Source organism: Larus michahellis, chromosome 1 (genome assembly GCF_964199755.1).
Source record: "Larus michahellis chromosome 1, bLarMic1.1, whole genome shotgun sequence".
Taxonomy (NCBI): Eukaryota; Metazoa; Chordata; class Aves; order Charadriiformes; family Laridae; genus Larus; species Larus michahellis.
In genome coordinates this window covers 90,752,169-90,896,347 of record NC_133896.1, presented here as the reverse complement: position 1 = coordinate 90,896,347, position 144,179 = coordinate 90,752,169, and the positions used below count along the sequence as shown (strand labels likewise).

The following is a 144,179-nucleotide window of genomic DNA, read 5'->3' as shown; positions in this document are numbered from 1 at the left end:
GTAGTATTTAAAGAGTTATAGACATAAGTATCTTGTAGCGTCATACAATCTGTATTACTTCTAACAAAGGTCCTCACTCTTTACAACAATTCTCAAAGAACTTAACCCCTAAAACTTTTAAAACCGAGATATATCAGAGGTGAGATGATCTTCCAGGCGAGAGGAAATCCTTATCTTCCGAGTTACCTATATATGGAACAGATAGGGTAGTAGATATTGTGTTTCCAGAAGCTGCACTAGCTGTATTTTGGAAAAGAATTCTGGTGTAGTAAGGAAAAATAGTGAGTTTTATTTGTAACCTCCGAAGTTTTTAATTTTGCTGATCATGGTAGAGGGGTATTTGGTATTGTTCCTTAAAATCACTTTCATTGAATAGATCTGAAATAATAAACTATTATTTTCATGGTTTTAAACTTGGACTATGTCTGTTGTGTTTGAAATCAGAGGCAAATTTCCTCTCTCGCATCTGACAGTAGAGTCTAGTGGCTACACCAAGACACTGTATGACAGGGTATTTTCTTATAATTTTGATTGACAATTTCCTCATCTGCATAATAAATAGAAAACATGCAGCCATGTTATGAAAAGATGTGAGATACTTGGATGTAAACAGCAACATGTACATGAAATATGTAACTTCATACCTCAGTTTGGGCTAGAAACGCCATGATGATAGTTTGCACCACAATTTAACAGGTAGTAGGATCTACACTGAGATGGCATGAACCTCACTTGTTTTCAGCATTGGTTGAGTGTTTTTCACAATTCCTGTATGAAGACAATTCTACCTGGAATATTGAAGAATGGAAATGAGTGAGGTGAAAAGTAGAGAAACTGGACTGGTATAAGTATACCTGCACTGATAGTACATTAGGAAAGTAAATGACACTTCAGTCTGTGTGAAAGTGTAGCATAATGAGCAGTTTCATTATCATTTTTATTTCTGTAATTGTTTGAAAATCAAGGCTCATCAATTTCACTTTTTTTTTCATCAGAAAGGATTTCGTTGTTGTTATCAATATAATTTTTTTTCCTCCAGACACTTGTAAAAACATTTTACCCATGAAATTATGGAAGGGTAGAGCCCTTTTATATGTATATATAATCTACCTGCTTTTATATTTTTCATGCTTTTCTAATGTCACATGCATCCCTTGAACAAGAAAGAGGCAGTAGATCTCCATAGCAAATATACAAGAAGTATGCAGTGCTGGAACACTAAGTTTCCTACTCGCTGCATGTCACTCTGTATCCTGGCCAAACAATACCCAATGGTACAGCTGGATTTTAAGAAAACTGCAGGAAGGGCAATACATGTTAGAGAATCACTTATAGCGGTTTTTGTTTTGAAAATAGTGAATGCCATTGTGATTGCAAAAACTATAAGCAAGTGTTTTTATTCCTCTAGACCAACAGAAAAGTTTTGATGGAGGTCTTCATTTTATTCAAAAGTTACTTTATATGTGTATTTAAACTATCTGAAACCACATATATTTTATCTATGTATTATTGTATTTTATATCAGGAACTTTGGGAGTTTTCTAAACTTATGTCTCTGAAAGGAAGCATAAATATAAAATTGTCTGTAATACAGACTTCTGTCTTCCTATTTTTATTCTTTGTTTTGTTTTGTCGCCCAATCAAATGAATCATCTGTATGGAAATCTGTAAATTCCAGGACAGTTGCAACTAGGGTGACATCTATGAGCAACCTATGCTATGAATGCTTAAAAGTAATCACAGAAATCCCACCTGAATCTCAGTTAGGATGAATCCAAGGTGTGTCTGCTAAAACCCCTGATATTCTGGGGAATCAGGGTATCAAGACGTCATGGAGTCACCAATCATCTCAGTGGAGCACAGAACATTCCATATCAGCAGAAATAGCCGATAGTGTTGTGCTACCAGTATGTTTAAGATCTCTAGTAAGTCCTCTGAGGTATGAGCCACATGATACAGTTAAATTGCTCTTGAACCCTGTGACTGGCCTAGTGACCATGAGGAGCACAGCAGACGTACCTGCAGCACAGTAGAAACGAAACAAGGGGACCTGTGTTCCTTTTTGTGTCCAAGGCCAGGCACAAACTGGAAGCTGGGGCTTTTTGTTGCATCGTTCTATTAATGTGGCAACAAGCTGACTGGTAGAAAGACAAGCTTATTTGAAAAGAGAACATATGGTTTTTCATGTCAAATTCCCAGGGGCACTTTTCAAGGGTTACCTGAACATCTAAGACATAAAAGAAAATGTTCTGCCCAGAGCTACAGAGTCCTATAACTGGCTCAGGTCTCGTTCAAATCCAGTGTGTTGTGGAAAGTACCAAGTCCTTGTTAGAGGATCTTGCTGAGTGTAGTGTGAGAGGATGAAGGTGATTGCAAGTTGGTACATGATTTGACTTAGTCCCGTTCCAAGCTGCCTGGTCATTTGTAGGCTTCACTGTTCTTCACTAGGGATTCTCCTTCTAGTTGGAACACTAGCAGGATTGTGCTATGCCAGAGAAGAAAGTGTAGGGCAAAAATTCTAGAAAAGCAGCAAATATTGGATTGACATCAGGCAATCCACTGAGTTCAGACATGCCCTATTATTCAAAGTATCTGAACCACATCTACATCTTTGTGAAGTCATAAAATGCCTTTGTTTATGACCCATATGCACCCAGAGTGTTTGCTGAACAGTATTGCAGCAATAGCATATCATAGATATAAAATAGGATAGTGCTGGCTTCAGTTCTGTTCTGAGAGATGATCTGCAGTGAGGGGTAGTGATAGGGAATGGGAACAAATTAAGAAAACGCCCATCAATCTGCTGTTTTATAATTCTGGAATTGCTGTATTCCTGGCCTGAGTTATAGATACAAAAGTAAAAGTAGGGAAAAAAAAAAAAAAGTCCTATGCTCAGCTCCTCTTCTACCCACAGCTCTTCAAACTCCTTAACTGATTTGATTCCTAAAAATCAAATCTAAAAGAAAACAATCCTGAAGTGATTTTGAGATAATGTCAAAAAGAATCAGTCATACTTTTTATCATGCAAGTTCTGATTCTGAATAATTGTAAGCCCTTGGGGCTGGAGAGGCACTACGGCTGACTGGGAGCAGCACTGTGTTGATATTTAGAAACGGTCAAGTTCTAATACATGCAATGGATATGTCTACAGCTCTAGGCACATCATATGCCTCTGTACGTATGAGTTTCCCCATCTGAAGATATTATGATGGTGTGTAGAAGGGGTATATATTCTACTTTGTCAGAATTATTTAACAGACGTACCACCAAAGCAGTGTCTGCTCTAACGATCATTCTCAAGGCCTTTTTCCTTCTTGCCTTCCTCCCTGTCTTCTACCCTTCTTTCTTTCTATCTTTTTCTTAAGAAGTTTTGCCACAAGCCCATGGAAATATTTTCCTATTGGTTAAACAAAAGGGCATCAACAAACAGAACTTCAGGCAAATCAGTTCCATTGGTTGCCCTGTTTGCCTTGTGTGTAATTAAATAACTGAATAACTGAAATTATTCAAGCTCAAGAAACGCCACTGTGTTTGCATGTGTTTAAACCTTTCCAGACTTTGTTGCAAAGCCTCTATAAAAGGCAAAGAAAAAGACTTAAAATTCAGCTTACTTTCTATACTGACCTTCCTAAAGAGGAAGGAATTAACCCTGTGTATTAATCCTATCATTGACCACATGTTCACAAAAAATTGCAGGGCTCCTAATTGAGAGTAGACGCTAACTGCTGTTCTTTAGAATGAATTATTTTATTCCAGAGGGACAGACAACCATTTCTAGCCTGGCTTCATACCATGGGGCGTGGTGAACGGGTGGTGTAGGAAAATACAGAAATTCTAGGACAGTGCTTGCTTATAGCAGGAGGTAAGGTAAGAAGGCAGCAGATAGTATCTGTGCATGAACACTTTATGACCAGGGCATTGCTCCACTTATTGTTTAGTCAGTCTGTTGGGAAGATGGGAGAATGGGAAATGAGAACATATTCTTTTGCTCCAGGGTTCTCTTTCAGGTTTCACTGCAAGCCTAATGTGAAACTGGATAACATGGATACTAGCAAAAAGAGACAAGGAGCATATCACTGCTGTTAAACGTGTCATCAGTGATGCAATAGTAAACAAAATAAAGATTAAAACAGAGCAGTTTTACAAGACGCTGTGGTTTTTTTGGCAACCTGGATCTATACACAGTTAGTCTTAGGTGTTTTGTTTTTTTTTTTAATAATACAGCCAAAGAAACCAAAGTTTTATAGATTTTAAGGAAGAAAGCTATCTAAGGCAACAGACTGGGTGTGGGGGAAAGCATTGGCACTGAAAACCATTTTGGGGCAGTAGAGGACAAATAAATCAACATCACAGTCAATGTGAAACTGTAAAAAACACTACCGCAATCTCTTGGCATGGGTATTGAAAGTATTACGCAGGAGAAAGAATGTAAATTTTTAATTAATATGTAAATCGTTAAAGCATCTGAAAAGTTAAAAAACTTCTTAAGGGGAACCCTAAAAATGAATAACTGATCAGAGAAACATGCCTGACACTGAGAAGCTTAAAAAGTGCAGTCTGTGCACATATATAAAAAATGAGAAATGCCACCTTACAAGTGTAAATACCTTCATGAAGAGAAAATGCCAGGTTTGCTCTGTAAAGTAGCTGAGAACAACATACCAAGAAGCAGTGGCTGGGAGCTTAAGCCAATGTTAATTTTAAACACAAAAAGTGATAGTTTCTATAAAAGTGACGTTGATTAACTGGGGAACAAATTTCCTCAAGAAATGGTAATTTTTCCATCTCCAATACTTTCTGCAAGAAAAGCTCTATCTATAAATATTTACCCAAATCCCTGATATGTGATATTTACCCAAATCCCTGATATGTGGAGAATTGTAAGTGTCTAAGATATATGGAAGGTCAGACTAGATGATTTTAGGGTTGCTTCTGGCCTAAAATCTAATAATCACCTTCATTTCAAACAAGTAGGGAACACAAACTCAGTCTAGGTGAGAAAAGGGGTGGAGGAGAAGGGTAGGGAGAAAAAAGGAAGGCTGGAACAGCTACACTTTACCAAGATCACAACTTTTCATGTAAGAGCATCGCCTTCTGCCAAAACGGTAATAAAGAGACAAAGCCCATCTAATCCTTGTCCTGTCCTCTTCCCTGGCAAAACCCAGAGGTGGAGAATATCCTATAATTTCAGTAGGCTATCATTACTATTCTAGTCAGCTGGAGAGCTATTAAGTCAGTAAGAAAAACACCTGTGCCTCATTAAGCTGTTCTCTTTATGTTGCAGAAGAAACTGTTTTGCTCATTGTGCTATATTGTTTTATAAAATGAAGCACAGCTCATTTAACTCTAAACTAGACACCTATACGTGGGAAGAAGAATCACACCTTGACCTCTGAAGTGCCAAAGATTAACAATAATCTAGAAATTTAGTTTATCTACACCTATTCTACAATTCTATAGAAGACATCTAGCATTAGTTCAGATGAAATCGAGGTTTAGTTTCTTATCTGGTGCATTAACTCTGGCATGACCATAGATTGTCAGTCATATGAGGTGTTTTGCTTATATTTTGATTCATTGAATTACTTAAGTTTACCTTGCTGGCTTGATAATCACGCATGAAGGTTCTTCCTGTAAGATGGCACCAAATAGTGGTGCCACATATTAAAAAGAGAATAAATCAAGTGAAGAATTTCTTGTCTCTGTTCAGATAGTACATTGTGCAAGAATTGGTTGCACAGTACACGTCTAGTTGAAATACACATCATCACAGGCCTCTGTCCTGATTATTTCTGGATATTGGCTAGTGGATTATAATACCACCTTGAGTTTCAGTGGCTGGGGCTAAGGCAATTAGTGTCTGCTCTCCCATAACTCTTACATGCTCCTTTACATCATATGTTAAAGGTATTTTCCTCAAAAGTTACAGAATTTAGGTTTCTAGGCATAATTCTGTGTATGACAGAGACAGAACATCCTATGTTTTATCAGAGAGCAGATTCACTACTGTGGGACACACCCATTGAAATAACTCTCATTCAGGATAAAGTGGAAGGAAATTTTAGATAAGAATTGTCATTTCTGATCCATAATATTTGATGATTTTCCATTTTCTAGCAGTGTTATTTTACTGTGATCTGCTACTGTGACTGAGGATGGGGGTTCCACACCTTCAAAGCACAAACCAAAAGAAGGCTGCTGCAGGCTGCTGCAGTGCTCTGTGCCCTCTTTTGGGCAGAAGCCCATAGAACCATCTATTGAGCCAGTCACTAGTCACTCTCTCCTGAGATTGATTCTCTGCACAAATATGTGAATACCAGCACTGGTATAGGGGAGAAAGATGGACTCAAGACAGGCCAAATTTTGGTTGGATCACATTGCTGTAGAATTCCTCAATCAGTTTGTTTTTCTCAGTATTTCAAAATCCTTCAAAATGTTTTCTCATCTGTAAAGGTAAAATCTCATCTTTCCCTTCCTGTATTTCAAGGTGTAGGAAAGTCAAATTGTGCTGGCTTTTGGAGTAGTTAGTTGTTTCAGGTTTTTTTTTTTAAACAGAAGTCTAAATGCTGCATCATAGAATCATAGAATGATTGGAGTAGGAAGGGACCTTAAAGATCACCTAGTTCCAACCCCCCTGCCATGGGCAGGGACACCTCCCACTAGACCAGGCTGCTCAAAGCCCCATCCAGTCTGGCCTTGAACACTTCCAGGGATGGGGCAGCCACAGCTTCTCTGGGCAACCTGTTCCAGTGCCTCACCACCCTCAGGGTAAAGAATTTCTTCTTAATATTTAACCTAAATCTCCTCTCTTTTGGTTAAAAACCATTACCCCTGATCTTATCACTACACTCCCTGATAAAGAGTCCCTCCCCATCTTTCCTGTAGGTTCCCTTTAGATACTGGAAGGCTGCTATAAGGTCTCCCCAGAGCCTTCTCTTCTCCAGGCTGAACAACCCCAACTCTCTCAGCCTGTCTTCATTGGAGAGGTGCTCCAGCCCTTGATACCTTCGTGGCGCACCTCTGGACCTGCTTTAACATGTCCATGTCTTTTCTGTGCTGAGGGCCCCACAGCTGGATGCAGTACTCCAGGTGGGGTCTCACCAGGGTGGAGTAGAGGGGCATAATCACCTCCTTCAGCCTGCTGGCCACGCTGCTTTTGGTACAGCCCAGGATGCGGTTGGCTCTCTGGGCTGCGAGCGCACATTGCCAGCTCATGTTGAGCGTTTCATCCACCAACATCCCCAAGTCCCTCTAGATGGGGTTACGCTGATGTTTGTAGCAGTTTGAACTAAACCCTAGTTCAAATGGTTTGTATTTAATTGAGGTTGCCACATATATATCTTCTCTAAACAGACAGATAGCGAGCAAGTCCTCTTATCTTGAGTTCAGGCAGAGATGAATTTCACCAAGCCCTTCCTGTTTCCCACTCTGATCTCTGCTGCTACCTTGTGGTCATTTAGTTTCACTGCAGCAGAATGGTTGTATCCTCACCACAAAACTAGGCTCTTTCTCAGTAACAATCAAGACTGAGAGTTTCAAATTTAGAAAAGTATTTGAGGTAATCATCTGAGGTTTTGTGCTGGTTCATGGTACACGTTTCTCATCTCAACACATTCTTTGCAGATTTTAGTGTTAAAAATAGACTAGATTATTGTTCCTGCCCCAGACCAAATTCATTACATTTATTTCCAAAAAATAAATCACCCCAAACCCTAAATCTTTAGCCTTTGCATAGAAACTGATATTCAGGATTCCTTTCTGGACTGTTAGCAAATTTGGGTAGGTTTTTTTAGTATTAGGATCATTCTCAATCTTTTTTTTTTTTTTTTTTTTTTTTTTTTTTAATCTGTCTGTGGATTTGTAGAAATTTGTGCAAACAGGTTTCCCATTCAGGCCAACAAGCCATTGAATCTACCCGCCTATGTTGCCTTGGACCTTTTTTCTGTCTCTTTAGCATGGAGGCAACTTCATCCATACAGTCTTTCCAGCCCAGTGGGAAGAGAGAAATACAAGTTTTGTGCAAAATAAGTGTACTTCTGTGAAACTCTCAAGCTTTTGCAAGCCTGAGAAGTTCACATCCACCTGCCTATATCTGATACCTTTTGCATCTGGCACCAGATTTACTGCCGGCTTGTTTTCTCAGGGACAGTATCACTAAATCTTTTCAGGGGGAAAAAAAAGAAGAAACAAACAAACAAAAAACCCTAAACAAATTAAAGCACTGCAATAATAAGGTGGTCCATATATGTATCCCGCTGCTCTTTTCCCAGCAAAATCCATCCTGCTCAGCTCTGTGTCCTGGACAAAATTATATGTTTATCTTTTGTAGGCCACTAACACACCTGTCAGAACTGTTCTTACCTAAACTATCAGCCAAGCCGACCCCAGCTGGGTATTGTGAGGCAGCTGTTTGGGTAAGAGATGGGTGAATGAAGTGGCACCAGTTCTGAGACCACCACTGAAGTGCTGTGTAGAAAGATGCAACTCTTCTACCAAAGGGCGTACATCCTCTGTTTGTTCAAATTAAAGTAAGGCTGGGCTATGCAACTTTGGAGGCCTGAAGTTCTGTTGTTGTTTACGTATTGTGACATTGTTGGAGTATTTAAACAAACATACATGGAATGATAGCTTCAAAATTTGGAAAGGCTGTCTGACAGTAAAGACGAAATCATAATTAGTGACCAACCTTCAGGCTTTAATGATTGCTTTACGGTTTAATAATGAAACAATAAGAAGCCTTTAAATTGCCATGTGCTTCCAAGAGAAGTGACAGAACCTCATTGCTTGAGTCATCTTAATATGAATAATTGGCAAGTAGCACAATCAATCAAACATGTCTGGGAATAATGAAGATAAGTCTAGTGAGGCATGAGCTGAGATTAATTTCTCTCTTGAAAGGTAGGAAGGACACAGAAGCAGGGAGTTTCTCCCTGTTCTCTTCCTCCATTGACTGGAACTTCACTACAGATTAGCAATATTATTTTAGAGCATGGAAGTACCAGGCACGTGGTGCTTTGACACTCTTCATTACATTTTTAATTAAAATATATTAAACGTTTCTTTACTGAAATTATAATTTTTTAACCATTCTCAAAATTAGGCTTTTATTACTTGGAAAAAATAGTTGATTTAGAGACAAGATTCAAGGGGTGGGGAGGGAAATAATTAACCTAGTTCCATTATACAAATATCTACATGGGAAAGGACCTTTGGTGGTTTCTGCTCTGGAATTTTCTACTCCAAATCCTAGTTTACAGCAGGAGCGACTCCAAAGCCATATCAGGCTGTTCAGGTGGCTTCCGAACATCTCAAAGAATCTAGATTCCCCAGGATCTCTGGGTACCTTTTCTAGTGCAGAGCCAGAACCACCCTCAGGAGAAGAAATTTTTCCTCATGCTCTTTCAGAATTTCCCTTAATGCAACATGTTCCTGTCACCTCTCTCTTTCACTGCGTTGTTCTGAGAAGAGTTTGACTCCTCATTTTTTTCCTCCCCCCATGGGTATTGGAAGATAGTAATTATATCTCCCCCGGGCTTCTCCAAGCTGAACAAACTAGCCATCCTCAGCCTCTCCTCATGTGTCATGTGCTCCAGCACCCTAAGCATCATAATGATTGTTAACTGTACTCGCTCCACTTCATCATTGTCTCTCTTGTACTGCAGAGCTCAACCCAAGACTTTTTTCTTGATGCAACCTCATCTGTGCTGAGGCAAATAATAATTTCTCTTACCCTGATGGCTGTGCTTTTCCTAATACATCACACCAAGCAGATAAACGGCATTATCCCAAAGGCACACTATACTGCTGACGCACATTCAAGTTGAAAGTCTTGTTGCAGAGCTGTCCCCGTCAGTCAGTCGGTCCCTGGCCTGAAGTGAGGCTTAAGTTAGTTCCATTCCTGATGTGGGACTTAGCCTTGAACACCTTAATGGCATATTTTTAGTTTCCCTTCTAATTTTTTTCCCCAAACTGTTATTCAGACACGTAACAATAAACAGAATTCCCACCTAAAATGTTTCAAAATTGTTCACTTCATTGAGCAAGTGGATTATTTCTAACTAGCTATCTAAAGCAGAGAAGATAATATTTGATTCAAGCTTGTCTTTTTTTTTTTTTTTTGTATTTGAAAATTACCTCAACAAGAACAATCTTATTTAGGCTGTTAGGCTAGTTAGCCTATCTGGAAAAGTTAGATTGCCAATGCCAAAGGGAAGGTAAATTGTGAAAACAGACTATTTAGCATGTAAGTAATAAACAGGCCGCTTTCATAACATACGTATTTCTCAGAGGAAGAAACAGCAAGAAATCCTCTCGTCAGCAGAATGACTTTTATGAACAGTTGCATGTCTAAAGATTGATCAAGTCATTTTCCTAGCTCACTGAAGGGTGAAAATTCTCACTAGCCTTTCTGCTGCTTCTAAAATGACTATAGGAATAGAAACCCTGAAGAACCCTAGCTCATTAACCATGTGTTTTTACCTTTTCCAGTTGTGGGCTTCTATTTTTCTGTGGATAGATTAATTCCTTTGAAGAAAACTTTAGCATGCTAAAAATAAGCTTCCATAATAAAAGAAAGGAACGTCTTAATTCCTGGACACTTCATAGGTAGTGAATCAACACATACACACTCTTTCAGAGTCCTGTTAGACAAGTTCATCAGATCTATGCAATTATCCAGCCTTAAGTGCACATATCCAATCAGATGAAGAGCACCTGGTTTAAAAATTATTCCAAATAATATATAATATATTTTACTGAAGTTTCATTAATGTATTAATTCAGGGATATTACATATACTGCATCTTCACAAAATTTTAATGGTGGGCTTTAAAAATTCATTTTAAGCATTTTAGTATCATGAACAACCTGTCAAGAATAAAGAAGGAGAGCACATTAGGCATAGGTACAAACAATTTTAAGACAAAGGTAAAGTTGTATAGACAGCGCTCTTATCCTTAAAGCAATCGAAATTGTTTAGGGTGGTCTGGAAGAACACAGAGAACTAAAGGAAGCGATTAGGCAAACCCAGAAGATTCAGGCAGGATGACAAGAGATCCTTCTGCCCAATTACAGCTCTCTAAGTCTATGAAACAGTCACCTCAAGCACAGAAGCCCAAGAAGAAAGTGTGATTTTGGACTATCCAGGGTAGATCACAATGAAATAACATTCCAGACTTTCATGTATATTTTCTTCTGAGATAAATTTTCTTTTCAAGTTTGACTTTTGACCATTTTTTTATTTCCTGCAACTCCACATTCAAATATTTAATTATTCTGTAATCAGCTTCCAGATTCTTTCCTTATCTTACACATAGTTCAGACTCAATTTTTCATAAAGGCATCAAATCCACTTTAACCTCAGAGATATACTAATTCCATTTCTAAAAATTCTAATTGATTGGTCTGAATTAGATTCAGGCCTCCCACCTTATACTCTGACTATTGGGGGACAGAAGAACCTCAACAATCCCCTTTGGAGGTAGCAATTTTTTGCGAAGCAGAGCATCTCCTTTGTGGGTCTAGAGAATATTAGCTAGAGAGGAAAGCCTTTTCTGCCCAATGTCTTCTTTGTGTCTTCACAGAAATTTGCAGATGATGTGATCTGTTGTGAAGTCTGAAGCAGGAGGTGAATTAGTTTTGGACTGTATTAATTTTGCAGAGATTTTACAGTATTCTCAGAGACTTCTTAGAGTCAATTCTGGAGAGAGTGTAAAAGCAACCTGAACAGTAGAGCCAGCTGGCTCTTGTCAGCTCTCTGATTTCTCACTCTCACCTTTTAGATGTATAGTAACCTACAGTATTCCTTGGGCCATCTCCCTCCCTTGGATTTCAGCCATCAGCCTCAAGGCATTTCATGTGCTCAAGTCCTGTTCTGTGCAGTGCATCTGCTGTATAGCTGCACCTGGGATAGAAGAATGCTTTGGATATTTCCCTGACCAGAAACCATCCAGAGAAGATTCTATATGGTGAACAGCTACTGCATGGTGACTCTTAGGACTTCCATTCTCTTTTGCTTGACTGAACATAGTCCGTTTAGATGTATTTTGTTTTGAACTGCTGAACTCCAAGTGATAACCCAGGAGACTGGAATCTCCTCCCTAAATAAACATTGCACAGAGATATTGCAGATTTCCAGCCTGCCGATTCTTTGGCAAACATTCAGGTTCAACACCTTTAGTTCATTCTTGACTTTGTCTGGGAGTAACAACTGTCAGGAAGGGATGGTGACTGTGAAGGCTTCATCAATATTCTTGAAGAACCTACTAAACTGAGGAACATTCAAAGATTTTGAAATAAGAAATGTCATCTATTACCTGCCTTGCATGAACAAACTGTTCCTTCTACAGTTAGCTCAGGCAACCAACTACAGGTTGAAGGGGAATCCTAAAATTGCATTTTGTGGGAGAACTGTTTCTTTTTCAGTCTCTGTATATCTTGTATGCCTTCTGCAGCTGCAATATCAGCCTAGAATTTTCATCTTGACTCATTGAAGAATGAAAGCTATTTGTTTGTTGAACTATTATTCCATGCTCCTCCTGGAGGAGAGCGCTAGTTTCTGCCATCTACATTGCTGTCTATTCCTAATCCCTGAAGACATCATAGTCCGTATGCATAGAGAGAAGCTGTAACGACTTCAGAGCAGGCTCCTTTCCTGTGAAGTATATGGAAACCAAGGGGAAACACGTGAAGGGAACATACAAGATTTGGTAGAAAGATTTCTCCCATCTTTTTCTGGGATACTTCTGGAGGATCAGGGCCCACCTTCCACAATAGATTTAGCATAAATGATGAGCCCTATGTCGTCTTTCAATGTTTCACTGAGACTAGCATCCAAATACTCACACTTAATACCTTTATTTCCTTGGGCATTGTGAGGCAGTGAAACAGAGGTACTGGACTGTAACTGCAGATGTTTATATTACCCACTGAACAATTAAGGAACTATTACAACCATTTTATCTTATCTATCATTTTAATAAATCAGGTATTGCATTGCCAGCAAAGATGAGTAGCTGACAGCACTACCTAGTGTTACGCAATGCCAATGAGTGCTGAACAAGTGTTGACCATGTATTCAAGCATACTCCTGTATTCTTCTGCATCCTTTCTGCTCTTTCGTCTTTGGTTTCTGCATGCCGTTTTGCAGACGCAGGTCAGCAGAGAGACATAGCCCTTTTCCTAATTTAGTTCTTCAACCTTGTATAGCCGTGGTGTAATACCTGTTGGCAAGATCCTCTGTTACCCCAGTCTTGCCCTTTCAGCAGGTTTGCCAGTAACTTCAGGCTTGACTTCTCATTTTCTTAAGCACAGCCTGCCCCATTAAAAGCAGGCGGAGTGGTTTTCATTCTCTCCTTATGAAAAGCATGATGCTGCATGTTGTTAGTACATTTCCTTAGGGTATCACCTTATTTTACTTAAGTTAATAAGCTGATGAAGAAGAAGATTCTTTCTTTCTTTTTTTCATTTTGGCAGATTAAGTTGGCTGGTTACAGACAGACAGAACCCCTGTGGCTCTCAGCATCAGAGATAATTGCAATGGGCATGCAGCCAATCTTTATTTTTCTTAAAAATTATTTATTTCTGTTAACAATGATGTCTTTATTTTCAAACTTTCCAGAGGGATCATTATGCATTGTATTCAGCTGAAGCTCCCATGCTGGGATGGAGCAAGATGAAAGGTTTGCATATTTAATTAGGATTCTTTTTCTACACGAGTTTCCTGGTTAGAGCAGAGGGCTGGGAGTCAAAGAGACAGTTTGTGTTCTGCCAGTGTATTTCCATCTGTCAGAAAGAAAGGATTTGGTTACTGAATTTTGTATTATGACAAGAATCAATGATCCAGCCTACTTGAGACTGGCTGATGAACTTGAAATGGGAACAAAAATCCAGAAATAATGCAGGGAATATGTGCAATTTCTGCATGGATCTCAGATGTCGCCTGCTAAAAAATGCTGAGGCCTGACAGTGTAAGATTGAAGGTAATTTGACACCTTGTACAAAAGCTAGTCAAGTACAGTAAATGTGCAATTACCCTGGAATGCTAAATTACCACCCGAGTGAGAATCATATTTCCTCTGTGATGTTTTCATCAGCTCTCTAGTCATTTAAAAGCTGAATTATAGATCTTCTGGTTATACAAAATGTCTGACCTTTAAAAGGTGGATCATTCATGTATGTGTCTTGACAGTTCTCAAAAGTGTCTGATATCTTAAGAACAAAAGCCTCTAACCAAGTCTGTTTTGCTGATGCAGCAAAACTAGTTTCCTATTATCACTTTTTTTTTTTTTTTTAAGATTATGAATGGGGAATTTTTATTGTTCCAGGCTCCGGGAATCTCCCCTGCTCCAGGCCTCGAAGGATAATGACGTGCAAGCTATTCAGAAACTTCTTGCTTGTAAAGCCTGTGGTATGCATTAGAGTGGTAGCGCCCCTTCCTATACTAGCCTTGTCTGAAATACTTTTGAGAAGAAAACTTCTGGGGTCGGCATGTTTGGATAACGGGCTCAGGGCTGCAACTGTGGCAGAGAATAAACTTGCCAGGGTGGAGTGGAAACAGCTGAATGGTGGGCATTCAGCACTGAGGTGGTTAACTTACTATTGTGTCACTAGGTGCAATGAAGGAGACAGCCCTTCATGTGGCTGCCTGGTACGGCAATGTGGATGCTGCTCAGGCTGTGATGGAGGCATCCCTGGAGCTTGTCAATGAAGTAATGACATCTGAGCTGTAAGCAGGTAAAAATGATGAGCTGAAAGGAGAGTGTCAGAACACCCAAATGGTCCAAAACGGTCCAATAATGGTCCAGATCCATCTTAAAGAATCACTCAGGATCCCAATCAGCCAGTGAAACTTATCTACTCAAGGACATTTGATTTTATTGTCCCCTGACTCGGTTGCTTGACACCTCTGGATACTCTGCTCTCATTCCAAGAAGTGAACTGTGTACCTACACTGATCTAAAAAAGCTGTGTATATATGCTGACCTAAGTAGCCCAGAAGTTTATTTTGTCCTTAGAATATATCCTGTTCTCAGCCTTTTTTCCCCATTTCTCATTCCCATTTGATTTGTCTGGATTGATAGTTGAGCAAGATCACTTCTTGATAACCTCTGCAGGTATGTTTCAGTGCTTCAAGAAGCAGTATGGATTCATAAAATGATGCTTTTCCTGTCGGAAGTTCATTCTCACAGTTGTTGCTACACAGAGACATGCCAGAGGAAGCAATGTAAGCAGCCCTGGGGAGAAGCCTCCTCCCTGACCGAACACACTCAATGAGAGGAGAACGCATCTGAATTTCTTGTACATTCATGTAGCCCTCAGGAGCAGCAGTACTGATCCAGTTGTTTTGCCTAAATTTCAGTGTGAACGTTACATTTAACTCTGTGAGTTTTTCAAGGAGGATGCCGCTTTTTTAGAATGGTTTTGTAGCAACTCTGTACATTGTGTGAGAATTGAATCCCCTTATTTCAGAAAAAGACTGAAAAGAAGTAGCAAATACAGTGATTTATGTGGGAAACCTAGCTATGGTCATTTGCCTGTCTCTGAACAATGGTCTTCATTTCTCTATGCCCCAGTTTCTCCATCTGCAAAATACCGTGAATTATTTCAGAGTCGTAAACAAAGGCTGATGTAAAATTTGGTGAACATTTCCAATGCTTGAGATACTCACACAGAAGTTATTACAGAAGCGTAAAAATGTGAGTAGGAACATAAGTGGAATAAACAAGGTGCTGAAACACTTTGAGAAATGCTGAGTATGAATATCATTCATTCTGAGTGGCAAGTCATTTCACAGTTGTAGTATCTGCCTTCAGGTCAAAACAAATTAAAGACTGCATGGCTGAAAAACTAGGCCAGATCCTGTGGTCCCTCTCACACGACAAAATCCAGATTGTCTTCTACAAAGTCACTCCTAACATGTAAATGAGATGAGAGTCTGAATTGAGAATTTCAAGACTCTAGAGAAATCATACACTTCATGTCCCCAGTTCCATGGATATTCGTTACTCATTCCCATGGAAATTTCTTTAAATCCTGTATTTTACCAAGTATCTCTCAGTTTTCCACTGATAAAATGCCTGTGGCTGTGCTGTGGATGTCTAATTGTTGTAGTGCTTCTGGCACATTTGGTATGCTATGATAGACAACAAGCAAATTGTGTATTACAGGGGAGACTGCTCTTCACATTGCTGTGGTGAATGAAACCAGTTTGGTGAAGGCAAGAATGGAAAAGGGAGCTGATGTCAAGAATCCTCGGGCCACGGGATAAGTTTTCAGACACAACAGTTACCATCTCATCTACTTTGGTATTTACCTGTGGCCTAAACTGCTGTGATGTTTTCATCCGTGACATGCTAGCTGGGTGTCTTTGCATCTGTGCTCCTTTTCTTCCTCTTTCTATCAATCTGTCTAATCAGTAGCACATCCATGTGTCTTCCATAAGCCCTAACTTCAGAATTGCCAAGGAAGGCAAATCTTGTCAGAGAACTTTGCTCCATAGGTTTGGTCTTCGTTAAAAAAGGAAGTAATCTTTAGTCCATGTACTGAAGTGGAACTGTTACCCATGGAGAAATGCCTGTCTGAGCCTGCAGTTAGCCTGATACAGTTAAAAGAAGGACCAAACTTTAATCCTGGGTGTTGACTCTGTAATATAATGATATTGACAAGAGCTGTTAATGTAGTCATTAACTATCACCCATTACAGCACTAATACAACTAATCTGAAACTTCATACCGTGCTTGCTCTTGTGCCCAAGAGCATCAGCTCTTCCATGTCCAACTATTAAAACATTCAGCAACCTCAACTGTGAATGGAATTATGCAATATGAAATTCTGCTGTGTGTGGAAAGTAATACCAAACTAAAGTCAGCATAAAAATTATCTGAAGAACAAAAGTGTAGAATGTGCAAATGTATCCATACTGTTGAATAATGTTTTCTTCTCAAATGGAACTGTTCTTCTGTGGGTCCACATGTGTTGTAAGGAAATATTTGATATTTGATATGGTTTGTCCCTTAATATAATGCAGATGGCTTTGTGTCAGTGATATTGTTCACTTAAAATGTTACTGTCAGAAAGTATATATATACACATATATATATAAAATATTCACAGAATTTATCTACCATTTTGAAATTAAAGATCATTGTTTCAGACTGCACAGACTTATGATTTAGTCATCTGTCTTTCCTATTTCTTTCTCACGTGAATCTATTTCTTTCTGCTCTTCTTTCCTATAGTCTTCATGTCACATCACGTCATATCCTGTCACCGCTTCTCATCTCACCTCACCTCATCTCATCATCTCATCTCATCACCTCATCATATGCTTCAAAGAAGCATACGAAAACCATAGAGAGCAATTTTTCAAAAAGGTCTCAGAAAATATAACAAAAAGTAAAGGATTGAAATTTGATAAGCAAAAGTGTAGTCTGAGAATTAGGAAATATTTGTGATAGTACAGAATTTGAGATACAGAATATTAGTCAATTAGCAGACAAAGCACTGGTCACTTAGAACTAGAGCAGAAAAAGCAAAGAAGAATTATATGTTTGCTAACAGTCAGTAAGGCTCGCTCTTGACACAAAGCATCAATCTGTGTATAATAAAAAAACACTCCCTGAAATGTTGGAAGACATCTGCTGCCAGGATTTGGCAAGACAGAGAAGATGTGAGATCAGCATCGTGACTTGGTGCAGGATGGAATCATCTTTTCATTGTACTGTTAATCTGAATTACCCCTGAAGAGCAGAAAATCTCTGCAGGACAGATGGAAAAGAATGCAAACCCAAAACTGTTTTCATTTCCATATTTCATTTCTGTTTTCATTTCTCAAAATTCTTTAACTTGCTGGTCATATTTCTTCTCTCTATAAAGTTGGGTTTTTCCCTTAAGTGCTACTGGTCTGAACTGTCATTTGATAAAAACTGGAATATTGCAATAAAGGTCATTAGTTGATTTCTGTTAGACAATGATCTGGCCAATTTACTTAGTAATTGTCAATGCCATGATCTATCAGTGTAAGAAAATAAGTTTAGGAGTGAAATTTACTACTACTTTTTATACAGACCCTTCAGTTCTTTATCAGTCATACATCTGTGGTGTGTATATATGTATATACCTGTGTTGGGTATATGTATGTACATGGAGGTTATATGTGCATGTACATATGTGTATATTAAACTTCTACTTTAATTTCTTTCCCAATAACATTAAAATTTACTCCTACTGAAACCAGTATCATAGATCTTTCCACCCCATTGAGTTTTCAACATTGTCCTCTAAAACAGCTACTGGTCCATTGTCTAATTTCAGATTGAGAAAGCATGAAAGCTTCCAAAAGAGGGTCACTTATCTTTCCATGTACTTGTTTAATGAATGCAAATTTTTGGAGAGTTAGACATTTTTCAGATAAATTTTGCTACAGATGGTGGTCTGATTTTACTCTTAATTACTTCACTGTAAATATAGTGACATTTCATTGAAGGAAAGGCATTTTAAGTGAACTACTTTTATGAGGAAAAAAATAATCTGTGTAAATAGAGCCATTAGGAGGCTTATCAACTCCTTTACATCCCACTCACACTATAAAATAAGAATGAAGTGAGACGTAGGCCTTGCACTGCTTCTCCGTACATGATGAACTTGACTTAATGAATACTGAGTAGTTCTGTTTTGCCCTGTTAATAGAGACCATAAGTCGGAGCTAAGATTATACAAAGGAGTTAAGATTAATATAAACTATTCCTTTCCCTTCTTGTTTGTCCTTTCTGATGTTTGTAAATAATAGAGTCTTTTCTTTGTTATGCTTCTGCTTGCATGTCATTGTACGAACGGTTCTTTCTCTCCTGAAAAAAAACCTGTTATAAATCATGCCTCTGTCTATGTGGCTTTGCAGAAAAGGACCTGGGGGTCCTGATGGACACCAAGTTGAACATGAGCCGGAAATGTGCCCTTGCCACAAAAAAATCTAATGGTACCTTGGTCTGATTAGGAGGAATGCTGCCAGCAGATCAAGGGAGGTGATCATTCCCTTCTACTCAGCTCTGGTGAGGCCACACCTGGAGTCCTGTGCCCAGTTCTGGGTGGAGCTGCTGCATGAAGTCCAACAAAATGCCACTAAGACAATTTAGGTTACTGGAGCTTCACCCCTATGAGGCAAGGCTGAGAGACCTGGGGCTGTTCAACACGTACAGAAATCTGGAGGGATGCTTTAAAGAAGGTAGAGCCAGACTCTTTTAAGAGGTGCCCAGTGACAGAACAAAAAGCAATCAGCACAAACTAAAACACAGGAGGTTCCGTCTGAACATCAGGAAACAATTTTTTACCGTGAGGGTGATAAAGCACTGGAGCAGGTTGCCCAGAGAAGTGGAATCTAGTTAGCCCTGTTCTCAAAAGTTTTGCTGCGTTTTTGTTCATTCTGAGGCTGTAGGCCCAAAGCAATTTCTCAGTTTCAAAATTCTTCCTGGATTTGCTCGTTGTTTGTGTCTTACGTTCTTCAGGCCCAGCCTGGAAGATCTTCTTTCTCCCTCCGCCTTCTCCTCCGAAGAACATGTATCTTTCATTTGCTCTGCCTTTACTCTTTGCTATGACTTGATTCTCGTCAAAATAATTTTCTGTCTTTCTCAGGCAAAACCTCTACATTCCTCTGCTGCTTTCACCTTCAGCAAATAATTTGGAATGTTGTTGTGGGAATTTCAAATAAAGTGGTATTGTGTAAATGGAGACATTTTTTGACACAGAGTTTTTCTGACTTTTTCATTAGTTTTGTTTAACTTCATGTTATTTCCTGCATTTCTTGTAACTGTTCTTCAGGAAAACATATTTGATCTTTCGCTGACTGTGCTGGGAGTGAGGAAATTGTGTATTTACTCATTGAAAATTGAGCTGATATCAGAGCACAAGACGCCTTGGGTAAGAAGTGTTCAATAACTTCTTTCAGATTTGCTTAAATGATGTGCTATCCCATTTTCCCAAACTGTTTCTGAGTGCTATCACTTCACTTTAAGAGTGCTAAAGTGTGAGGTTCAAACAGTCAAGTGAAAAACAGTAAAGAAGGATGGTCATGAATTTTACACAGTATATGGCCCTTCCAGAAGAATCTGGTCCATGTCAAGGTTTCTGAAGGCAATCTGTAAATCAGTAATGGACAGCTGATCTCTCCAGTTTCCAGAAGTCTAAGTTCTGTTGATGTCCTTTGTGAAAGAATATTAGTTTCAGCTCAGCAAAATCTGTCCCTTATGACAAGGCACAACACTGTAGGGATGCGCATATGAAAAATTATGCCCAAGACTGGAATTTCAAAGGTATCAACAATACCAACTGAAAACCAAGGGGAGAAAACAAACTACTCTGGAGAGGTTGTGATACTAGAGCTACCTAGACAGAGAAAGGCTCAGTTGCAAACTGACTAGTCCTAAATCAGAAAGGAAAGAGGCTCTTGTACTGATATTCTATCACATCTACTTCAAGTCACCAGCAAACTACTTTTTTGATTTATTTCTTTTTTGTATATTGAAGGTCTCTACAAGGCAGGTGCCATCCTTAGGTTTTAAAGTGGATGTGTTTGTAGTGCACTGAGTTGGTGCAGGTTACTAAGAAATTGCTATTACTGAAGCTGAGTAGGGACTACCTGAGAGTCTGCCTTAGCAAGGAGATAAGGGGTTTCATCTTATTGTTTCATAGAAGGTCTCATTTTCTGTCAGACCTCTACAGGTAACACTGTTATCCATATGCTGGTTCTTCAACCCAACAAGACCTTTGCCTGTCAGATATACAACCTCATCCTTTCTTATGAGAGCAATAACATGGAGCAGGAAGCCCTGGACCAGATTCCTAACAACAAGCAACTCACTCCATTCAAGCTAGCAGGCATGGAAGGCAACACGATAGTGAGTGTGTGAATAGCCTAAAACTGTTAGGCTATTACCTAAAACTGTTGCCACTGTATCACCTCCTGAACTGAAGGAGTTGATGGATTACCTGTGTATGGGAGCTGCAGAAATGCAGCTGCCCAAGGTAAAAAGTGCTATGACTGGACCTGTGCTGATCCAGAGAGAACTTCTCAACCCCTGCATCATCATTGACAAGTTATCCTACCATGTATCACAGCACCAGTCTGGTCAGTGGTGACTTAGGAGACAAAACTTCTATTACTAATCACCTAGCATTACAGCACGGGCTTGGGTTAATCCTGGATGAGGGAAAAGAGGACCTCTGTTAAACTGGTAGTGCTTGTAATACATGGGGATTTTTGGACGTCTGTCCGCCTTGCTATTGACCCCGATCAGCTTACTTAGCCTGAGAAACTGAGGCTGAGCCTGAGAAACTAACACCAGAGACTGACAAATTCTGTTTTCCCTTCGCAGGAGAGCAAGGCAGTTGGTAAATCTGGGGAGACTATAAAGCCAATTGGTTTAAGTAAATGTTTTTATTGTTTCAATTGTTCCCACCTCATTAATTAGATATTTCAGCACCTCATGCAGAAAAGAAAACATGTCCAGTGAAATTTTGGCCCCCGACCTCCATCTTGTATGACCTCACTGAGTTTGACTCATGGGAAGATTCTCTCTTGGAATTCATCATCGACACAATGAAGACAGAAGTATATTATTTGATCTCTAACTTCTTCTTTCACTGAGAAAGTCTTGCACACTTTCTAAATAGCCCAGAATATTAGAACTGTCCACATGTTGAAAGCTAGGAGTGCAGCTGTTACAGTGGAACATCACAACTGGCATAATCTCAGAGGAATTTGGGCTGAATGTCCAAGAATGGCCTGGTACCAGTGTCCTCTTTTCCTCCTAAGTGCCCCCTTATCCTGTTTTCTTCCTCTGATGTTATTACGGCAGTGTTTATCTAGTGAGTACACCAGGTCTTTAAATAGGTGTAGTGGCAGTAAAGGAGTGAATAGGCCAGTGAGAAAAACTGTTGCTTTTTCTATTAGTCTTTCTCTGCCTGTGGCATTTTGATCATTCGTGTTTGACAGTAAGAGTGAGGTACAGCTAAGACTGGAAGGTTTACCTTCATCTTCATCATTCTGTGATATTCTATGATCTTGGGTTTTGATAACTTTGGCAATAACTGTCTTCCCAGTCTGGGGTGAGTTGTTCATAGGTTACTCTTCTCCTGATTGACAATGTAAATTTAGTCTGGTTTCTTTTCTGAGGCCCAGGTGATCCTTGATCTTACTCCTGTCACTGAGCTGGTGAGTCTGAAGTGGAATAAATATGGAAGTAGCTGTTTCTGTATACTGGTTGTGTTTTGTGCTCTACATGATCTGCTTCACCATGTGCTGCATTTACCGACCTCTGAAACTTCAAGACAGCACCAAAATAGATTAAAGAGACAATACAATACATGTACAGAAACTGCTGCACGTGTCTGATTCTTCTTGTCCCCTTCATATCCCAAAGTGACTAAGCTTACACAGGGAGTCCTTAGTGTCAGCCACCAAGGTTGGGAATGACTGCAAAAGACTGACACTCTGCAGACGTAATGGAGTGACTCAAGAGCTTCACCCTAACTTTCCCAGGTCAAAATAACAAGGCAGCATAGGCTTCAGTATGTCCTAGAAGCATATTTGGATTTCCTGAATAAGCTTTTATGCCCTACATTGAAACTCAGCATGACACTGCAATAGATCGCCCATTATTTAGGGATCCAATATTTCTCATAGTCATAGTGCGTCACTACAAAGGAAGAAGTAGCACTTCCTCCTGAGAAGCACACTTAAATCCTACAACACAGTCCAAAACATTAAGGTATTCTACAGCTGGCTACTTCCAGTTCTGGGGACATTTAGGCTACATGATATAGTCAAGATAGGGGACAGGTCCCCCACATGTGGAGTAGCTAAACAAGTGGCTATTACGTGATTCTGTATTAGTCTGCCTTTTTTATTCAAAACCTCTTTCCTCATTCTCTTCTTGTTCTTGTGTGTGAAAGGTATGTAAAGGTGTTAATGGAGAGCTCTGCTTACCAATACCTCTCAGAAACTGACGATTTATTTCCATTTTACAGATGAAGAAAGAGAGTCATGGAAGAGAAAAAGCTAGCACTTTGAAAACTGCTTGTGATTTTTAGTGCCCCAGTTCAATGGACAACATGAAATATCCATGGCCATATTCTGTGGAGTAGGTATCCACAATTCCAGGTGAATTCTTTGGCAGTTAAAATGCCCAGAACCTCTCAAAATCATCTGCTACTAGGTCATCTACAACTGTGAACCTGACTGTGAGATAATTAGGTAGACATCTTCTGTTAGCAGTTGAGACCTAAATCAGTTCTCCTAGCCTAAGTCCTCCTCAGTTCTCCAGGCTGCAGAGTTTCATAATAACACTGAGAACTATGACAGAAGCTATACCATAAGGAGGATTTGTTTGTATTGATCACCACTGGGACAGCTTAAATGAAGCCTTATGGCTCCAATCTTTATCAGTTTCTAACATATCCTATGTGACTCCTGAAGATAACCTCCGGCTGGTCGGGGAACTGGTCACACCGACAGGGGCTACAATAATATTGATCTTGAAGGTAAATGAGAACTTTTTATGTTTATAATATTTCCTCAGTCAACAAAATCTTAAAAAACTATATCCTCTTACCTAAATAGCTCAGATGGGGAGCTATGGATCACAGGCTTGGGCATTCAGGTGTTAAAGTCTTTTGTGGATCTGGATGCTCATGCTGTAAAATTATCCTGTCATTTATTATATAACTCTAATGATGCTGTACTGTTGGGGTTGCATTGGACTGCAGTCTATGTGTTCCATCTTAGCAACTCAATGGTTTGTCCACACATTGCTGGGGATCTGTGATCCCACTCACATGGGAACTTACCATGTGAATTATCTAGTCTTTTGATCTGGTGACAGAAATAAAGAATAACCTGAACTCCTTCCAGTTCTCTTTTCAAATTGAGCCGTCATAGTCAAGATCCTGATATCATAGTCAAGATACTGAACTGCTCTTACATTCTTAAGTAATGGTATCCTTAATATCCTAGTCATCGATCTACACTGTTTTTTCATTTTTTGGCATACCGAGTGGAATCAAAGGTCCATTCTTGGATTTCCTCTGTCTTGTTTGATCATCTGGTTAGATGGCAGCATAGGCAAAACAAAGTATAGGTTTATCCCTAGTCCCATGAATGTAAACTGGAGAACTGATTTCATTTTCTTCAGGTTTTTAGTGTACCAGTGAATAACACGAGGAATATTTTTTCTCTGAGGATGAAATGTACCATGTAAATGGTACTTGGTGGGTGGACTCTAATAGGCTGACAGCAGAATGGCTTGACACTCTGAATCAATATGTTGAAGTGTCTGTAAGAAGTGGCTATAAAATAAGACTGTTTCCTGCTCTATAAAATTGTTGCCCTAAATCATAAACATCAATAGCCATATTATAGCAGTATCACAGTCAAGATTTTTTGGTCTATTATTTTGCAGAATAGATTGATAATACTGATTAAAGACTGCTTAACATTGTAAAATACTAATACAAAGATCCATTTTTTGAAAACTCTCATCCAAGGATAGTCCTTCACTGCTGGGAAAAAAAGAGTGCACATTCTATATACATAGAATGAATTTCCTAAAAAAAACACTTATGTCAGAAGTATCTGTGTGTCCTCGCACACACAGTCCTGTCCACAAAGAAAATTGTGAAAGGCTTACTGTGGTCTGTGGGTGAATAAACAGTGAATAGAGTCACTGTGAAAGGCTGGCTTCCTGCCCATGTATAGTATCAGTGAGACTGGTTTCGCGTATTCTTGATATTCTCCTCTTAAAAAGTAGGGCCAAAAATGTGATGAAGAAGAGAACCATAACAATGATGGGAGGGCCAAAGGAGATGTGTGACAGAGAGACATTTAAATATTTCACTTTTTTAGTGTATAAAGAAGTGAATAGGTGACCTGATGATGGTGGAAAATGCAGAAATACCAGATTACAAACAGTTCTTTATTCTAATTGTGTAGTGTACAAAAAAAGCCAGGCAAACTGCAATTAAAAATTATCGTAAAGGTAAGATTGAGTAGCCATGGGGAAAACCAGTCCAAGGTTCTGGTAGATTCATTATTCCTGAATTAATCAAGATTAGATGCCTTTCTAGCCAAGATTATTCAGTTGAGTGTAAATTGACTAACAGTGGGTAAAGAGGTGAAATATGATGTCCTGGAGGGTAAAGGAGATCAGACTAGATGATCAGTGTTCCCTCTCTGCCTGAATTTCCATGGCAATATGCCCATGGTTCTTTGTGAGAAGACTGTGTTTTATTGCTAGTATTTTGTCTAACCTGAAGATGATATTTGGAGATCTCATGTGCAGATTTAGGTCTATAAAGGGAGGGCTTGTTCAGAGGATCTAAATTCAGGATAAGAATTCAGAGGAAGAGAAGAGGACTGCTAGAATCTGATCCCAATTTCTGAAAAATTCTGATACCTGTAGTAAGGGAGAATATACATTCTCATTCTTCTTCAGAAGTAATATGGATTTACTGTTGTTATTGATGTGTTCCCTAAAATTTCATGAAATGTATGATGATTGAATGCAGCATAGCCAAGCATTGTAGTTGTCTTGCAATATAATGTCTGCATGATGTAGACCTTATACTTCTTTCATTCCAGCCTGCTTGGGTAACTCAGGAGGTGAGAACAGAATATTGGCCCATCAGTACACAATAGGACACTGAACTCAGGAGCATTGAAGACCATAAGAAGAGCTAACTGAAGGAGTTATAAGTAAATACACTGAGACATATAAAGGAGACATGGCTGTCTTGTCCTGTTGTTTAGCCTAAAATTTGATGCTGTAGTTTACAGAGACAATCAGGTTATGCTGGCCAAGCCCATGAAAACAGTCTTGGGGTTTTTTCCTTTCCCTCTTCTTTTTCCTCCTCTCTTTTCTCTTAGCTTTTTATACCACCTCCCAGACCCAGGATCCCCATGAGTTGGGCCACTTCCACAACTAGCCCATGGCACTTTTAGCACCTTTGAGCTCTTCCTCACCATTATTGATGGACCTGACAACTATGAAGTGGACCTGCCCTTCATGTATGGCATCGCTTACTCAGCCGTTGCTGTTGTGGCTCCTTATGCCCAACTTGCTCATTGCCATGAAGGGTGGCACCCACTGGAGAGTGGCTCATAGAATCATAGAATCATAGGGTTGGAAGGGACCTCTGGAGATCATCTAGTCCAACCCCCCTGCCAGAGCAGGGTCACCTTAGAGCAGGTTGCACAGGAATGCATCCAGGCAGGTTTTGAATGTCTCCAGAGAAGGAGAGTCCACCATGTCTCTGGGCAGCCTGTTCCAGTGCTCTGCCACCCTCAAATTAAAGTTCCTCCTTATGTTTAGGTGGAACATCCTACGCTCAAGTTTGTGCCCATTACCTCTTGTCCTATTGCCGGGCACCACTGAAAAGACCCTGGCCCCATCCTCCTGACACCCACCCTTTAAGTATTTATAAGTGTTGATAAGGTCCCCCCTCAGCCGTCTTTTTTCCAGACTAAAAAGACCCAAATCTCTCAGCCTTTCCTCATAAGAGAGGTGTTCCAGTCCCCCGATCATCTTCGTAGCCCTTTGCTGCACCCTCTCCAGCAGTTCCCTGTTCTTCTTGAACCGGGAAGCCCAGAACTGGACACAGTACTCCAGGTGCAGCCTCACCAGGGCAGAGGAGAGGGGGAGGATGACCTCCCTCGACCTGCTGGCCACACTCTTCTTGATAAACCCCAGGATGCCGTTGGCCTTCTTGGCCACAAGGGCACATTGCTGGCTCATGGTCATCCTGTTGCCCACCAGGACTCCCAGGTCTCTTTCCACTGAGCTGCTCTCCAGCAGGTCAGCCCCCAACCTGTACTGGTGCATGGGGTTATTCCTCCCCAGGTGCAGCACCCTACACTTGCCCTTGTTGAATTTCATAAGGTTCCTCTCCGCCCAACTCTCCAACCTGTCTAGGTCTCTCCGTATGGCGGCACAGCCTTCTGGTGTGTCAGCCATCCCCCCCAGCCAGCTTTGTGTCATCAGCAATCTTGCTGAGGGTGCACTCTATCCCCTCATCCAGGTCATTGATGAATATATTGAAGAGGACTGGGCCCAGTACTGACCCCTGGGGAACATCACTCATCACTGACCTTCAACTAGACTCTGTGCCCCTAATCACGACCCTCTGAGCTCTGTCTTTCAACCAGTTATCTATCCACCTTACTGTCCATTCATCTAACCCGCTCTTCCTAAGCTTCCCTATGCCCTAAGCTTCCTAAGCTTCCCTATGAGGATGCTGTGGGAGACCATGTCGAACACCTTTCTTAAGTCAAGGTAGACCACATCTACTGCCCTCACCTCATCTGTCCATCCAGTCATGCCATGAGTAGGATGACCTTGCTCTACAGGTCATCCTGTAGAGCACAGGTGAGAAAATTGTTTGACTATGTAACTCCTTGTTGTAAATTATGAAGAGTGCGTTGGAACGGACAGACTGCTTGCCAGTCCTGGAAGGGGCAGATTTGGGATCCCGTTGACAAGTGAGGTATGTTCAGTTAAGAAGATTTGTGTATTTTCTTATGGAGGGAAGAACTGAATTCTTATGAGCAAAGGTAGGGCTAGATGAGAAGTATGTGTAAATGTTTCATGAATTTAAAGGTGATTAGAAGTGCGAATTTTATCTTTGCTTCTTTGATCTCATGGCAACTATGGAAATATTCTGTTTCCTCTGTTTCTGCATCCCTCAGTGCCTGCAAATATTTGCATGTCCATTTATTTATTTACTGCAGATTGTTTCTAATACTGCCATGGTGGAGAGGAAGCTTCCATGATGCCTCTGTCCTGGCACAAATATGGTCTAGGGGACAGGTAGTATCTGAAGTAAATTCTGTTAGAGTAGACAGCACGGTAAATTCATGTGCAAATCTATCAGGAAGGGCTACTCTGTTCTAAGAAGTCAAACCCAGTGAAACAAACCACGTAATGCCGGATAGGATTGTTGGGATCTGTTGTGGAGTTCTGAAATCTGAGGCTGGACAAGAACCAGGAAAAAGATGGAATCAGAGCTTTAAAAACATTGTTATATGACATTAGGTCCCACACCCATACCCCAAGTAGAGAATTTTTATCTATAGTTCATCACAAAGTGAGGAACATACATCATGAAGTGAGCAACACAGCTTATAGGAGTCCTAAGTAAATGGCTCAGCATAGTCACAGGCCCATAAACCATCACTTCTAGAAAATGTCTCTTCATGCTTATCTTGAGTATCATGCAGTTCTTTTCCATTCGCTCCCACTCCTGAACTGCACTCTTTTAAACAATTCCTGTGTCCTACCTAAATGACTTGGGATGATACCCAGGTGGCATGGAAATTCTCTCTCATTGTTTGACCTTGTCAAACAAAGATTAAGGACAGATATTATTGCTTGCACGCAAAAAGCATATCAAATTCCTTTCTGAAGGGAAGGAGTCATTTCATAATCATAAGAAAAGGGACCTCACCTAGGTCTGTGGTACTGAAAGCTGAATTTACAGTCCAAGCTTGCCAGTTGTGCCACACTTTGACTGCGGCTGGATAAGAGAAGTCTTAAGAACAGTTCATTGATTTTATGTTATATATTTACGTGAAGCTACTCAACCTAAGATCCTCAGTGTTAGCTTAATAACTTAGTGCTATTTCCTAGAGAAGTTTAAAAAACATCCTAAATTTGAATAGAACCAGTCTAGCAGTCCTAACAATAACTACTACATCCTCACTAAGTTCTATGTGCATGCAGTTAAGCGGCTGTTCACATGAATCTAGGTATGTCCCTAGTCTGACATTTACTTTCCTAATTGTTAGGTTTGATAGACTGATCTTTCAGTTTGCAATAATATTTCACCTGTCAAAAAAATACATTGTTTCTCAGTACAAATTTCAGGCAACCCAGTTGTTGGACTACTGCTACTTTTACTGTAGTTCTCTTCATTGCGGAAAACCACATTTATTTATCTTCATAATCATTATTATTGCTGCTGTTGGTTTATTCTTGTCATGAGTCGGCAGAGATGACAGGTTAAAAATAGCAACAGTTCTGCAACTGAACTCATAGTAGACACACGAGGTGCCTAATGTACACATGTACACATTAGATGTACATTATAATTACTGTCCTTTTTAACAGAGCAACACTAACAGATATATTTATAAATAACTTATTTCAGATAGTGCCTTCTCATTCATATCTTTCAAACTATCTGACTTCTCTGAATGAACCTGATTTTCTTATTTTTTAATCTCCTGTTCACTTGCAGAGTCAATATGGTTCGAAGAAGACTAGAGTCTGTTCTCAGCAACAGGATTGTTTATAAATGATCAATCTGTTACAGCTGTCCAAATGCATGAACAGAAGTCGGTTTGTATAAAAGTTAGCAAAATGCAATGAGAGAATTGCATAGTTGTAACTAAAATTCTAGTTTTAGCCAGCAGTATGTAGAATTTCCAGTGCCACTGTAAACTAGAAAAAATCCAACCTTACTTAGCATGGCCTGAGTTTAAGGGATTAGTTTGCAGAAATAAACAGCATTGCTCTGTTAGCTAAGCACACTTGGTCCTGTATAAGAGGCACAAATAACAGACCGAACTCTATTAAATAGTTGAGGCATAGATGCCAAGACGCCAACCCATTGTTCATTCAAAGAACAAAGGTCATGGAAGAAACTAGAAAGAAATCTTTATATGTTTTCATGAATCTACTTGTTTCAACTGAAAGTTTTCTCATCATGCAGAAAAGGGAGATAAATTATAAAAATATATAAGCTACAAGGCAGTTAAGCCTCCTCTTCTGTGTTTCATGTAGCAGATAGAACACCAGGGGGGAGTAATTCCTCTTTGAACCAGTCTGAGTTGCAAAATGGCAAACTCTAGAAGAAGACACAGTGATTTCTCATTAGCTCAGTGCAGCCCTTCAGTAACACAGAGGTGGAACAGGTTCACACACGGAGCGGAGCGTGATGGTCTTGAACACCACAACAAAAAGTAAATTCTGAGGGAGGTGCCAGTCAGCTTAATAACATGGGTATTGTCTGGGACTAAGGAAGCTACAGCAGCTTCTTTCTTTCTAGCTAGTCCCAGGTGCTGAATGCATTTGTACTAAACAGATGGTCTCTTTCAGCTCTCCTTCAGTAGCACTAAGCAACTTGTGCTCCCCTAACTAGCCTTAATATAGTGCTGTCGAAGTATGCACTATCGCATGCTTGAATTTAAAAATTAAAATTTTAAAAATTTTGGAATTTAAAACAAACCAACAAAACAAAAAATGGGGGCTGCAAGCCATATCATCTGCACGTGCACTGAGGATACTTGGGTGCCAAACATAGAAATCACTGTGTAAGTCATACTGTCATCAAGCCTTTCCTCAACATCATTTCAGGCATGGGTGCAAATACCTTAGCTTAAGTGCTTGTCTTCAAATAATCTGGGTGAGCAGGGCCTGCTTTTGCCATAAACATGCCATGGCTTAGTGAGGCAGGGGGTGCACAGACATGTAGCTCCTGGCTGAGAATTCCACTTGGCTGCCAAAGCAGCATAGGTGGGAACTTGCTTGCCTGATGTGCTCTTTGGCAGCACAATGTGTTAACTGACATACTGGTGCAGACCCAATTGTCTGTCTGGGAGACTGTCCAGCAACAGACACCAAAAAAGGGAGGTGCAAAGAACCTCACCAGGAGTAATTACAAAACAGCTTGCCTTAAGGTGAAGTTTCTTCCTGTTTCCAGATAGTAAAAAGTTGGTGTTCAAGCAGAAGAGCTATTTGAATATATTCTTTCCAACTGTAAGTATGAGTCTTCTGAGTTTTCATACAAATGCTTAATGCCCTCATGAAAGTCTATGCATTGATACCTGTGCATTTAATTTACTCAGTCTTCTTATGCGCTGCATATTATAGATACCATAGGACTAAATGTGAGCAGTAATTTATTAATCTCTCATTGCTTCTCTGGCAAAGACTATGGCTCTGTAAGTCTTTTTTTGTGCATTGTTTCTCACTCTTCTGGTGAAAGACAGATATTAGGTGCCTAGGTGAGTCCCACTCCTTTCCCTCCCGACTCTCATCCCTACCTGTTGAGGGTGCACACTGCAGGACATCCCAGATGATGTCTGCGGAAACAGAATGTAGGATTTCTGTTTTCACATAAGATTGAGAAAATTGAGATCAGGATATTTCTAATGCTTTTGCCACGACTGCCTTTCCTCCATGCTTGCAGAGTTGAGGACTGACATGATGACAAATCAGAGGGCTGGAGCACCTCTCCTATGAGGACAGGCTGAGAGAGCTGGCGTTGTTCAGCCTGGAGAAGAGAAGGCTCCGGGACACCTTATCGCAGCCTTCCAGTACCTGAAGGGGGCCTACAGGAAAGATCGGGACGGACTCCTTATCAGGGAGCGTAGCAATAGGACGAGTGGTAACGGTTTTAAACTGAAAGAGGGGAGACTTAGTTTAGATATGAGGAAGAAACTCTTTACTGTGAGGGTGGCGAGACACTGGAACCGGTTGCCCAGAGAAGTTGTGGATGCCCCTTCCCTGGAAGTGTTCAAGGCCAGGTTGGATGGGGCTTTGAGCAGCCTGGTCTAGTGGGAGGGGGTTGAACAAAATCTTTAAGATCCCTTTCAACACAAACCATTCTATGATTCTATGAAATAACACAAGATGCATTGCAATACAAGAGGTTTCACATCCCAAGTTATGGAAGAAGTAGTCTGAAAATAACGAATATCCTGAGAATAAAGAGAATGGTCAGACTTCTTACAGAAAACAGTCACCTTTTTATGCTCATTCTGTGACCTCAAATCTGTCCCTGTGCAGTTCTAGCCACAGCTAGGACATCCTGACACTCAACCCCTTGGAACTATCATAGGAACACTTCAAGCTTGCCTCAGAACAGGAGGAAGAAGAAATCTATGTCTGTTTTTGTATAGCCAGTAAATCCCTTTCCTCTGACTGTGAAAACAACATTGCCATAGCTTTCATATGCAAAAGTAAATGTCCTACTGATTGAACTACCACCAAGCATTTAATTTCACTGCAGCTCCCTATAATGGGCTACTAAGCCTCATTATCATTGATATGAGATTCAGACAAGGCTCCCATTTTTTCTCCCATTGCATAGGGAGAAGGTATTTTCTGCATGTAAATTTCCACTATGCTGCAAAGAGGCCATAGGATTTAAGTAGGTGACCAATTTCTCCACTAATCTTGACCACCCAAGACATGGAAAATATAGCCTGCTGTATTTCCCCAAATGGGCCACAAAGCTTCAAGAATACACTCATACATGAACGCCTATATATGCATTGCTGTTCTCTGGTGAATAAATATGGAAGATGCTAGAGACCACAGATTCCCCGCAACATCTTGTGCTCAATATGCTTTCTGAAGAGGACAACATTTGTTCAGTCTCAGATGTTGTAGGTGGAGCTGACAGTCAGTATACACGTAACTGGATTTGTAAGTATTACAAGTTTGTAGAAACCCCTTAAAAAGCAACAGACTCAAAATTTTCTAGGGTTTCACTCCAGTCTATGTGGGTTTTTTCTTAATCTTCACACTGTCTTTGTACTGCTGTGAATGTTTTATTCCTGTTTCCTTGTATTGTTTTTGTATTGACTTTTCATACCTCGAAAGAATGCACTGCTATTCTCCCTCTTCAACTAAAAAAACCCAACATATGTCACTCTAATGTTGTAATAAAGAGTCTGAACTGTGTTGGCTATTCTAGTGCAACTATTCTGGAGCACCTCCTGTCATCTTATGGGACTCTTCAGTAACTATCAAACATGGTTTCTCAGCCTTCAGTTGCTGGGATGGCTGGGGGAATCCTTAAATCTTTACAGGAGTGGTATCGGCAGAAGTTGTGGTATTCTAACCTTGACAGCTGGAGAAATACAGTAAGTTGACGACTAGTTCACAGTGAGCCCACAGATGGGCACAGATTGAAACAGCTGGCATTATTTCCTCTATAGACACAAAGAAGATACCTTTTTATGCAATGTCTTCATTGGGGTCTTCCTTAACAAGGCCATTTCCATTTCCCTTCCTATGTGTTGGTCAGGTGGACAAGTGTACAGTTTATGAGGTTTCCTCTCAAGCTCAGATTCATGTTTTCATACTCCTGCATACGGATAGATACAGAAATACAGTCTTGAAGCTCTGCTCCTCCTCAAAGCAGATCTTTCCTTAATCAGGCACTAATCTGTCTGAAGGGAGATATAAGCTCTGTCATTCTGGTCGTTGTCATGCACCACTGTTTATTCCACGGACATTGTTATACGGTTTTTAAGGACTGAAGTGACTTGTGGGACTGGTACCCTTCCCTGATCACTCTTGGCAAGAACTTGTGAAAGAGTTTCACCTTCCTTATTCCAGTTGTCTATTTGGAGTTGACTTCTGCAGGTCTGCATTTTCTTCAGAAAGAATCTTCAACCAGCTGTGCCCATTGATGCAGCTGGTTAGCGTGAAAAAAAGAACAAGTATTTTACAGCAGCAAAGGGCTTCAGATTTTTTTCTGTAACACTCTTTACTATTTGTAAGGGGGTCAGAAGAGAACAAACCGCAAATCCTGGGTGCTCAGGATTTCAGAATGTCACAACTTGTGCCTTTCCTCTTAAGAATGGGCTTGTGAGGACCAGAACCTATGCTTCCCTCTCCACTGGAAGATCCATGAGGATGGATCCTAGGAATCCTCATTGTTCCATTCTGTTGCAGTCCCATAAACAGAGCTGCATAGCACAAGGGACTTGCTGTTCCTTGTGACAGCACAGTGGATTAGTAAGCTTCCCTCCTAGACCGTGGAGCAGACCCAAGAACTGCACATGAAATAGCATAGAGTTTTGAGCCCTTTACTCTCAACCTCTTCACCAGGTGACATGTCCTATTGCTTAGCACATATTGTGCACTAACTGGAACTTGAGTTCCCCACCAAGCTGGCATATCAAGTGACAGATTGATGCTTATCAGTAATAATTTCTCACACCATGACAGGATTCTTTTGGAAAAAAAATGGTAATTTTTTGCTCCCTTTATTAAGTCTCTGTAGCTTTGCTGGGCACCCAGCCACTGATAAAGCCTGCTGATGGCTTTGTAAAGTTGTCTGATACCTTTTGTTGGCAGAGAAGAGACAACAAGTGCTTGTGATCTGTCCAAGCTATTATTTCATCCCCTTCCCGTATTATTATAACTTTCCCTCCCCCAACCCATTCCCAATGTATGATGTCAGCCGCGTTTAAATGCCACCAGTTATGTAGCTCTGCTTTCGAATCATGGCAAGTCTTTGTTTTTGTTCATGGAACAGGACATGTAGTGTGCACACTCTGGGTGCAGTAAGTCTTCAAGTAGGATACTGACATCTCTTTTTCTTACAGCAAAAATCCTTCTGAATTCCTCCAGAACCTTTCCAGAGTTTGAGACTAGTGGAATAAGGATGGTGTAAACATCACACTTCTACTGGTTCAAGCTGATTCAAATGGACTCGCATGAGCTGTATGCTGTTTAGAATCTTTTTCTGGTGACCCACGAGGGTGATGCCAATATGTTGGATATCTCTGCAAGAGAAAAGAGGACGTGGAAGGTGTTAAAATGGGCTTCTTGTTCTCAACAGTCCCAGTCCCTTTCCCTGTAAATCTAAATCAATGTGCACGGATATCATCTTTGAGAAACAGTTGACAAGGCAGCTGCTTTTGCTTGGCAAATGTGTGTGGGTGGAGGTAGTGTCGGCAGAACTTGGTAGATTATGATACAAAAAGAAGCAGTGGAAATGGGCCATGAAAATGATCAGCAGGCTGGAACATCTCTCCTCTGAAGAAAGGCTGAGAAAACTGAGGTTGTTCAGCCTGGAGAAAATAAGCCTCCAGAGAGACCTTCTTGCAGCCTTTCAATACATAAGGGGGGGTTACAAGAAAGATGGAGAGAGACGTTTTACTAGGGTCTGTAGTGATACAACAAGGGGCAAAGGCTTTAAACTGAAAAAGGGTAGCTTTAGATTAGATATAAGGAAGAAATTGGTTGTGGTGAGGGTGGTGAGACACTGGAGCAGGTTGCCCAGAGAAGTTGTGGATGGCCCTTCACTGGAAGTGTTCAAAGTCAAGTTGGATGGGCCTCTTAGCAACCTGATCTACTGAAAGATGTCCCTGTCCATGGCAGGGGGGCTGGACTAGATGATCTTTAAAGGTCCCTTACAACCCAAACCATTCTACAATTCTATGACTCTATGTATGCTCCTTTTCCTGGCTCCTGTCTTCTACGTAGCACTTCAACACAGTGTATGGCATGGCTGGTTCTACGCATCCCCTTAAAAGTGGTTATTACCTGTGGCAGCTGTCATGAACATTCTGATGTAACAACCTCTCTTCAACACTGACAATATGTTTTGTAGTGTACATGGGATCAGTATTTGTGCTTATAGAGACATATTACAAATGTACAGTAGTATGGAGAGTGTCCAGAAGCCCTAATAACATGTAAGAAACAGTAGCTACTTTGCTCTGGCTTCCCTCTCCTTTTTCATGTGTATGTATTCTCCCTATAGCCCTTATTAAATATTTCTCAGACTGCTTTCACTTTCTGCATGGAAAACTGTGTCTGGTATCTGCTCTCTACCCCTGTACTTACTCCAGAGTCATGCGTGATATGACATCAAATGTAATCAGACCAGCCTGGTCAAAATTCTCCTTGTAACGGCCCATCTTGATAGCATCCAACCACTCATGGGCATTGCTGAGTGAAGGGAAATCTGGAGGACAGTTGCTCAGGAGAGGCTGAGATGGTCTGCAAAAGAGGCAGGTTCTAAAAACTCAAGTTATCAACATCATCTGACCGCATTAATAAGGTCAGAGTTACGAGAGGGAGAGGATGCAACCTCTGAAGAGCGCAGAATGGAGAACAATGATAATCTTCTTCATGCCCTAATTTCTAAAGCCCCACCTTGATGCCCTGTTTCTAGACTACCCGTGTTCCTTTTTCTGCATGAAAACAATCAACCCAGCCCAAGAAATTGATACTTCCTTCCCATTTTATACTATCTCAGGCACATTCTCATCTTGTTGCCCCACATCTTTCCACGCTTTCTGGGTCTAGACCTATTAGCTGGACAAAGAGTTGCAGTAAGGAGGCTTCTGAGGCAGAGATGAGACCTTATACCTTTTTACCTTTGTGACTAGCTCTCCCTCTCCTAGATGCACTCCTTGGATCAGAAAGTAACCTATGAGACAATGAGTGCCTTGTTTCAGCTCCAACACCCACTAGATAAAAGCATAGCAGTAAAAGGCCAAATAAATGACTGTTTATACATAGCATTTGCTCTTTTCCCCATCATCTGACTCTGTCCCAAAGCTATAACTCTCTTTATGTGCTGTTTTTAGTAAACTGGGCATGACTAGGCAATTCCCTCCCCCCACCACCCCCCCTCAGCTGTGGAGTACATTCCACTGAGACAAGATTTATAACCACAGGGAAAAAACCTCCAGGCCAGCAGGATGTAGTTCCGTCATCAGCCCAACAGCCATCTAATCTTGGTGCCATTTACTTCCCCAGAGACTTGTCCTTTGCTGACCTCTTGCCTTTGGTTCCATAAGGCTGCAAAATGCAGTTGGGAAAATATGGGATGCAAGCCGCAGTTCTGATTAGTCTTAGCTACAGACTTCCTTCCATCCATAAGCCATGATCTTCTCTTCCTTCATCACCTTTTGTGCTCACACACAGATGTGTCCCTCCCTTCATTCCCTAACATCCCTCACTCACTCATGTTCATCCTCAGTGCTCCTCATCAAGAGATTTATCTCCCCTCACATTCAACACTCACAACTTCTCATCACCCATTAAGTGAACCAGGAAATACAGTTTTTCCAACACTCCCCCTCATTTTTTTTCCTTCCTTTTTGTTCCCAGCCTTAGACGAGAGGGTTGGAAAAAATACTATATAGCCTGATTTACTGCTTTCTTTTCCTCCTGATGCCTACCGAGACACAAGCCCTATTCTTCTGCACTAAATCCTTGTCTCACCTGCTGCTCCCAGTGCCAGTGGCTTTGAGGGCAGATGGCTTGCGGATCATTTTATCTAGGGCACTGACTATTTGCTCAAATTTGGGTCTCTGGACCCGCTCCTTCTGCCAGCAGTCAAGCATCAGCAGGTGCAAAACAGTTGGGCAGTCGGGGGGTGGTGGCAGGCGATAGTCCTGGTCAATGGCATTAATTACCTACAGGAAAAGAAGAACAAAGCTTTATCACAGCTGGGAAAATAAAAGACAAACAAGCTTCAATCACTTCATGAGGTATGACTTTCTTCTACTTGAACTGATACAGGACAGAGAGGTAGATGTGCATTCTCACTGCTTCTAAAACTTACATCCTGATTGGACATGTCCCAGTAAGGCCTCTCACCATAGGACATCACCTCCCACATGACAATGCCATAGCTCCAGACATCACTGGAGGAGGTGAACTTGCGATACTGGACAGCTTCAGGGGCAGTCCAACGGATGGGGATTTTGCAGCCCTAGAAAGCAGTCAGACAGCAACCAGAATGTCAGTGAGATAAAGACTGTTTGTGAAAATGACAATACTGAACTGATCAGATGCCTGTAGCACGACACAACTCTGAGCATGGGGCGCCTGTCCAGTTGACGCCATCTTGTAGACATTGTTTGTTTAAATTATGTTCAAGGTTTCCACCTTGTTCTATTGACAAACATAGATGAAAAAACAGAATCGTGCCTCCTTGCTGTTACAAATCCCATGATATAATAGATTTTCATTTTTATAGCTCTACTTTGCAGCATTTGAGAGGTGGCAGATAGTAAAATTCTCCTGAAAGTTACAACTGTTTGGAAATCTAAACCCATTTAAACAATCCCAACTTGTAACATCAAGGACAGATACACTGAGTGGCTAGCATTAACTCCTTCCTCTTTCCATCTTGACCTCTCTGATCGCAGGTATGACCTGCCAAATGAGATATCATTCAGGTGCTGGTTCTTTAAAAACACATACATCTAAAACTTATTTCACCTTTCAGTGACTGAATTCTTCGTCATCCCTCACATACAAAACGGTAATTTCAACCTGCCTGTTATACTCGCACCCCTTTTGTGGTATGTATAACAGGTATCAGAACTTCATAGGCAGTAATTTCATTTGATGGTTTGTTGTAAGCCCATAAATATACTTATGTCAGTTATCTTTTCTGTAGGAAAAAACCAGCTCTTTCCTCAAAGGGTGGTAGTATGGGACTTCAATCTCTCCTTCAGTTCTTTATACTTTCTGATAACTCCTACATTGTTATGGGGTTTGTCCTATTCACCATCATTCCACAAAGAACGGCACCGAGACTCCATTTCTCATGCCAGAGTGGACCAAATATTCAGTTATTTTTGGTTTTTACTGGTTTGGAACAGATAGCCCACAAGATAGACAGAAAGCTCTAGCCCACTGGTCTCTCTGGTCTCAAGATGGACTAAAAAGGGTACACCAAATCAAGGAGGAAAATAGGAAAAAATTGTATCCGGCAGCACTGCAGTAACGCACTCCATAGCTGTAACTCACCAGAGCTCCAGTATAGGTGGGGTTTGAAGCATCATCCTCCAGAAAGCGGGACAAACCAAAGTCTGACACCTTGCACACAAGGTTACTATTGACTAAGATGTTACGTGCTGCCAGGTCACGATGCACATAGTTCATGTCTGAAAGGTAGCGCATGCCAGCTGCAATCCCCCGTAGCATTCCCACCAGCTGTAACACACTGAACTGTCCCTCCTTCTGCTGCAAGTAAGGAGGCAAACATAGGCTTTTATGACCACAGAACATGAAGCCAACAGGGAAGACTAACAAAGAGCAAGGTAACAAGGTGAATTTATGAAGTTAGAGAACATACATCTTAACTTCAGCCAAAATCTGAAGGTTCAGGGACAGCAAATAAGAAAGAAGGGTGGGCTTAAGGTAATGAATCTCAAATGAAGTCAGACACTGGTGATCTTTTTCTGAAGAGAAATCTCATCTTGTGGCCATATCCTCCTTTAGCATCCTACGCCTAGTCTCATTAACAACTAAGATGGTTAAATAAACATGAGCAAATCTGCTCTACTGCTTTAAGATCTTTACAATGGATTCTATGCAATTCTACACAACGGGTTCATGTGCTCTTCAAAACGTACCTGCCAAAGCATTTGTGGTTGAATTAGCATATGAATCAGTAAAAAAACCAAGTGAAGCGTCTATACTACAAAAACATCTGTATTTATGTTTCATTACTAGAAAAAACACTGGAAACCCTGAGTCCAAAAATAACTACAAGTTTCATTACTTCATTATAATGTTGCAACATTCAGTGGAATAAAGTCTGAAAATCATTATTAGGAAGGAAAACTTTGGAGCACGCACAAAAGGAACTGTAAGGCTGTGTACAGAGATAAACAATTTAGTACTGTTTACTATTAATTATTTGAGCTGGAGAAGTCTAAAATAATAAAGAAATTTTATGATGGGTGAGATTTTGGAATATTTTCACCATGTTGGCCCCAAACCACTTACTCTGATAATTTGCTATCATTTCTATTGCACCTGAAGAGGGCAACTGAGGACTTATAGAAACAGGAGTGAAGAGGAAGGACAGGCAAAATTATCAGATCTGAGACCGGCACATAGCAAGATGAAGAGGTAACAGTTGTGGGAGACTCTGGTTGTGGTACCCTGAGGAAGGAATCCAGTGATCCATTCTCCATGAACTCTGTGACAATCATGACTGGTCGGCTCTTGGTGACCACACCCTCCAGATGGATGACATTGGGATGCTCAAATTGCCCCATGATGCTGGCCTCACTCAGGAACTCCCGCCGCTGTTCATCAGTGTAACCTGACTTCAGGGTCTTAATAGCTACTGTGTATTCACGCTTCCCTGGGTGTTTTAGGCGCCCAAAGCACACCTCTCCAAACTCTCCTGTCAGGGAAGGAAGAAACACACCTCGAGTAAGGAAACACAACAAAAAATTTTAGTTAGGTGCACTAAAACATTCCACTGTGTAAGATTTCAGGTGCTGCTTGGAAATAGGGTTACTAGGACTGTTTGGATTAAGGTAAAGTTCTCGATGAAGGCTCTGAATTCAGTCAGGTTGGAGACTACATCTTCAGGGTTCAAATGAGGAGCTCTGGATCTTCAAAGGGTGTTTTAGACTTGGTTTGGAGCCAGCATCTAAGGGTAAGTAGGTGAAGATGAATTTTGGTAAAAACGAAGGTTAGCTATCCTGAGACACTTGATGTACCATGGTTGGGTCCATTTCAGGCCAGTAGCGTGCCAGGTCTCAAGGTGAACAAGAAGGCACTTTGAAATCTGCAGATTCTCACACTACCTGATCCAATGACCTCCTCAATCTTGATGAAGGACACATCAATCTCCTTGGCAAATTCTCGAATAGCTTCATTGGGATCTTCATAGGTGGAAGGATCAATGTAATACTTCACTCCAAGTCCTGCAGTGGGGGAGACAGCCCAAAACATCACCAGAATCAAACCCTGAGAGATACGGGTGTTAATGACTCCTGAAGAGATAGACCCTTGTCATCCATTGCTCAAGAACACTTACCTCGTGCACTGATATACTGTTGCAGGCGGTCTGTGTATGGAGTCTCTCGCCTTTTACTGCAGGACATAAAGGAAAGAAAAGTCAAGACACACACACAAGAGCCTCTCACAGGATGTTGGGGTAGGCTTCGCAATGCAAGACTCAGGGAATCCTTGAATTTAGGGATAGAAGATGGGTGTTAAGATCCCGCCCATCTCTTGGTAACCAGTGCATGCTTGTTTTCTATGTGGTAGTTTTTACACCACTGTTTGCATCCCCACTTTAAATATGACAAATGATAGGGCCTCCAGCACTATCCTGAAAAAAAAATGTTATAGTTTAACATTACTGTTTTGGAAGTTTTCTTGCTATTCAGGCTAAATTTGCATTTTAATTTCATTAAATTATGACAAATTATCCTTATACTAATCTAAGGCATCTCCTGTGATGCCTTTTAAGTTCTTCAAAAACATTCCAAGATCTACTTACTCTAATGCTTAATTTGTATAAATTTCCCCCAAAGATTAATTTATTTTTCCTTCTGGTCTCTTAACAGCATTTACTTTGACTATTCTTTTCATAAGTGTGGTACCCAAAACCCACCACACAGAGCCAGATGAACAGTAACTTGTTCCATTATACTATTTTTGCATGTGCAGATCAAAACAGATATGGTCTTTATTATTGTAATATTTATTGCATATATGCTTCTAATTTCCAGCAAGCATAGGTCCCTCTCACCATAGGCATTTCTCGGATTTCATTCTCCTCTTAAATGTATGTGATTTAAACAATTTTTTCCCACATATTCTAGTTGTTTTATAAGTTTCATCTTATTCTTGGTTTGCTCTAAACATATTTTCCATTTTCAAGTCACTTCCTTTGTTCCCAACAATGTTCATATTTTTTTTCCAGAAACGTACACTTCATGCTAGTTTACAATCTTTTCTAAACCATATTCATTAGACCAGATTGTAAATTAAACCCTGTGGTATCCTGTAGTATCCCTGCAGTACGCATGGATTTGTGTCGACTCATATGCATTGTTGTTTCAGGACCAGACCTTCTAGCTGGTGATTCAATTAGCAACTGAAGACAGAGTATCATGAAACATAATGATACTTTTCTTTACTAACATAACTAATTCAGTCATTCTAACAGGCAACTCTGTGTATTATTCTTACTTGTAAGGTTTAGATTTTAGATTCTGCTAAAATTGCAAAGAAACGGTTCTCCCTTCAAAATCTGTTCTGTTGTGAAAAGAAATTGGCTTTACTGAGGGCCTACGAGCTCTAATTCTGTTGTTGCATCAGGTATACATTCATGGGTTTTTTTATAGGTTATCATCTGACATACTAATGGTTTTCCATCATTTTAAAAAAAACCCAATAAGCTAAAATAGGTATTTCACAGTGTATACTGCCTGGAAAATGTGTACCAATGATTTACAAAACCAAGTTAAAATTATAGCATTTGACTATATATATTCAACCTTTTAAAGAACTACTCATTTCCTATGGTGTTCCTCATTTCCTACATCTTCAAACTTACTTTTCTTATCAAGGACAAATTAAAATATAAATTTGGTATCTCCACTTTTTTCTGAACAACTATCTATTAATTGCACATTCAATTCAAGTATAAATTAATCTATTTTTTATGATATTTCCTTTTATGTAGATACATTAACAGAAACCCATCAATGTCTTTCCCCAACACAGTCTTGGTAATATTAATTTATTCTGGGTTTGATTTATTTTTTTAGAAAAATATACGCTTTATTGAGTTGTGCACATAATATTACATTTCCAGCTGTAACAAGAAATTATATTTTTAACAGTTCAAAGCTACAAAAGAAGGCAACAATGCAAGTATAACAATAATTGATAATTCTTTTCTTTCCAGAAAGAAAAATATTAAAAGAGAATATACACAGAAGAAGAAAACAAATGTAGAAAAGGGAAGAAAACAAAAAAGAAATAACTAAAACTAGATGTCACTTTCTAAAGTTAAGTAGTTTATACATTTTTTTAGGTCAGCAGAAAAAGGTAGAAAGTCCCTCTTGTGCAGAGGCAGAGTAGAGCAAAGATACAGAAATCCATTACTGGTAGTCTAGGGGATTAAGTTCAAACCTCAGCAAATTCAAGGTGTGGGTAATGACTGTTTCTTTTCTTCAAATAACAAACCCCCCAGTGTTCACTTTTGTACCTCTACAAAACCCTTACTTTTTTCTCTTTCTCTTTAAAATTTCCTTTTTTTGCCAGAACAGATTATCTCTATATTGACTCATCTGCCCTTTTTTCTTTCCAAAATGGGGAGCAGTATTTGCTTGCTTTAACATATATTTTATGAGTCAGCGTTCCATGGAACCATTGGGGTTGTACACATTTTATTCTTCAGCAAATGAGCTATTGTCTCTTGGTCCTTGGTTAAAGGGTATTTGGCACCTTCTAAATAAGTGGATCTAAATATTTATTCCACCGGTCCTTCTTTACTACATTGATTCATTTTCCACTTGCTTGTCTAAAATGCAATTCACAGTCCTTTCTTTACAGTGATGCATTTAAATACCTTTTGAGCGCCAGCTTTAAAATGCTTTCCTTGTGTTCATATTGCTAACTAGCCGAATATCAGCTAAGTACATGAACAGTTTACCAAAGGAGAGGCTCCTCAGGTAGGAGTAATGGGGCAGGATCTTTCCTTAATTAGAAAATGGCATCTCAAGGACATCTGGGTAAGTGTAGATCAGGCTGTTTCCCTTGGGATGGGGTTATGTAGCGGGGGTAAGAAAGTTCCACTGTCTGCAGTGCACATGAGCAGGTCAAGGAATTCACCTCTTGAAGATGATGGCAAGGATGGCAATGGCAGCAATTACCAAGAAGGCTAGACCACCGAGCGCTGAGCCCACGATAAGCGGCAGTCGGTCCTGCACCATCTCCGAGCGCTCCCCTAGCAAGGAAGACACATGCATACACACACACAAATGCAGAGGACAGGAACTGTTAGAGTTTCCCTTCTACTCATCTAGGTCTTACACATAATTCCATCCCTACCAATCCTTTGCTTCACAGACTAGTCCTGACCGTTCAATAAATGCTTGACTTTGTTATCCCTTTACCCCTTCAGTCACTGTGCTTCTCCAGTGCCTTCCTTTCCACTTCTGAAAAGCCAGTGCTCCCTCTGAATCCACTTTTCCTTCCCCTGGTCCACTGACACCTTAGGTATAGGCTAGCTCTACACCTGGGCTTTGATCCCGTTGTCCCCTGTTAATTTAGCTTGTAGATGACATACACGAGTACCTTTGGTCCAGACCAAAGAGTATCACAAGGTAATATTTTGCTCTCTGCATGGACGGATGGTGATACTGATGGAAGGCAAGCTTCTGGATGTATGTTCCGTGTATCACTTGTCTTTAAGACTTTCAGAGAGCTGTAAGATGTCCTCCAACAGCTGGAGACCAAACTGCAGCAGTGTATAGTGCTATGTACTGTAACACCCTCCTAAAGAGAGTTCTACTGACCCACTCTGCTCTGGCTGGTCAGAGGCGCAGAGCAACAAGGAGTGGGACTGGGGAATATGGTGTTAGCATAAACATTACGCTCTGACAGCATGAAACTTCTTTGACTGAGCAACTCTGCATATGCAAATTATGATATACAGAAATACAAGTTGAGTAGGAGTGTCTGGTAGCAGTCCTCCAGATGATGAGCTAATACACTCAGGGACACACACAAGTGAAAGATGGTTGTGTGCAGATCTGACTACAAAATGGTAGCACTTACCTCCCATTAAAGTCTGGAAATACATCTTTCCACTATATGGGCCATAGCCCACTGCCGTTCTAGCTCGTACTTGGAAGGCATAGATCTTGCCTGGGCTCAGATTTGATATGGTGGCCATGTTGGTTTCACTAGTCAAGGTGAATGAATTATCCTCATCTTCTGCCTGTGAATGATAGTGACCAAAAAAGGAATGTGAGAATTCTGCCCACACTGCTGGCTCTCCTCATCAAGGAATGCTAGTTTCCATGTTGGCCCAACATTCTTTGAATCTGTTAAAGACCCTTGCAACCACAACTGCTATTCCAGACCTGACTTCATAGCATGCTCTTCGTTCCTCACTACTGTTTTTCATTCCCTTAGGCCTGGGCTTCCCACAAAGCTCAGCCAAAGACCTTCAGTCCTGACCTAAACAAAAGTGAGAGACAAAACTACCTTGTCCTGTGGTTCCTTGATAAGGATATCCATAAAAAAAAACCCTAGCCTGTCCTGAAATTTTGTTCTCTACAAGCTCCAAACTCATGTATTCTCCTATAAGAATCCAGAGCAAGAAAACATATAATGCTGTATCCAGGAAGCTGCTAAACATGTCATTACAAATAGCAGGCCCATTTATTGCTAGAAAAACAGTAGGCCTGAAAAATCCTGCAAAAATATTTATATGAAAGATTAAGAATACGGAATGGGAGCTTGTCTGAACAGCTCTACGTACCTCTTCCCCTTGAATCAGTTGGATTAGGAGTCATGAAAGATGTGAATGGAGAACAACTTTATATTTGCCACCCTGTAATTCCAGCACTTAAACAGGTAACTGATATCCGCCACTTAGGTAATGAAAGAGTGCATTCCTCCTCCCAAAATTTCTTAGAGACACAGGACTTCCCTCCACAAACACATGACAATGTTGCAATGAGTCCAATTCCAATATACACATTTGGAAACTTCAGCTCCTTCCACTGTTACCTGTGCCAGCTGGGGCTAAACTTATTAGGTTGTTAACCATGGCTTTTTAGCTTGGCTACAAGTGTCTTCTCTTTTTTGATTCGCATTGTCCCCAGACAGTTTCAAGGTGGGAAATGAGATGGACTGATGTTAGATGAAGTGTATATTATAAAATTCTGGTTTTGCTACAGCTTGTTCTTCCCTTGTAATTGAAATGTTTTTCTCCACCTTGTCCATCGTGATCCAGGGGTGCGCCTCCCAGACAGACTTCCCTGTTCTCTTTTGCATAACAGATATACAACAATCATCACTGCATCACCTTCTGCTCACCTTGTCAAAGTAGCGTAACTGGTAATCCAGGATGATCCCATTGGGCTGGTCTGGCTGAGGCCATGATAGCGTGATGCTACTGGTAGTACGACTCACCTGATGCATCATAGGGACAGCAGAGGGGACTGGAACAAAAGAGAGGAAGGAGAGATTGCCAAGGAATAAGCTTAACAAGGAACTATAATTGAATATTCATTATGATGAGTTAATAAGTAAGGTCAGCTCTTCCTTTAATTTCCCTTAATTTGCATTATGAAGTACTTTATAAAATAACCAGAAGAAATCCAGGCCCAATTCTACTCTACTGGGAGATACAGTCACTGACAACTTAGACAGAAAGAAAATGAAGAAATCCACATCCAACTGATCATGCACAGGAATTATGACATGAACCATATTGTAACTGGAACATTACCCTGATCTTCAAATTTGCAATTTTTACAAACAAGATGACAAGCTGCTCAGCGCCACTGCCTTGTTCTAGGATCGCGCTTGGAGGAACAATGCGAGAGTGGTCAGAGAAAAAGCAGAGCATACTATCTCTCTTCTGCTTCTCCCCCGGATTATAATTCTTTGCCTGGGGAAAAAAATCAAGTATGGGCTTGAGTAATGGAGGCCTTTCACTACCAGATGATGGCTGCAAACCAGAAGATGGAGGCAGACGAGAACACTGATGCGTCAAGGAACAGACTTTGAAGCATTGCTCAGTTCAGCGATCCCAGTTCAGTTGCAGATTACAAAGAATGAAAGCATCTCATTTTCATAGCCTGATACGCAGCCTTGTGTTCAGACCAGCTCCTGGATCTCAGGCCAACACCTGCCAGGACTGTTGCCCAGATGTCAAAACTGCCACTGTATTTGAGACTCTCAGTCCAATTCTGGGCCATTGAACCATAGAAGTCCCGTCTGAATGGGCTTCTAACTAGCACTACTGCCTGGAACCATCACCTAAAGATCATTGTTAAGTGTGTAAGTGTGGAAGCTTCACATATAGTTTTTCTGTCTGTTCTTAAATAGCTTGCTAAGTTTTTGTCTTTTGGTGAACAAGGCCAGCCTGGCGTACTACCCAGGTGGAGCTGTTAGCTCTCTTGATTCCACTATGATATTAAGTTCTTATAATCTGTGTCTGATATTAATTACTGTGGGAAAATGTCAACTTCCCTTTATGTACAAAGCAAGGATCCGGACATCAAACGTAAAAGAGGGCTTTGGAAGCATGAATCTAAACCAGAAAGCAAGCAAGAGCTTGTGTCTACCAATTTGAGAAATGTTTTGACTGGCTATTCTAAAAGCCTGAAGTTCAGTTCAAGACTTGTGTAATTGCCATTACTTGTCACTAACCCGAAATTCATTAGATCAGTAGGAAGGAAACAAAATACTATATTGAAGATAATATGATTAATGATTTCAAACACTGTTCACTGAACTAAAATTACATTGCAATGAGAAACAATCCAAGCTACTATTTGGGGCAGTTTTGCTTTCCATGTCTTTGTCCTCCTGGAAGCACCATTCACATGTTCTGAAGACAACAAAAGTACAGAATACCTATTTAATAACAGCCCCTTTCCTGAAGTAGTTACTTCTTCCAAAAAATGTCCTCAGATCAGGAAGGGGGATAAATGGTTATTAAAGGAAGTTGCATGTGAAGCTTTCTCAAGAATGAAAATCCACTTCTACAAAAAACATCCACGAATTTATACGTACACACACACTCTCCAGGCTTGTGTGAAAGCTAAAAGAATATGAGTTTCTTCTTAGGAAGATATTTCCAAGGAAAAAATTCAGGGTACTTGGAAGAGAATCCTTCACCTTGCCAGTTGTCTGTCCATAAAGCTCTTCTCAAGTTTTGCTTTCCTTCTGCAAGCAAAATGTCATGTTGCCAAGAAGCCTCGACATAGAGGGCTAGAGAACGCTCGTTTTCCTCATGGAAATAATATTTTCAGCAACATTTACATCTTCCAGAAAAAGCATGCCAATGAAAAGCTGACACCTAAATCCACTGGTTTTACACAACGGACATAAACTTCCTTGAAGTGAGGAATGAGGCAGAGACATTTGGTAAATGATCAAAACCTGCTGAAGAGCATTTTTTCTCCTCATAATCATGAAAAGGATAAAAGGAATGTTTTTAATAACAAGATACAATTATTCTGAAAGACACAATTCAAATGGGATCCAAACAGCTCAGGCAAGTGGGAACCAGTTAAAAATGTAAATGAAATAAAAATGTAAGAGTATAAACAATAAAATGCTTTCATCCTTATTCGCTTTATTTCTTACAATTGCTTGTCTTTCAAACAAGATTGCACAACTAATTCACCTGCTGATGACAATGTTTCAACAAGGGTGGAAGACAGCAGCAATTAATCAAGACCGTATGTAGCATTTAAGAAAAAAATCAAGAACATTGTATTCAAATGATGATGTGAGGAGAATGGGATAACTGGTCAGTTAACATTTGATCGAGACAGAGTTTGCTACATTTTAATGTTATGCAAAGTTTAACTTCCTTCTGATGGGACATAAAGCACACACTTTATGTGTGAGAGGTGCAAACCTAAATTCACAGCTACACTGTAACCGAAGAGTCCACTTCCTTCTAGTTTCGAATTTTGCAAAATGACTGGCATTAAATCTCCCCTCCATTCCTGCCCACCCACCTCTTTTCATTCCTCTCCTTCCCACCTCCAGCAGTTGTTCTTCCCACCCTTCTAATTTCTTCCCAGTCCACAATTTTTCCTGTACCTGGAAGGAATACTCAAGGTCAAGTAGCGACATCTGACCTGTATTTTAGTTAAAATATATCAATTCTGATTTTAATATATACTATCAATTTTCAGCTACCCATCAACAGGTTATCTTTTGCCAACAGTACAAAGAGCTGAGCTCGCACTGTGCATAGTACATTTAGGCACAGCGAAATCGGCACCAGAACGATGATGATACACAGTACTCCACTCAGATGGGCAGTATGCAGAAGCAGCACAACTAGTCGAATTAGAAATACTGGAAACATAAGAAAAAAATCACTGGAGTGGCTTTACCCAGAGTTACACTGTGTGTATCTCTCGACCATGCAGCGCAGCATTCTAGAATGTCCCTATTATCCAGGTATGTCCATCACTCAGGGTAATCGGATGGTGGTGGTGGGGATGCCCAGGATAATGCAGTCTGCTGTATTAAAAATAGTCATTTCAGTGGTACGTACCTAATAAGCAGAAACTACTTAAGGCAGAAGCCTAAACCAGTAAAAATGCTCAGTAATAAAAATAGCTATGAATCAACGCAAGACAGTTAATCTACCTCTCTGAGACAGAGTTCAGATTTTGATAGGTGTGTTTGCCTCTCTTTTAAGGACAGAACTTATGAAACACTTGCCAGGAAGCTCTCCCACCACTTCAAGTAAAGGAGATATCTAGATTTCTTCTTTGAAAAAATTTATACTAAGGTGATGTGAACACTACTACTACAGTGATGTGAAGTGTGAACCTATTTGTGGGTGGAATAAGTGCCTATTTGTCAGAAGTGTATGATAAAGTTACACTCCTGGTGTTAATAAATTAGGAAATACAAAGGTCAAGGTTTTATGTCTTAAGAAAACACCCAAACTACCCTACCCTCTGCTGCCACAGAAGTGCTAGATGAGTATTTTCCTTTGTATGCATGCTGACTTTCAAATGTTTATAACAGGACATTGCTTTCAGAGCTCGTTTCCTACATACAAGTGTCCAGTTCCATGTTGATTTATCACTTTTATTCATTCCTTTCACATGGGCTTTATAAATGGAGATATGATAGGTCTGTCTCTAACAACAACTAAAATCACAGGGCCTCACTCAATCCAGTCGGGGCAGATGGACTAGATGATCGTTGTAGGTCCCTACCAACTGAACTACTCTGTTGTATTCTCCTCTTCTCTTCTCTTCTCTTCTCTTCTCTTCTCTTCTCTTCTCTTCTCTTCTCTTCTCTTCTCTTCTCTTCTCTTCTCTTCTCTTCTCTTCTCTTCTCTTCTCTTCTCTTCTCTTCTCTTCTCTTCTCTTCTCTTCTCTTCTCCTCTCCTCTCCTCTCCTCTCCTCTCCTCTCCTCTCCTCTCCTCTCCTCTCCTCTCCCCTCCCCTCCCCTCCCCTCCCCTCTCCTCTATGCTATTCTATTCTATTCTATTCTATTCTATTCTATTCTATTCTATTCTATTCTATTCTATTCTATTCTATTCTATTCTAATTATTCAATGAGTGCAAACAACATGTTGTGAGATCAAACTGCTAAGCAAGACTGAAAAAGGGCTACTTTTTGTATACTATTTATAAAATAGCAAACGTATGGAAAAATCATGCACATATAAAACCTAATTAAAGCTGTAAAGCTGTCAAACTCCACTTAAATACAGCTCCCAGACTCTATTTTTTTGTGAGCTGTCAGTTGCAACTATTCTACATGGCAGGACAAATTTTTTCCTGGTAGCACACAAGGGTGGATTTAAGATATTTTGAGTACATTGAAAATGCTACATTCTCTGAACTACTAATGTTTGAAAAGTTTCTGCTGTTTTCGAGAAAAGATGAGGTCCTTGACTGTAGTATCTCCCCAGGCCAGCAACATGTGCTGCAAACCTAAAAATCTACCTAAATCGACAGACTAGGTAAGGAAGGAATGTGAAGGAAGTGCAGGCAAATATAAAGTTACATGGCAATCCCCACTTATGCAGAGCACAGCCAAGTGCCATTCTCAGGACACCAAGACCACCTCTGGCATGTGAGTGACATAGAATCCATATTCCGTGCAGATACCCGTGCTAGCCAGCTGACTCCCATCCCCAGTCAATACAATCAGTGGAACCTAATGAGCAATAAGGCTCACTCTAAAGCAAAGACCCAAGCAGCAATTCAGTTACCCATACATTTGAGAGGCCCCTCGTATCCATTCTCTCTGTCATCCAGATGGCATGGTAGGTGCTGGGTCTTCTGCTGTTCCTACGCCATATCTGCTAGCCCTGAGTAGATGTCTTGGCTACACCAGGGTGTCTCAGAGGGACTTAGATGCTTACATGGGAATAACTGAATGGAGCTGGCAGCTGGAAGTAGCCTCACGTTCGGAGGCACTGATCCTCAAGGGGGACTTCAAACACCCTAAGATCTGCTGGATGAGCAACACGGCAGGCCATAAGCAATCCAGGAAGTTCCTGGAAAGCATCAGGGACTACTTCCTGACTCAAGCAATAGAGGAGACAACGAGGGGAGCTGCCCTGACGGACCTCATGCTCACAAACAAGGAAGGGCTCTTTGGTGATGTGAAGTTGAAGGCATCCTTGGCTGCAGCGACCATGAGATGGTGGAGGTTAACATCCTGAGAGGGGTGACGAGAGCTAATATTGAGCTCGCCACACCAGATTCAGGAGAGCAGATTCAAGCCCTTTGGGGATCTGCTTGGAGAAGTCCCATGGAATAAGACCCTGGAGGCAAGAGTGGCTCCCCAAAAGCAACGTAATGTGCAAGGCTTACCTGCTCCAGCTGCAAAAGCGGTGCATACCAACGAGCAGGAATTCAGGCAAAAAATGCCAGAAGGCCTGCATGTTTGAACAAGGGGCTCCCAGCTAAACTCGAACAAAAAAAGGGAGTACACAGAAGGTGTTAAGCAGAGACAGGTAACCTGGGAGGAACAGAGAGGCACTGTCCAAGCATGCAGAGATATGGTTAGGAAAGCCAAAGCCTGCCTGAAATCAGCAAAGGATCTGGCAAAGGATGTCAAAAGCAAGAAGGGCTTCTCTAAGTACATAAATGACTAAAGGAAGGCTGGAGAAATTGTGGGCCCGCTGCTGGGTGGCACAAGAAACCTGGTATCACAGGACATGAATGTCGTCTTCACATCAGTCTTTACCAGTAAGACCAGCCTTTAGGAGCTCCAGGTCACACGGACCAGTAGGGAAGTCTGAAGCAAGGAAGATCTTATTCCTGGTAGAAGATCAGGGCCAGGAATATTTAGGCAGACTGGACCTACATAATTCCATCCACCCTGATAGGGATCATGAATCCATGCGGAAGCTCGTTCATGTTCTTTAGAGGCCGCTCTTGATAATCTTTGAATGATTCTGGTGGCTGTGAGAGGTGCCTGAGAACTAGGGGAAAGCAAATGTCACTCCTATCTTCGAGAGGGGCAAGAAGGCGGACCCAGGGAAATGCAGGCAGCTCAGCCTCTGTCCCCTCATCCAGGTCATTGATACACATGTTGAACAATAATATCCTCATGGAGAACACTGTAAGGGCTTTAAGCACTGACTCCTCTAATATCCTCATAGACAACCTGATGAAGTATGGGCCAGATGAGCAGACAGTGAGGTTAATTGAAAACTGCCTGAACAACTGAGACCAGAGAGTGGTGATCAGTGAAATGAAGTCTAGATGGAGGCCAGCATCTAGTGGTGTACTCCAGGGGTCAATATCAGGTCCAATACTGTTCAATATCTTCACTAATGACATGGACGATGAGGGAATGTGCACCCTCAGCAAGGTTGTTGATGACACAAAACTGGGAGGAGTGGCTGATACACCAGCAGGTTGCCCTGCCGTCCAGACGGCCTCGACAGGCTGGAGAAATGGGCTGACAGGAACCTCATGCAGTTCAACAAGGGGAACTGCACAGTCCTGCACCTGGAGAGGAATAATCCCATGAACCAGTATATGCTGGGGCCTGACCACCTGAAAGCAACTTTGCAGAAAATGTCTGGGAGGTCCTGGTCAACACCAAGTTGAACATGAGCCATCAATGTGCCCTTGCTGCAAAGAAAGCCAATGGTATCCTAGGCTGCATTAGGAGGAATGCTGCCAGCAGGTCGAGGGAGGTGACCTTTCCCCTCTACTCTTGTGAGGCCATGCTTGGAGTCCTGTGCCAAGTTCTGGGCCCCCCAGTACAAAAGAGACATGGACATACTGGAGAGAATCCAGGAAAGGGCTACAAAGATGACTAAGGGACTGAAGCAACTCTCACAGGAGGAGAGCTGAGACAGCTGGGACCATTCAGCCCGGAGAAGTAAGGCCTCCAGTGATCTCGTGAACGTGCACAAATTCTTGAAGGGAGGATGCAAAGAGGACGAAGACAAGCTCTTTTCAGCAGTGCCCAGTGACAGGCCCAGAGGCAAAGGGCAGAAACTGACAAACAGGATGTTCCCTCTGAACACAAAGAAACGGTTTTTACCATGAGGGTGACCGAGCACTGGGGTGGGCTACCTAGAGGGCTTGAGGAGATTCCCTCCTTGGACATATTCAAAAGTGTTCTGGATGTGGTCGTGAACAACTTGCTCAAGGTGACCCTACTTGAGCAGAGGGGGTTTGCAGAAGATGTCCTCCAGAGGTCTCTTCCAAGCTTAGCCATTTTCTGATTGTGACCTGACAGTTGAATCATTCATTCTGCATTACTGGCTAGGCATCCATGGGCTACAACAGGAATTCAGACAACTGGCTCACAGGTCACCACTTAATTGGGATTCAAGCTAAACCCTGCCAGGGCTTGTGTGTGCTTTCTAGGTAATTTATGGGTTTTCTTCCCCTTCTGTCCCATAAGCTTCTGAAAGCATCCAGTGTCTCTCTCATTATATTTCACATGGTTTGATCAACCTCAGCTATGCCTCTGATGTTCTCTAATACGCCTCTATATTCTCTAATACTAGACCCAAATCTACCACTCTCACATTCTTCTTTCTCCTTCGTTACTTCTTCAGGTATCCTATTATGCTAATATTCCAAGCAAATGGCATGAAGACCCTAGCTTTGTTCCACACATCTTCCCACATATGACCTTCAAGGAAGATCGATCTGAATACAGCATAGAATTTCCTTCTTTATGTGTTTAATATCTTACCATTATTTTGAAAATGTCCTATGTCTTTTCCACAGACTTCAATTTAGTTCTAACCCTTTCTCTAAATACCTGAAAATCCTTTAAAAGTGTCTTGGGTTGTCTTCTGTCATAACCTCGTACTTTACTTCCTGTGGATGAAGAGTACTTTAGAAAGGCAAATTAGCTATTTTCACTTCCCTTACCTCTATTATTACTACTTTTTGTGTATGGGTTCCACTCATGCCTAATAAACAGGAAAAATTCCTTTATGCCACAGGGTGCCATGTTTTACTATGCACCTCCTATTTCTACTTGCTCAAAAAGTTTCCATCTTCGTTTAAGCAGTTGCTGAAACCTGAAATGTGAAAACAAGCACATTCATTCTCTGCTCATGCTGCAGAGATAGGACATAGTAAAGAGAGAAACTGGAATAGTTTCTTTTTGTGGAGTGATCATAGAAATTTTTATGAAGTCCCAGTCATAACTAGGCAAATACGCTGAAGAGGGCAAAGTTGACTAATATAACTAAGGGAAAAATTAAACCTTAAGAGTATTTTTGTTGTTCCTATGTAAGAACAAAACAATACTGTTAAATTCTTAGGGATTTTGGCAAGTGGTCAGGGTTGTTCAAACCGCTTGTTATGTTGAAAATTAATGCAGTTCATTCAGCAGACAATGAACACAGAGCTCACACTCTACTTGTTTTTACTTGCTGGTTTTAGCCTGGCAAAACACAGTAGTATGTAGCTTTTGACAGCTCTTTTTTTATTCCTTTCCTGTTTTGATCAAGAAAATGCCTTGCCTCTGTCCCTGCTCTTGCCAGCTAAGTCTACTGGACTCTCTTGTCTCTCTTTGAAAAAGCAAACATCTTCAAGCAACTCATCCATTTCCCTTCATAATGTTGTAATCATACTTGGCATTTAATTCTTTTCCTCTTCTCACACCATTTCACCTGAAAATCTTCTGTCAAGTCCTCTTAAATTTCCTGGCACTACCCGTAACTGTCCTTGTCCCCATTCAGCCTCTTACACAAGCCTTCAGACTGTCTGGCTTTAATTCCTGCAGTTCTACAGATCTTCTGGTATTGCCAGGTCCCACTGCTCTGAGTCCAACTCATGTAGAAAGCTGCTACAAATCTTTTCACAGGTACAAGGCAACCTGGTCACATAACCTTTATCCTCACATATCTCCATTGCTCTCATAATGTCTGGATTCAGTTAAAAAAATCTACTTGCTTTTTAAAGCCTGCATAGATTTGCTCCAACATTTGAATCTTTGCTTTCTTTATCTCTTCCTCTTCTTTCTAGGAAGGTAACAACTGCCTGAATGAATAAGTTCAGTAGTGTGTCTCTGGCAACAGATATTACTACATGCTTCAGCGGAAGATGTAAGAAAAAAATGGACAGGTATTTACAGCTCTGCACAGAGAAAGTTTTTTCACAATCCTTTAAATGAAAACCTGACTTCTGTCCTGAGACATGAGAAGAGATTGTTTTTTACCCTGATAAGTACACTCCGAGATGTTAAAATAATCATTAAAATCTTAGTCAGATTTTTTTTTTTTTAACAATATGGTTGGATTTTAAGTTCTTTGCTTTTTTTGTGTCAGGTTCCCCTCTGTGAAGATGCAGAACTCTACTACAATTACATAATAGCCTTTCCTCATGCACTTCATGCTCTCCAGAACAGCCTCACATCATCTTTCTATATATTCTGACACTTCTTTAGGTATTCACCCTCAGCAATTCAAACCTGAGCTGAGAGCAATTCCCTTCTCTCTTGTCTCATCTCTGTATAGTTTATCCTTCTGGTAATCTGCATGTCATACTATTACTATCCAAACAGGTTTTATTATTACTATCCAAAAAGGTTTCAGATGCTTTTTGTTATGGGAAGTTAGGTATTACTATATTAAAGGCAGTTTTTCAGTGCCAGCCCTTCTTATCCTGTCTTCAAACACATAGTCACTGAAGAGTAGGAACATCATAATCAGGCTACCACAGAAAAAAGTGATTGTGTAACCAAAGGATCCTATCACACTTCGAAGCAGGGCTAGCAGACTGTTGGGGTAAGCAAATTCCTAGATGAACATTGTTTTGGAGACAGGGATAAAGAACAAATAGGTAGCAGGGGAAAAAGCAAAGCAGAACTGTTCCAGTACAGAATATTGCCTAAGAAATGTCTAACAAAGGGGCAGAGGGTGGGAAGGAGGAATTTTTTTGATCAGCAACTGGAATAAGCAAGATGCATGAGTAAGCAGAATATTGAGAAATTGCCAGGGCCGGAGGGTCTTTCTTTGGTCGCCTTTAATTCAATGTAGGGAAATTTTTTGCTATGGCCATTTATTCCAAAAGCTTATCTTTCTCCACTTTGCTTTTTTACACCCTTCATGCCTTCCTGCCCCCTCCTTGTCTCTTTCAGAATATAAGATCCTGAAACGTCCGTCTCTGTTTGAATAATAATAATAGTAATAATAATAATTGTTATAATAACACAACAACAACAACAATAAGCCACCCTAAAGTGAAAAGCTGCTGAAGGGATTGAAGGGAGGGGGTATGGATGAGACATGCCACGTGATAGAGGAAGCAGGGCCTTGTTAGTATGAGCTGTCACTACAAATCGAGGGCAGCTCATCTCAAGCTCATTCCTAACGATCTTGAGGAAGAGCAAGGAAAATAAATGTGAAACACAAAAAGAAGTCACTCAGTACACATTGCTGTTTTAAGACAGTTGGCCTCCCCTGAAACTCCATCTGTGCACAAGAGAGGCACCTTAAAAAGAGAGAGAACCAACACACCCAGAGACACCAACAGACACCTGGAGGAATACGAGTGGTGAGAGAAGTCAAACAGAAGCAAAAGAAGAGGGCAGATTTGGTGATTCCAGGTAGGAGAAGAAGCAGCTACTCAATTACATTACCTCAGATATAGGTGAAGAAGGCTGAGATGTGAAGCACGAAGAAAGATAACTCTTCAGGATGTTAATAGAACACCCACCTGCCTCCAGTAGAAGTCAAATGAACTGCCTGGAATTACTATACAAATTACCCAGACATATCTTTTACTGGAAACAAACGTGGATCACCCACTTGCAGCCAGCCTTTTAAGGGGACCGAGTATCCTATACATGCGCTACTACTCAGTGCCTGTCAGGTAACAATCCAGATGGAAAAACCGGACATTGTCTAACCCCTGGCATCTGCTAACAGTAGGAAATTACTTGGGGTGTATATATAATCCTTTCCATAGCATAGAAGCAGAAATTAAAAGATGTGATTTAATCAAGATCAAGATGCCACATCTGGCTCTGCAGCATTTCTCTTGAGCTTTATTGAAGCCTCGTTTTGCAATGGTTTCCACAACTACTCTGTGGAATCTCATCAGGAATTTGTTTGAGTTTAACATTTACACATTTCTAAATGTTTACAGACATTTTCTGTCACTCATTTCAAATTATTCCCCCTCTTTCTCCTCCTCATCACTTTAGTCCTCATTATATCCTCTTAAAGAAGCTGTGTACAATTCCTCTCCGTACCAGCTTATACATGCTTGTAAAGAACAACATATGCCTAGTCTCTTATTGCTGACATTTAGCAGAACCGTATGCCCGTTTGCGTGTGGCTCTCTCCAGCTCCAGTCTTTGAATATGATATTTACAGAAAATCAGAATTTGCTTAATGCTGGTCTCCATTCTCCTCTGCATTAAAGCTTTCTGTATGCTACCCATCCATATGACCTACTCTTCCACTGTTTAATCTCTTCCCTTCCTTTGCTTGCCCACACAAGCCACTAGTATTTTAGTTTAGTCATCTCTGTCATTTCGTTCCTAGTTACAGGGATCACAACAGCTTTGATACAACAGTACAACACATCAACACATTTTAATATCTCTATCATGTAAAAAACAAAAAAAAGAACAAAAATCCCACTTCGTTTCCTATTGACAAGAGAACAATATTCCAAGACCACTTATCAGAACAGCAAGGTTGAAAAGGCAAGAACAGGGTAGAAGAAAATACATGACATGTGGAAGAACCTAGAGTAATTTCAGTAAAATTGGAGTGGTGATTCTGCTTCTGGATCCTCTATCAAACTGCAGTTTAACAACTCCCCAACAATTGTAAAAACTGCAGTTTTCATATTCTTTTATGACCACAGGACCACACAGTATTAACATGCACCATCCCAAGGTCATGTATACTTAGTTGCCAAGTAAATATCAGTGTATACATTCTTTCTTGTCATACAGTGCCTATCTATATCTTTAACTGTATCTTCATCTTTAGACAGTGCCTATCTGTCTCTCTATTTCCCACTTCCTCGCTTTGATATGCAGCAAGGCAAAGGTGGATAGATTTGATGAAACACTCAATACCACTTGTTAAAGTGCAGTAGAGTATGAACTGAAATGAGGAGAATGGAAGGTGGTGTACAGGAACAAGAAAGGATGGAAAAACAGAGTACCTTGCAACATAGAAAGACAAAAAAAGAAAAGCGAACAGATGAAAAAATGCTAGGAAGACTGACTGAAGTATAAAAGATGAAATGGAGAAGAGTAGGATATAGAGAAGGTGAACAGGGAATGAAGAAATGCTCTCTAAGAGCTGCTGTGGCAGCCTGATGCCCACAAAATCCCTGTCAAATCCTAATCGTGTCTCCTGTCCTGCACTATGAAGCAACATGATATGTCTGACTCACAGAACTACATCTCCCATTGCCATGTTCTCCAGGGCAGCTTCTGCCCCAACAACTCTTCCCATTATACAACCACATCAGCTGCTAAACTCAGTTTTTCTGCCAAGAGGGAAGAAAGGAAAGCCCATTCAGAAAAAGAAGGAATGAGAAGGGCAGAAGTGAAATCATGGAACTAGCAGGGCACAATAAAAAAAAGCACAACACAGAAGTAAGAAGACAAAGCTCCAGGATTCAAAAGATGAAAGCAAATCAAATGAGAGACAGAGTGGAAATTTTGGGACTCAGATGCAGGAGTCTCCTCACCTGACTGGCTGGTGCTAACATTGATGGTGGCATAGTGGGGTGCTTCTGAGCTCAATTCAGTCACCAAGTTGACAGCCTGGATCTCAAAGGTGTACTGCACACGGGCCAAAAGGTTGGAGACTTGCACGCGACTTTCTGTCAGGCCCACTTGGCGTGGTTCAAATTGTATGCTGTCCCCACAACGCACACATGGCCCTGAGGACCCTGCTGGGCATACTTTGCAGATGACGTTGAAGAAAACATCCTTGCGGCCACCCAGGTCCTTGGGGAGGCGCCAGGTCAGGAGCACGTTGGAGCCAACAATTTCATAGCTAAGGTCACGGGGAGCAGACGGGATGCCTAGAACACAGAACGAAAGATCAAAATCCCATGAAAGAATGGGAGAGAGGCTGGGGAGGGGAGAAGACAAAGCAGGGGGAAAAGAACAGAAGAACAAGTTGCTTTTTCTTCTCATTCTTACTCTTCTCTAGTTGTTAATTTGAACAAGGCTAAGAAAAACATATTCTTCTCTACATCAAACATACAATTACACACACTAAGGAGCGACTGTACTATCACATTTTAAAGAAACAAAATTAACAAGGCTTTTTGTTTCAAGGGTGTGACTTTTGCTTTTCCCTAAAAGAATAGCCAATGTTTAGGGAACTTCCAAGCCTTTGAAATGTCAAATTTTGCACAAGTTTAGTAAAAACACGTCTCTACCGAGACCTCTAATTCTCTCCTTTGGCACCTAATATCTCTGGACAGTTAGCCTGTTCCACCTATTGCAGGAACTGAACACCAGTTTCCTTATGATTATTCCTGCTGCCAGCCAGATTCCTGAATGGCGTCAGGCGTAAACTCCGACAGCTGAAAAACTGCCCATTCTGTGCATCCAACCCTTCCCCTGCTGGCACAGAGACAGTGAAGAGATGGGGGAAAATGCAGAGTGTGAGAAGACGGCGTGGTGATGAGAATGGGACACGACACCAGAGTTAGAAAGTTAAAAGCTCAGACAACTAAAAATAAGCAGCAGTGTTGCACTGCTAAACCTGGGCACAGATGTGAAGGAGGACTGGAAGGGTAGGGACAGAGAGGCTGAGCTGGATAACAGGGAAGGTCAAGAGAAACATGATTTACAGAACATTTCCCTCCAAAGGTTGTAATGAAATCCAATAATACTCATTCTCACCATTAATCTACAGTCAAGAAATATTGATGAACTATTTCTCTGTCTAACGCTGATCAATATAAAGGATGATGCCCTTTGTTAGTACAGGTGGATGAGGCCTTTGTGGGGGATTTCTCTGGCTGCAATATAGTTCATTGCTGGAGCATTTGCGTATTTCCATTAGGTGTATTTCCCTGGGGACACACATTTCCAGTGTTGTTAAAAAAAAAAATGCTGGAAAATTGCACAGAGAAGATTTTTTTAAAATTGTATTACTGACAAGATGAAGCATTTGCACATCAGGAAATGTCAGAATTAAATTTTCTTTTGTGATCTTAACTGGGCTGTTCAGCATTTGCATTGTGGTATAGTATTTAATTGCATGATCACATACTAGTTTTCCCTGAGGATTCTTATCACAGTCAGTGCAAAGGATAGACAACTGCTCAGGAAAAATAATCCCTGTGAAGTAAAGATTGCTTGATGCTGCAGAAGAAGGACTGTATGCAGTATAGGAAACAAGGGATTACAGAAAAAAAACCCACAATCCCATTTCCTAATTTCTGAGTGTTTAACTTCAGAGCCATAAAGTGTTTGCAAGACGTTTTAGGAAGTTAAATTTTTTTCCCTGTCGCTTACACAAAATTCAAGGGTGATGTTTGATATATTATTTAAACTATATTTTTGATTGCTAATCACTAACCTTATTTAATTTTCTGCATCTAATTATTCTTTCTTGAACGATTAATATTCATAATCAATGACTGTGAAAAGTCATAACTGATGAGAACCACAGAGAAACCAATGAAAAAATTAATTATTTTCCCATAAATAAAATCTGAAGAATTTGAATTCTGTGTAGTAAATATGGTCTTCACACTTTCAATGATAAAGGGAAGAAAATACTGGTTAACTCCTTCAATGAACAATATTTACCCCATGTATTAAATTAGTTTAGTATTTCATGAGAAATTAGCATATTATTCTCTCATTAAAAGCTGGACCTTATGCATACACTTATGCAGTGGACCTATTTAAGGCTGCATGACTCTGAGCATCTAGTATCGCAACACCCCAGTATTCTCAAAACACAGTTTCAGTAATGTATCAACATTGTAAAAACGCATGTGGGAACATGCCTTCTCATCTGCCTTCTCATCTACTTTCAGCCAGTGGATACACCCTGTAGGCAACTGAAGGGGCAAAGGGAAGTTCTGGGTTATTTCAGAGGTCACGAGGAGTGGTGAATCGCAACTTGGGCACGTTCTCTCTCATTAACTGCCCTTCTTGCGTTCCAACACTCCATCCAAATACTTACCAGTGCAGGGAGCATCAGAATTGTCGGAAGCAGATCGATAGTAGCGGTTCTGACACGCACATTCTCTGGAACCTGGCAGTGGAGCATGGCTGTGGGCAGGGCATGGGTGGCAGGGGTCATCTCCCACAGATACTTTAAAGAAACCAAGGGGACAGGCTAAGAGGAGGGAAAAGAGAGAAGCAAAGGCAGGAAACTCATTAATTCAGATTCCAGAAACAATGCAATTTTATTTACATTTAACTCATGCTGCTGCTCTAGGGAGAAGTTACTACATAGAGTAGCTACTACTGGTTTTGTTGCTTTATGGAGCATGTATTGTTAAAGTTGCAATTTCAAAACAGTTTATTTCATTCTGTACTTAAACTGATTCACTGGCAGATGAAAGAGAACCAGTCCAGAAACAGCTTTGACCATCTGAAATAATCGTCTTCTCATTACTCACTCAAAGAGCTTTAGCATTGGAGAAGCGAAAGAGCACAGTCATGTGATCTACCTGGAAATAGCCATGACAGTTACAGGTATTATCCACAGCCCCTTCTCCCCACCCAACACAGCCACAAAAATGGATTTTTTATGCTGCCTTTAACAGTTTCATTGCTTAAAGTAATATAAGCCGTCGTGGCTGGTTTTGCACCAAAATTAGAAACAAGCACTCCGACTGGCAGTCTTATTCTTTTCCTGTAGGTCTGGAAACTTCCCAATAACAGATAAAACCCTCTTAATTTAGTCCAATTTAATCTGCAAATGCATAGGAACGTGCCTATGCAAAAAGCTAAAACAAGGATGGAAATTCATCCTACAGCAAAAGAAAAAAAAAAAAAAGAAAAAAACCCCAAGACACCTTATTAACAAAATGGGAGTATGGCACATTCTACATTTGGCAAAGATGCTATGCTGAATTACCTAACAGAAGGTGCTTGGATCTTACATTGAAGTGCTAGAGTAAAGCTTTTACAATTTTTATGTAAGTTTTATATACATTTTCTAAAGCTGATTTTCTATATAAATAGATACAGCTCTGATTTTATGGACTAGCAAGCTCAGGTGAAAGTTCATTTGTGGACTGGCATTTAGTTAGTTAACCACAAAATACATAGAGCATTTACAGGGTATAGGAAACTTTCACACAGACCTCAGATGAGAGTTTGATGTCAAAAGACACAAGGGACACACTCAAGAGAAGAACTATGCTGGTGATTACCATAGTCAGAATATTCCAAAAGACTGTGGATAGCAAAAAGTTATATAAAAAAGGAAAAATGTGTAAAAGAAGAATATCGCATACAGGTGTTAAGATGAAATTAGGGTATCTAAGGAATGCTCCAAAATGGAACACCACACCAGAAGCTGCAGAATTACCCCATCTGGTTATTACTTACTGTACTTGCAGGCTTTCACCTCCAATAATAATTATTTGGAAATGTTTCTAGGTGCTGAATGGCCATTGATGCATCTTTCTTAGTAAATAAACAACTTCAGAAGAAGAGTAGCTTATCTAACCTTGTTTTCATTTGTATTTGATTCCCTTTCCTTTGGGTTTTCAAAGACCATTATAGAATTTTTGATGTATGCTGTGGGACTGCAGGTATGCAAACCTTAACAGACCTGAAAACGTTACAGCCACAGTCCAGACATAACAGCCAGTAATATCTGTGAAGTCCCATCAGCTTTACGCCTGTTATATTACTTAATTTTCTCTGTCAGGAGTCTTCTTGGCCGCAGAGTAACCTCCACATGTACTGTGATAAGAGTGCTAAGTCCTGGAACAGGTCAGACCACAAAAGGGACTTCAATAACTCTGAATGATAGCTATTAGATGGGAGAACGCCGATTCTTCCCAGCACTCAGAAAATGACAATGTTCAGTCTGTGATACACTGCCATATGAAAAGGAAGGGGGAAGAGATTGTAATTTTGCACGTGATGGATGATGGTAAGAAAAGAGCAACTGCCTTTGCCTTCAGGCCTTTATTCAGCAGAAAATAAAATTATTCTCATCTCGAAAGATCTGTCCCTGTGTTCTTATGTACAAAAAAGTAAGAAAGATTTTGTCCACTTTAAGAATTATGTTCCTTTCATTCAGTGTAAGGCTCTGCTAACAGCCACAGATGTAGAATATAATTTTCACATTTCTTGGCAAATGCACCAGTACTGAAATTATGAGTATTATGAATGGGAAGTCCTCATCCAGCTCCCTGCATAGTCATTCAACCAAAATTTAACACTTTCAGGGATCTTCCTTTATTTATTTCAAATTTGAGAATGCTGAAGTGAATGTGAACGTCTTTATTTTCTTACAAGTAATTTTATTTCGTCCATATTTTCTTGCATCAAACCCCTTCCTTCTCAAGCTTTTGTCAAGGTTTAGAACTACTGGCACATTCATTCCACTTGTCAAGGTACACCCTGGAGAACGGTTCTTTTTCTTCATTCAGTACTAGAGCCTGACATCAAGTCAGGGACAAGGTCCTTGCTGCTAGTCACAATAGTGAAAATGAACAGATAATGATAATGCCTGGAGTCTATGTGATGCTCAAAGGAAATCTGTACAGGATATAGACTTTACCCCTGCAGTGAAAAACACATATTTACCCTGCAAGGATAGTGTTAAGAGAATTCAGGTAGATTAAGCTCTAGCCCAATTGGAAATCATATGTAAGCTAGACAAAGTTGTGAATGAAGAATTCGTCCAGTGTTTAGTGAATGAAATTTATTTTAAAATAAACATGGTTGTGTTAAAAATAAACAGACACTTATTTTTACATGGTGCTTTGAAGTCTACTGGCAACTTGCTGTTGAGTCTGGGGATGCAGGGATGGCACACTGTTGATGAGTTAGTTAGACAAAGGTATTAGGCACAAGTGCAGTGTTGTAAGTTTTACATAATGGAATGGCACTACCACCTCAGTAAAGAGAGACAGTTTAAAAAAGGCAGAGTAAGTCTATTGCTTAAAAGGCCGTGCAAGCTTTCGTTAATGCTATGGACAGTCGCTACAAGTGACGAGAAGCATTCAACAGCTGCTTATAAAACCCAAGCAACCACGGCAGCAAGAAAACAAGCCTTTGTATCGCGACATGGTGTCTGCTAATGGATAACAATGTTACCTACTCATACCACAGATGGAGTACGATACTATAGAGACAACAATTTGGAAAAGGTACTCGTAACAAATACTAGAGATCAAATACTTCCAGATATTCTTTCTTACTTGCCTCACAAAATTTAATTTCTTCACCCATGCACCCTGCTTGCCATTGTATGCCTGCACCATGTGCAAGGCAGGTTACTGCTGTATCCCCTAGCGCTGCCCAGTGTGCCATGCTTTTCATGCTGTCACTCTTCAGCAGTTTCTTGCTATCTATTCCCTCTCTAACTTTTTGAGGCAGCATCTGTTCTTGAATGTAATCCCAGAGCTGTAAAAGTCAGTGAGCGAAGAATAGTTTATTTATGCTGAAGAGTAACGCAGCCTGAAAACAGGTGACTTTACAGTAAATTACTTAAATAAGACGGATGCTTCCACCAGAAGCAGCAGGCTTCTGAGAAAAACTTGCAATACAAGCAGCAAACAAACAAACAAACAAACAAAAGCCTAACCACATTTAACAAAGAACCTCGCCCATTTCTGAAGTGGTTTTGTGATATAGTTGCCATTGAGAGAAAAGTAGGAGATTTAATGTAAACATATCTCCCCCTCTCAATGTCTCCAGGTCCAACGGTGCCTTGTCCTGTATTTAACATAAGCAAAGAGTGAAGCAGCCACATAGGCTTATTTATAAGTACTCGTCTACAGCTGAGTGAACTGCACAAATAAAATTCCACTGCAGCTGTTTCTCCAACAAAACAAATTTCAGTAATATTTCTCTGTCCTCACATGCTCCCTCCCTTTTGGGAGAAGAGGTGAAATGTCTGTCATTTTGACTATCATGTTCCTCCTCAGTGACCCAGAGAACCAGACAAGCGAGGGGTACAAACAGTAAGTTAAAGTCTCCATTAAGATGCATAATTTTTACAAGGTGACTCAAGCACAAAAAAACAACAACTGTGATGGTTAAATGGTTTTCTATGCAAAAACCCAGCCCTAAAATGCTGTTACCACATCACAGAGACAAGAGAGCAAAGAAGGCTCCCTGTAAGAAAAAAAGTCAAGACAGCAGACTAGTATAAAATTACATGGCAATCCCCACTTATGCAGAGCACAGCCAAGTGCCATTCTCAGGACACCAAGACCACCTCTGGCATGTGAGTGACATAGAATCCATATTCCGTGCAGATACCCGTGCTAGCCAGCTGACTCCCATCCCCAGTCAATACAATCAGTGGAACCTAATGAGCAATAAGGCTCACTCTAAAGCAAAGACCCAAGCAGCAATTCAGTTACCCATCCATTTGAGAGGCCCCTCGTATCCATTCTCTCTGTCATCCAGATGGCATGGTAGGTGCTGGGTCTTCTGCTGTTCCTACGCCATATCTGCTAGCCCTGAATAGATGTCTTGGCTACACCAGGGTGTCTCAGAGGGACTTAGATGCTTACATGGGAATAACTGAATGGAGCTGGCAGCTGGAAGTAGCCTCACGTTCGGAGGCACTGATCCTCAAGGGGGACTTCAAACACCCTAAGATCTGCTGGATGAGCAACACGGCAGGCCATAAGCAATCCAGGAAGTTCCTGGAAAGCATCAGGGACTACTTCCTGACTCAAGCAATAGAGGAGACAACGAGGGGAGCTGCCCTGACGGACCTCATGCTCACAAACAAGGAAGGGCTCTTTGGTGATGTGAAGTTGAAGGCATCCTTGGCTGCAGTGACCATGAGATGGTGGAGGTTAACATCCTGAGAGGGGTGACGAGAGCTAATATTGAGCTCACAACACCAGATTCAGGAGAGCAGATTCAAGCCCTTTGGGGATCTGCTTGGAGAAGTCCCATGGAATAAGACCCTGGAGGCAAGAGTGGCTCCCCAAAAGCAACGTAATGTGCAAGGCTTACCTGCTCCAGCTGCAAAAGCGGTGCATACCAACGAGCAGGAATTCAGGCAAAAAATGCCAGAAGGCCTGCATGTTTGAACAAGGGGCTCCCAGCTAAACTCAAACAAAAAAAGGAAGTACACAGAGGTGGAAGAACAGACAGGTAACCTGGGAGGAACAGAGAGGCACTGTCCAAGCGTGCAGAGACATGGTTAGGAAAGCCAAAGCCTACTGGAAATCAGATCTGAGGCAGCTCAGCCTCACCTTGATCCCTGGGAAGATGATGGAACAACTAAGCCTGGAAACCTTTTCCAGGCACATGAAGGACAAGAAGGTATTTGTGAGTAGCCAGCATGGATTCTCAAAGGGGAACTCGGGCTTGATCAACCCTCTATGATGAAATTACTGGCTTAGTAGATGAGAGGAGAGCAGTGGATATTGACTACCTTGACCTCAATAAGGCTTTCAACACTGTATCCCAGAATCCCAGAATCACAGAATGGTAGGGGTTGGAAGGGACCTCTGGAGATGGTGTAGTCCAACCCCTCTGCTAAATCACGTTCACCTAGAGCAGGTTGCACAGGATCACGTCCAGGCGGGTTTTGAATATCTCCACTGAAGGAGACTCCACAACCTTGCTGGGCTGCCTGTTCCAGTGCCCTGTCACCCTCAAAGTAAAGAAGCTTTTCCTCATGTTCAAATGGAACTTCTGGTGTTCCAGTTTGTGCCCACTGCCGCTTGTCCTGTCGCTGCGCACCACTGAGAAAAGTCTGGCCCCATCCTCTCAACACCAGCCCTTTAGATATTTATAAGCGTTGATGAGATCCTCTCTCAGTCTTCTCTTCTCCAGGCTAAACAGACACAGGTCTCTCAGCCTTCCCTCACAAGAGAGATGATCCAGTCCCCTGAACATCTTCGTAGCCCTCCACTGGACTCTCTCCACTAGTGCCTTGTCTTTCTTGAACTGGGGAGACCAGCACTGGACACGGCAGAGGGGGCTGGAGAAGATATCCTTCAGAGATCTTTTCCAAGTTCAGCTATTCTGTGATTTCCCTTAAATATATGCAAATTAAAATGTGTGGATAAATCGCTTTTGTCTTGGCTGCCCCAATGCCAGATCCTCCACCACATACATGATTGTGGGTGGACAGGAAACAATGAAGGAAAGATCTTGACATTAGGCTACATCTCATTTCAGATATTATGAAAAGAAATAAGAATAGGATTGGCAGGTTCCCTCTGCGGTAGGAACCTAAGAAAAGAGTTTAAAGGAGACAGATTAAAGAGTAAAGGAAAGCAAAAAGGAAAAGACTTATCTGACCAGTTCAACTCACATGACAGAAATGGCAGCTGAAGAACTATGGAGTGGAATCTGGAGCAATTTAGGAGGAAAGATCTCTCCACAGTGACTATTTTTGTGTTTTCTAGTGAAAAAAGTGAATGACTACATAAACCTATAATCTCATGCTGGTATTTCCAGGAGGAATGGCAGATAGAGAGAAAGGATCATGCTTTCAAACTCTCCCTCTGCCGCTGGGTATTTCTACTTCCAGCAGAAAAACAGCAAAACGAAATTATACAGCAGACCGCAATCAGAGCTGATTTGCAGTGATTAAACATGATTCACATCTCCTGTACCGTCCTAATGAAAAGATAGTTAAAAAAAGAAAAAAGAAAAAAGAAAAAAGAAAAAAGAAAAAAGAAAAAAGAAAAAAGAAAAAAGAAAAAAGAAAAAAGAAAAAGACTATGAAGTGAGACTTAAAGGGAGGATGCAAAGAGGACGAAGACAGGTTCTTTTCAGTGGTGTCCAGTGACAGGTCCAGAGGCAACGGGCACAAACTGAAAACATGAGGTTCAGAGGTCCCTCTGAACACAAGGAAACACAAGGGAACAGTCGTAGTTACTTGTATTTTACATTTGCAATTTTGACCAATAAGGCTGGACTGACTACAATAGACACTAACTGGCCTCCACGTAGCTAAAGAATGGCCTCTATAGGCAGAGACTGTAGCTATCACATACCTTCTGCTTCCACCTAAACCCTGCCTCTACATCCAGTCAGGGAGCTCCTTACATTCACAAGCACCTTTATCCCTTTCCAAAATTGCCTAATATACACTAGCTCCCTGCACTCAGGACTTTAGCCCACAAATGGCAACAATAATTGTTCCCATGACATGGAGCTTTTCCTGGCATTGCCTCATTCCAGTCATTCTATAAATAGTATATAAAAGGTCAAGTGCGAGGAAAGAGAAAAAAATCTCCTGGCAATCTAAATAGGCAAAAGCTACTTCCTTTTATTCCAGCAGATGCAGTGAGCCTAGGGCTGTCTTTCCACACACAGACAGAATCCACCTCTCATTTGTTTCTGAAGGATCCCTTTCTTCATACCATGAGATTTTTCAGTTTTCATCTACCCTGCATTCCCTTCTTACTGCAGATCATGGCATTATGTCCACTTGCTGTGGTCCTATAATCTCTGCAGATGACTACTGTGCTCACTGGAGGCAAATACCTAAACTTTTCTTACCACCACCACTAGGACTAGCATGTTTTGCTTTAGTGAACATTACCATTTCAAGACCATCCCAGAGAAAGCCTGAACAAGAGCAGCTTCTCCTGAAACACCTCTACTGTATGCCTGCAAAATAACTTCACACAAAACCCCAACCCCCATTAAGCCACAGGCCTTGTCACTGGGGACAGTACAGCTTCATCGTCCCCCAGGCACCAGTACTTTCCAAGAAAACACAGAAAATCACAGCATTGATTCACAATATCCAATGCAAGGACAGAGGGCTGCAGAGCTAGCACCTCAGGGAGCAGAGCAAGCTGCCACTTCCCATCAAGTCAAGGTTACTATGAAAGGAGAAGGCAGAGTTCGGAGTGCGCAAGCGCTTTCCCCTCAGCTTGTCTCAGTCATTTTTCATATCTTGGCACAGTGTCAGAATGCCACAACAGTTCAGCTGGGCACAGCTCATCTCAGAGACACTGACCCAATTTTCCTCAGCTCCCCCCTACAACACTCACCCCTGTGTTGCTTGTATTTGCCTGACTGCTCACTAGAGACAAGTTCCACCCGGGAGGGCAGAGGAGCAGTTTCTGACAGACTTCTAACAATAACAAACATCAACACCAGCAGAAAAAGTGCTGGAATTATGGAGGGGTGTATGTGTGAAGAAAATGAAAATGGGGAGGGAACAGACCAAGAACCAAAGAAGCTAAAAGAGAGAAAGAGGCATTGAAAAGCTTACTTGGACAATAAGAGCAGAGAGGAAATATTCTGAGAGCCAAACAAAATACAGCAAGGGAAGAGAGACCAAAAAGGCAGTTGGAAACTTCAACAGAGCTTTATGTAAACCCAGCAGTGTTTTTAGGGAATGTGACACAGGTGACACTGACTTTTTGTACCCAGATATGATTTGGAACTGAGCTGGGACATAGGAAGACGTTTAAAAGAGTATAAAATTGCTCTCTTCTTGACTGAGACAAGTGATCTATTTCTGATATAGGAGTTCTGCTCCCAGGTGTGCTGTGGGGCAGCAAGAGTGACTACTAGATGTGAGAATATCAAAAATGAACAGACTGTCAAAGCTGGCATTGGAGTCAAACTAGGAAGGTTGAATGGCCATAGCCGAATTTGAGGCCTAGGGAAAAAATGGATGTGCATAGCTACAAAGGGCCTCAAATGAGAATGACTCTAGGTGTAAAATTACTGAACAGAAAGTTCATTCTGTTTTACTTCAAACAAGGACACTAGGGAAAGCAGAACGGGCATGCAGATCAGCAAGAGAAGATAACTGGTATGGGCCATGTCACTTATTTTAATAGATAATGGGAGGCACTGCTAGAATAAGCCCTGAACTGAATCAACTGCAAAGAGGGATGGAGTTTGCCAGTTACAGAGAACAGGATGATGGAAAGGATTTAATAATTTATAATACTGTAGAAACATGATTTACACATTAAAATCAAGCAAGGCGTTTGACACGGTCTCCCACAGCATCCTCATAGGGAAGCTTAGGAAGAGTGGGTTAGATGAATGGACAAGTAAGGTGGATAGATAACTGGTTGAAAGACAGAGCTCAGAGGGTCGTGATTAGGGGCACAGAGTCTAGTTGGAGGTCAGTGACGAGTGGTGCTCCCCAGGGGTCAATACTGGGCCCAGTCCTCTTCAATATATTCATCAATGACCTGGATGAGGGGATAGAGTGCACCCTCAGCAAGTTTGCCAATGACACAAAACTGGGAGGGGTGTCTGACACACCAGAAGGCTGTGCTGCAATACAGAGAGACCTAGGCAGGTTGGAGAGTTGGGCGGAGAGGAACCTTATGAAATTCAACAAGGGCAAGTGTAGGGTGCTGCACCTGGGGAGGAATAACCCCATGCACCAGTACAGGTTGGGGGCTGACCTGCTGGAGAGCAGCTCAGTGGAAAGAGATGTAGGAGTCCTGGTGGACAACGGGATGACCATGAGCCAGCAATGTGCCCTTGTGGCCAAGAAGGCCAACGGCATCCTGGGGTGCATCAAGAAGAGCATGGCCAGCAGGTCGAGGGAGGTCATCCTCCCCCTCTCCTCTGCCCTGGTGAGGCTGCACCTGGAGTACTGTGTCCAGTTCTGGGCTTCCCGGTTCAAGAAGAACAGGGAACTGCTGGAGAGGGTGCAGCAAAGGGCTACGAAGATGATCAGGGGACTGGAACACCTCTCTTATGAAGAAAGGCTGAGAGATTTGGGTCTTTTTAGTCTGGAAAAAAGACGGCTGAGGGGGGACCTTATCAACGCTTATAAATACTTACAGGGTGGGTGTCAGGAGGATGGGGCCAGGCTCTTTTCAATGGTGCCCAGCGACAGGTAATGGGCAAGAGGTAATGGGCACAAACTTGAGCATAGGAAGTTCCACCCAAACATGAGGAGGAACTTCCTTACTTTGAGGGTGGCAGAGAACTGGAACAGGCTGCCAAGAAAGGTGTTGGAGTCTCTGTCTCTGGAGGCATTCAAAACCTGCCTGGATGCGTTCCTGTGCAACCTGCTCTAAGGTGACCCTGCTCTGGCAGGGGGGTTGGACTAGATGATCTCCAGAGGTCCCTTCCAACCCTATGATACTATGGTTCTATGATTATTCTCTTATACTGCAAGAAAGATGGCATAATTAGCATGCAGAAGACACACTATAAAAGAAAAATCTAAGTAACTTTGATAAAACACTGGCGGGTTTTTTTCCCAGATGTAAGCCTATGACCAGCTTATGGTGATAGGAAGTAATATCCTACCAGGGCAGGCTATTCCACAGTGACTGCTGCTGTGTATCTTGCATCTTGTTCTGAATAAGGCAGGATCAGCCAGAGTTAGAAGCAAGGCATGGTGAAATGATAGGGCCCTAGGTTGACCAGGAGTTTCATAGTTTGTTTCCAGACAGCTGAGCTGTCTGGGAAAAGTTATGTCTGGCATGGGACAGCCCCTGCCCTCTTATCACAGAGGGCACCCCACTAGACTCTCCACCACCATAGTTTCTACAACTGTTTAGGTGGGGAAGAGATAGTGGAAAATGAAAGAAAGATAAGGAGAGAAGCATGTGGCTTTTGGGTTTTTTTAAATGGAAAAGGAGACCATCAAATCAACTGAGATAAAATACATGAAGTGACTAGGAACTGTTTCCTGCTGAACTGTTGATAGGAGATCAGTTGAGTAAGTTGATTTTTAGGTAAAAGAGGTGGAGCTGAAGCCATTACTAGCTAGTTATACATTGGGAAGATGGCCAGGGAATGGGTTGTATGAAGAAAAAAAGACAAAACAAGAGAGGAAAGATTTGGGCAGGGGAAGAATAGAATATGAGTAGAGAGGAACCACTGAATATAGGAAAACTGCTTGAAAACCACCAAATATATGTGCATGTAGCAGAATAAGGCTGGAGAAGCTGATGAAAGGAGCAATATGTAAGGAAAAAAAAAAAAGGTAATCTAGCACAAACATTATTATGAACTGTGAGTTTACCTCAAAGTTAAAGCTCTTACTCAGGAGGGGCCAAGACTGGGTTTGTTCATTTTAAAGAAGAGAAGGCTGGAGGGGGGAAATTTATAGCTGGCATCAGCCACCTAATGGGAGGACATGAAGAAGGTGTAGGCATAAGGTGATAGAACATGAAACAACTGACACAAGTTTTAATACATCTTATTACAATCTCTTTCTATATAGGAAAAAGAAATTTCACCATGGGTGTTGTCAAACATTGGTACAGTTGCCCAGGGACATCCTGGAATCTTCATCTTTAGGAATAATGAAAACTAGACTAGAATAGACCTTGAGTGACCTAACCCAATTTGATCCTGCTTTAAGCATTAAGGTGTTGTAGCAGAAAACTTCCACAGGTCCCTGCAACGTACATTTTTCTATGGTTTTAAAGGAAGCGCCTTTAAGCAATTAAAATTTGATAAGAGCTTATTGTGCCTTTTTTTTTTTTGGCTAATAATATATGCATATTTTTAGCAGACTACTGAAGCTTACGATTTAACATAAATCTTAACATTTCCTTAGCCTCACACACTGAAAAAAAAATTATCCAGGCTGGTGAGGAGGGGCATCTTTTAATAATATGGAAATAACCACGCAATATTCTTCCCAAATGAGCCCTCAAACAGCCCTCAACTGTGTGCACGGTTAATAGCTCCTGTAGTTATCAGTAATACAGATGTGATACCTTTTACAATCAGAAGGGACTACATATGGCCATGGACATGGGCAATTTTATGGAATCCTCCATCGGACTTCTTTGTACACCCTTGCATCCTACAGAAGAGCCAATTACAGCTACTAGAGGAGACAGGCAGACCTTTTGCTCCCTTAATACTCTCAGAAACATCCAGGGAAAGAAGAGAGAAGTAGCTGTGTGGCGGGTTAACCTTGGTGAACAGCCAAATGCCCACCCAGCCACTCTCACTCCTCCTCCTCAGCAAGACGTAGGGAGAAAACAGGATGAGAAAGCTCATGGGTAGAGATAGAGACAGGGAGATTGCTTACAAATTACTATCACAGGCAAACCAGACTTGGCTTGGGGAAAATTATTTTAACTTATTGCTGATTAAAATAGACTTGGATAATGAGAAAATAAAACCAAACATTAAAACACCTTTTCTCCCCCCTCTCCCAAGCTCAACTCAACTCTTTTCACTCCAAACACTTGTACTCCACCAAAGCATCACAGGGTAGGATACTGGGTGTGCTCCTTCCCTCTCACACTTTTCCCCTACCCCAATGTGGGCTCTCCACGAGTCACAGTTCTTCAGGAAATATCCATCTGCTCCAGTGTGGGACCCTCCACGGGCTGCAGTGAATATCTGCTCCAGTGCCTGGAGTGCCTCCCCTCCTCCTCCTCCTCTGACCTTTGTGTTCCCTCTGCTGTTTCTCATTCTTTTTGTTCCCTCCCACTTTCTCTGTCTGGTGTTTTCTGCCCCTTCTTAAATATGTTTGTACAGAGGTGCCACACACATGGCTAATGAGCTCAGCTCTGTCCTGTGATAGGTCCATCGCTGGGCTGTCTGGAAGAAGTTATGTCTGGTAGGGGATAGCCCTTGCTCACAGAGGGCACCCCATCAGACTCTCCACCACCAGAACCTTGCCACGTAAACCAAATACACTATGGTACCCAAAAGCAGTCCAGGTCCAACAGGGGGACTTCAACAAGGATGAAAAGACCTGCCCCCAGTCTCATGATTGAGAGGGGTCCCTCCACTCTATCCCTTTCTAAGTATGGTTCCATCTATGTTTTTCTCCTATAGTCCCATGATCTTTCTCAGACATCAACGCTGGATAAAGGGAGCAGAGTCAGTCCTTTGAGTTACAGAAACAGCTGGTGGGTAGCTGGAGAGTAATTGCAGATGTACGGGTATACTGGTATAGTAATGGCACATCTTCAGTGATGTAGGACAAACATCATATTGGATACAACTATGGGACTAAGTAGAAAACCAGACATGGAACTTGATTGGCAGAACTGACTTGGAATTAATTCGTATTTGGACTTGAAAGGAAAAAAAAGATAAACTCTGTATTATTAAATTAATAGTTCTATTTCAGTGATTTTTCAAGCTAAGAGCTCACTTCTTCATTTGGAAATCTGCTTAACACTTTATCAAGCAGTCATTTCTCTTCTCTTTTTTCTCCACATTGTCATTTTTGAAATATTTTTAAAAATGTCTCAGTCATGAATTCTACGTACTATCTTCAAAAGCATCTGGTAATTTAAATCCCATGTGACTTTTAGCAAGAAAGGCAACGATAAGCAGTGGGCGGTGAATCCCAAGAAGCATACTATATTGTAAAATTGTTTGTGGATGTGGAATGCAGGAACAACTGTTTTCAGTAATGAATCTGAGAGAAGATGTGGGAGAACAGCCAGTCAGTCCAGAATTTTGGGAATCAGTAGCCTAGGATGGTCCGATCACCCAGAACTTTCCATTTCTGGCCTTCTATGTGTAAAAACACTTAGAGTCGCAGGAAACCTTGCAAGGCAGGGCACCCTGTGTGTCTACATCTACAGAAAGAAAAGGAGCTAAGGTCCCAGACTTCCTTTTTCCTCTGTAAACTGACATTCTCCTTTCTGACTGTTCAGCATGAGATACTTTATTTGGATAAGGTCAAAAGCGAATCCCACACAGATCACATCCCACATCACCTAAAGGGCTTACTAAAGGATTTTGTTTCACTCTTCTATTTAGCTGGAGAAATTGTCCATATAGTAAGAAACTGCAGGCAGTCTTATGAAGCTAATGAAAGAAAATATCCTAACTGATGTAAGGGGCAAGAAAAAAAAAGGGCTTTCTATCTATCTGCTCAGAATGGTTCTTGTCAGATTCTTTGTTATAAATAAAGAGGTAACAGCTGGTCCAGGAAGGACTCCACAGGCTTCCATATGGTGAGGGGGAAGGCAATGCCCACACACTCTTCTAGTAAAGTGTAAGAAGGAAACTTGCTTCTCCTTCCTATCCTTGGCTCATTCTTCAGTCTTATTAAGAAGAACTCTCTGCAGGATCATCAGTAGAAATCTGCCCTTGCCCTATTGCTTTTGCTCTGTATTTCATCTAGAGCACTGTAGCTACTCTGTATCACAGCGTACTTCTGTTCTTAGGAAGGGAGAACATACAGAGAAGTAGTCCTGGAAAGGACTCCGCACAAAGAAACACCAAGCAAGGGGAAAAATTACACTAGCTGAACATGTCTCCATTCAGACAGGAGAGCAACATACTGTTAGCAGGAGAAGAGATCACAAATAGTGAACAAGGCAGAGGAGTTTACGTAAAACATGAGGAGAAAAAAACACCTTCTAACATTAAAATTCGTTATTTGGTTGTCTTGGCTGTTCTATGCTGCTCATGGAATCTCAGGAAGTAAATGATGGGAACAGTGTTTTCTGCCTTGATAGGCTGTGATTATTTCAGTTATTCCTTAAAATATTTACCATTTTCATCTATCTTCAGCTTCTGTGATATTGGGGCTGCAAAGGAATATCAGCTTTCATTGAACGCTACAAAAGGGAAGATAGATTTTTTTAAAAATTCCTATTTTTATTTGCCAAGCCCAATTTCCACATTTTTTGAGCGCTTAACACTACTATCTGATAAATTATTGCCTGGCAGTTTACCTCAATTGTGAAGTAGTCATGCTATTGACGCAGACAACAAAGCTAGCACCATATTGAGCTCCTCTATGTCCGTCTGAGCTTTCTGTCTCAGGAGCAGCACTACATGAATGTAGTTACATTTCTTTCAGGGTGAGCAGGATAATAAGGTGCGCACGTTTTAATAATTTTCAAAGCTTAAACAAATAAAAGGCATTTATCAATTTTAATTGATTTGTAAGTCTCCTGCACAATGAACTGTATTTTCAAAAAGTTATTTTGCATGACCCCAATCACTTAATGAAACAGGAACTTAAGGTAACATATTGACAGCTATTAACTATCCATTGCACTTGTAGTTGGTGTTAACCAGAATATTTGTACCCTCGATGTCCCAGTTGAACTCTTATTTGAATAAATTACAATCAAACTTTAAAATTGTGTCTGCCACCAAAACTGGATTCCACATTACATTTAATTTTTTGGAGTACTAAGTGTGGTGCAGCAACACTTTGCATTGCTGAGAGATCTTGAGTAGACACATATTAAAACCAAGGAAGCACCAGAAGAACATTACACATAAAATTATATAGCCAACATCAGCAGTTTGGTCTAATGGACTGTCGTAAGCTTGAGACATGAAGACAGTCATGCCATTAGACTAGGTGTTCAGACTTGACCAGATTTTGGCCCAATACCATTACTGAGTGATACGTAATTTATTCTACTGCCTCCTACAAACATTTCACAGAAAATAGCATGGGGCCCAGGGCAGAGAGCACATTAGAGGCAATGATAATACCATTATGACTGTTTTTTCTTATTGAGCCAGGCTCATAGGTCCCTGCTGCATGTTCCCCATCCCATGACCAGGCTGCTGCCATTTCCCCTTTCTTTTTTTTAATCACTAGTTCCAAGAGCACCGGCAAAAGGGTCCAAACTAGTTAGGATGACAGAGTGTATTAGCTCTGGGCTCAGCTCTGCTTTATGTGGCATCACTACTATAACTCTGTTGCCTCTTGGTAAAGAACTGGAACTATGTTAGATCTGGCCAGTTACAACTGCTAATTCTGTATATGTAGCCTGACAGGCTGTCTCTGGCGGCAGCTTGAACTAAGGCCTGAGTGGAGTTTCCAACCATGTTCTTGGCACCAAGAAGTGGTTGCTCCAAATCCAGTCTGAGATGCTAAAAGTGTCAGAAGAGGTTGCTAGTAACCATTGGCTGTTAGAAATTATTTAATCTCCTAGATCTGTGAACTTTCAGCAAATGTCAATAATACCAATACAGAGAATCAACAAAGAAGTGGCTGCCAAAGGGGTGGGGAAAAAGGGACTCTCACCTTGGCAGGCTCGTTCATCATCAACAGGCTGGTAGCCAGCCTTGCAGGTACATCGTCCAATGGCCACCATCCACTCTCCTTCTCCATTGCAGTGCAACCGAACACCTGAAGACCCAGTCATGCTTGTCTCTTCAGCATTTGGTACACAAGTCCCTGGTGACTCCACCAGTGAGGTCCTCTCCCCTCCAGCAAAAGTTTCAGGGAAGGAGGCAAATCCTTTCACCACAGCTGGGCACTTGTAGAAAAAGACCTGGACTGCCACCAGAGACATGCAGGCTCCTGAATCCTGGAAGGCCAGATAGAAGCCATGCTTGGTGAGAGGCCCAAAGCTACGTACTTTAACATTCATCTTTACCACCTTCCCAGTGCTGTCCACCTGGGAAAAGCTTTCATCAGCTGCAATAGTATCCACTTTGGTCCAGGGGCCCTCACGCCACTCTGGCAGTTCCTGAGAGGCTATGTCTGCCTCTGACTGGTGGTAGTAGAGTGTGAAAGTCTCCTTGCAAGAAGAGGCTACGGTGCGCATGCTGGCACAGTCTCTCACTGAGAAACGGAGGCGGACATGGACTCGGTGGGCTCCGCGTCGCTCTATGAAGTGAGTACGCAACCAGTTATTCTGACCTGGTTCGGCCACGTTGCAGACTTCAAAGGTTCGGATCAGGCGCTTCTTGTCATCCAGGACACTTACCTCATCCCACTATAAAGGATATATAGGAGAGAAAAGGAAGAACAAATAGTAAAAAAACATGGATTGAGTTCAACTGCAACAAAAATACAGGATCTCTTCTCCCTGGTATCCAGTGATACGACACATGGGAATGGTTCAAAGCTGCATCAGGGGAGGTTCAGACCTGAAATTATGAAACATTTCTTTATGAGTGGTTGGTCAAACACTGCAACAGGCTTCCTAGAGAGGTGGTTGTTGCCCCATGCCTGTCAACGTCATTTGGACAATGCCCTTAATAACATGGTTTACCTTTTGGTCAGCCCTGAATTGGTCAGGCCGTTGGGCTGGATGATTGTTGTAGGTCCCTTCCAACTGAAATATTCTATGCTATGCTATGCTATGCTATGCTATTCTATTCTATTCTATTCTATTCTATTCTACAAGCTAGAGAGGTGGGCCCGAGCAAACCTTATGAAGTTCAACAAGGCCAAGTGCAAGGTCCTACACTTGGGTCAGGACAACCCTCGTTATCAATACAGGCTGGGGAATGACATGATAGAGAGCAGCCTTGCAGAAAAGGACCTGGGGGTACTCATGGATGAAAAGGTGGACATGAGCCAACAATGCGCGCTTGCAGCCCAGAAGGCCAATCACATCCTGCACTGCAGCAAAAGAACCGTGGCCAGCAGATCAAGAGAGGTGACTGTCCCCCTTTACTCTCCTCTTGTGAGACCCCACCTGGAACATTGTGTCCAGCTCTGGAGCCCTAAGCACAAGAAGGACATGGACCTGTTGGAGTGGGTCCAGAGGAGTGCCACGAAGATGGTCCAAGGGCTGAAGCACCTCTTCTATGAAGATGGGCTGAGAGAGTTGGGATTGTTCAGCCTGGAGAAGAGAAGGCTCTGGGGAGACCTTATAGTGGCCTTCCAGCACCTGAAGAGGGCCTATAAGAACGCTGGGGAGGAGCTGTTTGCAAGGGCATGTAGTGATAGGACGAGGGGCAATGGCTTTAAACTAGAGCAGGGTAGGTTTAGATTAGACATGAGGAAGAAGTTCTTTACAATGAGGGTGGTGAGACACTGGAAGAAGTTGCCCAGAGAGGTGGTGGAGGCCCCATCCCTGGAGACATTCAAGGCTTGATGAGGCTCTGAGCAACCTGATCTAGTTGAAGATGTCCCTGCTTACTGCAGGGGGGTTGGACTAGATGACCTTTAAAGGTCCCTTCCAACCTAACAGATTCGATTCTATTCTATTCTATTCTATTCTATTCTATTCTATTCTATTCTATTCTATTCTATTCTATTCTATTCTACTCTAGTTAGTCCATGTGAAAGGATTGGATGGAGACCTCATGAGTATTTCTGAAGGAGGGTGGAAGGAAGGGGGTAAGGATGTGGCAATAGTATCCCACCTAGTATCCTTCTCTCTTACCAATCTGGATTTGCACAATGTACCATGTTCAAATTGTTCATATGTACAACATCCATAAAACATGTCTCATTGGTTCCAGTTTCCCTTTCTTCATCAATGCATATACACCTTCTCAGCAAAGGTGCAGTCAAAAAGATGACAAGGGAAATGCTTACCCCATCAGAAGGGTGGGTGGTCCAGCCAATCTCTGAGGTCTCTCCAGTTGTATCCAGAAGTATTTCTGTTTATATTAAAAAAAATAAATACATTTTAAAAAGTGTTTTGTGCTTTTCCAGGCCAGACTAAAATCTCATCTGTCTCTCACAAGATTGTCTCTGAAAAAAAACCCCAAAACACGTCTTGTAGAGGGCTTCCACACATCCAGAATATACATTAATGTTTTGAGATTAAGTATGACAGGCTACATCCATACTAGCAGATTAAGCAGCGCCAACACAGGCACAGAGGCACTAGGCATGTAATCCTGCTAACTCACGGTCAGCAAGTTGCTTGGCAATATTCTGGCCAGACAAAAACTTTCCCAAGGCAAAGTTTAAGCACACTGACAGCATGGAGCAGAGTTATCACAATAAGCAGTACAGATGAGGCCACCCTCTTTTTGGAAAGGAAAGGGTGGGACAGAATGATGAGTTATATGAATGCATGCCAGTCTCCTCAGGACCACGGCTGTCCATTTTATTTGCAGGTCTAAATGTGGGCACAAGGCCAAGGCACTTTTGTTTCCATCTCTGGAACTGGATTTCTGTGGGAATTTAGGATGATGACCCAGTTGATCCTGTAATGGATTCACTGTGTTCTGGAGCTGGGCATTAGGCTGCAAGTCCTCCTATGAGTCCCATTTTTATCACAAAATCAGTATTAAATAGTGTCTTGCATTAATACCACTCAGGAGTAGGGCACCTGCAGAACTTCACAGGCCTAGTTTATTCCCACGACTAGTCTGCATTACCATTGCTATTTAATCTACCACTGGAGACAGGTACTAGTCTTGACTGCTCTTGGAGATGTTATTCTCTGTTCAGGCACAAAGAAATACAGAGGAGAATGTGACAGTGCAAGCTATACACATAGTATTTTCCAGAAGTGAATGTCAAGGTCCGAGACCACCCTGGAAGTCACTGGTATGCAAGCATGTGCACTTTTCTGGGTACATTTACAGTGAGGACATAGGGAAAGAAAAAGACTCTATCAAATAGGTATTTACATGCATTGATACATACTGTACAAATTGACTGCTTTTTTTTAAATTCTGGGAAGTCAGTCTCTTTTGTCTGCTTAATTTTCATTTTTCTATATTGTGTCTTTGTTTAGAAAAAAAAAACACAAAAAAAACCCAACAAAAAAACCTCAAACAAACAAAAAATCGAAAACCAACATGAACATCCAGCTTATTTCCAAACAGGCTTAATTATTCCCCTTGCAAAGGTTTAACAACGTGATAGTCCCCTGTTTTACACAGGGGAGATCCTCAATAGCTTCTGTTTCCAAATTACAGATTGCTGACTTCACTATCCCCATCAGCGCTGCTGGGGATTCACTCCACATTAATCAGCAGAAAGGAAAGACTAGACTCATCCTGGGGCAGACATGATCAAGTGAGCAAGTTTATCCAGACCTCAGGCTTCATCGATATCCCCGAACCGATGTTGCCTATATTCCTACAGGAGTCAATGTATTTCTTAGACCTTCCTAAGCAGCCAATGCAGTTCCTTGCTCCAAAAGCAGTGCAAACTATCTGGGTTGGCTTGCCAGAACTGGAAAGAGCTACTGGTTACAGTTAAAGCACAACCCCACTGAAATTGCCTAACAAACCTCAGGAAGTGCTGAGCAGCTCAGTACTTGAGGATAGCTCAGCTCAGATGGCTCCTCTGAGTGGCAAAACATCTGTGAAAGCCCTATGCCTCCTTGAAGTTTAGTCTTCCCCTAGGCTGTCCTGGCAGCAGAGGGACTTGGCATTCCCCCCTTGCACATTACTGTCTCAATTGCACAGTCTGGCACAGGGGTTGCACTCCGTCATGTCAGTACTCAGCCACTGGATTCTCAAACATGGCTTTGATATGCTGGAATAATATACTATGGTAATTTTTCAACAAAGAAAGAACATTTTTTCTAGTCAGGTCTGAGTCTCCCATTCACCAAAGTATAATGCAACTATCCCGTGGACGCTCTAGGAGAAAATAAAATAGAGAAAAATTTAGTCAGGGTATGGGAAGCCAGACAAAAAGTGAGAAAGGAAAGAAGAGGAGAGAAAATAGAGAAGACTTGCTTAGCAGCCTGGGCTCTGCCATGACTAGCAGGAAGCGTATTCTCCAGAGGGCTTCTCACCAGTGAGCAAGGTAATTTTTATCAAGCACATGAATACTTCACAGGCGAACAGATAGAGGCAGCCCAAGCAGACAGAACTGCCCCTCTCACAATGAATATTTTAAGTCAGGAAGCATTAGAAAAATAAGGAAAGTAAACAAGAATGTTGTGTGCATAAATCTCATTTGTGACCCACAGTGAGAAGTCCCTCATTATTTTTCTTCTTTTTCTCCCTTTCCTACTGGCTGTAGGCCTTGAAGCAGATCCCCAGTCACACTAGCTGCATGTGCACTTGTAAATCCAACAAGCTGTTAGACTATGTTCTGAGGACAAAAGGCATGGTATGGCTCATGTTCACATGGCTGAAAACTCCAACCCCACAGAAGTGCATGGTGGCACCCAAACAATCTCTCAGGAATGGTCCTTGGTCCATCCCAACCTCTGACCTACACCTAGGCACTGTTTAGGAGAAGGTTAGCTGGCATGGGCCAAACCCATGACTGTGCTAGTAACTTAACAGTATGAATGAGCACATACCAGTGTACTGGTATAAGCCTTCACTCTGCCACTTTATTAGTACTGATGTAGCATTCTACATCCTCAGTGTGCTGGGCCAGACCAGTATTCTGCCGCTCTTCAGTGCAGATAGCAATGGTCTGTTCATCTGAATTTACCAACCTGGAATAAAAATGGCTTACACCCTTTCTATTTTGCTCAAAATCAAGGGTATTGCATTATCAGATCAGACCCAGGCCCAGGACAGTCCATGATCCTGCTAGAGACAGCACTTCTTGAGGCGACCTCAGAGTACCAACAGAACAATATTCCACTATGGATTAAAAATAAGGAATAACCAAGGTATCTGAGCAATCTGGAGACTTTTAAACACACAAAACAATAGCAATTCTTCTTTGACTTCTGCTTTAATCTTACACTTTTGAAGAATGAGATTCCAATTTCTTATTAAGACTGCTATTTTAGTACAAAGAAGAGAAAAAAAGCCGATGAGAGATTCTCCTATACTTGTCTTCCCTAAACTAAAAAAAAACCATCATCTTTTATAGCAGAGTCAAATGGATTCATTACACTCTTCTTAAAACAAAATTCAGAATTAACTAAACTCCCATTTCAGTATCTCCTCTGTTCTTGCAGGCCAGAAAGGGTGAAAAAAAACCCCCACAAATACTTATGCTAGTACCAGCCTATACTGATGCCACAAACCAGTCTCTTGGGCTGCACTATACTATAATGCCAGCATCAAGATCAATTGGGCAGAGGTTGGAAGTTGCTATTACAGATCAGACTGTTCAGAATAGGTATGTTAATGTTTTTCAGATTTTGGTTAGCCTATACTTTCAAGCAAGACACTCTAGTGCTTGTCTTACACGCAAAATTTTCCCCTGATGCAAGAGGATGACAATTCACCCAAGGACGATCAACTGCTGGACAAACTTCATGAAGGCAGAGATGGCCTAACAGCTTTCCGGATTGCAAAAATGGCCTAACAGCTTTCTGGATTGAAGAACACTTGTCCTCAGTGTCTTAACAGTGGAGTGGTGCAAGAGGGAATTATACAACCCAAGTCTAGGCAAACTACAGCCACTGAGTAGAAAGCTGATCCTAAGAAGACAGCAAAAGGATCCTTTTACCTGTGGGATGAGGAGCTGGTGCTAAGAATGACCAGATCATAGGATCGTAGAATGAAACAAGCTGGAAGGGAGGTAAAGAGGTCATCTTGATCAACACGCCTCTGCAGGCCAGGCTAAACTACAGAAGGTTGCTCAAGGCCTTGTCCAGTTGAATTCTGAATATATCTAATTGTACACACGTAATGGTAGATAAGGCAAAGGGCACTAGGGTAAAAGGTAACATTCAGAGAGTTTGCTTTGCTATGCAGCTGAATGCCCCAAGCAGCAAAGCTCCCTGGGCTTACAGACTTCTTGAAAACAACTGAAATATTACTGGGCTTATTCTGCCTTGTATGATCATGCCTTGAACATGAACATGTAGGAAGACTGTGAATGCTCTCTACGAGGGCTGGAAAGAGAAAGAATTCTCTGGGCTCGTGCAAAAATATTGTTAGGGGTTGCCCAATCCAGTAACCTCACATAAGCACGGCTGCTGCAGCTCCATGTCTGCACGTCCAGCCAATAGCAAGGCTGAGTGGATATTCCCAATAGGCACACGCACAAATACATGTAGGCACTGCACATATACAAATGGCCAGCCACAAAGATCAACACAGACAGAAACACTCACCAGTCATGCAAACAGAAATAGCACCACTAACGGCCTCATTCTGCTCCCCTTTCTGGCTGGTCAGGATGAAGGTCTGTTAGTGGGAAATATATATGCATTTATATACAATACGGATGCCTGCAATAACTGTTCTTAAACATTCAGTATCCAGTAGCTAACCTCTGTGTCCGCAGACTTACCATTTGCTGGCACCTGCGCATAGAAGCACCTGAAGCTTGTAGCCCAACTCCTGTTCCTAGTATTCAGACACCCTCACTCACTGATACATCCCTCCACACACACACACACAGGTTCGTTATGGATCCTCTACTAACTGGTTTAGGCATGTGGTCTACCCAGTAGCTGGCCCTGGATTCTTCTTCTCTTAGGTTGCTGGCACTTGGACATGTGAGCCACCAAGGCCCTCAGCCCGTTGCTGTAGTGCTGCCCCACTCCACCTAACCCCGCTTACATATACAAGCATACGCACAGCTACATGCACTATAGATCCCTCCAGTAACCGGCCTTAGACACTTAGCCTTCCCAGGAGCTGGCCTTTGATCATCCTGTCTCCAGTTGCACAGAGAAACACAATATACAGATAGGGCTCTCAAAGAACCCACAGAACTTATGGTCTCCCCACTAGTTGGTCTGGACCTCCTGATCCACTAAGGAGATAGTTCCTCCAGCTGTCTCACTCACAGAGACACAGACACACAAACAGGTGTCTCATTCATCCCCCACACTCTCTGGTCTCTCCCTGGCTTCCCAACCCACTTACTCTACTAACCAGCTAGTCTGGCTTGGTATTTGCTAGAGATCACAGACTCAGTCATATAAGCTCACTCACTCCAGTTGCTGGCATCACAGATATGCAGATCTTATGACCTATGGTAAAACGTGAGTTCCTGGCACTTGATTTTCATCATTTCCAGGCTCTCCAGTTACTGGCAGCACTGACACATGGGCCCCTATGACCTGTGGTTCAACTCCAGTTGCTGGCATTTAAATGTCCATATACACACATACACACAAAATAAAGCCCCCTCACCCAGGAAACTAGTGAAAAATTGAACTTAAGAAGAAGATAGGATAGACTGTGGTGATCAGGTGCAGATTAAGGCCTCACGGGCATACTGACCAACAGCCTGTTTACACATGACTGGGCCCTTATCTCTCTTATTTTCTCACATTTGATCCTTGCCGAAACCACCTTGATCCCCCACTTTCCCCACCTACGGTTCTCTTCCTAAACAACCCACAGTAAGTTTTGCAGAAGCCACAGATGATCTTTCCTACATCCCATAATAAGTTCCTGTGCCCCTGTTGGTAGTAACCCCCCTCAATCTGCAAGGTGTTCCCGAGAGAGCTTCCACTGACTTATCTTAACGGGTTCCATTCCCGCTCAATGGGCTGATCACATTCCTGTGATAGCCCTAGGAGAAGTTGGGTGCTTATTCTCTATTAGGTTATTCGGGTTCCCCTGCTTTTCGTTGTTCCACTTTGCTCCTCTGAGTGTGAGGAGTGGAGCCTTTTATCACGCAACCGAACAAATACATTTATATATGGGGGCTATCACTTGGAGACAGAATACAGTGAAACCTTTGGGAAGCCTTAAATACACTTGAACTTCCTCCAAAACTAAACAGCTATTGTGATGAAGTAACTAATATATCAATGGCTAGTGACACATGCAACTGTAACAAGAATTTTGTTTTTCAAGAATAAGGTGATGAAACGAGTGAAAATCCAAACAAAAATAGCCAAAACCCCCCAGTTGTTCATAACTACTCAATACAAAGATTGCTGTTAATTTTTAACAAAAAATGTCTTCTTCACAGTTCAGCTATGACTTAACATGAAAAAGCAAGCTACAGAGTTAGTGAATATGCCTCCTAATGTAAAGAGAATATATACAACCCTACCCTATATGAGACAAATTAGTTTGATTTTTTTCTTGGATAAATCTACATTGTGAAGTCATTCCTGCAATGAATGTTCCTGGATTACTTTTGTACTCATATGCAATTAATAAAAAAAGCTATTTGGAGCTAATGGGATACGTATTTAGTGAGTTCCATGAAGTATAATATATTTTAACTATTTGCTATGTCAGAGCAAAATGCTGACACTATCAGAACACTGAAGTTTTCATGCACATGGAGTAATTCTCACACCCCAATCAGGAGTTATGTACCGTCTGTGAAAGAGAGAAATGATGGCCAAATGATCTAAGATATGGAAATACACAGCTATTTGCAAGGTAGCACAGCTTTTAAGCTTTATGAACGACTGTATTTTTCTCTTTACCTCCCCTATTCTTTTGTTAAAGCTCTAGGGAAACTGCCAGGATTAGCATGTCGCACTAATTCCTCTGCTGATGTCAGGAAATGCAGACATCAGGAAATTTAAAAAAAAAAAAAAGACATTAAATGCTTAGTTTCAACTTTGAATAAGCAATCAAATTAAATTATTATCTACAGCTTTCCTAATAATATAATATAATAGGTATTCTTACGCAGCTTATGAGATTCATTCTGCAAACACCCACTATTGAGTCTAGAACTTATCCAACTGCCACTGCCATCAAACTGGCTACTTTTGATGACAGTACAGTGTGATTTTTAAAGTTTAACTATGTTTTCCTGCTTATTTTTTTTTCATAAACATTAAAAACGGAGCTTGGATCTTCCAAAGTTTCAGTGAAACATATACTGAAAGTCCCAGATGCTGTGTATTATAAGAACGCTATTCCTTTTCTTTGAAGTTTTAATTAACTTTTAATGTAAACACTGTTAGTTGCAGCATAAATAGCCTCTACTGTCCTACTGGCCTGCAAGCAGCAAGAGCTAGCCTGCAGCCTGTGAACAGTTTCAACAAAGGGCTATGGTACACACCTGGGAACAGGGATGTCCTACCATGAGGACTACAGAGTAATCTATTATGGGAGAAAACCAACCAAGTAGAGCTGCTGATACTGACCAATGGGATAACTCAGACACCCCTCCCCTTACAAACAAGCCCCACGTCCATCTCAGTCCCATTCACCTTCTGAATGTCTACAACAGAAGATACCTCTGCCCTGGGCTTTTCAAGCATGTGGCAAAGATTCTGGCATGCAGGGAAGCGTCAGTGACAGAACTGGGAAGAACATAACGGAAAATCTTTGCTAGGATTTTAATAACTCATGTGAATCGCAAGCAACTGAAATAAAAAGTTAATTTTAATTTTTTTCCCCTGAAGTAAAATAACATCCATTTAAACCTTTCTTTGTACGTAATGAAACAAAAGGCAATGGTATTTTTTAGTCTAAAGATTACCTTTGAGGAAGGTAATAGTTTTCCTCCACTTCAAAATCAAGCCAATTTGAGCAATCAATACATTACTTCCAATAACCGAAGACGACAACCAGTTAATAGAAAAGATAGGGGGAAAAATGAAATAAGAATACCCGACCTCAAAACCTTTTCCTTGCGTGTTCCCTTTTGCCAAGGAGACACTTTTAATGCAAAAAGTTTCTACCAAAGCAGAATAATTATCCTCTTTATATTGACCTTCCAGAAGATATTTAGAAAGGCTGTCCAGCCATTCTGCAGGCTGGAGAGCTTGCTGTAAAATAAATGCAGTCACTCACATGCAGAACACATCATTCCTTTGGAACATACTTAATGAGTTCTGCAAAATGAACTCCACTTGTGTTTACAGCTGTAAACGTCTATAACTCAGTCAAAGCAAAACCAATATTCCACAGAAAATGTAAGTCTGTGCCCTAGTAAGAGCTATTTCATTAGCAAGTTAACACTTGCTCTCAGCTATTTTGACTGTAGCGCATCAGGCATTCTTAAATTCTATGCTTCACTAACTTTTACAATCAGAAAGGCTGACCTACAAAAATGCTAAATGAAAAACTGTAGACAGTAATTCCATACTTATATAGATACTCACAGAAATAACATTTCAGTGTATTTTTTAATGTATTTTTGAGAAAAAGGAAAAAATCTATTTTTGCACCCAGCTCAAAAATAGTGCTCCCCAAACAAAAACCTCAAAAACTCTTGCAGAGCCATAAACATTGGGAAATGAAATCTTAATGAAAACTTTTGTGCAATCTTGTTTCCTTTCATAAAGCTAAAATAATAAGTTTACAAATGTCTTCTGTTTCCAAAACAGTTTTCCCTCATGCTTCCCATGCAGGTTTTTTTTTAGTCTAAAAATGGTGTCTGGAAAATTTTGGACAGGCATGTTCATTCCTAGTGAAATCACTGTGTCCAAATACTAGATCTGTATCAAATAAATTCAGCCTAATGATTCATTTTTATGTATTAAAAACAACAACAATAATAACAACAGAAACACCTTCAACTGCTTGCAAGAACTTCTTTACTTCTGAGTCATGAAGGGGTTTAAAGTCCCATTAGGTCCTGTAAAAGGGTACTGCCCTCCTTATTTCTGAAAAGCATTCTACATAAAAGTATTTGCTCCCTTCATAATGCATAGAAAAATGGTTTGAATGCTCTGACTACTTTTCTTCTCTCTACAGCTTCTTCTTTTTCTGAAGGATTTATTCTGAAAGCTTCTTCTTTTCTGAAGGATTTACATTAAGGTTTTATCAATATTGTTTTTCCCCTGTTAGAAAATTTCAAACAAAGCTTAGTTTGAGACAAAAAGTGATTTACATTCAGACTGCTTAAATCTAACTCAAATGCCTGAGAAACACTTGGAGAAAAATTACCTTGATTGATTTTCCCACTCAGTCAATCCTCTACAATTAGAGGCAAGATGTCTTCTAGACACCACCTAAAACTTCTAAGAAACCTTATAAAAACTAAAGACCAAACTGGATATTCCCTATATTTTTCAACTTGAATCTGAAACATGAAGTTCAAGTTTCCACTATATATAATAATGCATCAATGAAACAGCCATGGGCCTTTTTTCTTCCTTAAAACCAAAGCTTTCTATATAGGTATCATCAGGCTTTCCTTCCCCTAATGCATAATTTTTCTTTGCCCGTTCACCACAACAAAAATACTTACCTCTGAGATGCAAATTAGCTTTGGAGTGCAATCCTAGGATCATGTAGTACAGTCACAATGCAAGGTGCTGACTCCCCTGACTCTGAGTTGAGAGTTGAAATTCAGCTCATGGGCAACTGTACTATTTGATCTCCATAGGCAGAATTTTACTGTCCTATTTTAATCCAGGCAATTCAACCATGAGATCTGTGAAGCTGTATCACAGAGTGTTTTCTATATTCTTTTATCTCTACAAACTTACAGGAAGGATCACTGAATTCCAAAAATGTAAGTTCCTCAAGGCATCACTGAGTTACTTTATATTTGCAGAGAATGGACATTTTCTCTCCCTTTTTCTATCTCAGTTCCTCTACCAGTTACACTAAGGAATAACATAGTACTTCGTAAAATCATTTTTGAATCAGCACTTAACAGAGTTGCAAAGATTTAAGAATTTGTATTACAATCTTACATCAATTATTTCCTCTCTGCATTCCCCTCCTATTAAGAGAAACGATACTTTAACAAGCTTTTCTTTTCACGATTAATAGGAAAAAAAACCAATATTTTTTTCTTCCAAATCTTCACTCTCTTTTTCTTAGACCTCACACTATTCTCCTTTCCCTTACTCCAGGTCTTTCCTTCCTTGCCTCCCTTTCATTCCCTCTCTCCCTCCCCTCCTTTATCAGAGGCTTTCACATCTGCAAGAGATGAACATTCATCACAAAGCGGTGCAGTTCATTGAGCACATGTAGCTGCAAGGATGTTTCTTGGAACAAACAAAAGGATTGTTTACAATACATCTGCCCTTCTCTGACTCTCTCCTGTAGCTCTCATTTTATCTCCTGCTCTCATCACCCTTCCTCCTATAACCTGTTCTTTCTTCTCACATTTTCTGGGCCTCTCTTTTCCCCTGCCCACCTTTTCTCTATCCTGTCTTCACTGCTTTCTACCTCCTCTCCTCTGCTGGCTGAACACAAACTGCCTCTTCTTGTTAATGCAAAGCATTCTCTCCATATCTGTTATATAAGGCAAGTTGTTCAGATGGCAGAGACAAAAATACCGGATTTCAGCTCACTGGCTGCTGCCTTGTAGAACAGCATAAACATAGAGAGATTGTTTCACAAAACAAACAGTGTGCAAGAACAGGAACACAAGAATCAAATACATGCAAAGCATAAACAAGGATCTTATTCCCAGGGCAAAAAAATTATTCTTTCAGACTGTCACCTCTGAGATAGCTAGTAGAAATGTTTATTAATGGTCCTTCATAAGAAGGTTTGCCCGTCCCACTAGAAACAATATTAATATCTTTTTACACCTCATGAGATGTGATCAACCTTCAAATAGAAAGACGTGCTCAATGCTCATCTGAACTAGGATACGCATACTGGAGAACACACTTTTTTTTTTTCTCTCTAGAGAAAACTTACTTAAGATGTTGCATTATATAAAATCTGTTCTTACCTTCTAGCGAGGTGACTAGATGAAAGAAGCAGACCATCCAGAGCCAACCCATTCCTGCCACTCTTCTTGCACTGATGCCAGCATTAGAATACATGAAGATTCTCTGTAGATACCACCATCTCAAAAGAACACACACCACTCCCTTGAAATGGTCAGAAATTTCGTGGAGTGTTTTAATATCTTCCCAAATCAAAGCACAGACGCCTTCACAGAGAAATACTGGTTAAGAAAAAACAGAAGGTGGAAACGAAAATCAGGTCACAGTAATACAGAACTGCCAGTTTTTACACACCATCTCCATCATTTACTACTTCCGAGATACAGGTGAAAAAGAGTAGCACAGACCCAGTATTTACCCTATATCCACACCTCCCACCCCTCAAGACTTCAGCCCCAGTTGTTTTCAACCCTGACAGTATGCACAGATTTTGAGACTTTCATGGCATCAGTGAGAGTGGAGTTTCCAGATGAATGTTAATCTGTCCCACAATATAGACCGTATTCTTACTTAAGTCCTGACTCTGCATCTTTGGCAATGTCTCTTGGAAGGTGTCCGTTCCATTTCCCCTGCATGCTTTCCAAATTCTCTCTCTTATAATTTACACTTTGCGTTTTCAGGGCTCTGCAGGGCAGTAGCCAAGACAGGACAGTTTTTGCCGTTTCTGACAATACAAATCTTCACACCTGACAGACTTGTAACTGCATTTCAGATGCAGGCATTTGTCCCCGTAAGCATATGACTGTACAACGCTATTGAAGCTGGACACTGTTTTTCCCATTAATATGTCGCAGGTGAGGAAGCAAACATTGTGATATTTGAGGTCAAATAGGGAGCCTGTGTTAGAGCCAGGAAAAGCTCACAAGTACAAATTTGTTGTCTTAAGTGGGAGAACATACAAACAAAACCAAACAAAACTCCACCGCCACCATTAAGAACCTGACATAAAGGCTTGTCTCACAGTCAGGGAGCAGCATGTGGCCTAATCCAGCACTGCATTAGATCCATCCAGCCCAATAATTTTGCTAAGCAAGGTATTTCTGACTCCATCTGCCCAATTCTCAGCCCACAAGAGAAATATCATGGTAATATGTAGGTTACATGCAAAAAGCCAGTATGTTTTGTTTCTTTAGGTGCTCTTTGCACAGAGCATTGAAAACACTTCAATGTCTTCAGTGAGACAGTGAAGCGTAGCTAAAGGGAAAGAAAAATGTCTCAGGCAATATAGAGAAATGGCTCAATAACCTGGCTGAAATACAGGAGAGAAGAGTTGTAATTAAAAGGGGCAGCTTCACTGCAATTATCTGAAAACCTAGCGAGGGGGGATTTGAGCAAGTTCAGCACAGCAGAGAAAAAAGCAGCATGGGGAGTATGAGAAAAGGCAATGGAGTGCAATTTGATTTACCTTACTAAAGAGGGGGAGAAATTACTGGACAGGGTGGAATAGTTCTCTTACACTGGCCCTAATAAGAACCCAGAGCACCAGACACAGATAAACCAAACACACCCTAGGCATCACTAAAATGTAAGGAAACTTATGTTTCTTACGTAAGGAAACTTACATTACTTAAGGGACCTCAGGAAGAAGCAAAAACTTTGATTCATTATTTATGAGGAAAAGGAAAAAGAAAAAATCAGTGAAGTATAACTGAGGAAAAATGAAGCTTAAATGGGAGGAATGATATAATTCAGGTACTACTTATTATTTTATGAAGCGCAGAAGAAAAACACCACTGGATGAAACTGTAAAAAGGAGACTATTCCAGGCTGAATGATCAGAAAACCCTTCTTTAGAGAAAGAACTATCCAAGCACACAGCAGTGTTCTCCAGGAACAGGGCTAAAGACTACTGCCCGAGACCGGGTACACTGGAATCAAGCCAGTCAATCTTCTACATGGAGATATAAATACTCAGCCTTTGTACTGCCAGTCAATACATAACACTGTAACACCTAAAAACTTTTCTTTTAGGCCAGCCAAGTCCTGAGAGATGGGGACTTTTAAACATTCATTTTGAAGGCAAATAAATGTAGAAACAGAGGTCAAATAAACCAAAGAAAACTTTCGTTTCAGTCAACGGGATAGTATTCATTTACAGAAGGTTTGAAAACAGCCCACAATTCAGGCCTTCTCAATGTCACGTAACTTCTGAGTGGCAGAACAAGAAACAGAACCCAAATATATTCTGGCTGCTGGATCTCAGGCCAAAGTCTTGAAATTACTAGGTAACATGTAAGGAGGAAATCATTTTGCTACCATAAAACAGATAGAACTGAAAAAACTCTGCTACCAAGAAGCAGACACAAAATCATTTCTGGCTCCAAGGAAACCAATTGTTCTCCTTCCCTCCCTACCTGCACATCTCTCTTACAACATCTGTTCAGCTTACCCTGGTAGACCCTGCATCCCAGCAAAGTTGCGCTGCTCTTCATGAGGCATCATACAGCCTTTTTCTGGAGTAGACTGGAAAATTATTTTTCCCTGAAATAAACTGTGGTTAAACCAAAAAGCCGGATTTGATTTAGCAGTTAGAAAGATAAATCTATCTTTCTTTTTTTATTTTTTTTATTCTGCCTCTTGCACACCTCAATTAAAAATGCTTACTCCACAATGAAGGATAGAGGATAACATTATGAAAGCATTTAAGGGAGAGTAGGAGGGAAGCGCTAGCCTCTCTGAATTAAAGAGTACCAAGCCCCTAAATTGCTAACCACTGCCCTGCCCTTCCCCCCAGCACTTGATGTGTGCAGAATTTGACTACACCCAAAGACACTCATCTTTCATTCTTCAGTTCTCCTACTATTTCTTCCCTACACCAAACTACTTAAACAGAAACCTCAAACCATTCTAACTTTTCAACCACCCTCTTCTCTTGTTCACACAAGCACCTCTCCATGGCCTTCTCAGCTTGTTACTTCTTCCAAAACTGCTTTCAGATGGATGACATCTCCTTGATATAGAATCCACTATGCCCCATTCTCTTCCAAATCCAGCTGCAGAGTAATACACCTTACCTGCACAGGATCCTTCAACAAACTTCCTTAAATTCCCCTTCTCATCTCTCTCTCTCCCAGCTACATAGAACTTGCCACCCATGTACCAGCTGTCAGTCCTTCCATAAAGGATTCTAAACCATTTGGGGGCAATACTTCCTTGGCTAGTGGAATGATCTCCAACTCCTTGAAAGCCCTGAAAATCATAAAGCATCTGAAAAACATGACAGTTCCCGAGGATCCAAATGCCTTTTAATGATTCAACCCTATAAAACACTGAAGATCCCAAGCAGTCAGAAAAGATCATATTGCATTTGCTTTAGTACCAAGCTCCAAGAGACAGGAGATGGATGCCTCCAGGTTATCTGCTTACATTATTTACCAATCTGTGATGATTGTTTACTTTGGCATCATCACTGTGGTATCTGGATGACCAAAATCTAATTATGTTCAAGATTCCAAAAAGAGAAATGAATACAATTATCACTAGTATTTTCAAGAATCCTGGTTTCTTAGCTGAACAACCAGTGAGGGAGAAGAGTTCTTCGCAAAGCTTGTCAAGGCGAGTTTTGAACATCTACAAGGATGGAGATTCCTCAGTTTCTTTGGGCATCTGTTCCAGTGCTGAACTACTGGGTGGGGTTTTTTTTCTTCCTTATTTATAGTCAGAATCTCCCTTGCTCTCTTCTATTGCATATCTCAACAGAAGACAGTCAGCTCTTGCCCAGCACCTCAAAGCTGCTTCTACACAAGACTGCAAACACAAACCACTTAAACTGGAAAGCCTTGAATGTGAGACATAGTATGCCTGGCTTAACTGACACTGTTTGCAGCCTGTTTCTTCTCACCAGACAGAGACAGTGCTGTAATTTCTCACTTTTTCTGAATCCAGTCTTGAAGTGGGAACAGTTTAGTACAGTCTCCAGGCAAATGATGCTCAATGCTACAGGATAGACAGCAACAGTGCTCCCGTATGTACTAGGACAACTGACACTTGTACAGGTCTGTGCTTGTGAGATTTCTGTCACAAAGGGGGCTTGCTGTGTGCCCATCCTGTACCTAAACTGTGGCAAACATGAAATATTTCATGCAGCCAGTATCTCTGCAGCAGTTCCCTTATGCACATAAAGGATTCCCTCAAAGTTCAAGCACTGTCAAGGATGACACCTGAAGAGTGACAGGGCACTAAGTGTTGCTAAATGATTCAGCATTGATTCAAAATTCTCTTCCATCAGTGCATGTGTTTTTACTCAAAGGGAAGTAGATTTGCTCCTAGGTTTGTGTAGTCACTTTTTTTAGACTACTCCAGTGGCATAAGGCTTGAGTCTTGATGGAGCTGGTCATGCACGTGACAAGCCTAAGGGGGATCTCCTTAGAATGGACTACTTTTTTTCTTCTGAGTTTGCCTGGCACCCTGAGACTGATCAAGAACAGTGACAGCTAGATAAACTGTGTTAATTCTCGGCTGGCCACAGGTTCTGGTGGGCCTAAAGTTTAAAGAAAACCCTTGCTTTCTATCTGACCCTTTTGATTCCACCCATAAATCTTCAGACAGACCTTTGCTGAAGCACATTCTAGCTTATTATGCAGACAACATGTAGCCACAGATCAGAAAGCAATGCACATTGACCCTATTCCCCCCTGACAGATACCACCTGCAGAACCTGACCTCAAAGAGCAGTTAAGCATTCATCTGAACCATGCGTTTGTCTGGCTCCTGCAGGACGAATTCGGGTATGCCTTTAGCACTAAGAAACAAGCTAGGATTGTTCAGGCACTGCACAAGTCTCCTAGAAAAAAGATGAGGGCCTGACAGGTTCTTCATCTCCATGAATGGAATGTAGCTGTTTCTTTGAGTTCTGTGAAATTAGAGCAAACAAGAGGCAGCAAGAACTACTAGTCACATAGCCCACGATTCCTACAGGAGACCTAAGGTCAGCTCCAATATTCTGTTCCCTAAAAGAATATGAGCTTGATCCACTGCAGAGAGGATGCTCCATCCCGCACTACTTTGCAGAAATCCCAGCTCTAATATTGGTCCAAGTATCTTGTTCCCAGGAAGCATGGAGGCAAATAGAAACAATGGTGCTGTCAACACAATATAAAAATTGTCAGTTCTTAGTGAAGAGTTCCTGACAGTCTTCCTTATATGAAGAGCACTTGTGTTTTTCAATGTGTAGTCAAGGGAACAACAATTCTGCAAGCTTTAGTGCAAACTACATTTCAAAACACAAGAAAGAACACTGAAGCAGATCAACATCCATCTAACGACAAGTTTCTCTAGGTCTCCAGTGCCAGGAAGAGGTTTTATTTGGAGACAGCTTGCAAGCCTAATCTCTATGTAGTCCAATCCCCTACTATTCCTCCAGCATCCACAAATACAAGACTTAAGTAGGGTTGATAGAGCATATACCCCAATCTATTCCCTTTAGTATGTCTTTATGAATTTATCTAATCCCTGTTTTGAACTTGCAACAGATTTGAAAAGATATCTATCCCTGTGCAACAAAGTACTTTTATGTATTTTAAATTGTTCTACTAACAGAAGCTGAAATCATAACAATGCCAGATTTTTACTTTTTCTCTTCCTCTTAACTGTCCCAAGAACTTTTCCAAATCATCTTGTTTCCTCCCACTGGGACAATGCTTCTTCCTCTTTCATTGTTAGCTGACTCCTCTAGGCGTATTTCACAGCAGAAATCATTATATGGGTATAGCTTCCCTTTGCTACCCTCAATTCAAGAGATTTCCCTCATATTTGTCATACTTTTTCCTCACACAAAGCATCTAGATGCAAAACAAATGCACCTCAAAAATTCTTCTGGGCAGAGAAAATGCTGTACCTTTGCAGGCACAATCTTTCCTCCTCTTGCACGTTTTGCACTATGACTCATAATAGCTTAATATTATTTCTCAGTGATAAGCATTAGAAAGATAAATAAGCACAGCACCTGGGAGAGTCAATAAACTACTATTCCAACGAATTTGTGCCGCACATTGATTCATCACTTTTAGGCAAAGTACAAAAAGAAGAATTAAAACTTCTTCTCATTCATGATAAACAGGGAACCATGATAACGTTATACACCGAGCAAGAGGCCTTCCCCCCTCCTCTCTCCCCAGCTCTCTTCTACTATAATTGCTCCTTCACCACTCAGATGCCCTTGCAACTAAGGTCACGCGTCTCACTAGGATAAATCTCACAATGCTGTTGTGAAAAGCTGTCACTCAATGCCTGTGCAAAACTGAGCATAACATAATCCTGCCTACCTTCTCTCTTAGGCAGTAATTACAGTAACTGCTATTCATAGAAATCTTTTTACACCCTAAACAGGAAGTGAATGGGGGGAGGACAACACATAATTTATCGCTCAGGGTTTTAATATTATGAAGTTAATGTGTTTTTCTTCAAAAAAAAAAAAAAATCACTAGGGCACATATAGCAGCACAGAGAAATATTTAATTAAATATGTAAATCATTTGAATAATTGCTGTATATCCTTTTATCCTCTGTTACTATATGATATTATTTTGAATTACTCCAGAATACTTCAAAAATATCTAAGAGGAGAGTAGAAGCTGTAACAAAGCCTTGTGGATTTTTTATGGTCCATTCAGTTTATTAATTTAATTTTGAGAGAAAGGATCTAGGTACTAATGTATAACTAAGCTTAATGGAATTCTTCCTCAACAATGTACTTCATAAAAGATTTCCTCTAGCTGGCTTGATCATTTGTTCCTTACAGATTATCTAAACAGGGTTGTGTTGGTGTCTTTTGAGACTCTTTAAGTTTACAATGACAATCCAAAGGTTGATTTTGAATGCTTTCCAAAGAAAGGGATTTATTTCCTTGTTTACCATGGAAACACCAGGAGTCTTGAAGCTGATCTTCCATGCTCTGATTATACATTTCCTAAGGGAATCCAAGTTAAGGACTTCCATAGCCCTTAAAGGGAAGAGATGCTTATTTTCATGAATTTTTATTAAGCCCTTGAGGCTCGGATAGGGTGCCCAAATTAGAAGCATAATCACTCAAACAACATCTACAGTCAGTGGACTGAGCTGAATCATCTTCGTAGGTACCCAAGATCTGTACTAATTCAAAAAGGGAGCTATGGACTGCTAAACAGCCCCCTCCAAATGACTCCTTAGGTGCAGCCTAAAGATATCTGGGGAGGTTCTGAGCCTCTGTGCTGTCTTCTAACCCATACAGGTGGCCATGTTAGCATTTCTTTAGATAACCACAGTGTTTTCCTTTAAACGTCTCTTCTCTGCTACAGCACATACACTTGGCTCGAGATGCCTCACAGCTTTGTGACCCTGGTTTATCTTCCTAACCAAAGTTAATTCACCGCTTCCTTGTGTTTCCGCAGACTCTCTCAGTGCCTCCCCATCATGTTTCTGCTATGCCTAACAAGATGGACACTGATCTCTTGAAACTATTGCAATTTAAAAAAAAAAAAAATTTAATTAAAGATACAGATTCTTTCTTCCACCTGCTTACTAGGTATTTGAATTATATGCATATCTAGTACAACAAAGCTCCTGAATAAAATCTCTTCCCACCTCACAGGACTTGACTTAACTGACAATTTTTATAGCGATTCATGTACTTTTCAAAGAAACATGGGTAATTATACCCAAGTTTCTAACATTAACACCTGGAAGCAAAATCTCAGCTCTAGAATATTAATAACGTTATACAATGAAAAATGCGAAGAAATGCATTGTTGTATATGTTATCCATCACTGGCTGACAGAAACTCTCCTTAAAAGTAATAAGAATTGGAGTGATACCGAAATTACTCCATTTGAATTTTCATACAATAAATAAAAGACTACAGAAAGAAGAGGGTGAAAAAGGATCAGCAGCATCCCATCATATTTATATATCTTTGATGGAAAGAGAAGATAACAGCAGTACCTACTGCATATGGTTCCCCTGTGCTCTTATCAATTTTACTCTAATTTCTCAACGAACTTCTTTCAGTGCAACTGTGCACAGATCCTTGCAATGCATTTTTATCTATGTGGAAGTAAACATGATGTTTTCAAGTATGATTTACCTTTAACAAGCATACTTTTATCTGTACAAAATGAAGACATAAGGCTTCAGAGAGGAAAAAAATAGGTAATTTACACCTCCCTGTGTAAAAGGTTGTATTTCCAAAATTCTAAGCACAGAATGTTATGTTTAGGGGATTCGACTTCAGTATCCCTGAAGATGGCCATATTATTAACTTCTAGATGAGCAAATTCTGCGGCAGTAAGAATTCTTTGACAATTGACAGTTCCTTTTCCAGTACAACTGGCAACAGCTAAATTTAAGTAAATGCTTCAAATTTCACAGTAATTTTATGACAGAACAAGTTTGAAAATACAAGGAAAAAGATGCACACTATTTTGTCATTAAAAAAGGGAAGGGAAATAAAACTTTTTCAGAAATAGTATTTAAACAAAAGATGTATGACGTAAAGATTATGTCCCTAAAATCATGTTCTCATCTACTCAGCAATGCTCACCTTGCTTCTTTTTAATCTGAAGTTAAAGTTTTATTATATACCGAGTTCAGATTGCTGATGGATGGAAAATGATAAAGAGGCCATGCACAGTGTTAGCAATGGGCAGACAAGCAACGCCACAAATCAGACAAATAACCTTGACATTTGCTGACCAAGTCTGTGAGAGCATCTGCAAATCTGCATAGACAAACCAAGCACAGAGCTGCAAAAGGGCCTTAAAGGCACTGTCAGGATGCTGGAAAAGAAATCAAGGGCCTGAAGTGTTGGGTTGGGGGAAAACTGAGAGTGGCTCACAAAATAATAGATAAGCCTAAGAAGGGGGATATTTCATACTAACGCTGTTTCCCATTTTAAACTAAGGATGTAGCCTAACATGGCATGTCTAGAAATATAGGAACCAAGACCTATCCACAAACACTCAAAATATACAATGCAGGGCAAAAAACAAACTGAGAATACTTTTCTTAAACTGCTCTTTGTGGACAAAAGCTTGCAAAGCCTTTTAGTAAGGACTAAGATTTTTTTCAGCTGTGGTAAAGAATGTTCATTTTTTGTAACAATATAATTAACTGCCTTCATCTCCAACTTTGCTTTTGACTTTTTGAGGGTTTTACTGTAAGGAACACTTAGCATAAGCAGAAAATGCGTGCTATTCATATTCACAGTGTCTAAACTTATGCTGTCTCCATTAGGAGACAGTGGCAGAACTGACAGTTGGTTAAAAGATAATGTTCATCTTCTATGGGAATTCCCTGCATTTTGAAATTGCCTTTCATTCCATGAGAGAAACTGGCATTTCAAAACAGACTACAGAAAGAACTAATAATATTACAACATCTTCATTTAAGTGCTGCTCGCTCTTGTTATTAGCCTTCTTTCTGGCTTCAAGGAGGCTACTTGGGTTTTCAGAGAATGTGCTTCATGATTTAAGGGTTAATTATAACTACTTTTTTCCATTTTAATCAGTTTCACAGCCTTGGGCTGTCATAGAGCTTGGTTCTCAAATTGCTGGCAAATTGTATTTGCAGATAAAGCCTACTTACATTTTTAAAACTATTTAATTATTAGCATTATTTATCGTCAGTGTTTTTATTCCTGTTAAGAGAAGCAAGGAAAAAATGCTTCTTTGTAAAACAACAAGACAGAAAAGCACTGAAGCATAATCACTTTACTGATTTGCTAATTGCCCTGATCTTGCTGTCCAAACCTCCTCTCCCAGCCTCACTCCATGCAATTGATTACCAGCTAGCTTCCATCCAATTATACCTCCACACTTATTGCAAATATCAGTTTGCCAGTTCATAAGGTTGCCATAACAGAGGCCTGTAACATAAAATACTCCCTCAATGGAAGTGGGAATAAGAAATTATCTTCAGTCAAGCTGATTACCTTACATTTTGCTGACTACACAAACAGGCTATACAATACACAAGCTTTAGCTCCAGCATGCAAATTAGAGCGTTTGATGTGGAAATACATGCACAAAAGTAGGAAGCTATGAGGGAGAGAGAAAATGGCTCAGTGAAGACTTCTACCACACAGTTTTCATCCTTATAGCACCACTGTTTGCCTAGATGGGAATTCTGTCTGATCCACCATTAGTTTGAGCCTCATGCTCCCATTAGGCACTAAACCAGTACAAAATAATCCTGCACTGCACTGATCACACTCCACAGAACTCCACATCCACACTAACTATAGTCTGTCTATAACCACTTTTGCAGGAGGTGTCACTGCATTGTGCAGTAACAAGCAACTAGGGAGCGACATCCGCAGCAATCTCTCAAGGCACTGTAAGAACACACGCACAGGAACTATGAAACCTAGAACTTATTCTGGGAAAACTTTAAGAAACTAGATGATTTCCCCAGTTCTGCTCTCTTCAATTCCAGTCTCCAAATCCATAATCTTCATTCATTTTTACAATGAGGGTGGTGAAACACTGGAACAGGTTGCCCAGGGAGATGGTAGGTGCCCCATCCCTGGAACCATTCAAGGTCAGGTTGGTCGGGACTCTTGAGCAACCTGATCTAGTTGAAGGTGTCCCTGCTTACTGCAGGGGTTGTTGGACTAGATGACATTTAAAGGTCCCTTCCAACCCAAATTATTCTATGATTCAGTATCCTTCTCTCATAGTACATTGGTCTCATTGTTAAAATAACTGAACTGAGCAACGAGAACACACAATATAAGGGTCCTATTCAACTTCAGAAATATCTGACTTGGTCTTTAACACTGATTTTCTTTTACCTTTTGTCAATAGATATTTATTTAAAGGACAATATTAATGATTCATGCTGGTCCAAGGCTTAGACCAGGCTCTCACTTTGATTTTGGGAATCAGGTTGCCCAAAATTGGCTCTTGTCTAAGAGACAGCTGAGAGAGCAATGAGGCAGAAATGGCAGCTTGAAGAAAAGAAGTGACATCAAGGCTACAACAAAGAGAGAGATGACCTGGAAGGGAATGACTGGGTGAAACAATTAGCTGAGTTCAGTGAAGCATCATGGGGAGCCCACGTGTAATGAAAGCAGGTTAGGGAGCCCCACCAAAAATTTGAACTTGCCACTGGCAGAGCCTGCAGAGCAGCCAATTCCATTCCCGGCTCCTTCCCTCCTCCTCCATCCTACATTTCCAGTTTGTTGTTCCCACCCTCAGGAAATAGGAACATTATGTGCCACTAATACGTCAGCAGAACAGAAAAAGTCTTAAGAGGAAAAGGGAAGGCCAAGCGGGTTACAGTAGAAAGATATTTCAGGCTCATAGCATCTCTTTCTAATGCATGTTTATATTATTTTTCGTGCCAGAGGTGAAAGCAATAACATATAAATCTCAGAGCTCATCCTGCCTCCTCTGTGTCTCAAAGGCGTATTTATATCTCAGTGTGGATGGTGGGGCTCCCTGCTCTTCTACAGCCACGTCCAACCTCAAAACCAAAGGACTACACCTGAAATGGAGCAAGTACAACACACCACTTCCCTTCCTTGGATACCAATCAGTCTTGGTTGTAACTCAGCAGATCCAAGATGCATTTTCTGTTGGGAAAATAGTCCCTCCCTCAGTTGCTGGTGAGACTGTAATAATCGAAACTAAGAGAGCGGGCTGGGCATCTGGCCTACAGTTTTCAGTCAACTGGAGGATTTTTGTCTGTATATTCCTTTAGGACTTCCTAGTTATATTTTTAAATGACATAAGCAATAGGGCTTCCTATTGCTATTGCTGTTCCACAACTTCCTACACTCTACTTAGACCTTTCTGGAAGAAAATGTGTCTTAATACTGAACCTGAAATCATCTGTTCTGGGCAAGTTGAGCCAGGCTTTTTACTTTAGCCACATTTCCTAGGATCCTGTCGATAAGTCTCCTGGGTACTATAAATACTCCAGAGCAACGCTTTTTCAGTCATCATTAAGATAATTCTTTCTAATAGCATGTCAAAAATTCCCTACAGTGTCCTAATCGCTTCTGTCGCTCTTCAATGAGCTTCCAGTTCATCAGTGCCATGGCAGAGAAGTTCACACAGTCAAATACAAATAGCCCATTTGCATTAGTGTCATACATTCAGGGATTGTCCAATTTCAACACCACAGGTTTGGAGACCCCCGAGAAAATACAGTAGAAAACACTGGGCTGATCTGCTATGATCTGGGGGGGGGGGGGGGGGAAGTAGGGGGTGGGGACAGGGAAGCAAAGCCTTTTTCAAAAGAATCATCTAAAAACTAATTTTAAAATAACTTTCTGAGGTTTTAATGCACGTTCCCCCTTCCCACTCTGCTTTCTGTTCACACAGCTCTTTGCAACACTATGAGACACTGTGGGCTGGTACAGACTATCAGTCAAGAGAAGCAAGACAGGTACAACAACTCCACAAGCCTATTCTGATCCTTTCTATTAGAGTTGTCCAATAAGTGTTATTTTACCAGAGAGAGTAAAACTTCCACTAGCTTAGTTCTTTAAAATAATTGAACATTTTTATTTTTACTCTGTTTCCAAAGACAGATTTGTTTTCTTTACACCCTGCCACTGCACACACACTTTTGGGGGCAATTCATTAGACAGAATCAAAAGAATCGATTTAGTAAACATTTTTTTAAGCTATTCTCTTCAGGTAACAAGGATCTAGCCACTAATGTGATTTCCTTAGTTGCAGGAAGCTGCAGCTCTCTGACACCATCCAGAACCACTTTGAATTCAAGATAGGTAAAATTATCCATGAGAAACAAGCAATTGTCAACACAATTCTTCCAGTCAGAGTTAGAAGGACTTTTGACTGAAACAAGGAACACAAGTCATACATCATTCCCATTACGTTATTTCACCAAATGTCTTTCCAGTGCCCTGCCTGGGGCCCTGAGCAAAAAGGTGCTACAGTAAGGCTCCAAACGAAAACTAATTACTCTTCAGCATCTGACTCCACATACGTGTCCCGGCAGAACACAACACCAAGACACATGCAAACTACAGAAAATTCCCTCTGTCAAGCCTCTATCTATCTGCAAGATTTTAACAGACCGCCAATTTATACTCACATCAGCACAATTTGTTCTCAAATCATGTAGTACTGCACCTTTACCGATTTCTACCATGCTTACATACTGGAGGAAGAGAAGGCCACTAAGATCCTCTGAGCTAGTAATTAAATGAACATTCCTCAGAAGGACTATTCCATTCCTGATACCATAATGGTGGCAGTGATAACTGCTGATATGGTGGCCCCTTTATGAACAACACATGCTCCAAACGGGATTAGCAAACTCACTGAAAAGTGAAAATGCCAGTACATATTTGCATTCCCATTGCTGCTGGCACCAGCTCAAAGCCTACTGACATTAGCAAGGGAAGGGACCATCTGGGAGACAACTACAGGCAAGCATCCCAATCCAGCTGTGCTTCCAGCAGCTTCTTCCTGGCTCAAAACCAAGGAATAATTTCAAACATCTTCCTTGTGCAGAAAGCATTTCAGATTCTGCTTACTCGAATCAAATTGATCCTAGCCATGAGCGAAACTTAGCATTTGGAAATTCAAACAGTTTTATAAACAGTCCAATGTGAATTTCCAATTTGAAATTATTCAAAACCTGCACAGAAATCTCCACAACAATATCCCTCTTGTGACATCCCACCCTCTTCATAAAGAATAGTTAGGAAGATAAGAGTGTTCTGCCAAGGAATCCTGCTTCTATTTGCAGACATCCTCAAGATCTGAAACAACCTGTGGTAAGCCTGATGCTAAAGGCTTCCACATAGGCGTCTGTATTCTACACACTGCCTCTGAAGTGGTCAGCTGGGCCAACTCGATTCGTATCATGTGAGTGTCTTACAGTAAGTGGGAGAGAGATCAGGTCATTTAGGGAGCTTTGAAAGCTTTACAGTAACTTGGAGGAACGTCAGTATGCTAAACCAGAAATAAGTTATAAGGAGTCAGTAGTCCTCAGTCTCTAGCTTCTAGAGTTTAATTACATGACTTAAACACATTGGATATTTTCCAGAGACATGGCACCAAGAAAAAAACTGCACTTGGAAATTGCAGAATCAGCAGAGGAATCATTTACTTGGCAAGCTTGGGGAGGAAAAAAAAAGAAAAAGCCTGTCTGAAAATGAAGTCATGTATGTTTCAATATACAGGTCTGGGCTGGCAAGAATTTCCATCCTAAGGTGAACCAAGACCTTAAGGATACAGCCTTCATATGTAAGACTATAGTTTTCAGACTGGATAAGCTGTGTTCTCATAGTATCCAGCATCTTCTCTACTCCCAAGGTAGCACTTTTTTTCTCCTGTCTTAACTGTTGTCGTGTGCATACATGGGCATGTGCATATATGGATGCATATGGGAGGGGGTATGCGCATGTGAAACATTTGAACAAAAATTTTCTTGACAAGCAAGTCCTGAGTAGCAGAAAGCATAGGGGCCTCTGGAGGCATGGAAAATTGAAACCAGTGACTAGAAGAGCTTGACTTCCAAAGCTGCTTCTTTTATCAGAAGTGGTGTCAAGAAAGAACTTCAAGTAGCACCTCCACGACAGGAGCATCAGCCTGCTCCATGGTGACTTTTTAAGAGGCAAGACAGTGTCTTCTGTAAAAAACATTGTGCCAGTACCTCCATAAAGTACACACTTTTTTTTTTTTTTTAAACACCACATGTATTAATAGTACACTTTAAATAAAATACTATTCCTGGTAGCAGGGGAATATTTCTTGAAAGCACAACACATGCTTCTAGGAAGAAAGTACTAATGTAGTTCTTCTCTTTGTTAAGTTTAAAGCTCATTGTATGAATCAAATGCGAGAAGAGCGACAACATGAAATGGCATTTTCTTACTCAGCAGATTTGCTGCTCACATGTCAAAAGTACCGTGGCTGATATGAGTAATTACGGAGTTTTTATCCTTTTAGGGGTCTATTAACACAGACAGATGCACAGTTGGCATCACTCGAGACAGAGAGCTAGTTTGCTGCTGCACAATATCTACAGAATTATTTACAAAATCCACATAAATTATACCTGTGCACCCCCCCCGAAGTCCATGACACTGCATGGTAGCCAAAGAGAGCAAATAGGGAGAGATGAGGGATGTCCAGCCCAAGACTTAACAGGCAAAAGCTAAATGATAAGGTTGCAAAGAGTTGGAAGACTGCTGAATTTGTGGAGTCAGTAGCTGGGAAAAGTACATTAACTATATTGCTGTAAGATGATGGAAAACTTCCTAACAAAATACAAATTTTCCTTTTTTTTTTTTAAAACAGTACGATAAGATAGTAATATAACATTAAAACAGGTTTAAGAGAAAACATAAGAGAAAATAATGACAAAATTATAGGAGCCTTATAAGTTTCCTCCTAAAGCTTTAATCAACTTTTCTCTTCATAGAAATGAGTCTTAGCTTTTTGAAAAAAAAATCATTATATGTTTATGACCCAGAACAGCCAATCTGTAATATTCTTAACAAATCCTTTTTCACAATAGTGCGCTTTTTGGGTAATATCACCATCCTTTTTGGTGGCTAAACCACATTATAAAGATCTAGCTTGACCATACATACCAGTTTCTACTTCTTCCAATCTTATATTGTTTGTGTGTGCAGTAAACATATGCAACATGGCCACAAAAATGAGAAATAAAAATAAACTATGCAACCCTAAATGTGCTCTAAATTTGCACTCATCTGTAGGGACTTCGGGAGAACCTTCTGCACAGAGGCTGCTGACGAATAATGCATGGATAACAAGGAAAAACAGGTTTTAAGGGGAGCAGACCTATAGAGGGAAGCATTCCTGAAGCCAGAGGAAAAGTATGCATAAATCTCGTAACAGTGCAGGTATCCAGGGAAGAAGAGTTGACCACAGAGCACCTCTATGTTAATGTAGGCACACAAGGTAAGGGGTGAGAAACTATAGTGATCTCTTACATGACTCTCTGCTTATCGCACATGTAGTATCAAAGGGGAGAAGAAGACATCTGCACCTGGGCACAAAGAGGAATGTACGCAGTGAATTTGTATAGGCATAAAGACGACAATTCCCAATGGATTGAGGGATTGGCTCTCTTGTGAGACACATCTGCTGGCAGCCTATGGGAGCATGCTGGAGAATACGCAGCTGCCTCCTTGGAGCCACCAGCTGCCTTTCCCTCAAAACGCGTTTACACTGTGTCATTGGTCAGCCTGCAAGTCAAATACAGAAGGCGATTACAATACAATAGCAGCCCTGAGCAAGAGAAAAAGAGAGGAGAAATCTCTCCCTCAACCCCTGCCAAAACCAGCCTCTATAACCCAAGCTGTTCTTGCCACAGATACCAGCTTGGAAGTGCTGAGAACCTCAGAACAAAGACAACATGCCTTTCTGCAAGGTTTCAGTGATTGGAAGAGGATATAATCCTGCTTCATACAAACTCAAATACCCCAAAGTAATGGTATTTCCAAGTATCAAAACACATGGCCATAGAAACAATTCTGTGCAGCTCAGTGCAAGTGCAAGAAAGTCAAGTAGGAGAGAATTCAGAAGACAAGTAAAAACATTTAGTGGCTAGAGGGGCACACACATACATGTCAAAGAATTAAAAACTACACCTGTAAGTTGGCTAAGAGGACATACATGCAAAAGGCAGAAAAGGAAAGGATGCAATTACGTGCAGTTATCTGAGGCTTGTCAAAACACTAGCACAATAAACTGAAGTGGTACAAGGTGTTGAATTTAGGGAATGAACTTCTAGAGAAAAACAGATTTTTTTTTTTTTTTTTAGCACAGAGATCGGGTAACATCAAAGAAAAAGATGATTAGACTGTGGATTACCTTTTTCTTTCCTGCTCCCACAGGGACCTCAACACTGGAATTATTTCAAACTGGGAATGAAGACAAACCTAAAAATAGTCGCTAAACCTTGTATTAGTGGCTTGGGGCAGGTGGATCAGCTATGACTAAACGAGAGGTGCACCCACATCCAGTTTCCACATTTCTGATTATAACCTACATAACACGGAAGGGAGCCTCCCTTGTTCATCCCAGCTGAGGCTGCAGATCGGTCTCTTTAGCAGATGTGGCTGGTGGCAGCTACTCTTCCCACTGTCTTGACTTTGTTGTTTCCATTTGCCCTCTCACTTTCCTTCCTTATCAATCTGCATGACTTGGTATCACTGCTAAAGAAGGATGCCCCTTGGAAGATTTGCTTCCCCATCTTTACTCTATTATTTCTAGAACTTGTGGGGGAGGCAGGTGATATTCACGCTTCTCCCCAACTGAATGACTGTGGCAATAGCAAGAGAAACTTCGGAGTAAGTGAAATCATCTCAGTGGATCCACGAAAGGCAAATTTAAAATTACCCATCACAACGGCCCCTCCCACATTCACAGATTTATTTAGCATGAGTAGTAGTAACTTGCATCATCTCCTTGAAAAATAGGTTAACATGGCTTTTCTCTGCAACAAGCACTTATACAGCCATCTGTCCCCCACAAAAGCATTAAACAGAGAAGGCCCACAGAGAAGGCCACAGAGCCTTCCTTGTATTGTTCCACGAGGATTGGGAACCTACACCAGCATACATCTACCCCTGCCTTCCTGCTTCAGAGACTTCAAAAGCAGCATTTAACCACGGCTCTTCACGGAGCTAGAGAGAGAGAAAAAACACGGACAGGAGCAGACCGAACACGCCACGCATGTGTGGAAGATACTGGTTTTGATAGTAATTTCTGTGAGCAGAGAAACCGTGACCCGATTTCAAAAGGCTTTTTCTCTCCTTGCCCACACGCGGCACCTGACAGCCGAGGAGCGCTTGGGGGAGGGTCTTTGATGGGCGCTCCGGGTCCCTGCAAAACAGCCTTTAAACAGCAGACACCAGGGAAGGAGCACAGGAACCCCCACAACCTTAGGAGTTGTAATCCCTTTCAGAAGTAGCACTCGTCTGTTCCGTGTCACCCCGCCACGGAGGGCGGAGACCCGAGGATCTCCGCCGACCACGGCTCTCCTTCCTCAGATCTCTTCGGCCAGGCTCACAATGCCCTTCCCCGCCGGACCGCTCGCCGCCACAATACCTTTTGCAGGACTCCAGCAACACCCCTTTCACTTCCCAGCATTACTCAAGCAGTTTTCGCAGGAGCCCTTCCTTCCCGCTCAGAGCCGTGCCGACCGGCCTCCCGGCATCAGAAAAGTTGGACAAAGACCATTTCCACCGTGCGAGCTACACCATCTTGACGGGCTTAGCGCCACGTCGTCCCTCTCGCTCTGCACCCACTGCCGCTTTGTCCCCCGGCCCCGGGCACAGCCCTTTGGCCCTCGATCGATGCCTTCTACAACTCGGATGCTTGCGAGTAGTTCCGATCCTTGCGCTCCTCTCCAGGCCCTTCTCTGGGAACGGGTTTGTTGGGTTTTTTTGTTGGTTTTTTTTTTTTTTTTTCCTTCTCTCCTCTCCCCGCCCAGGATCCCTCTTCCTACAGGAGTCTCTCTTCCCCCCGCTTCCAAGGATCTGCCTTTTCCCTTTCTCCGGGCTCTTCTCGCTCGCCCGCTTTCTCTCTCTCCTCCCTCCCCTCCTCGCCGTGCCCCTCCTCCTCCTCCTCTCTCTAGCCCGTTCCCCCCCTCCCGACCTGCTTTCCTTTGCAGAGGCCCAGCCTGGCGCAGCAAATGGGGGGCTGGGGGTACTGCCAGATCCCACAGGCCGAGGCAGCCACTCCTGTCGCTTCCCCGGCGGTCACCATCCTCTCCCTCCCCCACCCTCCGCCGGGGCTCCTTCGTCCCCAGCCGCCGCGGACGCCCCTCCGCCGGCCGCCGCAGCCGCGGCTCGCAGGGGATGGAGCGGGGAACGGAGCCGCCCTCCTCTCGCAGCGGCTCCGCTGGGCGGGCACCGAGTTCCGTCCTCCGTTCAAGTCTTTGCTGCCCAGGCTCCCTCCCGCTTCCCCCCGCCCTGGCGTCTTTTCAGCCAGAGGGGGGATTTTCCGAGTGGGTCTTCCCTTCCCCTGGCCTGGCCTGCGCCTCCTCCGCCCCGCTGGCGTGCTGCGGCCAGGCTTTCGGTGGGGGTGCCCGAGTGTGGCCGCAAGGCGTGCGTGCCCCCCTTCTAGGTTTGTGCCACCAGGTACAAGTGCGGCAGTACAGGACTCACAGCCTTGGTCAGTCTCTCTTGACATGGTTGAAATCCGTGTGGCTGTACGGCGTCTGCTGTTGTTTTGTGGCAGCCAAGCTTGAAGTTAGCACACATGCGCTTGCTCGCGGTCCACTTCCAAACGCTCGCAATTAAATGTCACAGAGGCTAGGTGCTTCCTTGATTCTAGGTACCAACAAAGCTCAACTCAACCAGAAATGGTGTGGCGGGATCAACCGGCACTCCTCAGTTCTCCCAAAGGGCAACCTCAGCTTCCAATGTAGAAACAAAGGAATGGGAGCATCTTTCTGGGTCACTCCCATCTCCTGCTAGTGTAAGAACAAGAGTCAATCTGCAAATGTCACTGGGCTGAATATGGAGGATTCAGGATGAGGATGAGGCATGCTGCATAACCCTCTGATTGTACCTACTGTTCAGTGAGTTACACAGACAAGTGGCAGAAAATGAGGGTACTGTCGGCGACAGTGCAAGCAGAGAGTGCCCATTAGGACCAAACGGAAAATACATCAAAACTCAGTGGTTTACAATTCACCAATACTTGTGATAACACAGAGCAGAATCTGGGGCTTCTGCTGCCAAAGTAACAACTTCTGGTTTGAAGTATGAGCTTCACGTTACATACAATATCAAGTGACCATGATTCCCTTCAATGTAAAGCACTGTTAGACATACAAAAGCACAAATGCACATATGACACCCCACTGCATGGTAAAATGTATAAACTTCTGCTTAAAAGAAGTACTATTAGCAGATAGTGCCACATCCCAGCGTTTAAAAAGCTAGGGATAGTTTCCACAGAGCACAGCCTTTTTTAGTAGTTCTGTATAAATGCAGAATAACACAAATACCTACCTCTTCCCAGACAGCATAGTTTCTTTCTTAATCCTCTCTGTGGGGGTTCTAGACACCAATTACAACAGACCTCTTTCCTTCCAACTCCCCCCCCCCCACCTTTCCCCGACCGGATTCTAAAAGACTAAAAGAAATTGACTTCGGGAGAAATTGCAGATACTCAGCTCCTCTTGGAATCTCGTCCTTACTCAGTTCGGTAGTACGTTTTTGCACATATGTTTTCCTTTCTTCCTCGTTTTAGTACTACGAGGAGCATCTGGCCCCTAGAAAGGAGCAGTGGGACTGTACCATTGCAGCGGGGTCGGGAAAGAGGTTAACTAGCTGCTTTGTTCAATAGCTGCAGAAACACTTCCTCCCCTTTATGGTAATGAAATATTCCCCCCAAAACCTCCTCCTCCTCCTTCTCCTCCTTCTTGTGGAATGAAAGCCAAGCATGAGTGAGCTGCTACTCTGAATAGGGAAGTTCGGGAAAAGTTCCTGTGCTACAGGGAGGCACACATGCACATGCAACATCCAAACCCTCTTTAAACTCTCACTTGGTGGAAGACAAGACAACAGTCAGACCTTCACTAGGGATTAATTTTAAGGCAGTGTTTAAATGTTTTTTCTTCAATGCTGCAGCATTTTGCAATGTGTGCATTTATATCTTGAAAAACTTTTCCAGTTTCTGAAACCTTCCTCTACTAGGCAGATTATCACATCACACCAGAAAAACTCAGCCCTCAAAATGCAAACAATCACAGCCCAGACATGACAGAAACAGAGAAACAAAAGCTCTCCATCCCAAACTACCACGGATGGATCCGATTCTCAGGTCAATCTTAATGTGACTAACCCAGCATAATTTATGCAACAGTGTGGCTGCAAGATATACATCAGTGGTCTCCAAAGTGGGGTGCATGCATCCCAAGGGGTGTGCGAGAAGACCCACTATGGTGCAGGAAGATAATATTAGAACTTCTGTTGTACATTTATATAATTTATAAATAAGTAAATATATGTATATGGGGGGTGTATACTAAAGTTTTTTACCAAGAGGGGTGTGTGATCAAAAAAGTTTGGAGACCACTGAAGCAGACAATCATGTGCTCCAACTTACATAGACATTCATTTTATAGACACAGAATTCCACACAATAGTGAGTTGCAAATACCCAGACACACAAACACATCTCGTAATATTTAAAGCAAAAGAAGAAGGTGCAGTTATTAAAACAATCGTCAGAATAGCAAAGCATAATCCGTTTCATAAATAATCTCCTCACTGTGTGAAACATGTTAGGTCTTGAAGAGAAAAGAGTTGGAATGTGCAGGGCAGGCCACACAGACCAAAGGAAAAAAAAAAACCACCCATGAGAGAATAGCTGAGGAGGATAAAAGGGCGGGGTGAGGCTAACACGAGGGGAATAGAATTTCAAAGGAAAAAGAGAGAAAAAGGAGGGTAAGAGTGAGAGAGGTGGGAGACAGAGGTAGAGAAAGCAAGATACACATAGCAACTATAAAAGACAGACAAGGAAAGAAAGGGATCCGAAGAAGAAAGGGAGGAGCTGGGAACAGCAAATAGAATAGCAAGCAGAGGAAAGAGTAAGAAGGGTACTATTTATACATGAGAGGACATGTTTGACAAGCAGTTTTGAAGCAGAACTATTTTCAGTGGATAAAATCCTCAAAAAGATTTTTTTCAAGGGCAGATGTGTCGCTTCAAAAGTCTACAATAGCACATTTTCCTTCACAGAGTTCTGAAAAATAATCATACAGATGCCATATGTTATGGCCTCATTTTGTTTGTTGATGTGTTTGGTGAAGTACAAAGGTATTTTCTCCCTAAGAAAGCCCCGCATAGAAAGAGGACAAGCTTACAGAAAATTAATAAGAGAGAACTGAAGACAATTTAGGGAAGTTCAGAAGTGGAAAAGCACTGAGGGGCAGCCCCAAGTGGAGTGTGAAAGACCAGTCCCTGCAGCTTCACAGTCTCTACACTGGCCCTCGGTAGCCATTAGTATAGAGTCAGGCATCTTTTTTGTTTACTTTTTAATCTTTATTACAAATAATTAGATTTTCTACAAGTAAGGAGGCGTCGTATGGGTTTAAGTTCTGCCTTGAAATAAGCAGTGTGTTTCTGCTTACAGAGCAGACTTGTTCTCCGCTTTGTTCCTTCTCTGCCATCACTCACTTCTGCTTAAAGCATTGTTTCCTGAACTCTAATGGAAATAAATCTAAACCAAAGAGAGGAAAAACCACAATCTACATTAGCCAAATGTGCACCCACCTGTATTTTTAATGACTATTTTTATTAAGTATTTGTATCAGTTGTTATGAAAATTCCCTTCCTTAACTACTGCATCAACCAGTCTTTATAGTATGACAATGTATTAACTTTGTTAATAAAAATATATATATATATTAGTTCACATTATACACTGTATTGTCAGAAGGTAGTGAAATTTTAATGAAGATGTTATCATTGTTCCTGCTTAAGTAAAAGAAATTAAAGGACAGCCCGGTCCTGGAAATAAGGACTTTGCTTCTTGGAAGCTTGCCATGTCCATGAAGGATAAAGGATATCTTGGACAACCAAGATAACGCCACCATCCTAGCCCAAATCTTTGAAACCCTCCCAGCATCATCTGGCTTCATAGATAAGTAATTTTAGCAAGACTGACTCCAGGAACGTCTGGACAACAGACAAGCAGCGAGAATGCTGCAAAAAATATATTTGCTTTGCAGAGTTTTACTATGATTAGTAATTATTAGTGTGGGTGTTAGTGATTAGTCAAATCATGTAGTACCCAAACGTTTAAAGGGTGTAAGAATCATGTGTAAAACCACATTCAGGTTGCCCCAATTCAGCTGAGACACCTCATGCACGTTAATTAATATTTACCCTTGTAATTCTATACTTTACATCCTAAACTCTCTCCCCAGTTGGCATGGGCCAGTTGCAAATTTTCATGACATTCTCAAAGGTGGAGAAACAGCTAGACTTGTGCCAATTCACTGGAGCTGCAGTCTAAATGTCTGTTTATCTATCAATTTTCCAGCAGTCTGCCTATACAATCCAAGTGTTTTGACACGCTCATCACACAGATTGAGTGCTAGTGTTCGTAATGCTAATACACAGAAGGAAAACCAGTCATTTATGCTGTGGACCAGGATTTGGGGAACATTTAAAAGGAGAAATAGCTGCCTGGGAATTCATGACTGGTTCTGCAGCAAGCCTAGTTCCATGCTGGGACCGGGCACTTTGAGTATATTTAGCCATTTCTCTGTAGACCTGCAATCCAGCTGGGGAAGTTCAATATTGGCTGCTAGCTTTTTACCTGAATGCTCAGACCTAATAAATTAATTTGGAGCTTCCTGGGATATGAGACACTACAGGGTTTCTGAAGCTGCCAAAGGGGGAAAGACTAAAATTCATGAGCCATACAGCCATGGGTCAGGAATGGAAATGTGCAGCCCTAAGTGAGGGAGATGTATATTTATGTTGTGCGTGTTGTTACTTAAGTCTTATGAACTTCCTAGAAACTATGAATGTACAGGTATATTTCTTATAAAGGTAGATGTATCTCTTGCTGTCTTCTCTGTATTCTATCAAGCACCTGGGACTAGCCTTTTCTACCTGCTGATCCATGTTGATTCATGTTTCATACTTCACTCACTTCCTTTGGAGATATGCTGTGACCCCGGTTCTTGACTAAGTACGAGCTTTCTAATTTCTGCTGGATTTGTGAACAAGAACTGCAAACTCCTGTTGGAATAGCATAGACAAAGTACCACTGCATTTTTTTCAGTATTGTTTGTTTGACTTGCAAGGAAGAAGGGCTCAAATAAACTGCAATTATCCTAGTGTTTTGCTGCTTCAATAAGAGTGTTTGGAAGTATTCCATACTTAAAGCAGTTCTGTGCTAGGTTCAGGTGACTGTTGCTCATCTGAAGAATGACCCCGGAAAGCTGCATAAGATTTCAAAAAGCTTTGCTTTCTGTTGCATGCTTATGCTCAAGCCGAAAAAATGGATCAACAGTTAAGTAGATGTGAAGGGAAGTTACATTTCTGAAGTGCCCTGGGGTTTAAGCAAAATTGCCCCGCTAAAAAGATCCCATAACATGCAACTTGTTCTTGGAAGCCCAGTAGAAAAATAAGGACAGTAAGTTACTGGAGCTGAAAGGCAGAGCAGTGAAGTTTTAAACGCTCTCAAGAAGCTGCAAGGGAAGGGAGCTGAGGTTCTGTAAGAGAGTGTAAGCTCCCAACCGACTGTTTCTCTTTGGCTCCCAAACTGGGCAGCTTGCGCCACCCTATGTCAAAGTACAGGGTCTCTGAGCCTGCTCAAGGTTATGGTAAGGGATTACATAAATAACTGCAGATTCAGTTTAGCTCTGGGCTGAAAAGATGAATAGGAAAGGAGAACTACAAAATTAGTTTGGATTGGAATAAAAATCTTCTCTTTCTGATAGAAAAAGAATGTGGGAAGTGTTGAAGCAATTCATTTTGTTTAGCATGAAACACTCACTTATTATTGATTACTTATTTCAGGAGCTATTCAGAGAAGGAAATGAATGGCTAGATACATAAAGCTGCTGGCAGAAGAAGTGTTTCATGGACAGAACAATTCTGTAGCCTGGCAGTTCCTGGGTCCCAGTCTATAGCCTCCGTGCCAGTTTGTTCCCCAGGGAATGCTTAATTACTTGTAAGACATGGAAACATCTCAAGAGGAAACATTAATTTCTCCCTTCACTCATTCCACCTCCCATGCACAGACAGGCATGCTCAGGAACCTGGTGGTGACAACATATTTGTAGAAAACAGTTTAAAACCACCGTAGTGCAAAATGGGAACTGCTTTTACGGCTGTTGTCCCACAGACATTTCAACTCCACAAGAATACGAGCCTCTACTGAGATAGAAAACCTTAGGCTCTCTTTTCTCTGCCCTGAGCTGTATGTCCTCCTCACCTTCTCTGTGCTGACAGCAGAGATTTGTGCAGTGACCTGGATTAAGGAACTGATCTGGCTGAAAACTAATTCAGCGAAAATTATATGTAAAATTTTGGAGTACGTGTAGGAAACTTTATGGACCTGTACAAATGCTAGAGCTGGAAGATGGATGGGAAGGCAGAGGATGTGCAGCTTGGGGAGGGGCAGGCAAGAACCCCCCTTTTAGCAGCAACCCAGCTGATGTACCTTAAAATGGACATATGCCAGTCCCCAGAGTATGAGGCCTTTAATACTAAGTATCCCATAATAGGGATGGGTTTTCACTACCCCTTGCTCGTGCAGTCTGTGGCTGAAACTGTTCTCTTCCCACCAAAAATAAAGCTGGAAAAAGAAAGAAAATCCTTCAGAAACTATGTGGGAAACTAAAGCTAAACTTGAAAATGCCTCCAGAAATTATTGAAATGCCATTGTTCAGTAAATCTGCTGAACACTAAGGGTGTGGGGAAATCATAGGTGGGGGGTGGGAAATCATAGAATCATAGAATCATAGAATTGCTGAGGTTGGAAGGGACCTTTAAGATCATCGAGTCCAGCCCCCTGAATCTTGCGGGACTACCTAAAACTAAACCATACAACTAAGAACGTAGTCCAGATGCTCCTTAAACACAAACAGGCTTGGTGCCATGACCACTTCCCTGGGGAGGCTGTTCCAGTGACCAACCACCCCCCCAGTGAAGAACCTTTTCCTGATGTCCAACCTGGACTTTGCCTGCGGCAGTTTCATTCCATTTCAGTGGAATGAAAAGACAATAAAAAAACGTTTTTATAAATACATTAGTGAGAAAAACAGGGACAGGGAGAATCTCCATCCTTTATTGGATATGGGGGAAAACATAGTGATAAAGGATAAGGAAAAAGATGAGGTACTTAATGCCTTCTTTGCCTCAATCTTTAATAGTAAGATCAGTTGTTCTTGGGGCACCCAGCCCCCTGAACTGGAAGGCAGGGACGGGGAGCAGAATAATCCCCCATAATCCAAGGAAAAATAGTTAGTGAGATGCTACACCACATATACATACCCAAGTTTATGGGGCTGGATGGGATCCACCCAACGGTACTGAGGGTGCTGGTGAAAGTGGTCACCAAGCCACTTTCCATCATTTATCATCAGTCCAGGCTAACCGGGGAGGTCCCAGTTCACTCGAGGTTAGCAAATGTGATGTCCATCTACAGGAAGTGCTGGAAGGAGGATCTGAGGAAATACGGGCCTGTCAGTCTGACCTTGGTGCCAGGGAAGTTTATGGAGCAGATCATCTTGAGTGCCATCACACAGCATTTACAGATCAACCAGGTGATCAGGCCCAGTCAGCATGGGTTTATGAAAGGCAGGTCCTGTTTGACTAACCTGATCTATGGTTAGTCTAGGACAAGGTGACATGCTTAGTGGATGAGGGAAAGGCTGTGGAAGTTGTCTACCTAGACTTTAGTAAAGCCTTTGATGCCATTTCCTACAGTGTTCTTCTAGAGTAACTGTCTGCTCATGGCTTGGATGGGTAAAAGAACAGGCCCAAAGAGTTGTGGTGAATGGAGTTAAATCCAGTTGGTGGCTGGTCACAAGTGGTGTTCCCCAGGGCTCAGTATTGGGGCCAGTTTTGTTTAATATCTTTATCAGTCATCTGGATGAGGGGATTGAGTGCACTCTCAGTAAGTTTGCAGACAACACCAAGTTGAGCAGGAGTGTTGATCTGCTTGAGGGTAGGATGGCTCTACAGAGGGATCTGGACAGGATGGATGGATGGGCCGAGGCCAATTTTATGAGGTTCAACAAGGCCAAGTGCCGGGTCTGGCACTTGGGTCACAACAACCCCACACGATGCTACAGGCTTTGGGAAGCGTGGCTGGAAAGATGCCTGGCGGAGAAGGACCTGGGGGTGTTCATCGACAGCCGTCTGGATATGAGCCAGCAGTGTGCCCAGGTGGCCAAGAAGGCCAATAGCATACTGGCTTGTATCAGCAATAGCGTGGCCAGCAGGACCAGGGAAGAGAGCATCCCCTTGTACTCAGCACTGGTGAGGCTGCACTTCAAATACTGTGTTCAGTTTTGGGGACCTCATACGAGACAAACATTGAGGTGCTGGAGCGGGTCCAGAGAAGGGCAATGAAGCTTGTGAAGGGTCTAGAGAGCAAGTCTTATGAGGAGCAGCTGAGGGAACTGGGTTTCTTTAGTCTGGAGAAAAGGAGTCTGAGGGGAGACCTTATCGCTCTCTACAACTATCTCAAAGGAGGTTGTAGTGAGGTGGGGGTTGGTTTCCTTTCCCAAGTAGCAAGTAATAGGACAAGAGGAAACCACCTCATGTTGCACCAGGGGAGGTTTAGATTGGATATTAGGAAAAATTTCTTTACTGAAAGGGTTATCAAGCATTGAAACAGGCTGCCCAGGGAAGGAAGTGGTTGAGCATGGTCAGCCAAGGGACGTCATCCTACCCCTCTACTCTGCCCTGGTGAGGCCACATCTGGAGTACTGTGTCCAGTTCTGGGCCACCCAGTTCAAGAAGGACAGGGAACTACTGAAGAGAGTCCAGCGGAGGGCTACAAAGACAATCAAGGGACTGGAGCACCTCTCTTGTGAGGAAAGGCAGAGAGAGCTGTGTCTGTTTAGCCTGGAGAAGAGAAGACTGAGAGAGGATCTTATCAATGCTTATAAATATCTAAAGGATGGGTGTCAAGAGGATGGGGCCAGGCTCTTCTCAGTGATGCCCAGCAACAGGACAAGTGGCCGTGGACACAAGCTGGAACACAGGAAATTCCACCTCAACATGAGGAAAAACTTATTCACTTCGAGGGTGACAGAGCACTGGAACAGGCTGCCCAGAGACATTGTGGAATCTTCTGCTCTGGAGATATTCAAAACCCACCTGGATGCATTCCTGTGCAACCTGCTCTAGGTGAACCTGCTTTGGCAGGGCAGTTGGACTAGATGATCTCCAAAGGTCCCTTCCAAGCCCTAAAATTCTGTGATTCTGTGTTTCTGTGAGTCACCATTCCTGGAGGTATTTAAAAGACATGTAGACGTGGCATTTAGGGACATGGTTTAGTGGTGGTCTTGGCGGTGTTAGGTCAACATTTGGAATCAATGATCTTAAAGGTCTTTTCCAACCTAAATGATTCTATGATTTCCTCATGTCCTATCACTCATCATCAAAGAGAGGAGATCAGCACCTCCAGCTCCACTGCCACCTTTGAGAAATTGTAGACTACGATGAGGTCACCCCTCAGCTTTCTTGTCTCTAAGCGGAACAAACCAAGTGACCTCCTGCTCTTGACACCTTTCACCATCTTGGTCACCCTCCTCTAGACACACTGTAACAGTTTGATGTCCTTATATTGAGGTGCCCACAACTGCACACAGTACTTGTGGTCGGCCTGCACCAGTGCGGTGTAGAGTGGGGCAGTCACCTCCCTCCACTGGCTAGCTATGCTGTGCTTGATGCACCACGGGACATGGTTGACCCTTTTGTCTGTGAGAGCACACTGTTGACTCATATTCGACTTGCCATCAACCCAGACCCCCAGATCTCTTTCTGCAGGGCTGCTCTCCAGCGTCTTGTCCTATTAGAGTCCAGGATGTGAACAGAGAGGACTAATGTCTGTGAAAAAGATAGGAAAAATAATTGAAGAAGAACTTGGAGAAGGGAGTGTGCTTTTGAACTGGATCTCAAGACAATAGAGAGCCAGCGGAGGTGTTTGAGAATGAGTAATAGAATTTTCCTTGTGCTGAAGTCTGCATACAGGAGTTCGGAGGCCAAAGATAATACGTGGAGGGTCTAGCATTTCCCTAGTTCTTCCAAGACAGAATGGAAGTCTAGTCCACTATGTGTGTAAAATCACATGAAGCGTGCAATTCAGGAGTGATTCTTTCAAAAGCCGCGTGTAGGGGCCTCTAACGCCCCGAAGAGGACCTCACTTTGTATTTCTGTAATTGAACATTGCCACTAGGTGGACAGAAGTGGTACTGTTAGCTAACAGAACAGCATGCTGATCAACGTCCAAGCATCCCAAAGCACACCAAAACGTGCAGTTAGGGGTATCAGCCTCCACTGACTTACAGCGGATGCTTCACATAAGTACCATTTACTAGAAGGAGAGATGTAAACAGGAATAAGGGGGGAAAAACAGGAGGAGTCAGAGACGTGTGCACACCTGCAGGGCTATGATCTTACTGGAATCACGGAGATGTGGTTGGGTGGCTCCTGGGACTGAGTGTTGGAATGCAAGGATGCAGGCTCTTCAGGAAGGACAGGCAGGGGAGACAAGGAGGGGGTGTCACCCTCTGTGTCAATGACAAGCTGGAGTGCATGGAGCTCAGCCTGGAAGTGGATGAGGAGCTGACCAGGAGCCTATGGGTCAGGATTAAAGGGAACACAGGGGCAGGTGACATTACAGTGGGGGTTTGCTACAGGCCACCTGACCAGGATGGTGGAATGGATGAGGCCTTCTATAGACAGATAGGAGCGGCATCACGTTCACAGGCCCTGGTTCTCATGGAGGACTTCCACAACCCTGATATCTGTTGGAGGGATAACAAAGCAGGGCACAAGCAGTCCAGGAAGTTCTTGTCATGCATTGATGACAGCTTCCTTCTCCAAGTTGTAGAGGATCCAAGGAGGACAGTAGCTATGCTGGACTTTGTCCTTACCAACAAGGAGGGGCAAGTGGGGAATGTCAAGCTCAAAGGTAGCCTTGGCTGCACTGGTCATGAAATGGTAGACTTCAAGATCCTTAGGGCAGCGAGGAAATTGTGCAGCAGGCTCAGTACCATGGACTTCAGGAGAGCAGACTTTGGCCTCTTGAGGGATCTGCTTGGTAGGATTCCATGGGATAAAGCCCTGGAGGGAAGAGGGGCCCAAGAAAGCTGGTTAATGTTCACAGATCACCTCCTCCAAGCTCAGGAGTCATGCATCCCAACAAAGAGGATGTGAGGCAAAAGCATCAGGAGGATGGATAAACAAGGAGATCCTGGATAATCTAGAACAGAAAAATGAAGCATACAGAAGGTGGAAGCAAGGATAGGTAGCCTGGGAGGAATCCAGAGAAATTGAGCAGACAGGGACCAGGTTAGGCAAGCTAAAGCCCAGATAGAGTTAAATCTGGCCAGGGGCATCAAGGGCAACAAGAAAGGCTTCTATATGTATGTCAGTGACAAAAGGAAGGCTACGGAAAATGTTGGCCCTCTCCAAAAGGAAATGGGAGACCTGGTCACCTGGGACTTGGACAAAGCTGAAGTACTCAATGACTTTTTTGCCTCAGACTTCACCAGCTAGGAGCTCTGTCCACACCACCCAAGTTGTAGAAGGCAAAGGCAGGGACTGGGAGAATAAGGAACCACTCATGGTAGGAAAAGATCAAGTTTAAGACCATCTAAGGAACTTGAAGGTGCACAAGTCTATGGGACCCAAAGAGATATATCCGCAGGTCCTGAGGGAACTGGCATATGAAGTTGCCAAGCCATTATCCATCATATTTGAGAACTTGTGGCAGTCTGGTGAAGTTCTTGCAGACTGGTAAAGAGGAAACATAGCCCCCATTTTCAAAAAGGGAAGAAAGGAAGACCCGGGGAACTAGAGGCCAGTCAGTCTCACCTCTGTGCCTAGCAGGATCATGGATCAGATCCTCCTGGAAACCATGGTAAGGCACATGGAAAATATGGAGGTGATTGGTGACAGCCAACATGGCTTCACTAAGGGCAAATTGTGCTGGAAAATTTGGTGGCTTTCTATGTTGGGGTTACAGCATTGTTGGATATGGGCAGGGATAACTCCCACTAGACCAGTTTGCTCAAAGTCCCATCCAGCCTGGCTTTGAACACTTCCAGGAATGGAGCCTCAACAACTTCTCTGGGCAACCTGTTCCACTGCCTCACCACCCTCATAGGGAAAAATTTCTTCCTGATATCTAATCTAAATCTACCCTCTTCCAGTTTGAAGCCATTACCCCTCATCCTATCGATACATGCCCTTGTAAACAGTCCCTCTCCAGCTTTCTTGTAGGCCCCCTTCAGGTACTGAAAGGCCTCTATAAGGCCTCCCCAAAGCCTTCTCTTCTCCAGGCTGAACAGCACCAACTCTCTCAGCCTGTCCTCATAGGAGAAGTGCTCCCACCCCTTGAACATCTTCATGGCCCTCCTCTGGATCCGTTCCAACAGGTCTATGTCCTTCTTCTGTTGGGGGTGGGGGCCCCAGAACTGGACGCAGTACTCCAGGTCAGGTCTCACGAGAGAGGAGTAGAGGGGGAGAATCACCTCCCTTGACCTGCTGTCCATGCTTCTTTTGCTGCAGCCCAGCATGTGGTTGGCTTTCTGGGCTGCAGGCACGCATTGCTGTCTCTTGTTGAGCTTCTGATCCACCAACACCCCCAAGTCCTTCTCCTCAAGGCTGCTCTCAATCCATTCTCCGCCCAGCCTGTATTTGTGCTTGGGATTCCCTCAACCCATGTGCAGGATCTTGCACTTCACCTTGTTGAACTTCATGAGGGTTGCATGGGCTGTCTCTAAAGCTTGTCTAGGTCCCCCTGGATGACATCCCTTCCCTCCAGTGTGTTAACCCCTCAACACAGTTTGGTGGTGTCAACAAACTTACTGAGGGTGTACTCAATCCCAACATCCATGTCGCCAACAAAGATGTTAAGAGGACTGGTCCCACTATCAAGCCCTAAGGAAGACCACTCATCACTGGTTTCCACTTGGACATTGAGCCATTGACCACAACTCTTTGAGTGCAACCGCCCAGCCAGTTCCTTATGCACCAAGCCGTCCATCAGTTAAATCCATGTCTCTTCTATTTAGAGACAAGGGTGCTGTGCAGGACAGCGTCAAATGTTTTGCGTAAGTCCAGGTAGATGATGTCAGTTGCTCTTCCCTTAACCACTAACACTGTAACACCATCATAGAAGGCCACCAATTTGGCCTTTTGTGCTAACTAACTGGAAGATGTGAAGAATCCTAGACTAAACACTTTAAAAACCAAGGCATCTAGGAGTAGAAATCTGTTCAGTGATGTGTCTCTGTCACATGATCTAAAGCCCTTTCAGCTAGTGTTAGTAGCATTGTCTTTTTTGCAGACAGCGAAAAAAAAAAGGGGCAGCAGAGGGCAGCACGATCACACATCCAGACCAGTAAACTAGGAGGGACACCTCCTTTGTAAAAAAAATCATGTGAGGTGTGCAAAAGGAAGGCGATGCTGAGTTCTAAAGCAAAACCAGGGTGAAATGCAGCTTGGTTGAGCATTAGTGAGTGAGGCATTTTTATTCCTGTCCTGTTCCCAGCGACAGGACAAGGGGCAATGGGCACAAGCTAGAACATAGGAAGTTCCGTTCAAATACACGGAAAAACTTCTTTACGGTGAGGGTGACAGAGCACTGGAACAGGCTGCCCAGGGAGGTTGTGGAGTCCCCTTCTCTGGAGATTTTCAAGACCCGCCTGGATGCAGCCCTGAGGGATGTGCTCTAGGCAATCCTGCTTTAGCAGGGGAGTTGGACTAGATGATCTCTAGAGGTCCCTTCCAACTCTGAAGATTCCGTGATTCTGTGATTCCGTGATTCGAGTGATCTGTAGTGCACAGCTCTGTATCAGCAACATTGGAGTCTTTCTGCAGTGAGAGAATACATTCAGTTACTAGGAGGAGCTGCAAGCTGCTTGCCCAGAAGATACTTTTTGTTGTGTTACTGGGTGAGATGCACCATTACCCTGCAGATCCCGCTTTGCATTTGTTGTTAGAAAAAGCGCTAGTGACCTCTCATGGAACATATTTACAAATTGGCTGTTCTCATGTTGGCAGTCTCCTGATGGCTCATCTAAAGGCTTTCTCCCTGAAAAGAAACCCTACAACACAGTACACTAGAGAGTTGGTTTGTCTGGATTCAGATCCTGGCTTGAAACACCAGCAACGTCGTTTCGAATCTAGATATTTTCCTTGAATGTCTTACCTATTGCTGTAGACCACTCCTCTGCCTCCAGTCCACGTAAGCCTGGAGGAAAACACTAACTATGTGTTCTCTGTGAAAGGAGGTTTCTCTTTCCAGGCCATTTACCTGGACCTTAGGACAACTTTTACAGCATATCTATTTAAGTACCTCATCAGCTCCTTCACACACTAGTTTCTTCCCTCAGCTTCATTATATTGGCTTTGTGAAATGCCATTCTCAACATCAGCTCTGAGATCTTTCTCCTACAAATAAAGAACCTGTGTATTTCTGAGTCAATACTTTCAATTCAGCATTTCACAGTAACCAGATTAAGGATAGAGATAGGTATCTCTGGTGCATTAGTTCCAGTGCCCTTTCCCTGCAGTTCTGCCAATGCAACAAAAGAGAACTGTGGGAAATTCATCCCCTAAGGATCACTGTAAACACCCTTCGTTCCACCAGATGGTATCCTTTCACTTAAATAAGAAAGAATAGTTTCAGCAGCACAGATCTGTTTGATTTTGGCAGTCATCTCTGGGGCCTCATTTCAAAGCTATAGATGGCAAGTAGGACTGCTGTGATGATTCCCACTGTGCATCCAAAGTACCATGATAGGACAATGATCAGTTTCTTACCATAGGTTCAAAGAGTGTGTCAGAGCGGTATCACTCTGAATGCTGGAAGTCGAGTTTACAATTCATACAGGTACTGCTGGGACAACTAAGGGAAAAGACATTTTTAGATGTTTGCTTCAGGAACAAGCCAAGTTTCCTTTATTTTTGGTGCATGCTAAGGCTACAGCAGGCTCCCAGATAAGCTCTTCCAAAAATAAGATCATGCATACTGGTTCTGACAGGTGGAGAAGGAATAATGCATATGAGCATATGTACTCTATTTGCTCTTTGTCCACAAAGAAAAATCCAACAGTCACCAATACAAAAAAACCCATCCTTTACTTGGTTACACTGAATATTTTCCGTTTTATTTAGGAAACAAAATATCAAAATGCAAAATAAAACACACAAGGGTAAATCAAAAGACAATCGCCATGTATGACAATACTCTGCCTGAGAGAATAAGAAAAACTTCCACCTGAGCCCATCGGAAACTATCTTTTTGTTTTCAACAGAAACACTTCAAACAAAGAGTTTGCTTGACTCTTGCTTGACTCTTCTTGCAGGAAGGAGCTTGGTTTTCAGCATAGATTCAGCTGTTACAGGGATCTCTGCTATTGGTGTAAGAGAACCGTGTGAAATGGACCTATATAAGTCCCTTCCAGGGGCATGCTCACTGACTGCTGAGGCAGAAATGAGGGTGTGGACAGCTTGGTGTGTGGCCATGTACTTCTTTGGAGCACGTAAGGCATCAGTAGAGCCGTGATACCTCCTCTGCTGCTGGGAGAACATAGCTTACTTGTTTTACCATGTTTTTTTGTTCTGCTTTGTCATATAGGAGCTGAAATCACCCAAACCTCAAGTCTTGTGGTGAAAGAAGATGAGAAAGCTACTCTGACATGCAGTCAAAATGATAATCACAATAATATGTTCTGGTATCTGCAGCAGCCAGGGAAGGGGATGCAATTGATTTATTATTCCCTTGGTGCAAATCTGGAACAAGAGGGTGACATTCCCACAGGATACAAAGCTAACCGGTTAAATCTCACAAACTTCCATTTGGATATTTTGTCTGTGAAGATGAACCATTCAGCTGTCTATTTCTGTGCCAGCAGTTTGGACACAACACTTCAAAGTCACTCGCTCTCTTTACATAAACTTCTCTCCTTTCCAGCACCTTCCCTCAGAGGGGAGCTGCTCTCAGCACAGGAGAAGGGTATTTAGGCCAATAGCCTCTTCACAAACCGGGTACTGCCAAGAAGTTGGCCACTCAGAACAGGTCTTTGAAGTGCAGCTTATTGCTGAACTCCTCTTTCCTGATCAGGGAAATCTCTCTCTCTATCTCAGCAAAGCAGTCCATGAAGATTGTTAACAAAGTGCTGACACAGACAGATAGAAAAGGAGACCTCTCCTAGAGTCGCTAAGGCAGCCTGCTTGCAGTAAGGTGCTTTCTGGTTCCACAATCAACAAGATGAACGTGGAGGTGGTTGAAAGATTTTGGTCTGTACCTGCAACAGTTTGCACCCTTGACTAAGGATTCTCTGTCTCAGAGAAAAAATCAGCTTCGAGAAAAGGCTGCACCTTCAGGTACATTCAAGACTGTTGTTGAGACAAATGTGGAAGCTTAGAAACCTCGTGGTGTGGCCATGGACCAAGCCGGCATGGCACCTTTGATCTGTTTAACTCTGTAGTGGAACAGGTTAGACATGGTCTTGAGAGCGCTAGCAGGCGTTCCAGAACAAGATAAATCCTCTTTAGGGAACAGTCAGAGGCAGGCAGGCAGTAAGCTGGGTTCTGGGCTAGGGAGTGGTTTTGGTTTTCAGACCTCAGCCAACGGTAAGCAGAGCCACTCTTTGTTGTGCTTATGGCTAGCTGTGAGGCTTGCTTTAGCAGCATTTGTGCTGCTAATTGAATGCTCAGAGATAATTTTAACCGTGTTACTTCAAGGATGGCACATGAAGGCATGAAAGATTCAATGCCGGAGGGAAAAACACTATCTTGCCAGGGAGTTTTCAAGCCCAGGAGCAAAAGGGAAAGCTGAGAATGTTCCATACCGACAGTAAAAGAATAGGAGATTTGACTTAAGAATCCAGGCCTATAACCTCAGCCAGAAGAGCAGCTGACCAGAATCTGTAGAGGTATTTGCCATAGATAAACTGGACTTAGGTCGTTCCCTCTACCTCAGTGTCCTAGGCACAGGCCCCAATCCCCAGTGACCTCTCTCGTGCTTTCTACAAATCCATTTCTTCCCTCTCCCTCACCTGTATCCCAAACGGCAGCCTGCCTCAATCTGCTGACCTTACAATTATATTCAGTCTACAACAGTCTAATAGTTCTATCTCCTGACTTTCTGTCATTCCCGTGATCTGAAGTGCTTTTTAGTCACCTGCTGAAACTCAACATTCTACTGGGCTTTGAGTTACTCTCTGAGGAAAAATATGGTAAAATGATTCTGTGGAAGATGAATGTTTAAAAAGCACCATTGGAATAGCATTACCTTCTAATTTTTCAGGAAGGTGGAAAGGTAATGGGAGAGGGAGGCCCAGGAATAGAGGCAGAGTCCAGAAAAAGGAGGGAAAGTAAGAGACACAGCATGGCCAAGTAGCAAATGCAGAGGACTGAGTTACTGGAGATTGGATAAAGCAAAATCAAGGCAACAGATAGAACACCTGGCACAAAGTGCCTAATATCTCAAATATCTCAAGCAAACTAATTAAGGTCTGAGCATACGTATTCTCTGTGCTCTTTGTCCACAAAGAAAAATCCAACAGTCACCAATACAAAAAAAACCCCGAGCTTTACTTGGTTACACTGAATATTTTCCGTTTTATTCAGGAAACAAAATATCAAAAGGCAAAAGAAAACACACAAGGGTAAATCAAAAGACAATCGCCATGTATGACAATACTCTGCCTGAGAGAATAAGAAAAACTTCCACCTGAGCCCGTTGGAAACTTGCTCTGTGTTTTCAACAGAAACACTTCAAACAAAGAGTTTGCTTGACTCTTGCTTGACTCTTCTTGCAGGAAGGACCTTGGTTTTCAGCACAGATTCAGCTGTTACAGGGATCTCTGCTATTGGTGTAAGAGAACCGTGTGAAATGGACCTATATAAGTCCCTTCCAGGGGCATGCTCACTGACTGCTGAGGCAGAAATGAGGGTGTGGACAGCTTGGTGTGTGGCCATGTACTTCTTTGGAGCACGTAAGGCATCAGTAGAGCCGTGATACCTGCTCTGCTGCTGGGAGAACGTAGCTTACTTGTTTTACCGTGTTTTTTTGTTCTGCTTTGTCTTATAGGAGCTGAAATCACCCAAACCTCAAGTCTTGTGGTGAAAGAAGATGAGAAAGCTACTCTGACATGCAGTCAGAATAATAATCACGTTACTATGTTCTGGTATCTGCAGCAGCCAGGGAAGGGAATGCAATTGATCTATTATTCCATTGGTGCAAATCAGGAACAAGAGGGTGACATTCCCACGGGATACAAAGCTAACCGGTTAAACCTCACAAACTTCCATTTGGATATTTTGTCTGTGAAGATGAACCATTCAGCTGTCTATTTCTGTGCCAGCAGTTTGGACACAACACTTCAAAGTCACTCGCTCTCTTTACATAAACTTCTCTCCTTTCCAGCACCTTCCCTCAGAGGGGAGCTGCTCTCAGCACAGGAGAAGGGTATTTAGGCCAATAGCCTCTTCACAAACCGGGTACTGCCAAGAAGTTGGCCACTCAGAACAGGTCTTTGAAGCGCAGCTGAATTGCTGAACTCCTCTTTCCTGATCAGGGAAATCTCTCTCTCTATCTCAGCAAAGCAGTCCATGAAGATTGTTAACAAAGTGCAGACATAGACAGACAGAAAAGGAGACCTCTCCTAGAGTGGCTAAGGCAGCCTGCTTGCAGTGAGGTGCTTTCTGGTTCCACAATCAACAAGATGAACGTGGAGGTGGTTGAAAGATTTTGGTCTGTACCTGCAACAGTTTGCACCCTTGACTAAGGATTCTCTGTCTCAGAGAAAAAATCAGCTTCGAGAAAAGGCTGCACCTTCAGGTACTTTCAAGACTGTTGTTGAGACAAATGAGGAAGCTTAGAAACCTCGTGGTGTGGCCATGGACCAAGCCGGCATGGCACCTTTGATCTGTTTAACTCTGTAGTGGAACAGGTTAGACATGGTCTTGAGAGCGCTAGCAGGCGTTCCAGAACAAGATAAATCCTCTTTAGGGAACAGTCAGAGGCAGGCAGGCAGTAAGCTGGGTTCTGGGCTAGGGAGTGGTTTTGGTTTTCAGACCTCAGCCAACGGTAAGCAGAGCCGCTCTTTGTTGTGCTTATGGCTAGCTGTGAGGCTTGCTTTAGCAGCATTTGTGCTGCTAATTGAGTGCTCAGAGATAATTTTAACCGTGTTACTTCAAGGATGGCACATGAAGGCATGAAAGATTCAATGCCGGAGGGAAAAACACTATCTTGCCAGGGAGTTTTCAAGCCCAGGAGCAAAAGGGAAAGCTGAGAACGTCCCATACCGACAGTAAAAGAATAGGAGATTTGACTTAAGAATCCAGGCCTATAACCTCAGCCAGAAGAGCAGCTGACCAGAATCTGTAGAGGTATTTGCCATAGATAAACTGGACTTAGGTCGTTCCCTCTACCTCAGTGTCCTAGGCACAGGCCCCAATCCCCAGTGACCTCTCTCGTGCTTTCTACAAATCCATTTCTTCCCTCTCCCTCACCTGTATCCCAAACGGCAGCCTGCCTCAATCTGCTGACCTTACAATTATATTCAGTCTACAACAGTCTAATAGTTCTATCTCCTGACTTTCTGTCATTCCCGTGATCTGAAGTGCTTTTTAGTCACCTGCTGAAACTCAACATTCTACTGGGCTTTGAGTTACTCTCTGAGGAAAAATATGGTAAAATGATTCTGTGGAAGATGAATGTTTAAAAAGCACCATTGGAATAGCATTACCTTCTAATTTTTCAGGAAGGTGGAAAGGTAATGGGAGAGGGAGGCCCAGGAATAGAGGCAGAGTCCAGAAAAAGGAGGGAAAGTAAGAGACACAGCATGGCCAAGTAGCAAATGCAGAGGACTGAGTTACTGGAGATTGGAAAAAGCAAAATCAAGGCAACAGATAGAACATCTGACAGAAAGTGCCTAATATCTCAAATATCTCAAGCAAACTAATTAAGGTCTGAGCATACGTATTCTCTTTACTCTTTGTCCACAAAGAAAAATCCAACGGTCACCAATACAAAAAAAACGCCGAGCTTTACTTGGTTACACTGAATATTTTCCATTTTATTCAGGAAACAAAATATCAAAAGGCAAAAGAAAACACACAAGGGTAAATCAAAAGACAGTCACCATGTATGACAACACTCTGCCTGAGAGAATAAGGAAAACTTCCACCTGAGCCCGTTGGAAACTTGCTCTGTGTTTTCAACAGAAACACTTCAAACAAAGAGTTTGCTTGACTCTTCTTGCAGGAAGGAGCTTGGTTTTCAGCATAGATTCAGCTGTTACAGGGATCTCTGCTATTGGTGTAAGAGAACCGTGTGAAATGGACCTATATAAGTCCCTTCCAGGGGCATGCTCACTGACTGCTGAGGCAGAAATGAGGGTGTGGACAGCTTGGTGTGTGGCCATGTACTTCTTTGGAGCACGTAAGGCATCAGTAGAGCCGTGATACCTGCTCTGCTGCTGGGAGAATGTAGCTTACTTGTTTTACCGTGGTTTTTTGTTCTGCTTTGTCTTATAGGAGCTGAAATCACCCAAACCTCAAGTCTTGTGGTGAAAGAAGATGAGAAAGCTACTCTGACATGCAGTCAAAATGATAATCACAATAATATGTTCTGGTATCTGCAGCAGCCAGGGAAGGGGATGCAATTGATCTATTATTCCTTTGGTGCAAATCAGGAACAAGAGGGTGACATTCCCACGGGATACAAAGCTAACCGGTTAAACCTCACAAACTTCCATTTGGATATTTTGTCTGTGAAGATGAACCATTCAGCTGTCTATTTCTGTGCCAGCAGTTTGGACACAACACTTCAAAGTCACTCGCTCTCTTTACATAAACTTCTCTCCTTTCCAGCACCTTCCCTCAGAGGGGAGCTGCTCTCAGCACAGGAGAAGGGTATGTAGGCCAATAGCCTCTTCACAAACCGGGTACTGCCGAGAAGTTGGCCACTCAGAGCAGGTCTTTGAAGCGCAGCTTATTGCTGAACTCCTCTTTCCTGATCAGGGAAATCTCTCTCTCTATCTCAGCAAAGCAATCCATGAAGATTGTTAACAAAGTGCTGACACAGACAGATAGAAAAGGGGACCTCTCCTAGAGTCGCTAAGGCAGCCTGCTTGCAGTGAGGTGCTTTCTGGTTCCACAATCAACAAGATGAGCGTGGAGGTGGTTGAAAGATTTTGGTCTGTACCTGCAACAGTTTGCACCCTTGACTAAGGATTCTCTGTCTCAGAGAAAAAATCAGCTTCGAGAAAAGGCTGCACCTTCAGGTACATTCAAGACTGTTGTTGAGACAAATGTGTAAGCTTAGAAACCTCGTGGTGTGGCCATGGACCAAGCCGGCATGGCACCTTTGATCTGTTTAACTCTGTAGTGGAACAGGTTAGACATGGTCTTGAGAGCGCTAGCAGGCGTTCCAGAACAAGATAAATCCTCTTTAGGGAACAGTCAGGGGCAGGCAGGCAGTAAGCTGGGTTCTGGGCTAGGGAGTGGTTTTGGTTTTCAGACCTCAGCCAACGGTAAGCAGAGCCGCTCTTTGTTGTGCTTATGGCTAGCTGTGAGGCTTGCTTTAGCAGCATTTGTGCTGCTAATTGAGTGCTCAGAGATAATTTTAACCGTGTTACTTCAAGGATGGCACATGAAGGCATGAAAGATTCAATGCCGGCGGGAAAAACACTGTCTTGCCAGGGAGTTTTCAGGCCCAGGAGCAAAAGGGAAAGCTGAGAACGTCCCATACCGACAGTAAAAGAATAGGAGATTTGACTTAAGAATCCAGGCCTATAACCTCAGCCAGAAGAGCAACTGACCAGAATCTGTAGAGGTATTTGCCATAGATAAACTGGACTTAGGTCTTTCCCTCTACCTCAGTGTCCTAGGCACAGGCCCCAATCCCCAGTGACCTCTCTCGTGCTTTCTACAAATCCATTTCTTCCCTCTCCCTCACCTGTATCCCAAACGGCAGCCTGCCTCAATCTGCTGACTTTACAATTATATTCAGTCTACAACAGTCTAATAGTTCTATCTCCTGACTTTCTGTCATTCCCGTGATCTGAAGTGCTTTTTAGTCACCTGCTGAAACTCAACATTCTACTGGGCTTTGAGTTACTCTCTGAGGAAAAATATGGTAAAATGATTCTGTGGAAGATGAATGTTTAAAAAGCACCATTGGAATAGCATTACCTTCTAATTTTTCAGGAAGGTGGAAAGGTAATGGGAGAGGGAGGCCCAGGAATAGAGGCAGAGTCCAGAAAAAGGAGGGAAAGTAAGAGACACAGCATGGCCAAGTAGCAAATGCAGAGGACTGAGTTACTGGAGATTGGAAAAAGCAAAATCAAGGCAACAGATAGAACATCTGACAGAAAGTGCCTAATATCTCAAATATCTCAAGCAAAATAATTAGGGTCTGAGCATACGTATTCTCTATGCTCTTTGTACACAAAGAAAAATCCAACAGTCACCATTGAAAAAAAAACCATCCTTTACTTGGTTACACTGAATATTTTCCGTTTTATTCAGGAAACAAAATATCAAAAGGCAAAAGAAAACACACAAGGGTAAATCAAAAGACAATCGCCATGTATGACAACACTCTGCCTGAGACAATAAGGAAAACTTCCACCTGAGCCCATCGGAAACTATCTTTGTGTTTTCAACAGAAACACTTCAAACAAAGAGTTTGCTTGACTCTTGCTTGACTCTTCTTGCAGGAAGGAGCTTGGTTTTCAGCATAGATTCAGCTGTTACAGGGATCTCTGCTATTGGTGTAAGAGAACCGTGTGAAATGGACCTATATAAGTCCCTTCCAGGGGCATGCTCACTGACTGCTGAGGCAGAAATGAGGGTGTGGACAGCTTGGTGTGTGGCCATGTACTTCTTTGGAGCACGTAAGGCATCAGTAGAGCCGTGATACCTGCTCTGCTGCTGGGAGAATGTAGCTTACTTGTTTTACCGTGGTTTTTTGTTCTGCTTTGTCTTATAGGAGCTGAAATCACCCAAACCTCAAGTCTTGTGGTGAAAGAAGATGAGAAAGCTACTCTGACATGCAGTCAAAATGATAATCACAATAATATGTTCTGGTATCTGCAGCAGCCAGGGAAGGGGATGCAATTGATCTATTATTCCTTTGGTGCAAATCAGGAACAAGAGGGTGACATTCCCACGGGATACAAAGCTAACCGGTTAAACCTCACAAACTTCCATTTGGATATTTTGTCTGTGAAGATGAACCATTCAGCTGTCTATTTCTGTGCCAGCAGTTTGGACACAACACTTCAAAGTCACTCGCTCTCTTTACATAAACTTCTCTCCTTTCCAGCACCTTCCCTCAGAGGGGAGCTGCTCTCAGCACAGGAGAAGGGTATGTAGGCCAATAGCCTCTTCACAAACCGGGTACTGCCGAGAAGTTGGCCACTCAGAGCAGGTCTTTGAAGCGCAGCTTATTGCTGAACTCCTCTTTCCTGATCAGGGAAATCTCTCTCTCTATCTCAGCAAAGCAATCCATGAAGATTGTTAACAAAGTGCTGACACAGACAGATAGAAAAGGGGACCTCTCCTAGAGTCGCTAAGGCAGCCTGCTTGCAGTGAGGTGCTTTCTGGTTCCACAATCAACAAGATGAGCGTGGAGGTGGTTGAAAGATTTTGGTCTGTACCTGCAACAGTTTGCACCCTTGACTAAGGATTCTCTGTCTCAGAGAAAAAATCAGCTTCGAGAAAAGGCTGCACCTTCAGGTACATTCAAGACTGTTGTTGAGACAAATGTGTAAGCTTAGAAACCTCGTGGTGTGGCCATGGACCAAGCCGGCATGGCACCTTTGATCTGTTTAACTCTGTAGTGGAACAGGTTAGACATGGTCTTGAGAGCGCTAGCAGGCGTTCCAGAACAAGATAAATCCTCTTTAGGGAACAGTCAGGGGCAGGCAGGCAGTAAGCTGGGTTCTGGGCTAGGGAGTGGTTTTGGTTTTCAGACCTCAGCCAACGGTAAGCAGAGCCGCTCTTTGTTGTGCTTATGGCTAGCTGTGAGGCTTGCTTTAGCAGCATTTGTGCTGCTAATTGAGTGCTCAGAGATAATTTTAACCGTGTTACTTCAAGGATGGCACATGAAGGCATGAAAGATTCAATGCCGGCGGGAAAAACACTGTCTTGCCAGGGAGTTTTCAGGCCCAGGAGCAAAAGGGAAAGCTGAGAACGTCCCATACCGACAGTAAAAGAATAGGAGATTTGACTTAAGAATCCAGGCCTATAACCTCAGCCAGAAGAGCAACTGACCAGAATCTGTAGAGGTATTTGCCATAGATAAACTGGACTTAGGTCTTTCCCTCTACCTCAGTGTCCTAGGCACAGGCCCCAATCCCCAGTGACCTCTCTCGTGCTTTCTACAAATCCATTTCTTCCCTCTCCCTCACCTGTATCCCAAACAGCAGCCTGCCTCAATCTGCTGACTTTACAATTATATTCAGTCTACAACAGTCTAATAGTTCTATCTCCTGACTTTCTGTCATTCCCGTGATCTGAAGTGCTTTTTAGTCACCTGCTGAAACTCAACATTCTACTGGGCTTTGAGTTACTCTCTGAGGAAAAATATGGTAAAATGATTCTGTGGAAGATGAATGTTTAAAAAGCACCATTGGAATAGCATTACCTTCTAATTTTTCAGGAAGGTGGAAAGGTAATGGGAGAGGGAGGCCCAGGAATAGAGGCAGAGTCCAGAAAAAGGAGGGAAAGTAAGAGACACAGCATGGCCAAGTAGCAAATGCAGAGGACTGAGTTACTGGAGATTGGAAAAAGCAAAATCAAGGCAACAGATAGAACATCTGACAGAAAGTGCCTAATATCTCAAATATCTCAAGCAAAATAATTAGGGTCTGAGCATACGTATTCTCTATGCTCTTTGTACACAAAGAAAAATCCAACAGTCACCATTGAAAAAAAAACCATCCTTTACTTGGTTACACTGAATATTTTCCGTTTTATTCAGGAAACAAAATATCAAAAGGCAAAAGAAAACACACAAGGGTAAATCAAAAGACAATCGCCATGTATGACAACACTCTGCCTGAGACAATAAGGAAAACTTCCACCTGAGCCCATCGGAAACTATCTTTGTGTTTTCAACAGAAACACTTCAAACAAAGAGTTTGCTTGACTCTTGCTTGACTCTTCTTGCAGGAAGGAGCTTGGTTTTCAGCATAGATTCAGCTGTTACAGGGATCTCTGCTATTGGTGTAAGAGAACCGTGTGAAATGGACCTATATAAGTCCCTTCCAGGGGCATGCTCACTGACTGCTGAGGCAGAAATGAGGGTGTGGACAGCTTGGTGTGTGGCCATGTACTTCTTTGGAGCACGTAAGGCATCAGTAGAGCCGTGATACCTGCTCTGCTGCTGGGAGAACGTAGCTTACTTGTTTTACTGTGTTTTTTTGTTTTGCTTTGTCTTATAGGAGCTGAAATCACCCAAACCTCAAGTCTTGTGGTGAAAGAAGATGAGAAAGCTACTCTGACATGCAGTCAAAATAATAATCACGATTATATGTACTGGTATCTGCAGCAGCCAGGGAAGGGGATGCAATTGATCTATTATTCCCTTGGTGCAAATCAGGAACAAGAGGGTGACATTCCCACGGGATACAAAGCTAACCGGTTAAACCTCACAAACTTCCATTTGGATATTTTGTCTGTGAAGATGAACCATTCAGCTGTCTATTTCTGTGCCAGCAGTTTGGACACAACACTTCAAAGTCACTCGCTCTCTTTACATAAACTTCTCTCCTTTCCAGCACCTTCCCTCAGAGGGGAGCTGCTCTCAGCACAGGAGAAGGGTATGTAGGCCAATAGCCTCTTCACAAACCGGGTACTGCCGAGAAGCTGGCCACTCAGAACAGGTTTTGAAGTGCAGCTGAATTGCTGAACTCCTCTTTCCTGATCAGGGAAATCTCTCTATCTCAATAAAACAATCCATGAAGATTGTTAACAAAGTGCAGACATAGATAGACACAAAAGGAGACCTCTCCTAGAGTCGCTAAGGCAGCCTGCTTGCAGTGAGGTGCTTTCTGGTTCCATAATCAACAAGATGAGCGTGGAGGTGGTTGAAAGATTTTGGTCTGTACCTGCAACAGTTTGCACCCTTGACTAAGGATTCTCTGTCTCAGAGAAAAAATCAGCTTCGAGAAAAGGCTGCACCTTCAGGTACATTCAAGACTGTTGTTGAGACAAATGTGGAAGCTTAGAAACCTCGTGGTGTGGCCATGGACCAAGCCGGCATGGCACCTTTGATCTGTTTAACTCTGTAGTGGAACAGGTTAGACATGGTTTTGAGAGCGCTAGCAGGCGTTCCAGAACAAGATAAATCCTCTTTAGGGAACAGTCAGAGGCAGGCAGGCAGTAAGCTGGGTTCTGGGCTAGGGAGTGGTTTTGGTTTTCAGACCTCAGCCAACGGTAAGCCCAGCCGCTCTTTGTTGTGCTTATGGCTAGCTGTGAGGCTTGCTTTAGCAGCATTTGTGCTGCTAATTGAGTGCTCAGAGATAATTTTAACCGTGTTACTTCAAGGATGGCACATGAAGGCATGAAAGATTCAATGCCGGCGGGAAAAACACTGTCTTGCCAGGGAGTTTTCAAGCCCAGGAGCAAAAGGGAAAGCTGAGAACGTCCCATACCGACAGTAAAAGAATAGGAGATTTGACTTAAGAATCCAGGCCTATAACCTCAGCCAGAAGAGCAACTGACCAGAATCTGTAGAGGTATTTGCCATAGATAAACTGGACTTAGGTCTTTCCCTCTACCTCAGTGTCCTAGGCACAGGCCCCAATCCCCAGTGACCTCTCTCGTGCTTTCTACAAATCCATTTCTTCCCTCTCCCTCACCTGTATCCCAAACGGCAGCCTGCCTCAATCTGCTGACCTTACAATTATATTCAGTCTACAACAGTCTAATAGTTCTATCTCCTGACTTTCTGTCATTCCCGTGATCTGAAGTGCTTTTTAGTCACCTGCTGAAACTCAACATTCTACTGGGCTTTGAGTTACTCTCTGAGGAAAAATATGGTAAAATGATTCTGTGGAAGATGAATGTTTAAAAAGCACCATTGGAATAGCATTACCTTCTAATTTTTCAGGAAGGTGGAAAGGTAATGGGAGAGGGAGGCCCAGGAATAGAGGCAGAGTCCAGAAAAAGGAGGGAAAGTAAGAGACACAGCATGGCCAAGTAGCAAATGCAGAGGACTGAGTTACTGGAGATTGGAAAAAGCAAAATCAAGGCAACAGATAGAACACCTGGCACAAAGTGCCTAATATCTCAAATATCTCAAGCAAAATAATTAGGGTCTGAGCATACGTATTCTCTATGCTCTTTGTACACAAAGAAAAATCCAACAGTCACCATTGAAAAAAAAACCATCCTTTACTTGGTTACACTGAATATTTTCCGTTTTATTCAGGAAACAAAATATCAAAAGGCAAAAGAAAACACACAAGGGTAAATCAAAAGACAATCGCCATGTATGACAATACTCTGCCTGAGACAATAAGGAAAACTTCCACCTGAGCCCATCGGAAACTATCTTTGTGTTTTCAACAGAAACACTTCAAACAAAGAGTTTGCTTGACTCTTGCTTGACTCTTCTTGCAGGAAGGAGCTTGGTTTTCAGCATAGATTCAGCTGTTACAGGGATCTCTGCTATTGGTGTAAGAGAACCGTGTGAAATGGACCTATATAAGTCCCTTCCAGGGGCATGCTCACTGACTGCTGAGGCAGAAATGAGGATGTGGACAGCTTGGTGTGTGGCCATGTACTTCTTTGGAGCACGTAAGGCATCAGTAGAGCCGTGATACCTGCTCTGCTGCTGGGAGAACGTAGCTTACTTGTTTTACTGTGTTTTTTTGTTCTGCTTTGTCGTATAGGAGCTGAAATCACCCAAACCTCAAGTCTTGTGGTGAAAGAAGATGAGAAAGCTACTCTGACATGCAGTCAAAATGATAATCACAATGCTATGTACTGGTATCTGCAGCAGCCAGGGAAGGGGATGCAATTGATTTATTATTCCATTGGTGCAAATCTGGAACAAGAGGGTGACATTCCCACGGGATACAAAGCTAACCGGTTAAACCTCACAAACTTCCATTTGGATATTTTGTCTGTGAAGATGAACCATTCAGCTGTCTATTTCTGTGCCAGCAGTTTGGACACAACACTTCAAAGTCACTCGCTCTCTTTACATAAACTTCTCTCCTTTCCAGCACCTTCCCTCAGAGGGGAGCTGCTCTCAGCACAGGAGAAGGGTATGTAGGCCAATAGCCTCTTCACAAACCGGGTACTGCCAAGAAGTTGGCCACTCAGAACAGGTCTTTGAAGTGCAGCTGAATTGCTGAACTCCTCTTTCCTGATCAGGGAAATCTCTCTATCTCAATAAAACAATCCATGAAGATTGTTAACAAAGTGCAGACATAGATAGACACAAAAGGGGACCTATCCTAGAGTGGCTAAGGCAGCCTGCTTGCAGTGAGGTGCTTTCTGGTTCCACAATCCATTTATTTTCTATCTCTTCAAAACAGTCAATAAAGATTGTTAACAAAATGCAGACATTAAATAAAGGAAATGGAAACTGCAATCTACACAGCCACAGATTATTTGTCCGTAAGACTTTTTGTTACCTGACACATAACAGTTACTTGAAATATACATATGTCTAAGTCTGAAATACTATATAGTGTCTCATAAGTGCACTGTCATTCCTCTTTGAATATTATCAAGCAGTGAAAGGCACAATGCTTTTCACTGTGCTTGGAAAGGTTACCATAATCACAAGAAATCTGTAGAACTAAGATTGTCAATAGTAATGAGAAAAAAAAAAGATGATATAACAGAACTAATATGCAAAAGTTTGGATTAAAATTGCAAAGAGAAGCCATTACCATGGTCTGCAAGTGCATAGACACAGTCCTGAAAAGTTTCATGTGTTTGGAGGTGTAAAGAGGAAAGGGAGATAGTACAATGTAGTATGCAATTTAGAATGCATTCACATTCAGGTAAAATAACATGTAGATTTCCATTTATTCAGAAATTGTTCTAACTATCCAGTTTACTTCTGGCTACATAGTGACACACATGATGTGTGTGTCACTTCTATCTCTTTATGCCTGATGCTTATACCTCTCTCACAGTTTAATAAGCAGCAACACAGTTTATATTAATCTGGTTTATTCCTTCTCTCTATGGGTGAGTTCTGAGGGTTTTTTTCTCCCAGGCAACTTTGTGATGTTTCTCATTCAAAATCTTTGTCTGACTTTGATCTAAGCCCTAAAACTAACACTGATCCAGAAAGCATCCCTATCTTGAAAACAAAAACGTAGAGGGATGAACAAGCAGGATGTGAATGTAATTTTGTTTATCATATAATCTCTTCCCGGTGGAATATTTCAGGCTTGGTGTGAAAAGCCTTGTGTCTCATACAAAAAGACATAACAGTGTCTTCCCAGCAACATCATTCTCCCAGATAGTGTCATCGATGCAGAAGGATTAGTGATAGCATGAGATACTCTTTGGTGTAAACATTGCATGATGATAATATAACAAATTGTCCTAAATTGTCCTAGAGCAAGAAAGCACTAAGCAGGGTCTTGTGATGTGTCCAAGTCACTGTATAATTTGCTGGTTCTGAAATAAAGAAGAATAATAATGTGTCCAGTCAGAGTCTTTTGGAAAGGTTTAAAGAAAGGATGTAGAATGGAAACATTCAACATAGCATCCACATTCTGAGATTATTCTTATCCCATTCTGAATTATGTCAAATTATATTGTAAATGCTGTAGGGCAAAGGATATATTACCACATATTCAGGGTAAACGTACTGATCTTCAAAGGAAAATTTCAATTTGTGATTATTGTGCAGCATTTCTTCATTGGAAGTTATTGGATTACAGACACATCCCCTGGAGAAAAGGTGAAAGAACCTTTATTTGAGTCCTTTAAATATCAGCTGACTGGCTGGGGAGCAGCTTTGCAGAAAAGCAATTGACTATGAATAAGCAGCAAGCCCTTTCAGCAATGAGGTCTAATTACATTTTTGGTTGCATTTTAGCAAGAATGCAGTTAACATGTTGAAGCACTTCTGAGGCTGTATTTTAAATGCTACCTCTACTGCCCATAGACACTCCTACCACGCCCCAGCCCCAGTACAGCAGAGATATCAACAATTAGTAGAGAGTCCAGCAGAGGGTCACTAAGATGATTGGGGGTCTGGAGCAGAAACATAATAGGAGAGGCTGAGGGAATTGATTTTGTTCAATTTAAGAGGAGAAGGCTAAAGGTTGGCTAATTACATGATTCCAGCTGCCTAAACAGAGGGGCCTTTGGAGAGGCACAGTGGAAGCGAGTGGGAACAAGCTCCAGCAAGGTGTCCAGGTTAAGGACATCGTTAGGAAACTTCCTAGCCTGGTACGGCCCTCGGACTATTACCCACTGCTGCTCTTCCATGTGGATGGTGATGAAGTCGCAACAGGTAGCCCAGAGTCCTCTCACATCAAAATTTTTCTGCAAGTATATGATTTTTATCATTTTGTTTTGCTGTTTTGAGATACCTAGAAAAAACATGTTGGGGTTTTTTTGTTTTTGTCTTTTTTTTTTAATTTGCAAAAGCAGGTCAGCAGCTCCCCCAAACCTACAAGTCTTTCATTTTTTGTGTGTTGCACAACAGAAACAGCAGCTGCGCATGCAAAACCCATCTGCAGACTTCAGTAACAAGAAGATTGTGTGATAACATGAGCCAAAAAACCCACCAGCTTTCATAAAGCCTGTATGTGTCACTATTTCTGTCCAACTGTAATACGGTGAACAGAGAGCTGCACCCTGTGCCGCATCCTGAGAGGCTGGTGTGGTGTTGTGGTAAGAAGGGCTGATGCGTTATCAAAATGTGTTTTTTTGAGTATATGTCAAACCGCATCCTGTTTTGCCAAAATTCAAGTTCTGTTCCCTTAAAGAGATATTTTCAAGCACATTTTGACACATCATCTGCTCTGATGCTGAGGTCCTGTTTTCCGCTGAGAGCTGTTTATTGCCCCATTCTGTAGAAAACTCTGGCTATGCTAGACAGAAGCTCCCTTCAGCATCAGCCCCATCACAAACATCCCATACAAAACACTCTTGAAAATGAGCATGATGTACACAAACTTCTCAGCTCTAGCACTTCTCTGATAGTTTTCTGAGTCAAGATTTTTCTGAAATTTCTTGGCTTATTTCACCTCAATCTCTCCTCCTTATCCTAAAGTTTTAAAAATAAAAAGAAACAAGCACAGAAATTGACTGCCCCCGGAACGTATAACCTACAAAATCTTTAACCGACAAAATTTCCCAAAAAAGCCAAGAGTGAATGTGTTTTGTTATTTAGCAAAGAAATAGTAGAGCATGTTTTCTTACCGAAGTTAGTCAGCTTAGTTCCTGTCACAAAATGTTGCTCATATCCAGAGCACAAAGACATAACAGAGTAATAAACCCCTCACCCCACATACCTATAGAACAAAATAAGTATTGATATTGTGATGAAGGCTTGATTCTGCCGTGCTAATACTATTTCCACTCTGCTTGAGGAAAAATAAGTGTGCTAGATCCCTGGTGACTTCTCTTGGTGCCAATAAGGATACTAAGTTTATAAGTCTATGAAAAGAGGTAAATGGTACATCAACTGTGTTTCTCATGCCAGTGTCACAGGATTTGTGAGCTCCATCATTTCTATTAAAACTATCTCCTTTTTCTTTTTTTTTTTTTTTTTTGCATAAGCTCATGGCAATGCAGAAAAGAATTGAGATCAGAAAAAAACAGGGCTAAATGCTAGACAATAATGCCTCTTGCCAAAACTCTGTTTGTCTGTGTTTGAAAATATGAATGCTTGAGTTTTGTGGTTCTCTGTGTACATTATGTACGAATTTTTCCCCTGATACAGAGATGTTCTGTGATATAACCTCTTCAATTCAGATTCTTCCTATTTATCTTTTCTTACACCCTCATTGGATGACTTTACAGAATTATGTCCCGCATCAGCATTTTTAATTTTTCCTGATTTTCTTTTTTAGACTCATTTGACCATCTCCTTCCCCACTTTTTTCTTTCCCCATCTGTCTGCTAGGTATCCAGTGTATACATCTGCAATCTGAATAGCCAGACAGCATCGTAGACAGCTTAAAGACGTCATGGTAAAAATAATTTTAATGACTCTAAGTAGTGCATAAGAAACTAGACTGAAACTAAAAACGGAGGGTGGAATTTTGACTCTAATGAAATTAGTGGAAGCTTTATCATGTATTTCAATGTAACTAGCATTTTAACATTTGGTTTTCTATTTTCACTTTCTGCATCGAGTGTTATAGTTCAGAGTCAGCACTAGGTTGCCTGCACTTAACTTTGGAAAAATGGCATTTTTCCTTAAAATGTTATCTGGATCCTACTTTCTGAAAGTGTAAATGCTGTTAATTAGGAAAAGCATAGATGATATGACACTATCTGCAACTGCAAACTGGTTTTCTTCAGCTATATATTAATTTTCACCAGAGCCAGGCTGCAGTAGGTTTGTTCACCCATGCACTAATACACTTTGGCACCACAATGGCCATGTGGTTACCTGTTCTTAGATGTGCTGTGTTGCCTGACTCTTTTCTCTCTATCTTCTCCTAGAGAATCCCAGTGAGGATCACCAGATGGTGCTGATTAGGATTCCATCAAAAATCCCCTTTCTTTTTATTCCAGAATCTTAAAGGAACTCTCTGGTACCATATTTCTTTCTTACATTCAACTGTTTAGTTGTATCACTTGTCCAAAATGTACCTTGTCTACTCCAAAACACCTATAGTTTCTCCCCTATTCACTTTGACCAAGCTGTGTCGTAACCACTCTGAAAGCCTATGTGTGAGAACAAGATTGATCACAATTTTTTTGATAGGCTTGATAAATGCAGACATTTTTAGCAAATGTCCCTGTAGATTATATTGATCTTAATGTGTTCCAGACAGAGTTGGAACTGGCAGAGTGCAACCTCACAGTGTAATATCAAAACCGCTCACACCTGTCCTGGGCTGCTGCCCAGTGATGTTAAACCTTCAAATACCATTTTTTTGCAGAGTAGTAGCCAAAGGTATGCTGAAAAGAAGGTATATCAGTCTGTCTAAATAGTACTTGGTTATTAAATATTCCACATTGTTTTCTAATAATTCTTTGGATCATAGCATAAAAACAACCCCTGATTTCTCTGTCATTAGTGAAGCATTTTATTGTCTGGTGCTATAGTTTGACATCAATATCCTCACAATTTTTAGGAATCGTGATATATATATATATATTAAGATTCAGTCTCTTTCATTCACTTTCTTTCCCTCCAGCCTGCACATCTTTTGCCAATTCCTTATGAATACCTCTACATCCTTCCCAGTCCTACTTCTTCTGCCTTTTTCATGGACACACATTCCATTTGGATGTGACAGTGGAAGATAGATTGTAGGAATAAAAGGGAATCCTAATGATTAGTTCATTCTGTAGGCAGTTTAATTCTGGGGAAAAGACTTGGTCAGTCACACAGTTCATCTCAGCGAACACTGAGTGTCTGGGAGTTCCACATTGTAGAGTTAGCATATATTCTTCCAGGATACACTTATGTGACTTGAGGTCTCTTTAGTCTTGTCTCATCCTTCTCACTCCCTTCAGTTTATTCCATTAAGCTTGCTTGCTTCCTAGCTTTCTCCACAGTTTTATTAATCTGACAAATTGCCCTGTCACAGGGGAAATTTAATAACAATTCAGTTCATTAATTTGTCCCCTTCTTCTTCATGGTCCCTACTATTTCCCCATTTCTTGACCTGTCTTTCCTGAAACACCGTCTTTAGCCTTCTTAGTCAAGCTCTGCTGACTCAAACCCCTCCAGTGCAGTTTTTTTTTCGTATCTCAAAGAGTGAGCCATGTTCCGTTTTCAAAATACAGTATTATTGCTGACCTTCATATAAAAATTGTATGAGGAGCTCTTTCTCCTCCTTATTAGAGCAACATTTCTATTTCCTAATCTATCATACCTAGAAAAGCCAATCCTGAAAGATTCCCCACCTCTGAAAGAGCTGTACTCCTCAATCCTGGAGTTGCAGTATGCTATTTCACTTAGATAATGTCTACAGCATTGAAATACCAGGACCACAGGGAAGATCCTTGCAGTCCTTCACTCTCTTTGCTTCCCTTTCTTTCAAGCTTAACAAAAATATATTTTCATTTAATCTGTTTTGGTGTTAGGCATCCTTTTACCCATGAACCTACAAATACTGCTTTTGGGCATGGGATTTTGCAAAACCCTTGCTGTTAAGTGTCCCAGACAATGACTTTTCTGTTTTTTAGGCCACTTGCCATCATATAACGTATCATTTCACAGTTCAGCAGACTGAAGTGTAAACACGCAGCCTGACATTTGCCCTCATCCCTTACTTAATTCTGAAAGACCTAATTGGAAATCCCTTACCCATGCACTTTCCTTCCTATAATTCATACAATGATCAGGTGCTTAACCCACAAAATATGTTTTCTCCTCTCCCATAATTAACGGTCTGTCTGCTTCAAGCGATGAGGGACCCGAAACTAGATGTCCTTTTCAAGGTAAAATTTTATCATAGTCACCAGAAATAATTTGTGCTATACATATTTCTTGGGAGATGCTCCTTCAGATATGCAAATGCTGTCTCCCACAGGAAGGTCAGTACCTCTGGCATGTGCTAACAAAAATGTTTGTCAAGGAGGGTGAAAGAGAATTGACAGATGCACTCAGTTTTGCTGTCAGCTTCTACTTATCACTCAGTTTAGTCACCGAGGTCTGTTGTCTGAAGTTGAGAGGAAAACCACAAGAAAACAGTACATATCTGTTGTAACAGTGTTAAGATTTTAAAAGGGTCAAGGAAAAAGAAGCCTCCATCAATTCCTCTCTTCCCTCTCTCCCCTCCCTGTCTTCTGTGATCTAGGAAATTTTGGACACAGGAGTTGACCAACTGGGAGGAGTGGGGAGCTATTTACTTTCTGTTCTTGGGACTCTAGGACCCTGGCTTGTGCCAACAGATAATTGTCCCCTATTCCATGTCACACTTGGCATGGAACTCGCTCACCAACCGGTTTTGCTTCCTTCACTTCAGATTACATCCTTTTCTCCATTTGTTTCAAATGCTATTTCTCAAGTACGTTAGTCATTTGCTTGAATTTTCAGACAGCAATTCCTTGCCATCAATCCTCCTCCTCCTCGTAAAATACATAATTAGAGTTTTAATTTGTCCCTTAATCTATCATTCAGTTCCTGAATATAGTATTAGTGCCTTGATCTACAAGTTATTTCCAGCTTTTTAGTTTTATTTCAAGAATGAAAACAACATCTTTCTTCTAGGGTCTCCCCCACTCATACTGTGTCTGTGTTTCTCTTTGGTTTTTTTCCACTTCTTCTGTATCTCTGTCTATTTCCTTGAATCTTTCAAAAGCAAAAATGACCTAGACAGTCATTTACAATCAGGGCAAATGTAGCAAAAATTATTTATGAAAATAA

General features: G+C 41.9%; 1 protein-coding gene and 1 pseudogene across 3 annotated transcripts; one reads left to right on the top strand and one right to left on the bottom strand.

The window, feature by feature from the left end:
- The first annotated feature begins 14,088 nt into the window (after positions 1–14,088).
- Positions 14,089–22,341, top strand: LOC141737604 (transient receptor potential cation channel subfamily V member 6-like; annotated as a pseudogene).
- Positions 22,342–34,017: 11,676 nt separating this feature from the next.
- LOC141744691 (ephrin type-B receptor 5) lies at positions 34,018–108,774 on the bottom strand. Of its 3 annotated transcripts, none has more exons than XM_074591218.1 (17): positions 108,552–108,774; positions 89,963–90,181; positions 79,094–79,158; positions 76,841–77,537; positions 60,926–61,081; positions 58,458–58,796; positions 45,625–45,749; positions 44,356–44,518; positions 43,408–43,522; positions 40,595–40,650; positions 40,362–40,481; positions 39,705–39,952; positions 38,563–38,778; positions 37,367–37,516; positions 37,024–37,217; positions 35,635–35,790; positions 34,018–34,568 (listed from the first exon to the last, which is right to left on the bottom strand). In XM_074591218.1, exons 2-17 carry the CDS (start codon positions 90,054–90,056, stop codon positions 34,460–34,462), a joined length of 3,003 nt encoding a protein of 1,000 aa, XP_074447319.1. In that variant the 5' UTR covers positions 90,057–90,181; positions 108,552–108,774; the 3' UTR covers positions 34,018–34,459. The 3 variants fall into 3 exon arrangements, with proteins under 3 accessions (XP_074447319.1, XP_074447310.1, XP_074447328.1); XM_074591209.1 differs by lacking the exon at positions 108,552–108,774 and adding an exon at positions 108,003–108,500; XM_074591227.1 differs by lacking the exon at positions 108,552–108,774 and adding an exon at positions 106,942–107,019.
- Positions 108,775–144,179: the final 35,405 nt, after the last annotated feature.

Bases quoted from the DNA above. Each gene is read 5' to 3' on its own strand.
- LOC141744691 (XM_074591218.1), bottom strand. From the start codon at position 90,056: ATGTATTCTAATGCTGGCATCAGTGCAAGAAGAGTGGCAGGAATGGGT. The intron at 45,750-58,457 runs GTGAGGAGACTC...CTTTTGTTCCAG, and splicing joins TGTTAGCACCAGCCAGTCAG to TCCCCTCTGCTGTCCCTATG. The intron at 35,791-37,023 runs GTGAGACAAGGA...CCTCTTTTGCAG, and splicing joins ACTGGCACTGGGAGCAGCAG to ACCATCTCAGCCTCTCCTGA.